The sequence below is a fragment of the Arachis hypogaea genome, chromosome 3 (assembly GCF_003086295.3).
Source record: "Arachis hypogaea cultivar Tifrunner chromosome 3, arahy.Tifrunner.gnm2.J5K5, whole genome shotgun sequence".
NCBI classification, from domain to species: Eukaryota; Viridiplantae; Streptophyta; class Magnoliopsida; order Fabales; family Fabaceae; genus Arachis; species Arachis hypogaea.
Genome location: NC_092038.1, coordinates 23,972,639 through 24,094,534, shown reverse-complemented (window position 1 = coordinate 24,094,534; position 121,896 = coordinate 23,972,639). Strand labels below are relative to the sequence as shown.

The 121,896-nt window shown below is 35.4% G+C and overlaps 4 protein-coding genes, 1 long non-coding RNA gene and 1 pseudogene across 25 annotated transcripts in view; 2 read left to right on the top strand and 4 right to left on the bottom strand.

Moving 5' to 3' along the window:
- The first annotated feature begins 4,334 nt into the window (after positions 1 to 4,334).
- LOC140183742 (uncharacterized) lies at positions 4,335 to 12,261 on the top strand. Its single transcript, XR_011879636.1, has 2 exons — positions 4,335 to 4,488; positions 11,488 to 12,261. It is a non-coding gene; the product is annotated as an uncharacterized lncRNA (long non-coding RNA).
- LOC140183916 (uncharacterized) lies at positions 5,169 to 6,304 on the bottom strand (annotated as a pseudogene).
- Positions 12,262 to 22,022: 9,761 nt separating the features above from the next.
- On the bottom strand, positions 22,023 to 22,799 carry LOC112774900 (uncharacterized). Its single transcript, XM_025818480.1, has one exon. The coding sequence runs from the start codon at positions 22,797 to 22,799 to the stop codon at positions 22,023 to 22,025; it is 777 nt and encodes a 258-aa protein (XP_025674265.1).
- Positions 22,800 to 42,712: 19,913 nt separating this feature from the next.
- On the bottom strand, positions 42,713 to 58,261 carry LOC112789899 (serine/threonine-protein kinase 1). 12 transcript variants are annotated; one of them, XM_072232607.1, is made up of 19 exons: positions 57,057 to 58,261; positions 56,842 to 56,930; positions 56,653 to 56,760; positions 55,996 to 56,103; positions 55,653 to 55,743; positions 53,181 to 53,233; positions 50,666 to 50,728; positions 49,886 to 49,930; positions 49,435 to 49,470; positions 48,807 to 48,862; positions 47,718 to 47,799; positions 46,555 to 46,683; positions 46,268 to 46,397; positions 45,474 to 45,588; positions 45,038 to 45,263; positions 44,084 to 44,284; positions 43,917 to 44,002; positions 43,572 to 43,671; positions 42,713 to 42,943 (listed from the first exon to the last, which is right to left on the bottom strand). In XM_072232607.1, exons 1-18 carry the CDS (start codon positions 57,817 to 57,819, stop codon positions 43,572 to 43,574), a joined length of 2,481 nt encoding a protein of 826 aa, XP_072088708.1. In that variant the 5' UTR covers positions 57,820 to 58,261; the 3' UTR covers positions 42,713 to 42,943. The 12 variants fall into 12 exon arrangements, with proteins under 12 accessions (XP_072088708.1, XP_025687830.1, XP_025687833.1 ...); XM_025832045.3 differs by lacking the exon at positions 42,713 to 42,943 and adding an exon at positions 43,241 to 43,463 and having other exon boundaries at positions 43,917 to 44,005; positions 45,474 to 45,591; positions 46,268 to 46,400; XM_025832048.3 differs by lacking the exon at positions 42,713 to 42,943 and adding an exon at positions 43,241 to 43,463 and having other exon boundaries at positions 45,474 to 45,591; positions 46,268 to 46,400.
- Positions 58,262 to 119,642: 61,381 nt separating this feature from the next.
- LOC112774884 (18.1 kDa class I heat shock protein-like) lies at positions 119,643 to 120,050 on the bottom strand. Its single transcript, XM_025818479.1, has one exon. It carries the CDS (start codon positions 120,048 to 120,050, stop codon positions 119,643 to 119,645), a length of 408 nt encoding a protein of 135 aa, XP_025674264.1.
- A 579-nt stretch (positions 120,051 to 120,629) lies between these two features.
- The window catches only part of LOC112789898 (uncharacterized), a 4,270-nt gene continuing 3,003 nt past the window's right edge, over positions 120,630 to 121,896 (top strand). The window contains exons 1-2 of one of the 10 annotated variants that reach the window (XM_025832043.3): positions 120,773 to 121,134; positions 121,262 to 121,329. Coding sequence is in view for 2 of the 10 variants with exons in the window: in XM_025832038.3 (XP_025687823.1) it covers positions 120,982 to 121,134 (153 nt within the window). In the remaining 8 variants the exon portion in view is untranslated. Of the gene's footprint in view, positions 121,561 to 121,896 lie in introns of all 10 variants that reach the window. The other 9 variants (XM_025832042.3, XM_072232597.1, XM_072232598.1 and 6 more) reach the window with 9 other exon arrangements.

Here is a 121,896-nt window from a genome sequence, read left to right as displayed (position 1 = left end):
TTTTTTTATGGTTTTTAAAGGTGTAAAAAAAAAAAAACAAACCCCCCATAAGACAGCCCAACTATCCCCTTTCTGTCAGAAGAAATTCCTAAAACCCCTTTGTATCTCCGTCTGAGTTTCACGCTGCCACCACCCCTTTCACTTCCAGCGCCGCTACCACCAACATTAGTGTCACGTTCTTGGCTTCCTAGTATCCCTCAAAGCACAGTTTGAGCGTTACTATCTGTCGCCGTTAAACTCCGTCGCCATAGAAAATATGGTGCTGCTACATTTGTTTTTCCTGATTTTTTGGTTAATGTTGGAGTATTCTTCTTAATGGTTGCTGGTACGGTGTTGAATTTCTTAGAATTATAAAGTTGATTTTAAGATATTACACTATACAATAACGCCAATAAGTACGACACGAAATTTAATTTATTTGACAATATGTACCTGATAAGATTTTTTAAAGGATTTAAACTTAAATTTTTGATGACCGAAGTTATAATTTTTTAGATGTAATTTTTAGATAGTTTATTTAGTTGAAAATTTATTAAATGTACAAATTTAAAAAGGACTTCTTCATTTTTTATAATTGTATGTAATATATAAATAAACTGTTTGAATCCCACTTAGAGTATGAATAGATTAATAAATCGTAGAACTGCTCACTCTATCGGTTCATTTAGTGGTTCGATTTTTGTAACCTTGTATAAAAGGGATATTAAAATATGCTCATACATTGCGAATAAATTGAACGACAAAGTGTGTGTTTGGGTTAGAGTTGGTTAAACTGGAATTTGAAAGAAAGTGATTTTGTAAAATTGATTTTGAATAGAAGTGAGTTTGTACCAACATAATTATGTTTGGCAATTTTATATTAAAATTGATTTTGATAAAATGAAATTGTTTGTATAATATTGGTTAATATCACTTTTAGATAGATAATTAGTTAATTACTAAAAAAATATAATATTATTTTTAAGTATATTTAATCTTTTTTTATACTTCTTTTAGTATATTTTTTATATAATATTTCTTATAAAACTATATATTAGTTTGTTATAATTTTTTGATTAAAAGTTAATATTTATTTATTAAATTGAAAATAACATATAAAATAATGTATTTTTTCAGTTTCTATGAATACTCTCAATAATCCTAACTTGTTTACTGTTTTGGATTCTAGCTTTTTACTAATTATGTTTTTATTTTTGTTTAGGATTAATTTCTTAATTGATTTATCAATTTCAATAGAAACAATAATACATATTATAACAAATTATAATAATAAACGATGAACAAGAATTATAATAATAAATTTTAGAATGTCAAACAAAAAAATATTGTATAATTTTTTTAATATTCTCAGTATTTCTTTATTTAAGAATATTATTATTATTATTATTATTATTGTTGGGACTAAGCCCAGAGAGCAATATAGCATCCGAATCTATTTTTCTTCAACGAATAACACACCTTCAAAAAAATTTTTGGACTTCAAATCAAATTGGCCCAAACATTTAACCACACTAATTAACATAATCTACTACCTAACTTATTAATCACTTTGACAACTTAAAGCCTGTTGTCTCTCTGCTTCCGTCAGATATGTTTTGTCCTGGGAAACATGTTTACACGCATCCAATATCCATCCATTCCACCTTGTTTCAGCATGAAAAGAAAATTCTTCATTTCATCACCGTAGCACTGCCCATAAATAAAATGATATTATGTATAGCCATGCCCAATATTAAAAAAGAGAGAAAGTGCTATTTATCTTGACACTAATTAATTATTCTATAAACAGAAACTGTTGAATCAAAATACTATTGATTTCTTGAAAAACCAGTAAGCCAGCTTGGAAACTAACAACATAAACGACCTAGATTCCTCTTTATATATCAGTATTTCCAAATATGTACCATATAATCAGCATTATCAATGGTTTATATAAATTGCAAGGTGATAGTGGTTGATCATTTGATCTTCATTCTCTCTGTCAGATGGTTTGTTACTTGATCTTCATCCTCTCTACCAGACTCATACTTGCAACCTTGAGTAAAAAGTGATAGGCAACTAACTCTTCGTTATTTTGCACACAATATATTACAATTTCTTATATATATGCCTTCAAAGAATAATACTCTTCAACAACTAATGAACTGTTATCATAAATAGTAAATAATGAGTTCCTATATGACTAATTCCCTGGAAACTATTAATGTGTCTGTATGATTCTGAAAAAGTAACAAGAAAACTAAATAATCCGTCCATCCACTTTACCAATATTATATAATAATCAAGCATTTAAGCAATAAATCAAGAGTAGAAAATGCAACAGTATGAAATACAGATGCATCACGATGAAAACCAGCTTCACAAAATTAAAGTACAATACCTTTCCATCATAGCGACTTTCCTGAATAACTTCTGGAGACATCCAATGAGGGGTTCCAATGAACTAAAAAGCACATTAAACTAGAACATCAAAAGTCTTGCCATGATTTAGCACTAATAACATGTCTATATAAAAGCCAAAAACTCCACTGACTACAGTTTAAATGCTAAAACTGGTTCTTCCATGATCAAAAGGGAAGATACAAGTTCACATCACTTATCCATAGCAATTAATTTGATTGAAAAAACCGGAAAATCACAATAATAAGTTGCAAGCATATACTAGGACGGTAAATTTATGTCATAAACAACAAATTAATCAGAAACAATCAAATATTTTAATTTATTTATGCACACTTGTAAGTGAAGCCATTGCCACCAGCAAGTTACAACAACAACTACTACAAATTAATCAGAAACAAGCAAATATTTTAATTGATTTATGCACACTTGTAAGTGAAGCCATTGCCACCGGCAGGTTACAACAACAACAATAGATGGGTCTGCTACATGGATCAAATGACGCTATTGCGCCCTATCGTGTATCATGTATACAGTGAGACTGTTTACACGTAGATCTCCTTTGACCACCTTATGGAAGTTACTGAAGCAGTGTGCAAAAATTAACAATAATACCCTGCTCAGTTTAAGGATGCAATATGACTTATAGAACATATATGTCAATTGAAAGGTAAAGATAAATATGCAGGGAACAAATGTTTATTAACAAAAAGAGAAAAGCTCAAGGGACAGCAATTTTAATGTATATTGGCGAGCACCTTTAGCTAGCAGCCCAACACCTTTAGGTTGCATTTGTTTCGGACTGAGACTGAGTATTATGTTTGGTGATCAGAGATTGGAACTAAAATTTCATTCTCGAGACACAAAATTTCAGTCTCTTCGTAAAAAGGGAGACTAAAACTTTAATAATATTTCGTTTCAAAAATACTCTCATTTAACTTTTCGAATTCCAAATCTATCCATCGGTCTCCATATTTATCTTAAACCAAATATGATACTGAGACAACTCAGTTCAATATTTTATACCGAACACAATACAAAAATTTAATTAAATCTCTGTCTCTTAATTTCTATCTCTCAATCTCAGTCTTCCTTCCAAATGCAACCTTAGTTTAATAACACAACACCATTCTTTTAACTAATATCTTTAAATATTGTTGGCTAACGACTGGCCAAAAATAATAAATTGTGTTGGCCTGTAGCATTACTCTAACAAATGGGAAGTGAGAGGCAGGCTTAAATTCTAATCATAGTTTTTGATGGCGAATGGCAACTCAGGGTAGAAAGGGTAAAAATCCGCCATGAGGTCATAGCAGATGGCGTTGTGGCAAATGGCAGAAATGGGGAAACATAAAAAAAATATATAAACTGTATACAAATAAATACTAAAATAATCTACAAAAAATAAATAAAACTACTACAAGATTAAAAAGAAAAATAAAATCTAAACCACTAACTACTAATAATTTATCAATAATAACATGAAATTATTTATCCATATTATAACAATCAATATTAAAGATTAAAACTAATATCAAATTGACATAAATAATATTAATATAAACTAAGCAGCAGGCAGAATCAATTTGAGGGTTTAGAACGGAAAATTTAAAAAAATAATTGAGGGGTGAAAATAGATAAAAGGGGATAATAAAAAACTTGAGGATTCAACTTATAAAGAGGAAAACAAAAAGGAAGCAGCTTAGAGAAGCAGATTCAGGAACAGGAACAACGTTCAACATCGTCGTCTTCCTCTGCAAGTCATGGTGCCATCTTCATCAATGTTCCGTGCCTTACTTTGAAATAAGTTGACACTTAATTAATTAGTAAGTAGTAATAATTAGTAATTACCTAGTCAATTTATCTCAATTTTGTTTAAAATAAGTTGACACTTAATTAATTAATGATAAATGTTTGGAATAATCGGGGCAGAAATACCGAATGTGGTGTCTGTGTTCTTGACCAAGGAGCACAAATTGCACACAACCCGGTCATGGAAATTTCTCGGACTACACAGAAATGACAAGAACTCAGCATGGCCAAAGGGAAGATTTGGTGAAAATACGATCATTGCTAACATTGACCCAGGTAATTAATTAATTAAGATTTTATATTCCAACACAGAAAATGATTTTATAATTAATACCAAACTTTTTCTTGCATAACAAGTGTACTAAGATTAGTGTCTATCTTTTCCTCCTCCTTTTTTCATAAATAACCTACATTTAATATAAAATATCATTCCCCAAACTTTATATTATTTCCCCTTGAATAGGAGTTTGGCCAGAATCACATATTTGTCAAACATCTGAAACAAATCAGAACACATAGTATGATTGCTTGTAAAGACACAAGTAACATAAAAGCACCAAATGTAGAATATAGAAACAAAAGCTGTGCCATATGAACAAGTTCAGATTAGGAAAAGCAAATAATAGCTGCTTCTATATTAAAAGTTCAAAATTAGACATTGGACTTCTTACCCAATGCTACTCTTCTGCTTGCTAGCTCCCAACATAACAGACAACATATATCAATACATCAGATGTTGTAGTATCTCAAATATCAATAATCTGCAAGTGATTTGCATTCAAGTAATAACCTCCAGATAAGGTTCAAGGCTGATATAATCGAAGTAATCTTTGGACACTAGGATTAGTACGATATATGAATCCATCAGTATTAACTGAATGAAAAATATTATCGAGATTATGACCTACAGCAATAGCAACATCAATAAACACAATTGAAAACACACACCAAGCATCTACAAGGAAAGGTAGTTAAGGATAATTCATTTTATTTAATTCAACTGCTCATCTGCAATTATCAAGAAAACTCTATTTAAGGTACGAAATTAATCTAGCACAACAAGTTTCTGATACTCCGGGCCAGCAATTGCAGTTTCCATGGCAGCTTCAGGACTTATTTCGCCATCATTGTCCATGAACAAGCTCAACAGATTCTTAGAGAACCCGCTCACGAGCGCCACTCCTTGCTGGGTGGATGGCACCGGAGTGGCCCTCGAATCCCTTAGATTCCAGAAAACAATCTGAGGAACGGCAGAGCCATAACCTTTCTCACTATATTTTCTAATAATTGCTTGGTAGTCAGTCTCCCAAGGGTTTGCGGATGCTTGATCGAACTCCATGTCACTGAACACAAATACCCTCTTAATCATCTGATCTGCTTTCAATTTTCCATTCACAGCCACCTCTAAAATGCGATCAAATACAGCCTGAAAATCTGTGTTCCCTCCCCACTCCATCTCCCTAATAAACTCAGCCTTGGAACGAAGATCTTTGCCTTCAATCAAATGAAGCTTAGGTTCCTCGCTGAATGTGATAACCTTTCCCTTCCATGGTTCCTCATTCAATTCAGACACCAATAGTCCCAATGCCACAGAAAACTCCATGGGGACCCCATCCATGCTCCCAGAAACATCACACAGCCAAACAGTTCTTCGTCTTACCTTTACTGAGCATGTCACTCACCATTCTGCTCCACTGTAGCTCTGCCACCTCACCGCCATCTCCGTCCCCCAAAGATAATCTCGTGAGGAAGTAAAGCGCCGGCTGCAATGGTAGTCTTCCCTGACTTCACGTCCTCGAGGTACTTCTCAAACCTTTCTTTGTCATGCTTTAAGAACTTCTTATATAACTTCATGGCCACGGAGGCGACTCTCTTGTACGGGATTGAATCCCAACGGTTCGCACCCATGAAAACCTCGGGAAGTTCTAGAACCTTCCTCAGAGGGACAAGAACGTGTTTCCTCAACCTATCGCGGACCCTGTAAGCATAATGCGCTTTGTAAGTAAAATACACACTTAATTGGTCCTAAAATCACTCACTCATATAAACGACACTATTATATTTTTCATCTTTCAAACTCACTAACACTCATAATAATAAGGATAGAATTTTTTTGAAACAAACACTAAGTATTTTGATTCATGGAGAGATAATTAACAACATACATATGAAGCTTTTATACAGGCAAGCCTTCATAATAAAATAGTAATTTTTATAACAACTAAGCACTAGTTGTAATAATTCAAGAAACAAGTAGAAATTTTACTAGTCAAATTCCTTGTTCAATTTTGTTTCAAATTCTTAGTCATCAATCTTGAAGCTTCCAATTCATGATTCATCATTCTTTTAGTATGGAGGTGATGAGTACAACTTGTTCATGATTCTTCCAACTTGATTTGTAGCCTTCAATTTTGACTAGGAGATAAAGTTTGACTTGTGATTCTTCTAGCTTCTAGTTTCATCACTTATAATTCTTGTAACTTCTAATTTTATGATAGTTCTAGTATGGTATAGTTGTACTACTCTCTTAGATATTCTTAATTTAATTATCTAACATTGCCTCCCTTAAATCAAGCTTGTAGAGTTTATCATTCCAAGCATCTTCTTCAACTTGTTAAATACTTCTGTTTTCAATGGTTTTGTAAAGATATCTGCAACTTGGTCTTCAGTGGGACAGTACTCAATCAAAACTTCTTTCTCATTCACCAATTCTCTAATTTTGTGAAATCGAATATCAATATGCTTCGATCTTCCATGGAATACTGGATTTTTGCAAAGTGCAATAGCTGACTTGTTATCACAAAATATTGTTGTTGGAGTACTTTGTTTCTCGTTTAACTCCTCAAGAATTCTTCTTAGCCAAACTGCTTGTGTTGTACAACTTGCTGCTGCTATATATTCTGCTTCTGCTATAGATAGTGCTACTACTGGTTGTTTCTTTGACGACCATGAAATTGCACCAGAACCAAGATGAAATACAAACCCTGAAGTACTTTTCTTGTTTCTATATCTCCGGCCCAATCACTATCAGTGTAGCCAACAAGATTTACTTCATTAGTATTCTCATAATAAATTCCATCATTTAAAGTACCTTTGATATATCGAAGAATTCTCTTTGCCGCTTGCAAATGGTTGATACAAGGCTCCTCCATAAATCTGCTAAGCAAACCAACTCCAAACACAATATCTGGTCTAGTCGCAGTCAAGTATCTCAGACTTCCAATCAAGCTTTTGTAGTATGTGGGATTTACTGCTCTTCCTTTATCTTCTCTCAACAATTTGAACTTCTCTTCGACTGGAGTAGAAACTGGTTTTGAGTGCTCCATCTGAAATTTCTTCAAAATATCATTTGCATATTTCTTTTGAGAAATGAAAATTCTACCATCTTTTTGAACTACTTCAATGCCAAGAAAGTAAGACATCAAGCCCATATCTGTCATTTCAAAGTGCTTTATCATAGCCTCCCTGAATTCTGCAATTATCTTCAAATTGTTCCCAGTAAAGATCAAATCATCAACATAAAGACACACGATCAAGATATCTCCATTTTCAACGAACTTGATATAAAGAGTATGCTCAAATGGATATCTTCTGAAACCATTCTCAATTAAATAAGAATCAATCTTCTTGTACCATGCTTTCGGTGCTTGCTTTAATCCGTACAAAGCTTTCTTCAATTTATAAACTTTATCTTCTTTTCCAAGAACTTCATATCCTACAGGTTGCTCAACATACACTTCTTCTTCTAAAGTGTCATTTAGAAATGCAGACTTAACATCCATTTGATGTATCTTCCACTTATTTTGAGCCGAGAGTGAAATAATCATACAAATAGTATCTAATCTAGCAACAAATACTTCAAAGTAGTCGATACCTGGTTTTTGTTTGTATCCTTTTGCAACTAATCTTGCTTTGAAACGATCAACTTCACCACTAGGTTTGTACTTAGTCTTGTAAACCCACTTTACTCCAATCGGCTTCTTATCTGCTGGTAAATCTGTCAGCTCCCATGTGTCATTCTTCTCAATGGCGTGAATCTCCTCATCCATTGCTTTCTTCCAATTGTTGTATTTAAAGGCTTCTTCAAAGTTCAATGGCTCACAATCTGAAAATAGAGCAAAGTTTATGATTTATTCATTGGACGGATCGTTGTCATTGCCAACTTCATAATCTGCTAATCTAGTAGGTAGTCTCCTCTCTCTTTGAGGTCTTCTAGATGATTCTGGTTGTTCGGTTGTGTCTGGTTGTCTTTCTTCATTATCATCACATTTATTTGAAATTACAATCGACTGCTTTTCTGTCTTTGTGTTCCAGTCCCACATGGCTTTCTCGTCAAACGTCACGTCTCTGCTGATGATCACTTTCTTTGTTTTTGGATTGTACAACTTGTATGCTTTTGAGTCTGTGCTATAGCCAATAAAGATACACTTCTCGCCTTTATCATCTAACTTCTTCCTTAATTGATCTGGTACGTGGGCATAAGCGATGCACCCAAAGACTCTGAAATGATGAATGGAAGGCCGCTTTCCACTCCAAGCTTCCTCTGGAGTTTTATCACGAACACTTTTTGTTGGACACCTGTTTAAAATATGAACTGCTGTTGCGACTGCTTCTGCCCAAAACTCTTTAGACATTTATTTTGACTTGAGCATGCATCTGACCATATCCATGATGGTTCTATTCTTTCTTTCAGCAATTCCATTTTGTTGAGGAGTGTATCTAGTTGTTAGTTGGTGTTGAATTCCGTGTTGCTTAAAGTATTTTGAACATGTAAGATATTCTGTTCCTCTATCTGTTCTGAGAATTTTGATTTTACAGCCACTTTATTTTTCGACAAACGCCTTGAATGTCTTAAAGACATCACATGCTTCTGATTTTTGCTTCAGAAAGTATACCCATGTATATCTACTAAAATCATCAATAAAAGTGATAAAGTACCTGCTACCACCATTACTTGGAACTTCTACAAAACAAAGATTTGAATGCACAATTTCAAGTAATGTTCTAGCTCTCCAAGACTTTCCTGTAGGGAATGGATCTCTGTGCTTCTTTCCCAGTTGACAAATCTCACAAACACAATTGGGAATATGAATCCGTGGTAGACCAGAAACAAGTCCTTTTCTTGACAGGTAGTTTAGGCCAGAAAAATGAAAGTGTCCAAACCGCATATGCCACAACCAGTTATCATTAAGTATCACAGAACTCATGCAAGAGGGATTAACATGTTGAATTTTTAACGGAAACATTCTGTTTGAAGTCATCTTTGCTTTATCAATGAACCTTCCATTGTTGTCAAATACAGTGCAATATCCACGATAAGTTATCATCTTATATCCCTTCTCAGATAATTGCACCATACTCAGTAAATTGTAATCAAGTTCAGGAGCATAGAAAACATCAGAAATATAACTCAGAGAACCATCTTTCAATCTAATTGGTATGTGCCCTTTTTCCTTCAATAGGGATCTTTGTACTATTACCAAACTTCAATAATAGTTTAACTGAATCATCTATTGAAGAAAATAACTCCTTTCTACCAGACATATGATTACTGCAAGCATTATCCAAGTACCATATATTTTCATCTTCAGCACATGAATTACTTGTAAAAAATAAAGTCTGAGTACCCGGATTATCATCAGTGTTTTGATGCTGATTTGCTGCAACGTGTGCTTGATTGTTATTCACCATTTTGAATCTACAATCTGCTACTTTGTGTCCATACTTTCCACAATGAAAACAGTTGAAATTGGTTCTTTCTTGATAAAAATTGCCTCGACCTCTTCCTCGGTTGACAAGCCTGAAATTCGTTCCACCTCTTCCTTGATTAGGTGGTGTAAAATTGTTGTAACTTCCTTGGTTGTAATTGCCACGACCTCTACCTCTAAAACTTCCTCTGCCTCTACTGTGAAAATTAAAACCACGACCTCGTCCTTCTTGTGTACGGCTTGATTCTGCAACGTTGTTGAAATTCACTCGACTTTTCAGGGCTTCCTCGGTTGATTTTTCTGACTTCTTTAATATTCTACTGATGTGGCTTTCCATGGTTCCTTGCAACTCTGCAATCGTCATAGTATCCATATTGTGGGACTCTAGTATCGTAGTCACCACATGGTCATACTTCATCGGCATGGTGCGAAGAATTTTCTCCACCATTTTACTATCGGGCATATCTTCTCCATAGACTCTCATCTTATTGACAAGATCTGTAACACGAGTAAAATATTGCTCAACGGTTTCTGAGCTAGACATCTCGTACCTTTCATATTCTCTTCTTAAAGACTGTAGATTTGCTTTCTGAGCTTTATCTACGCCTTTGTATGACAGCTTCAACGTGTTCCATGCTTTCTTTGCACTTTTGGCATTTGCTATTTTGCCAAATACCGTATAATCTACTCCTTGATGAATTTGAGATAGCGCCAATTTATCTCTCCTTTGTTGGGCAGCATCTGCTCCTTCTTGCAAACCTGGTTTAATGAAATTCCACAGGTTCCGGGCCTTCAAATGGGTGGACATCAAAGTCTCCCAATAACTATAATCAAGTTTCCCAGCTAACTAGGGACCGGACCACACAATATTGAAAGTGTTTGCCATACTGACTCTATGAATAAACAACTATGTGAGAACTCACTCACACCTCACAAACTCTCAAACACCAGGCGCTGGATTAACCAGCTCTGATACCAATTGTAAGTAAAATACCCACACTTAATTGGCCCTAGGATCACTCACTCATATAAACGACGCTATCATATTTTTCATCTTTCAAACTCACTAACACTCATAATAATAAGGAGAGAATTTTTTTGAAACAAACACTAAGTATTTTGATTCATGGAGAGATAATTAACAACATACATATGAAGCCTTTATATAGGCAAGCTTTCATAATAAAATAGTAATTTTTATAACAACTAAGCACTAGTTGTAATGATTCAAGAAACAAGTAGAAATTTTACTAGTCAAATTTCTTGTTCAATTTTGTTTCAAATTCTTAGTCATCAATCTTGAAGCTTTCAATTCATGATTCATCATTCTTCTAGTATGGAGGTGATGAGTACAACTTGTTCATGATTCTTCCAACTTGATTTGTAGCCTTCAATTTTGACTAGGAGATAAAGTTTGACTTGTGATTCTTCTAGCTTCTAGTTTCATCACTTATAATTCTTGTAACTTCTAATTTCATGATAGTTCTAGTATGGTATAGTTGTACTACTCTCTTAGATATTCTTGATTTAATTATCTAACACGCTTCCTCGATTCCTTCATATTCAGGGTTACCATTGCGAGGGAAGATCCTCTTGGCAATAGTCTCGCACAACAACGTTGATCGGTCAAAAGAAGAATCAACCGAAGGGCACCACTTTGCTGCAAGACTGGTCTTGGTCAATGATGAGCGGATAATTTATATGCTTTTTGGAATTATTTTTAGGTAGTTTTTAGTAAGTTTAAGCTACTTTCAGGAATGTTTTCATTAGTTTTTATGTTAAATTCACATTTCTGGACTTTACTATGAGTTTGTGTATTTTTCTGTGATTTCAGGTAATTTCTGGCTGAAATTGAGGGATTTGAGCAAAACTCTGAAAAAGGCTGACAAAAGGACTGCTGATGCTGTTGGAATCTGACCTCCCTGCACTCGAAATGGGTTTTCTGGAGCTACAGAACTCCAATTGGCGCGCTCTCAACGGCGTTGGAAAGTAGACATCCAGAGCTTTCCAGAAATATATAATAGTCCCTACTTTATTCGGGAATTGACGACGTAACTTGGCGTTGAACGCCAAGTACATGCTGCTGTCTGGAGTTAAACGCCAGAAAAACGTCATGATCCGGAGTTGAACGCCCAAAATACGTTATAACTTGGAGTTCAACTCCAAGAAAAGCCTCAGCTCGTGGATAGATCAAGCTCAGCCCAAACATACACCAAGTGGGCCCCGAAAGTGAATTTATGCATCAAATACTTACTCATGTAAACCCTAGTAGCTAGTCTAGTATAAATAGGATAAGTTACTATTGTATTAGACATCTTTTGACAGTTGAATCTTTTGACTATTCGGTCTCTTGATCATGGAGAGGGCTGGCCATTCGGTCATGCCTGAACCTTTTACTTATGTATTTTCAACAATGGAGTTTCTGCACATCATAGATTAAGGGTGTGGAGCTCTGCTGTACCTCAAGTTTCAATACAATTATTATTACTTTCTATTCAATTCTCTTTTATTCTTATTCCAAGATATACGTTGCACAACACTTTGATGAATGTGATGATCCGTGACACTCATCATCATTCTCACCTATGAACGCGCGTGATTGACAACCACCTCCGTTCTACTCTAGGCCGGGCGCATATCTCTTAGATTTCCCAACAGAATCTTCGTGGTATAAGCTAGATGGATGGCGGCATTCATGAGGATCCGGAAAGTCTAAACCTTGTCTATGGTATTCCGAGTAGGATTCTGTGATTGAATGACTGTGACGAGCTTCAAACTCCTGAAGGCTGGGCGTGATGACAAGCGCAAAAAAAATCAAGGGATTCTATTCCAACCTGATTGAGAACCGACAGATGATTAGCCGTGCTGTGACAAAGCATAGGAACGTTTTCACTGAGAGGATGGGATGTAGCCATTGATAACGGTGATGCCCTACATACAGCTTGCCATGGAAAGGAGTAGGAAGGATTGGATGAATGTAATAAGAAAATAGAGATACAAGAGGAGCACAGCATCTTCACACGCCTATCTGAAATTTCCACTATTGAGTTACATAAGTATTTCTATCCCTTTTATTTTCTATTTATTATTAATTTTCGAAACCCAAAACCATTTGATCTGTCTAACTGAGATTTACAAGGTGACCATAGCTTGCTTCATACCAACAATCTCTGTGGGATCGACCCTTACTCACGTAAGGTTTATTACTTGGACGACCCAGTACACTTGCTGGTTAGTTGAACGAGATTGTGGAAAGAAAGTGCTGAGTTAATGTTTTTGTGCACATGCTAAAGAGCCATTATTGTTGATCACAATTTCGTCCACCAAGTTTTTGGCGCCGTTGCCGGGGATTGTTCGAGTATGGACAACTGACGGTTCATCTTGTTGCTCAGATTAGGTAATTTTCTTTTCAAAAATCTTTTTCAAAATTTTTCTTTTCTTTTTTGTTTTTCTAACCATGTTTTTCGAAAAAATTAAAATAAAAATACAAAAAAATTAGAAAATCATAAAAATAAAAAATATTTTGTGTTTCTTGTTTGAGTCTTGTGTTAATTTTTAAGTTTGGTGTCAATTGCATGCTTTAAAAAATTTTCTTGCATTTTTCGAAAATTCATGCATTCATGGTGTTCTTCATGATCTTCAAGCTGTTCTTGGTAAGTCTTCTTGTTTGATCTTGATGATTTCTTGTTTTGTGTCTTTTGTTGTTTTTCATGTGCATTTTTGCATTCATATTTTCCAAGCATTAAAAATTTCTAAGTTTGGTGTCTTGCATGTTTTTTTTGCATCAAAAATTTTTCAAAATTATGTTCTTGATGTTCATCATGATCTTCAAAGTGTTCTTGGTGTTCATCTTAACATTCATAGTGTTCTTGCATGTATCTTGTGTTTTGATCCAAAATTTTCATGTTTTGGGTCATTTTTGTGTTTTTCTCTCTCATCATAAAAAAATTCAAAAATAAAAAAAATATATATCTTTTCCTTTTTTATCTCCTAATTTTCGAAAATTTGAGTTGACTTAGTCAAAAATTTTAAAAATTAGTTGTTTCTTACAAGTCAAGTCAAATTTTCAATTTTAAAAATCTTATCTTTTCAAAACTTTTTCAAAAATTAAATCTTTTCCTTTTTTCTTATTAATTTTCGAAATTTTTTTAAATATTTTTCAAAATCTTTTTCTTATCTTTTACATCATATTTTCGAAAATTAGCTAACAAGTAATGTGATTGATTCAAAAATTTGAAGTTTGTTACTTTCTTGTTAAGAAATATTCAATCTTTAAATTCTAGAATTTTATCTTTTAGTTTCTTGTTAGTCAAGTAATTAATTTTAATTTTAAAATCAAATCTTTTTCAAAATATCTTTTTTATCTTTTTAATCATAACTTTTTATCTTATCTTTTATATCATATCTTTTTCAAAATTTTATCTTTTTCAAAAAAATTTGATTTCAAAATATCTTATCTAACTTCTTATCTTCTTATCTTTTTCAAATTTGATTTTGATATCTTTTTCAATCAACTAACTAACTTTTTGTTTGTTTCTTATCTTTTTCAAAACCAACTAACTACTCTTCCCTCTCTAATTTTCGAAAATACTTCTCTCTTTTTCAAAAGATTCTTTTTGTTTTAAATTTTAGTTTTAATCTTATCTTATCTCTGATTTTTGAAAATTACTAACCCCTTTTTTCAAAATTGTTTTCGAAATACTCCCTCTCTTCTCTTATTCTATTTAATTATTTATTTACTAACACTTCTCTTCACCTCTCTTCATCTAAAAATCTGAACCCGATATATCCCTTGTGTTTGGATTCTTCACCTTTCTTTCTTCTACCCCCTTCTCTTTCTACTAACATAAAGGAATCTCTATACTGTGACATAGAGGATTCCTCTTTCTTTTCTTGTTTTCTTCTCTTTCATATGAGCAGGAACAAGGATAAAGGCACTCTTGTTGAAATTGATCCAGAACCTGAAAGGACTCTGAAGAGAAAATTAAGAGAAGCTAAGTTACAACAATCCAGAAGTAACCTTTCAGAAAATTTCGAACAAGAGAAGGAGATGGCAGCCAAAAATAATAATAATGCAAGGAGAATACTTGGTGACTTCACAAAGCCAACGTCCAAGTTTGATGGAAGAAGCATCTCCATTCCTGCTATTGGAGCCAACAACTTTGAGCTGAAACCTCAGCTAGTTGCCTTAATGCAACAAAACTGCAAGTTTTATGGACTTCCATCTGAAGATCCTTACCAATTTTTAACTGAGTTCTTGCAGATCTGTGAGACTGTGAAGATGAATGGAGTTGATCCTGAAGTCTACAGACTCATGCTTTTCCCTTTTGCTGTAAGAGACAGAGCTAGAATATGGTTGGATTCACAACCTAAGGATAGCCTGGACTCCTGGGATAAGCTGGTCACTGCCTTCTTGGATAAATTCTTTCCTCCTCAAAAGCTGAGCAAGCTGAGAGTGGATGTTCAAACCTTCAAGCAAAAAGATGGTGAATCCCTCTATGAAGCTTGGGAAAGATACAAGCAGCTGACCAAAAGATGTCCATCTGACATGTTTTCAGAATGGACCATATTAGATATATTCTATTATGGTCTATCTGAATTTTCGAAAATGTCATTGGATCATTCAGCAGGTGGATCTATTCACCTAAAGAAAACGCCTGAAGAGGCTCAAGAACTCATTGACATGGTTGCAAACAACCAATTCATGTACACTTCTGAGAGAAATTCCGTGAATAATGGAATACCTCAAAAGAAAGGAGTTCTTGAATTTGATGCTCTGAATGCCATATTGGCTCAGAACAAAGTGTTGACTCAGCAAGTCAACATGATCTCTCAAAGTCTGAATGGATGGCAACCTGCATCCAACAGTACTAAAGAGGCAGCTTCTGAAGAAGCTTATGATCCTGAGAACCCTGCCATGGCAGAGGTTAATTACATGGGTGAACCTTATGGAAACACCTATAATCCATCATGGAGAAATCATCCAAATTTCTCATGGAAGGATCAACAAAAGCCTCAACAAGGCTTTAACAATGGTGGACACAATAGGCTGAACAATAGCAAGCCATATCCATCATCTTCTCAGCAACAGACAGAGAATTCTGAACAAAACACTTCTAATTTAGCCAATATATTCTCTGATCTGTCAAAGACCACTTTCAGTTTCATGAATGAAACAAGATCCTCCATCAGAAATCTGGAAGCACAAGTGGGCCAGCTGAGTAAGAAAGTCATTGAAACTCCTCCCAGTATTCTCTCAAGCAATACAGAAGAGAATCCAAAAGGAGAGTGCAAGGCCATTGATTTGATCAATGTGGCCGAATGCACAAGGGAGGAAGAGGACAAAAATCCTAGTGAGGAAGACCTCCTGGGACGTCCTTCAAACAAGAAGGAGTTTCCTATTAAGGATCCAAAGGAATCTGAGGCTCATACAGAGACCATAGAGATTCCATTAAATCTCCTTCTGCCATTCATGAGCTTTGAAGACTATTCTTCCTCTGAAGAGGATGAAGATGTAACTGGGGAGCAAGTTGCTCAATATCTAGGAGCTATCATGAAGCTGAATGCCAAGTTATTTGGTAATGAGACTTGGGAAAGTGAACCTCCCTTGCTCATTAGTGAACTGGATACCTGGATTCAGCAATTTCTACCTCAAAAGAAACAAGATCCTGGCAAGTTCTTAATACCTTGCACCATAGGCACCATGACCTTTGAAAAGGCTCTATGTGATCTGGGGTCAGGGATAAATCTTATGCCACTCTCTGTAATGGAGAAGCTGGGGATCATTGAGGTACAACCTGCCTTGTTCTCATTACAATTGGCAGACAAGTCATTGAGACAAGCTTATGGAATAGTGGAGGACGTGTTAGTAAAGGTTGAAGGCCTTTACATCCCTGCTGATTTCATAATCTTAGACACTAGGAAGGAAGAGGATGAATGCATCATCCTTGGAAGACCTTTCCTAGCCACAGCAGAAGCTGTGATAGATGTTAACAGAGGTGAATTAGTCCTTCAATTGAATGGGGACTACCTTGTGTTTAAAGCACATGGCCATCCCTCTGTGACAAAAGAGAGTAAGCATGAAGAGCTTCTCTCAGTTCAGAGTCAAGAAGAGCCCCCACAGTCAAACTCTAAGTTTGGTGTTGTGAGGCCACAACCAAACTCTAAGTTTGGTGTTAAGATCCCATATCCAAACTCTAAGTTTGGTGTTGGGACTATACAACATTGACCTGATTACCTTGTGGCTCCATGAGAGCCACTGTCAAGCTATTGACATTAAAGAAGCGCTTGTTGGGAGGCAACCCAATTTCATTTATCTAATTTTTATTTTATTGTTATTTTGTGTTTTATTAGGTACATGATCATGAGGAGTCACGAAAAAATCATAAAAATTAAAAACAGAATCAAAAACAGCAGAAGAAAAAAAATGTACACCCTGGAGGACGCACAGGCTGGCGTTCAACGCCAGTAAGATGCATCTGGCCGGCGTTCAACGCCAGAACAGAGCATCATTCTGGCGCTGAACGCCAGAAACAAGCTACATTCTGGCGCTGAACGCCAGGAATGTGCCTAGAGAAGAAAAGTTGGCGCTGAACGCCAGTAACAAGCATGAAACTGGCGTTCAACGCCAGAAACATGCTTTACATGGGCGTTGAACGCCCAGAACGTGCACCAATGGGCGTTTAAACGCCAGAATGGTGTGCAAAGGCATTTTACATGCCTATTTGGTGCAGGGATGGAATTTCTTGACACCTCAGAATCTGTGGACCCCACAGGATCACCTCAAGATCTGTGGACCCCACAGGATCCCCACCTACTATATTCCTACCTTACCTCCTAATCCTATTTTTGTGATGACTATTCCCCATGTCACACTTCCCAACACTCTTCACCAATCACCTCAATTCCTCTTCCCAATCACCCCATTCACCATTCACATCCATCCACTCTTCCCCATAAACCCCACCTACCTTCAAAAATTCAAAACCATTTTCCCACCCATTCCTACCCTATATGGCCGAATACACACTCTCCCCTCTCCCTATATATACCCTTCCATTCTACTTCATTTTCACACAACACTACCCCCCTCTACTATACCTTGGCCGAATACACATCTCCCCCTCTCTTCCATATTCTCTTCTTCTTCTTCTTCTCTTCTTTCTTCTATTGCTCGAGGACGAGCAATATTTTAAGTTTGGTGTGTGGTCAAAGCACAATCTTTTTTGTTTTCCACTACCATCAATGGCACCTAAGGCCGGAAAAGGAAAAGGGAAGACAAAAGCTTCCCCCTCCGAGTCATGGGAGATGGAAAGATTCATCTCCAAAAGCCATCAAGACCACTTCTATGATGTTGTGGCAAAGAAGAAGGTGATCCCTGAGGTCCCTTTCAAGCTCAAGAAAAATGAGTATCCGAAGATCCGACATGAGATCCGAAGAAGAGGTTGGGAAGTCTTAACCAACCCCATGCAACAAGTCGGAATCTTAATGGTTCAAGAGTTCTATGCCAATGCATGGATCACTATGAACCATGATCAAAGTATGAACCCGAATCCAAAGAATTATCTCACAATGGTTCGGGGGAAATACTTAGATTTTAGTCCGAAAAATGTGAGGTTGGCGTTTCACTTGCCCATGATGCAAGAAGATGAACGCCCCTACACTAGAAGGGTCAACTTTAATCAAAGGCTGGACCAAGTCCTAATGGACATATGTGTGGAAGGAGCTCAATGGAGAATAGACTCCAAAGGCAAGCCAGTTCAACTAAGAAGACTGGACCTCAAGCCTGTGGCTAGAGGATGGTTGGAGTTCATTCAATGCTCTATCATTCCCACTAGCAACCGATCTGAAGTTACTGTGGATCGGGCCATCATGATTCATAGCATCATGAATGGAGAGGAAGTAGAAGTTCATGAGGTCATCTCTAATGAAATCTACAAAATAGCCGACAAGCCCTCCACCATGGCAAGGCTATCTTTTCCTCACCTTATTTGCCATCTATGTTACTCAGCTGGAGTTATCATAGAAGGAGACATCTCCATTGAAGAGGATAAGCCCATCACCAAGAAGAGGATGGAGCAAGCAAGAGAGACCCTTCACGGTTCTCAAGAGATGCATGAGGAAGCTCATCATCAAGAAATCCCTGAGATGCCTCAAGGGATGCACTTTCCTCCCAATAACTATTGGGAACAACTCAACACTTCCTTGGAAGATTTGAGCTACAATGTGGGACAATTAAGGGTGGAACATCAAGAGCACTCCATCATTCTCCATGAAATAAGAGAAGATCAAAGAGCAATGAGGGAGGAGCAACAAAGACACGGAAGGGACATAGAAGAGCTTAAGGACATTGTTGGACCTTCAAGAAGAAGATGCCACTAAGGTGGATTCATTCCTTGTTCTTATTTCTTTCTGCTTTTCGGTTTTTATGTTGTATGTTTATCTATGTTTTGTGTCTTTACTTCATGATCATTAGTATGTAGTAACCATGTCTTAAAGCTATGAATAAAATCCATTAATCCTTCACCTCTCTTAAATGAAAAATGTTTTAATTCAAAAGAACAAGAAGTACATGAATTTCGAATTTATCCTTGAATTTAGTTTAATTATATTGATGTGGTGACAATACTGTTTGTTTTCTGAATGAATGCTTGAACAGTGCATATTTTTTATCTTGTTGTTTATGAATGTTAAAATTGTTGGCTCTTGAAAGAATGATGAACAAAGAGAAATGTTATTGATAATCTGAAAAATCATAAAATTGATTCTTGAAGCAAGAAAAAGCAGTGAAAAAAAAGAAAAGCTTGCAAAAAACAAAAAAAAATGGCAAAAAAAATAGAAAGAAAAAGAAAAAAACAAGCAGAAAAAGCCAATAGCCCTTAAAACCAAAAGGCAAGGGTAAAAAGGATCCAAGGCTTTGAGCATCAATGGATAGGAGGGCCCAAGGAAATCAAATCCAGGCCTAAGCGGCTAAATCAAGCTGTTCCTAACCATGTGCTTGTGTCATGAAGGTCCAAGTGAAAAGCTTGAGACTGAGTGGTTAAATTCGTGATCCAAAGCAAAAGAGTGTGCTTAAGAGCTCTGGACACCTCTAACTGGGGACTCTAGCAAAGCTGAGTCACAATCTGAAAAGGTTCACCCAGTCATGTGTCTGTGGCATTTATGTATCCGGTGGTAATACTGGAAAACAAAGTGCTTAGGGCCACGGCCAAGACTCATAAGTAGCTGTGTTCAAGAATCAACATGCTTAACTAGGAAAGTCAATAACACTATCCGACATTCTAAGTTCCTAGAGAAGCCAATCATTCTAAACTTCAAAGGAAAAAGTGAGATGCCAAAACTATTCAGAAGCAAAAAGCTACAAGTCCCGCTCATCTAATTAGAATTAATATTCATTGATATTTTGAAATTTATAGTACATTCTCTTCTTTTTATCCTATTTGATTTTCAGTTGCTTGGGGACAAGCAACAATTTAAGTTTGGTGTTGTGATGAGCAGATAATTTATACGCTTTTTGGCATTGTTTTTAGGTAGTTTTTAGTAAGTTTAAGCTACTTTCAGGGATGTTTTCATTAGTTTTTATGTTAAATTCACATTTCTGGACTTTACTATGAGTTTGTGTTTTTTTCTGTGATTTCAGATAATTTCTGGCTGAAATTGAGGGATTTGAGCAAAACTCTGAAAAAGGCTGACAAAAGGACTGCTGATGCTGTTGGAATCTGACCTCCCTGCACTCGAAATGGGTTTTCTGGAGCTACAGAACTCCAATTGGCGTGCTCTCAACGGCGTTGGAAAGTAGACATCCAGAGCTTTCCAGCAATATATAATAGTCCCTACTTTATTCGGGAATTGACGACGTAACTTGGCGTTGAACGCCAAATACATGCTGCTGTCTGGAGTTAAACGCCAGAAAAACGTCATGATCCGGAGTTGAACGCCCAAAACACGTTATAACTTGGAGTTCAACTCCAAGAAAAGCCTCAGCTCGTGGATAGATCAAACTCAGCCCAAACATACACCAAGTGGGCCCCGAAAGTGAATTTATGCATCAAATACTTACTCATGTAAATCCTAGTAGCTAGTCTAGTATAAATAGGATAAGTTACTATTGTATTAGACATCTTTTGACAGTTGAATCTTTTGACTATTCGGTCTCTTGATCATGGAGAGGGCTGGCCATTCGGTCATGCCTGAACCTTTTACTTATGTATTTTCAACAATGGAGTTTCTGCACATCATAGATTAAGGGTGTGGAGCTCTGTTGTACCTCAAGTTTCAATACAATTATTATTACTTTCTATTCAATTCTCTTTTATTCTTATTCCAAGATATACGTTGCACAACACTTTGATGAATGTGATGATCCGTGACACTCATCATCATTCTCACCTATGAACGCGCGTGATTGACAACCACCTCCGTTCTACTCTAGGCCGGGCGCATATCTCTTAGATTCCCCAACAGAATCTTCGTGGTATAAGCTAGATGGATGGCGGCATTCATGAGGATCCGGAAAGTCTAAACCTTGTCTATGGTATTCCGAGTAGGATTCTGTGATTGAATGACTGTGACGAGCTTCAAACTCCTGAAGGCTGGGCGTGATGACAAGCGCAAAAAAATCAAGGGATTCTATTCCAACCTGATTGAGAACCGACAGATGATTAGCCGTGCTGTGACAGAGCATAGGAACGTTTTCACTGAGAGGATGGGATGTAGCCATTGACAACGGTGATGCCCTACATACAGCTTGCCATGGAAAGGAGTAGGAAGGATTGGATGAATGTAATAAGAAAATAGAGATACAAGAGGAGCACAGCATCTTCACACGCCTATCTGAAATTTCCACTATTGAGTTACATAAGTATTTCTATCCCTTTTATTTTCTATTTATTATTAATTTTCGAAACCCAAAACCATTTGATCTGCCTAACTGAGATTTACAAGGTGACCATAGCTTGCTTCATACCAACAATCTCTGTGGGATCGACCCTTACTCACGTAAGGTTTATTACTTGGACGACCCAGTACACTTGCTGGTTAGTTGAACGAGATTGTGGAAAGAAAGTGCTGAGTTAATGTTTTTGTGCACATGCTAAAGAGCCATTATTGTTGATCACAATTTCGTCCACCAGTCAACGCACCGGAATTCAGATTCTGGAGATCATTTTTCAAACAATCGGCGAAGTGATCCGAGACACTATCGTGCAGGAGACAAAAATTCTCGTCGCTCTTGTAACGATCGAGGAGTCTCTTGGCCATGGCGAGTTTCTTCTCTCCCCTCAAAGCATGGGCCTTCTCTTTCTCCACCACAGGGTCCGAAACCTTCTTTAAGGGCTTTGATTTGATTGGCTTCCTCTTTAACCTGTTCCTCTTGCTAGATCGTTTAGCGCTAAGCCACCGGTGCTTCTGATTCTTGCGAACATCGGAACCTTCTAGAAGCCTGTAGAGTATCTCAGGGAGGTCTTTGAAATATCCAAAATCGGCGAGGGAGGGGACGTTGGCTGCGAGTGTCTTAGGGTGGTTAGAGAATAGCCACGTGGCAGCAGCGTAGAAGCCATCGCGATCGGACTTGCCGGTGCCACGGACGCCTCGGAGGTTATAGATTAGTTTGAGTGTGGTGAGGGGGTTGTGGGTCCATGCCACGTGGAGCCTCTCTCTGACGGAGTCCGGGGGAGTGTCGGGGACGACGTGGAAGAAGAAGTCAAGGCATGGGTTGCCAGATAACAAGAAGGTCGCGGAGTTGTTTTCGGTGAATCCCATTGGTGGTTGTGGTTGGATGGTGGTGGCGGCATTGTCGGTGGCGGTGGCGGTGGAGGTGGTGGTTAGGAAGGATTGTGGTTTACGATTATAGATTTCAGGTGGGCCTAGGAGAGTGACCATCGGGCTTGTTGCTGGTGTGTGGGTTGAAATGAAATGGTGATGAAGATAGGTGAGAGGCCAACGTCGATGCGAAACTTGGGAAACTGAGCGAAAATGGTAAGATGGTTGTTTTGGGCGAACAGGTTCAGTGCAATTTTATTTTTATAGGAAAAATTAGAGGGCGGAGAAGGATTTTTTTTAAATAAATATTTAAATTTTTTGTTTTCTCAAGTATGTAATTTATAGTTAATTTATTATTTTATGTATCATTATGTATTTTGTTTATCAAGTGAAAGAGTTAATAATATACCTATCTCGTTTTTCACTGTAAATGAAATAAAGTCAAAATAAATTTATTTACACTATAAATAAAATATAGTATAATAAATTTAATTAAGATATAAAAGAATTTGCAGGTAGTAGTCTTAGTCATAAACAAATCACTTCTTATTATTCATTTTTCTTTCTTGTTTTTTCAATAGGTTTAATAAGAATGTTGGAATATATATATTTTTGTGAGTGTATATCCTAATTATCACATGAGAAATAATGGCGATGGAGTTGTTTTCGAGTGTGATAATCCTATCTTACTGGGCATTCGTCAATTAGGTTCTTTGTCTGAGTTGAAAAGCATAATATTGACGAGTTTGGGTGCTAATGGGACAAAAAAGATTGGAAGAGTTGGGTATAGATTGTTAACACCGATGGAAAATAGAGTATTTCGGCTTTGAGTTTTTTGGTTGGAGGGCGATGAGCATGTGCACTTGATGTTTAATGTCTACGGAAGAATCATGACCCAACAAGTTATAGAGTTTTTTGCGGAGGTAAGTGATGTAGTGGTTCTGAACACTCGAATTTTGTCCAAGATGATCCACCTCTTGCAACACCACCTTTGCATTGTGCTAGTCTAGTGGATCACATGAAGGTGGATAGTGAGGATTGGATGAAGAATACGTCGCCAACAGCAACAAAAGTGATTTTTCTAGGGATGATGAGGTGTTTGTACCAGAGACCCTAGTCGGTGAAACAGTTCGATATCTTCTGCTTGCCTCGAAACCAGTTCCGAAGTTGTCTGTTGTAGCTAGCCATTATCACACATTGAATCTTAATGCGATGCATGAGGATACTCCATTTTCCAATATGGGGGAGATGATTACAACACAAATGGCAGTATGAAGTTTCGCATTGGACATAAATTCAAGAGCAGGGAGACTATCATGCCAGGTGTGAATAATTACAACATTCGGATGAGTGCTGAGTACAAGGTTGTCGAGTCTGATCGAGCAAAGTACTACATGCATTGCAGGCAAGCCGTAACAGGATGTCATTAGAATCTCCATGTTGCACTCCAACAGAATATTGGATATTGGTAAGTCATTTTATGATGTATAAAGTTGCACCATGCCGAAAACTGATGGTATATCTAAGACATCAGTAATGACATGCACCTACAATGTCTCTGGTGGCTCGATGTGCCGCAAAGTACGACGAATGGTACGTCCAAGAAAACACCGCAGAACTCCAAGATAAGCTGCGACACCTATCAAAGTTTGTCAGCAACAGAAGCCACCTAATATGAACCAGATTGTTCGACTTATCCGTCATCAGGTAACCCCCAATCATCTGCAATATATAGCACCTCGTATACTGTCGAAGAGTGGTAGGATCTGCACCAGCTGGCATATGCTGCATTCTGTCCCTAAGCCACGTGAGCTTGATCGAAAAGGACTCATTCCTTTGCTTCTCCTACTGCTAAGCATGCGGAGGCCTAGCACCAAGGAGATCCTCAACCCAATCTCATGTCAGGTGCTGGTATGATGTTTGAAAATCGCTTAAGCAGCCACCCACTAGCTCTTCATTGGTGCGTAACCCAAGGTGGTACGTAACATCCTGCAGAATGATTATGCATTCACTCCAAGGCAGGTGAAAAGTGTGGGACTCCGGCGCCAGCACTTCACGAATGCAGAAATCAGGGTATTGTCAAACACAAAGTCTTTGAGTTGCACCGTGTCGTCAAACACAGCCTCCTTCAAATAAGGGAGAATGGCGTCTAGTGAGCGGTGGTGCAAAAGTGTGGCTAACTCTTCTAGAAAGTAGGAGACGAGGCCTCTATTAAATTAAAAAAATAAATTAATATGCAACTCAGATCAAAATACAATATTTAAATAAAAATAAATTAAAATACCAATAGACATTTTTAAGTTACTAATGCTTTTTGGTTAAATTACTAAATTAAATAACTGTAAAATAAAAATAAATTTTGTTAAATAACTATTTCAAATGTTATTGAGAGAAAAATTTGAAATGAGCGGAGGAGAGAGTGGGAGCGAGAGTGTGAGGGTGAAACACGGTGAGGGCGCTGGTTATGCCGGCAAAAGAAATAAGGGAGAAAGTGTTGGTGGGATGCATCCGGTGGCTCGTAGGTGGGCAAAAAGGCTGAGGAAGGAACGAGAACAAGAGAGCAAAAAGTAGTCAATATCTCATTTCGAGATAAGGTTTTGAGTCTTTCTACTCCTCAACTTCTAATGAGAGATCCCTTTTTGGTGGATGAGAGGCTTGTCAAGGTTATTGGTAAGCAGGGTGATGTGGTTACCCCGAAAGCGATCTTCTCTGAGGAAGTGAAGGTAGCACTTGCTCAGCCATATAAGGACGCCATCTTCATCAAGGTTCTTGGAAAACACATGAGTTACCTGGCTTTTATTTATAAACTAAAAGGTGTTTGGAGATTGAAAGGTGGTTGTGACGTGTTGGATGTTGGGTATGACTACTTCTTGGTTAAGTTTGATCTTGCTGAAGATAAGGAAATGGCTCTTTTGGGGGATCATGGATGATTGTAGGATCATATGTTGCCATAAAACCTTGGACGATCGATTTTCGCCCTAATAAAATGACCTTTGGATCTACTATGGTGTGGATCAAGATTCAAGGTTTAAATTTATGGTACTATGAAGAAGAAGCTATGAAGCAAGTGGTCTCTGCCGTTAGTGTCCCCTTCTGTGTTGATCTAGCCACCAAGTCGGCAGAGAGAAAAAAATATGTGACGGCATGTGTTCAAATTAACCTGAGAATGCCCATTTTATGCACGGTCGAAGTGGATGATAGAATCTTTGACGTTGAGTATGAGAGCCTTCACTTGATATGTAATGCATCCTCTTCTTATGGTCATGTTACTCGTGAGTATACCATGGGAAACATAGAGATATAACAACCAAAGCCAGTGATGGTTGAGAATGAGAAGAAAGAAACATCCAGGAATAGTGATACTGGGAACAACGATATCGTTGTGCTCAGAGAGAATGGTGTAAAGAAGTCTAACACACCATCTGAACTCTAACAACCTCAATTGGAGAATCCAAGATCATCTTTAGTTGAGATTAATTAGGAAAGATTTGATTTGATTTTGTTTTGAATTTGAAAGTTAGGTTTAAGTTAGAAAATAAATAAGTCCAAGGAACTATTCGACGGACACCACTTTACATCCTATCACACTTTACAATTATGTTTTAGTTTTCTCTGTATTATGAGCAACTAAATCTCCTCTGTTAAGGTTAGGAGCTTTTGTAATACCCGTTCTAACCGAAATTAATTAAATAATGAGTTAAGTAGGAGCGCATATGGTTGGAAGATTTGGCGATTGGAATTTGATGATTTCAATGTGATATTTGGATTCAGTGAATTTTTCCGAGTCGGAAGACATAGTTTTCTGCGTAAAAGCGCGTAGTGGAATTTTGACCGGCAGTACCGGCTGAGACCTGTCTGGTACTGCAGCTGAGAAAATTGATTATGAGTAAATAAGATTAAGAAATGAGGAATTATAATTAGGGGAGGTAGAAATATTTGAAGTGCGATTTAGAGCGCTAATCTTAAAGGTTTTGGTCCAAAATTGGGCCAACGGACAAAAATAAGTGAACTGGGCCTAAGTGGACCCAAGACCCAACATATATAAACATTAGTTATGAGCATTTCAGCTCATTTTGCCCTAAAGAAGGGGTGTTGGGCGCTGAAATTGGGAGAGAGAAGAGAAGAGAGAAAACCTAACCCTCTTTGATCTTCAAACCACCATAACTTGAGCTACGGAGCTCCGATTGACGAGCCGTTTGCGGTCACGCGTTGCTCTTCTCATCCTCTACAATTCTATCTAAGTTTTGTGGTGAGTATTCCATTCATCTCTGCCCAGTTTTCGAAATTCCCCACTGTTACACGTTTTTGGGAAGTTAGTGTTGAAATTTTGTGATTTTGGGTGTTTAGGGATACTCCAACATAGATTCTAAGTGGGTTCTATCCCTAATTCATATGGGCTGAGGTAAGAAGTGCTCAAACCGTTGTGATTTATCATCTTTATGAGGCCTAGGTTGATGTATGTATGTAATATTGGTTATGTTAGTGCATTTGATGGTTTTGGTGCACGATTGGGAGATTGGTGTTGCTTGAGGAGCTTTGGTGAGGCTTGTGACTAAGGTTGGTGGAGACTTCTAAAGAAGAGGCTCAATTGATTTGGCTACAAGAGGTACGATTTAAGTTTCATTTAAGTACCGTGTGGTGTGATGAGAATTCCTAGGCTAGATGCCCCTAGGATTAAGTTTGGATTGTGTAAATGGTTGGTGCTAATATGCATAGTTGGTATGTAATGTGAATTGATGATTGGGTTGAGAATTGTGTGGCCTTGTATGCTTGGTGTATTGAAAATTTGATATATTGGGTAATGAGTATTGATTTGTGGTTTATGCATTTAAATTGTGAAATTGGGCCGGAGGCCGTGAATTTTGGGCCAGAGGCCGAAAAGAGGTAAGTAAGGTAAGTTGATGTGTGCATTGTATGATGACACAAGTGATTGGATGAATTTCAGATAATGAATATATGAATGATTGGGTTGGTTATTGAATAATGAGGTTTGAGGAGTTGGAGTGTGGAAATTGGTAATTTTGGGTGAAATTGTATAGATGAGGTATGTTTGGTTTTGGTTGAGGTATGTTATGTGGTCATATATGTGATCATGATTATTGATGCCTTGATGGTATGATAATGCATGAGAGATATGTATGTTGTGATATATGTTTGAGGAATGATTGAGGTTGATTTGGGGATGAAACCACGTGATAGTGAGTATGATATTGATCATGTATAATGATGGTTGAATCGAAATAGTATTGTTGAAAATTGGGATGAGGAAGGATGTATGACATGTTGATGTGTTTGTAATTTAGTCATTTGTTTGAAATGGGTAAAAATGGTTATATGGCGGTTTTATGAATTGTGGTAATGTGTCAATGTGTGAGTCGAGGAGGCTTGACGTTGAATTTGATACATTTCAATTGATTTCAAAGAAAAGGGATGAAATTGGCATGTTTTGATTGATTTTGAAAAGGGTTGGAAATGGTTTGTTTTGAAATGGCACTTTGTGGTTTTTATGAAAAATATGGTTTTTGGGCATACTTTGGTGAGACATAACTTGGACTACGGATCTCTGTTTTGCGCCAAATTTGTTTAGAAATGAAATGGGATCCGGGATGTCCATGCCGTTCGAAGAACGGATGAAAAATGATTTAAAATGAGGAAGTTATGTCCATTGGAAGATTGGGGTCTAAATCTGTGAATTCTGCAGTTTTTAACTCAGAAAAATTTTAGCAGAATAACCCCTTGCGCGTGGGCGCACTTGGCGCGTACGCGCCGATCTTCCAGAAAGCGCCATCCACGCGTGTGCGTGATGTGCGCGGGCGCGCCGATAGTGCTGCACCCCAATGCCCAGCCATTTTCCAGAGAGTTGTGCCAGAACTGTGCCAGCTTTGTGCCTGGGGCACGAGAGTATCCACGCGTACGCGTGGTTGACGCGTGCGCGTCGATTTGGCAAATTTTTAATCCACGCGTTAGCGTGCATGACGCTTGCGCGTCGATGAATTTTTAAGGCCATCCACGCGTGCGCGTGGAGTACGCGTACGCGTGGCATTGTTTTCATGCCAAAGTTGATGTTTGAGTTTTAAAAGCTAAAACTCATACTTCTAAGCCTCCGATCTCACCCCTTATGTATTAAATCATTATGATATGCTTAGTAATGAGAAAGGAACTAGGGGATGTGGTAACTTGCGAGTGAAGCAAGGGAAAAAGTTATGATCAATGGTGATCAACGATGATTATATGAGACATGGAGGATGGCGGTAGGAGTACCGTGTATGCCATGAGCCGAAGGGCTATATTTATTGATAAATGGCTGGTTCTTGATTGAACCATGAGCCGGATGGCTGAGTTATTGCCGGGTCACGGCAAAGCCATTATTGATTATGGCTGAGTATAAATGCATATATGATTAATGAATGAATGTGTTAAATGGATAATAATGGAAAATGTTGAAATGTGATGTGTAACCCCGGGTAGTAGGCAGTGGCGTTGTCCACTTGCTCCGGGTATGAGACGAAAAATGATGTTTATGATAAATGAGTTAATTATGGAGTTTTGAATGAATGTAACTCTGATACCTGGGTAGTAGTAAGGGTTAGGGTTCGTCCCACTTGCTCCAGGTTAATGTTTGAGATTTGATAACAATGAGGATTGATAATATGAATTGAGATTGAATGAATATATGTTTGAGATACCTGGGCAGTAGCAAGGGTTGTGGTTCGTCCCACTTGCTCCAGGTCAGAGATTGTGACGCCTGGGTAGTAGCAGCAGTAGTGGTGAATCCACTCGCTCCAGGTTGAGCTTTTAAACACTCGCCTGGGTAGTAGCCGCAGTAGTGGTTGTTCCACTGGCTCTGGGTTGAGCGGGTAGTAGCAAGGGGGTTGTAGCTCAAACCTACTTGCTCCGCAAGGGGTGTTTCTGTCCAATGGTTAGCTACCAGGACATGTCGGGTTGGCTATATAACCGACAGATGATATCATCAGCCATAGGGCAGGCATACATCATTTGCATATGTTTGAATTGTTTGGGTTTGCCTATTTGTTTTGGATTTCTATATCATACATGCTATGTTACCTGATTACGTGCTACTTGTTCTACTTGTACCTTATTTGTGTATTACTTGTCTGTATTGCTTGTGTTTGTACAACTGAGAGATCCCTCATGTTGGTGTCGGTGGATGTTGGGGGTTGTTCTTGATGAGATGAATTGGTGATGCGATTGCATGATGATGATTTTTGAATGAGATAATTTGAGCCCCCTGGGTAGACGCAGTGATGTGATTTCACTAGCTCCAGGCGAGGGTATGATGTATTGATATAGAGTTGCTGAGACAGAACAACTGGTGATGGTTTTGCTTATGATTCTGAGTCTGATTCGTGTAAGAATCAGCGAGTTGGGAAACATGTGTAACATGAACTAGATTTAGTATCCCCTTACGACAGATGCCTATTCATGGATTAATGAGAATCTAGGCTGGATACTTGGAGAAAAGGAGTTTAGGATGCTTAGTGAGTTTTTATTGCAGTGCATTGTATTTATTTGGCACTTTTACCGTACTGGGAACCCATGGGCCCGGGGTTCTCATTCCGTATATATCTCTTGTTTTTCAGATACAGGTTCAGGTGCTCAGAAGTGAGCTGCGGTTCGTCTGAGAAACGGCGAAGATATTTATTTTCTCTACTTTGTGTTTTCCGTAGAATCTCTCCACCTTTGTTTTGAAAAGATTATATTATGTGTTGAACTCTTTTGGAACTTGCCTATAGAGGCTCTTATGTTTCCTTTGGGAGAGATTAGGATGTACTGTTGTCAGTTACTTTCATACTGTACCCTAGCCGGCCTAAACTTCGCGGGTCGCGACTAGTGGCTATTTACTTATATTATATATATCTATCTGTTATCTATCTCTTAATCTCCTTTATGCCTTGTCCATATATCGCTTTCGGCTTCACGTTTTATCTTTTCGTTGTCGAAACGTGAGTGATACGTCTTCGCGATTTTATTTCTACTCTTTTCAGGCTTCTCGATTAATACTCCTTTCGAAATTACCTATGTTTATATATTTAAAAATCCACCTAAGAGTCGTACCACCGTAATATCATTGACTTATGACTCGAGCATAAGGATTTGAATATTAGGGTGTTACAGCTTTGTTCTTCTTTTTATGGATTATTAATCTAAGTGTTTTATTTTATTTGAGGTTTTTATATTGATCTATTTCGTGATTGAATTTTTGTTCTTTACCCTTAAAGATTAGAACTGTTGGAAAATATTCTAACTCCATTTTAGATTCTAGTATTACTTTGAAAAATTTAATATTGGAATTAGCTTGAAAACACTTTCTCATGACTTTTTAATCTAACTAAGAATAATGCGTTAAAAAGTGTGTGAAGTACAACTCTCATAATTTTCAATTGGTTCAAAACTAGTTTGAATAAGTGACATATAATTCAATCTAGGATTACTCTTTTAGTCCCTGAATGATGGTTTTAAGTATAGTGAAGAGATTAAGTTATGAAAAAGAGGTAACTTGGAGGTGAAAATAGCTTGAGACATGATGAATTATGAATAGAAAGTGCAGAAATTGGGTATGTATGAGGTATATGGTCTTAATGAAATTGAATGAATGAATATGAATAAAAATAAATGATGAATTGGCTGGCCATGATGATATGAATGAATGAATTTGAATTTGAATGTGGCTTATGCACTTCTTTATCTGATATACAAGTTTTTCTAGATAAGATGCAGTGGCTTGCCACCACGTGCTCCAGGTCGAGACTTGATACTTTATTGACCCTACGTTGCAAGATGTAGTCGGACACTTTAATGCCCCAAAGATTCTCCTAATGACCATAATTTATTTTTGAATGAGAAAAAGCTATGCATAGACTCTTGGAGATGCGCGCACGGGAGACTGTCCAGGGTTTAGCAGCCGGACATGTCGGGTTGGCTTTATAACTGACAGATGAGTCTCATCAGCCATAGGACATGCATACATCATATGCATATGCTTGTTTTGGTTGCTTGTGCATTAATTGGGTTTGCCTATGTGAATCAATATGCTATTTGTTATACTTGTTACCTGCATTAACTGTACTCTAAATGTATTTGCCTTTGTATGTGAGACTCTATTAGTGTTCTGGAGAATTTTGGAGGAAGGAGAAGAATTTTGGAGGGGTTTAGTTAGGGTTTGGTTAAGTTTAAGAATCTTAGAGAACCACCCTATTTATGGTTTCCATTTTAAAATCCTTAAGTTTTATAATATGAGCGTGGGAGTTCTAGGATTGCCTCTGACTTTTCCGAGACCTTATATCTTATGTATGTGGCACCTTTACCATACTGAGAACTTCCAGTTCTCATTCTATATGGACATTTGTGTTTTTTAGATGCAGGTCGAGAGGCACTTCGCTAGACGTCTGGAGTTCCTGGCACAGCGGAGTTGGGATGTCGTTGTTGGGTTATTTTGATATATATATATATATATATATATATATATATATATATATATATATATATATATATATATATTGTATAGACTTCTCCTTATTTTGCTTAGCTCTTGTACCTTGTAGAGGCTTTTGATGGAGAACTAGGATTATTTTGAGTACTTTATGACTTGGAATTTATATGTATGTACATAAATATTTTCTGGCTAGCCTTAGTTTCGTGGGTTAAGCTCGAAGCTTGAATTTTGTATCATTGACCCTCCTCCCTTATTGTATATATGTGTATCTAAGTTTTCTTTAAATGCAAGTAAACGTTATTCTTGAGTGTTGCGTTTTTAATTTCACGATTTTGCTTTAATTATCCTTCAAGACTCTTTAAATATTATATTCTTCTAATTATTATACGTATATATGTTTTATTTTTAGAGGTCTAATACTACACCACTTCTATTTTACAGCTTAAGCATAAAATTATGTGTGGTAGGGTGTTACATAATGTATTGTAAATAATTCTGATAAAAAATAATTGCCTACAAGACCAAAAATAAAGAATGCATTATTATTTATAAAATAATTAAAAAAATTAAAAAGTTAAACAAAAGATTTTGCTCTAGAACAAGCACTTATGTAATGTAAATTAAACACTCTACATATAATGTTCATGATTTCATGGAGATATAAGAAAGAATCAATGCAATTATTCTATATTATAAAAAAGGATATAATATTAAAATTATTAACAAATCTCACTATATATAATTATAATTAATTTTTACATCCAAGTCAGTTAACGAATCAAATTCAAACAAATAATTTTAATCTAATTCATCTCCACGCGCCACTATCTCTAACAAACTTTTAACTTAACGCACTAATATATATAACTGTCTTTTTATCCGAATTTCGTTTTCTTTTTCGAATTTTCTCTGTATTTTTTGCGTTCTCTACGCTCTCTTCTTTTTCTGTATTCTTTTCGTTCTCTGCATTCTCTTTGTTCAAGATTAATGCTCTTTTATCTGATTTGAAGATTTGGATCAAATTTTTCAAGTAATAAAATCAACTTTGAACAGGTATTTCATTTTCAAACACAATGAATTATTCAAGTTCAGAGTATCAATTGAACCAGGGCAAATTGGATTATTGTTTTGAATTGAATTAAGTGGCTGAGGTGTGATTCGAATCTAGTTAATGTAGTTTGTTAGTAGTTTATGATTCTGTAGTTGAATAATTTCGGTGTAAAAACTAAGAAATTTATGTGTTATTGTTAAGAAATTTTGGTGTTATTTATTTTGATAAGTTCTGCATAATTCAAAACTCTTCTTCTTCCTTCTCTTCATCTTCTGCTACTTCTTCTTCTTCTTTTTCATCTTTTTCATTGTCAACATCTATTTTTCCTATTTATCTTTTCCTTCTTATTTTACCTTCTCATATTTCTTGTTTTACTCTCTTAGCAAAAATGAAAACAAGAAAAAATCAAACAAAGAAAAAAAAAATACATAATGCTGTAAAATTACAAGAAAGATGATGAACCTACATTCATTCAACTAAATAAGATTGCATTACATTACAAAATGTTCATTCAAATCTAATATGAGAAGTAATGTTCCTAAAAGAAGAAATAAGAGCAACAGAAAAAAAATACAACATTAAAAAAGACATTTTTATATTTTTGTTGCAAAATTTCGGTATAAAATTAAAAAAATTATGTATTATTGTTGAAAAATTTTGGTGTTATTTATTCTGATAAATTCTGCATAATTCAAAACTCTTCCTCTTTCTCTTCCTCATCTTCTGTTATTTCTTCTTCTTTTTCATGTTTTTCATCATCTTCCTCATCTTCTTTTTTGATAAATTACAATACATTACAAATATGTTCATTCAAATCTAATATGAAAAGCAATGCTCTTAAAAAAAGATATTTTTATACTTTTGTAGCAAAACTTTGGTGTAAAAATGACAAAATTTATCTGTTATTGTTAAAAATTTTGGTGTTATCTGTTTTGATAAGTTTTGCATAATTCAAAACTCTTTATCTTTTACTGCTTCTTCTTCTTCATCTTCTTATTTTATTTTTTCATAATTCTTCATGTTTCACTCTCTTAAAAAGAATAAAACTAAAAGAAAGAAAAGAAAAAATCAGTGCTGCAAAATTACTAAGAAAAAAAGGAGAAAAAAAAACGCTGCAATAACAGCAACAATAAAAGAACGATGATGATGAGAAAATACACAAAGAAAAAGAGGAATGCAAAGAAGAAGGAAGAACGCCCGAGAAAAAGGAAGAATACGAAGAAGAAGAAAGATATGAATGTTCACATTAGTTGTTGGAAAATTGGAACGTGTATTCACGCTCTTATTAATAAAACTGATTTTTATTGGATTTGAACTAATTTAATTAAACTTAATTGTCAAAAATATTTGAATGTATAATAAAATTAATATAATTAATCATTAATTATTAACAAATTTTATCATTAATATATAATCACTTTCCAAAAATAACTTTGAGAAGAGACACATGAAAATTAGTCAGAAGGTGTCATGTGAGTATGTTTGACGCTATAATACTATGCGTCATAGAATAATACTAGTTTAAATTCTCCTATGATCCACCTGAAATTTCATTTCAACTCATTTTTGTTAAAATTTCTTAAATTTATTCTTTCCTAATTTATTTAGTCTGTATATATTCTATTATTCAATACATATTGTATTTTTGTATAATATTCTTCATATATGATTAATATAGTTCAACATATTACAATATAATACAATGTAATTATAAATAAAATGACTAAAATAAAAATATTGTAAATTAAATAAAACAAACACGTATACTATTATTCTCTTAAAATCAATAAATAAGATAAATTAATTCAAAACATAATCATGTTTTTCGTCAAACCCTATCTATTATTCAAAATATCTATCCCATGATTTAATTTTCATTGTATCTTAATTAGATACCTTAATTTATTCTTTATGTAGATAAATTTTTTAATTCATTGTATTTTCATTTTCCAAATGGAGCAAAGGATATTTTTGAAAGAAAATTTTAATTTTAGCGGGAAGATAAAGATAAAAAAAATAAAATATTTAGAATAAAAATAGAACATTTGTAACGAAATTAAAACTTAATGAAAATACTAGAGACTAAAATAAGTGTGTTTGGATTGTGATTTGTCAAATTAAAGTTTGAATGAAAGTAATTTTATAGAATTGATTTTGAAAAAACGTAAATTTGTGTCAACATGGTTTATGTTTGGTAACTCTATACCAAAATTTTTTTTTTTTTGTGACCGAAATAAATTAAACAAAGAAAAATAAAACAAACAAAACAAGGAACTGCTTAAATAGAGGGGCAGTCCCGTTTAAGACTACTCTTAAACTCTTCCCAAGGTGAAAGAAGCTCCACATGCGAAAGTTGTAACTTCATCGCCATCTTTGCCATAGTATCTGCCACCGTGTTTGCATCTCTCATAATCAAACGAAAGTCAACACGCCAATTCCAATGCATGATATCTCTTATTTTGAGCACCAATGGATCAATAAACCCAAAACCATCTTGAGTAACAAGATTAAATGCTTCCACACAATCCGTCTCACAAATAACATTTCGTTGACCCACATCCCAAGCTAAGAGATATCCTCTCCAAATAGCAAACAATTCTCCTTGAAGAATACTATTACTCTCAATCATTCCCAAACACCCCCTTTGCCAACTCCCATTACAATCTCTAATAACACAAGCAAAACCAACACTATCACCCGAACTAAAATAACTAGCATCACAATTAATCTTAAAAGTACCAATGGATGGGGGATTCCAAAAACCATTTAGAGTAGAGGGAAGGGACATACGTTGTAATTCAAAAATATTCCTAAGCTCCTTTTCTGAAGTTAATGCCAGACAAATCACTTTTTCCAGAGGCCAAGTTTCATAGGGATTAAATATGTCATTATTCCTTGCTCGCCATATCCACCAAAGTCCCGAAAAGAACTTGAACGGATGCTCTCTGCTATGATACAAAAACCAGTTCTTCAAATCCAAAGGATGACAAGAAATATCCAGCATATGCCAGACAAGCTGAGCTTTTGGACAATCCCGAATACAATGTAAAACCGATTCCTGGCTAGAAAGACATCTTGGACACCTATCCGATGACGACATCCCTCTTCTAAAGCGAAAACTTGCAGTAGGAAGAGCCTCCTTAAGACACAACCAAGTCAAAAACTTATGCTTTTCCGGAACAAGCTGACGCCAAAGCCAAAGCCAATTTTCCCGCTTCTCCCAACCAAACAGTTGCTTACACAACCACAAGTAACCATTGCGTGAGTTATAGACTTTGGCAGCAGACCCACTCCAATACCAACCCACTTCCGGACCTGCTTGTTCATCTGGATTGTAAGAGAGAATATTACCTTTCAGATTTTGAGATAAAGGAGAATAAAGAGTATCCAAATGCCACCTACCAACCGACCAAATATCTTGTATCCGGATATTCGAATCAGAAATGTGAACATAATCCATCTCATTAGATAACCGTCCTTCTCTCCTCCAGCTAGAAAACCAAAAATTCTGGTTCAAATCTCCAATACACCAAGCAAACCCATCCTTCAACACTTCCCAAGCCTTGCAAAGACACCTCCAAATGGGAGAGTCCTTGTTCTTAGGATAACTAAAACAGTCATATAGAGATGATCGGTACTTGGCATCTAACAATTGGACCCATAGCTTGTTTGGCTGCTGGAAAAAAGTCCAAACTAGCTTCCCAAGAAGAGCAATATTTACACAATAAGGATCTCTAATCCCCAAACCTCCATATTTTTTTGGAGTAACTAGTACCTTCCAACTAACAAGATTCAATCCTCTTCCATCAACTTGTCCTTTCCAAAGAAAATTCCTCATCATAGACTCCAATTTACTAATGATTCCTTTGGGAAAAATAGAGACCTGCATCTGGTACGTGGGAATAGCGGTGGCAACAGAATTAACCAAGCAGAGTCTACCAGCCCGATTGAGTAAACTCCCTTTCCAGCTTGCTAGCCTACTCCGAACCTTATCCAGGACACCATTGAAAGCTGAACGAGTCACCCTAGAATGGCTAAGGGTAACTCCAAGATACTTGCCCAAGTCCTGGACAAATCTGATAGAGGATATCCCAGTGAAAATCTCTTTCCTTGTTGTAGAGACATTCTTAGAGCAAAGCGCTTTAGACTTCTCCACATTAATCTTCATCCCAGATGCTTTGCAAAAAGTCTCTAAAACCAACATCACATTTTGCACTTGTCTCTTTGCAGCTTTACAGAATAGAAGCAAGTCATCCGCAAACATTAAGTGGGATATTCTTGGTCCCCCTCTAGAAATAGCAACCGGCTCCCACAAGCCCAAATCAACCTGATGACTAATAAAGCATGCCAATCGCTCCATACACAACACAAAAAGATAGGGTGACATAGGGTCTCCTTGTCTAAGATCTCGACTAGAAGTAAAGCCATTCAGACGACTCCCATTCCAAAGAATAGATAAAGAAGAAGCAGTGACACAATTCATAATCAAATTAAGTGTAGGAATAGGAAAACCAAAACTCTTAAGGGTATGAGCTAAAAACCTCCAGTCAACTCTGTCATAAGCCTTCTCCAGATCAATCTTAAAGGCCAGTGTGCCTTTCTTTGATTTAGTCTTCTTCATAAAGTGGAGGACTTCTTGAGCAATAATGATGTTGTCAGGAGTTCCTCGTCCCGGAATAAATCCTCCTTGAAGCGGGCCAACAATATCCGCAAGATGAGGACGAAGCCTATTAACAAGGACCTTCGTGATGATCTTGTAAACTACATTGCAGAGACTAATCGGCCTGAAATCTTTCATAGATACCGGTGATTCAACCTTTGGAATGAGAACCAGTAAAGTCTCCAACATTCTCGGATCAAGAGTAACACCGGAGAATGCCTGCTTAACCATCTTCCAAACATCAAGACCAATAATCTCCCAATATTCTTTGAAGAAGAAAGCTTGAAATCCATCAGGACCCGGAGCTTTAAAAGAGTTCATGTGAAAAACAGCTGTTCTGACTTCCTCCATAGTAACTGGTGCCGTAAGATTATTGCAAGCTTCCTCATTTAGAGAAGGAAGAGGCACATCACCAAGGCAACCCAAATCAACATCATCCAAATGACAGAATAAGCTTTTATAGAAAGACTCTGCTTCTTGACTCAGAACCTCTGGATCAGTTTCCCACACTCCATCCTTGAGAAAAAGGCCATGAATCTTATTATGCTTCCTTCGCGCAAGAGTTTGAATATGAAAGAATCTTGTATTCCTATCCCCGAACCTAACCCACTGCTCTCTGGACTTTTGGAACCATAGGAGCTCTTCTTGCACTAGAGTATTATTATAATCATCAAGCAACTGTTGCTCTTTCTGACGCAAATAAATACTATCCACCACTTCCAAACGCTTTTGTAAATAATTAATCTGCTACTCTAATTCACATTTCTTAACAAAAATGTTACCAAATACCTTCGAGTTAAACTCTAGTGAATTCTTCTGTACTTCCGAAAGCTTGCCATGAATCCCTCTATTACCAGACCACCATGACTGGTTCACAATATCCCTATACCCAGGATGAGTAGCCCAAGCAGCAACAAATCGGAAAGGTCGATTCCCTTTAGGCTGAGGACGACCTTTACAACACACCAGAATAGGGCAATGATCAGACTGAAGCCTATTTAAAACTTCTGCATAAGCCTCTGGAAAGATAGATAACCAACTACTATTTATACAGACTCGATCAAGCCTTTTTGCCACGTCAACATAATTTTTCACCCTCCTGTACCAAGAAAATTGCCTCCCAATAGTCTTCAGATCAAACAAACCACTATCCCCTAATGAAGTAGCAAACATGTCTGCTCTTTGATGAGAAAATTGACAGCCTTTAGATTCATGAGAAAATTTGACTTCATTAAAATCACCAAGAACAATCCAAGGTCCTTGAAAAACCATGGATTGTACAACAAGATAATCCCAAAAGAGAACCCTTTTCTTAAATTGAGGACTGCCATAAATACTACTACACCTCCAAATTAAATTATCAAAGTGAACCTCAACAGTAACACCCTGATCAAAAGCATCAATGAACTTATAACAAACACCCTTCATAGAGGATAGAAACCAAATACCTCCCTTATGCCCCTCTGCTTCTACTATACCAACAGAGTGATACCCCAACCTTTCCCAAAATAATTTTAAATGCTGAAAAGGGGAGTGAGTTTCAACCACAATAAAGAAAACATGTCTAAATTTCCTAACAAGTTCCTTACAATGCACCCGGGCTAACTTATTAGAAGCACCCCTAATATTCCAAACAATCATATTTAAACTATCCATAAATAATAGGGACAGAATAAATAAGAACATAAACTCTAAACAGAATCACCAACCTCAATAGGTGGTTTGTCCTGCGGTACTAGCATACTCTGATCCTTAATAATTGCCACCTTCGGACCTCCTGACACTACACCTGCCATGCTTCCATCTACTAAAGTTTTCTCCGTTGTGCCACCATTTTTATCAACTGGCGAGTTCTGCAAGGAGGAAGGCCGAGGACGCTTCCGTAGAGAAATTCCACGACGTGCAGGAGTTCTGCGCGATGGAGATGGCGCAATTTCATGTTTTTCTCGCTTCCCCATCCTAATGCCAATTGATTTGCCTCCATCACCATGAAAATTGGGCCTTGGAACCCTTCTCGAACCAAACTTGTGCTGCTTTCCATCTTGGTCCTTCAAACCTGATGACTGGCCCATTGTGAATTTTCCCTTACGCAGCACTTGTTGCCAGCCCTCTTCATCATCCAAGCATGCCTCATTAACATGACCATCAGGCACGTGAGGAGCCAATGATTCCATAACCACATCTTTCCCTTTAACAACTCCTAATTTCTCACACAAATTACGAGGATTCTCACCTAAATCACGAGCTTCTGATTCAGTCTCTTTTTGAATCTCATGATTGTTGTGTGGCACTAGTGTTGGGGATTCAATATTTTTTCCATCACCAAAGGAATTTCCGTTTCCTTCCAAGGACTCTTTCTCCATGCACAACGATTTATCATGCCCATACCGTGCACAAGTAGCACAAATCAACTGTAAACTCTCATACTCCACTTCATAAGTCACACCCTCCACTATAATATATTTAATTACAGGCAACTCAAGATTAATTTGAACACAAGCTCGGGCATACTTTCCTCTTTCTGCAAGCTTAGTGGCCAAATCTACTTTCACCGGAATCCCTATTGCAGAAACGATTCGCAGCATTGCTTGTTCCTGGTAGCACCAAATTGGAAGTCCCGAGACTCGAATCCATACCAGCGTTGATCCAAAGGATTTTTCGCATGGCCTAAAATCCACATCCCATGGCTTTACTGCAACATAGTGACCGTCTATATAAAATAAATATTATTTGAATAATATTAGTTAAAATTATTTTTAGATAGATAATTACTAAAAAGAACATGACATTAAATTATAATATTATTTTTTTATGCATGTCAATTTTTTTATACTTTTCTTTATATGTTTTTTATATAGTATATTTTTAGTACTCTTTTTTAGTATGTTATAATTTTTTACTATTATTATTATTTATAGTTAATTTATTTGTTTAATTTATTTTATCTAATGAAATCAATAAATCATATTATAAAAAAATAATGATAAATATAACATACAAAATCACAATATAAAAGTGTATAATATCAAACAAAAATTAATAAAAACAAAAATAATAAATAATAGGAAAAAAAGCTCATATAGAGAAATAATAAGAATTTCATAAATAATACAATAATATATATAAAAAATAAAGTTGGTAAAAAAAATAAATGTTGAATATCTATGGCTAAAAGTCCATTAGTAAAACGTAAAAGTTAAGAATGGTTGCTTTCTGTAAACGTGGTTTTTAGTATAAAATCACTTCTACGTTCATACAAAGAAAAATCAACCAAATCAAAATTTTGCTTTCAAGAACTGTAACGTACTTTTCTTCTTCTACCGTGTTTGCCAAACACACCCTTCATATATATTATATGACAAACAAGTTTTAAATGAGTTAATATCCAATTTCTACAAACAAGACCGATCATATTCGGATAAAAGTGAAATTTCAAAAGTCTAGATGTAAATTAAAATTAAATAGAATAAAAAAAGAATATATTTAAGTATAAAATATTTTTTATAAAAAAATGATTATTCCATTTTTTATTAATTTCTATGAACCAAACTTTCATTAAAACAAAAAATAAATGAACAAAAATTCACAAAAAGTTTGTTGTGAATAAGTATATAGAAAAATTTATAAATATCAAAATACAAAGATTATTTTTCATGAACAAAAAATATAATGCCCTTAGTGAATATGTAAGACTTGAAATGTACTTTTATCCATTAAAAATAATTTTTAGAGCATATTTTGATATTACAAATTTTAATGCATACTTTTACCTATCCCAAATTTTTTATAAGTTAAAAAAAAAGATTGCAAAGAATTCAATTGATTCACCATTTTTTTTTCGTTTTTTTAGCTCAAATATGAACAATCTGTACATTGGGTTACTTCTACGAGAAATTCTAAAAAAGAGTGAGACATGAAAATTTATGAATTTTTGTAAACTAGGTCAATTAAATAAAAGGTGAAAACGTTATACGATTATTATTATTACAATGCTAAGGAACCAAAAGGGTATTAGCTAAAAATAAAAATCTCTACGAGTTAATATATATAGATGCTTCTTCTGCGAAGTATCATAATGTTTCTTTTTTATACTAAATAGATGTTCTTTTATATATTTTTTGAATTTTTTGTATTACAAATATGAATGTCTCTATTTTTTTAAGAATTTCATAATTTTTTTTTAAATTTTATAGATATTTTATTATTTTTACTAAAATATAACTGAATATTTCTTTTATTAAGTATTAGGATGTTTTTTTTATATTAAATGAATGTTTTTTTTATATTTCTGTAATTAAGATGAAGCAAAAGAGAAGAAAAGGAACATTTCTTCTTCTATGAAAACTTTGAGGAACAAAGAGCAAATACAATTCTGGCTACCCAAACAAGGCACGAGCTAGTTTCATGGATCTTGTATGGAATAATAGGCTTCTATTTTCTGATGCAGTACTGCTATTCCCTTCGGAAAAAAAAAAGAAACAGGAAAAAACATTGAAAATTAACCAAAAAAAAAACAAGAATAGCAAATCGGAGGTGGACTTTGTGTTGAAGTAGTTGTCTTGGATGCACTTGTTGAAGACGTCACGGAGAGCATAGAAGTCACCGGCGCTTCCAGCAGCATTGGTGGGAGAGAGAAGTCTGTGTAATTGTTGGAGGTGGATAAGTTGATGTGAGAGAGGAGAGAAAAGTTTTTATAAATTTTAATTAAGTCTTCTTAATCAATTTTAAATTTAAAAAATTTAAAATTAATAATTAATATAAATTAATGTGATTTTGTTTAATTTTTGCCTGATAACTTTTGATTCCATATACTTTTCTTTATTATTATTATTATTGAACGGATATTTTATTTGACTTGACAAGAATCCTTTCTTAGTTTAAATATTCTTCCATCAAATCCAATAATAAGAACAAAACGCCACATCCCAATATGTTACTAGCCACCAATTTTCCTCAGCTAGTTTTCAGAACCATCAAATGCACAAAAACTCAAGCCTAGATGTCATGAAAAGCAATGATTGCCCAGAAAAAGTCCAGCAATCGGATCTTCAGGTTGCTCATTCTCCGTCTTTTATGGATCTCCTTATGGTGCAACAACTCTACCATAAACCAGCACAAATCAAAGGAATCGAATTCAATTGGTACGTGCCCACTGATTTGGCAAAGGCACCACAGATTTTCCACTATAATAAACCATGTTAATGGACTAGAAAAAGAACAGGCTTCAATAAAATTAATGGCCGAAAAAAGTCTACAAACTGAATTATCGTTTTGACCTTTTGTTTATTTTTTGAAAAACATCAATGATCAATGAGTACAAATTAGCATTGGGCAGGGACCTGAATACGGACATTCAATCCATACGTAATCACTAAAATTGAATGAAACGAACATCATTTCATCGAGATAAAAAGATGGAACATTTTTGCATTGCTAAAACAGCTCTGACTAGTGTACGAGGGCAACACAACTAGTTGAAGTACATAAGATACACGATATGTACATACAAATATCTGATAGCTTAATAAACCCTATACTAGGGTTTACTTTACACAGACTACAACAGAACGTGAGAAGAAACCAGCAAAACTTGCGTCCTTATGGCAAACCATACTCTATCTGTACGAGTATATCACATCAACGGGATGAAAAATGGAAAAGCAGTAGTGATTTTTTGCAGCCAATAAGGATTGGGGAAGTAGAATAGAGACAATGAGATCTACCTACCTACAAACGAAGAATGGTTCTAAGCGTGTCCGAGAGATTTTGAATTGTCCGCTGCTCCTGCGTTGCTTGCAACTCCTGCAGTGGCATATCTTCGTAACACCTTCCAACAAATAAAGCAATTTAGCTAAGATTTAAGAATGATCATTTTTTAAATAGAAACACAATCCACACGGAGGAAAGGAGCAAAAGGAAACCATCCCATCGGAAACCCAATATTGTGATTTCTTGACACAAGCACACAATGGAGGGAAAATATATAGTTCTCTACAGCTATAGATAAGTAAAAATTATCATAAAAATAGTAAAACTTTCAACCCTGCCCAAGTGAAAGTTGAAGGGATGTACATCTTATGATAAGCTAAAGCCTGAGCCAAATTCATTAAAGTGGAACTTGATGTAAGCCGCTGGTAAATGCTTGGAGGAAGGGGCATCTGCTGCATGTCAATTAGCAAACTGATAAAAAGAGTCATAAGGTCATAAGAAGTGCATGACAAGAAAGTGCACAAAGTCACCTCATTTAGTCCTCTCCGACCCTTTTTGGATTGCACATCACCACTAAAAAGCTCTTGCAATGATTCTACTTCCCCAGTCTCACTGGTATCTGGTTGCAAGCCACCAAGCACATTATCTGACAGCAGAGCAATTGGGGATATGTCTGTAGCCCTTAAGAACGGAATGGGCACTGTATTACCAGCTGCATAAATGGACCATAGCTGCAATAGCAGCGGTAATAAAATATAAGTATGAAGCTGACATAGTCTAAATAGGTCGTCAAGATGGCCACAAAAGAAAAAAAAATGATACGATTAATGATCCAATAAAGAAACCAAATCCGGATGTCTGCCAAGCAAATAAAGCAGAGGAAGAAATACAATGTTCTTGTCCTCATGTGTCTTGAGGATCACAAATAACTTTCATAACTAAAAAAGCAGAATCTCACATTATGATCTCATTTGGTGTAATATCATTTTTATAGAAAAAGGAATTTTATAGTAAGAAAATAATCCAAATATTGAAAAAGAAAACATGTATGTCCTACCAGATCATCCATGTAAGAAGGCATGCAAACTTTCTGCAATCTACCAAAGAAATATCTTTTGAGAAAAAAAAAATCCCATTGCAGAGACCACCATATAGAAGTTATGAAAGAAACTCTAATTTCAAATCTTAGTCTAAAGATTAAAAGTCTCCTTGTAAATTGTACCATTGCTTTCCAGCCAAAGACACCAAAAAATGGGGGCAAAATTATAACATTGGCAGAGTTTATGCTTGTTCATAACTGTAAAGCCTCTGAATTTAGCAAGAATCTAATGCAGGTCCTCAAGAAAAACTGAGTTATCCATAAATATGTAAAACGCTTGATCCAAATACAATTCACAATAAAACAACACAAAAGAAGACTGCAATTAAGTAATATTACAGTTTAGGGCAGATATAATGATATAAACACCAAATTACAGATATACCTTGTCCTGTAAAGCAAATGACTTGCGGAAGACTGTATCATTCTTCAACATGCTAGTGCTTATATCACTACCAATTCCAGCATGTGCACGAAAACTACCTTGCGTTTTGAGGTTCTGCTCGGTTGAATTTCTAACACGAGGTAAAGTTGATTGTATGGTATCTGTAGTTGGATTAGATCCTCTAAAAGAGGCAATGTTTGTTGTACCAACTTTTAGGGTGTCAACCCTAAATGATTATCCACAAAAGACATAAAAGAACATCAGGACACATGAGGAATGAAAAGCAGAAGAGAGGAGAGGGCTCTGATATAAGAACGTGATATGTACTTTTAAGTTTGCACAAAAGAAGAATGTTATTAACAGTGAGAGGAATGACAGATAAATAATCTTTTGAAACACATGCTTTCAAATCATAGATATACAGACTGGCAAGTACCTAGAGTCGGCCAATCCTGTTCCACCCGTGAAAGCAGATAAGGAACCTGCAGAATCTCCATCCTGTGTGATCTTATGTACCTCATCTCCATGGACTATCATAGTTCCAAAGTTTCCTGCTAATAATACACATAAAGCACACTTAAAAAATAGCTTCAATTTCTCCAAGTTAAAGAAGTGCAAACTGGAGAGAGAGAGAGAGAGAGAGAGAGAGAGAGAGAGAAAGGGGGCAGGGAGATCATAATTATAAAGTCTAAATCTTTGTTTCGATGAGAGCAAATATATTAAAAAGAAAAAAATTTGAATATTTAAATAATGAGAAAATTTGGAAACATTGTTGCTTCCAGTGTTATCAGACTTATCTTTCTTTACTTTTCTCAATTTTTCTCTTCAACCCAAATACAAAACGTTTTGAATTTCACAAGTTTCTTTCATCCATATTTATTTCCCTAAATTGAAACACAAGGACCATGACAACAAGATAGACAACTGCCTAAAATATAAAAATATACAAAAGCACATTTCCCAAGATGAAGCAGATGGAAGAAAGCAGCTTGGCAAAAATTTAGCTGAAAACTTATTGCTAGTTAGAATTATTATCATGCATGCCTTAAGTAATTACTAACTAGGAATAGCACAACCACTGGAAAGAAAGGATTATCTCAAGATAACTTCGGCTTATAGACCTCAGAACCTTTTTTCATTCTTGTACTCCCTATACTTTAGTAACATTAGGATATCAACCCTGAGAAAAGAGTTGAACAAAGCGAGAGTAAAGATAGAAGAAATACAGACCTTCACCTCCATCATCTTCCCTCACGCCACCACTTGAAGAAAGATCAGTGGCCTCCTGCACTGCTAGGTTCTGATGTCCGGATGGAACAGTATCTCCATATTCATCATTTAGCATGGAGGTTGCCATGGGCTGCTTCAGATTGGGAACATGTGTCATGTATGTAAATTAGTATCTTCATTTTCATTTTTTTTCCAATGAAATGAGACAGTCTGAGTAGAAATTCGTTTGTGCGCACATGTGTGGGTGTGAGAGACAGAGGAGAGGCAGGAAGGAGTTTCAGTTATACCTCATCTTCCAATGGAGTTGGGGCAAGAGTTTGCACCTGCAAAGCCATTGATGCCCTGATTTGCCTTGCCTTTTCCAGTTTTGGCAACACCGCAGCAGATCCAGTTTTCCATTTTTCAAAGAATTTATGCTAGATAGCCACAAAAAAGAACTCAATTCAATGAATTTACAGAAATGAAAGGAAAAGAAAATGTAAAACTGAAACTAAATGAAATCAACAGTATCAAACATCGGCCTTATGCGGCAAATAGCAGCATGAATGCACTAAGACCGCAATACAATGATCCTAAAAAGCATGTCCTACCGCAATACAATGATCCTAAAAAGCATGTCCTATGTCAAAGAATCACCTAACAACAATAACATCCACCATGTCTTGTCCTGCTAGAAGTAAAGGAATCATTCCAAAACAAGGAATATAGATTGTAGGAAAAATTACCTAATTGCACTTAGCATATTTTGGCAGTCATTTTCTGTTCATAACTCCAAACAAAAATCCTTTTTTTTTACCCTTTCTTATTTAACGAAGGGTGATAGAAGTTAATCCATGAGGATAGGAATTAATAAATATATGTTGGTCTTCAACAGTATTTTATCTAGGGTCGCCTAATTAGAGCAATCACAAATTTTACACATTCCATATAAGGCTACTAGAGCCAGGGGAAGATGGAAAGAGCTTAGGTGAAATTGTACAAGCAGTAAAAGAAAAAGATGAAACTCCATATGTTATAGTGGAAACAAATAGGGTAGCAATGTTAGAATAGCACAAGCTGAAGTCAAAAATATCAAACAAGCATGAGGACAGCTACATCTACCTTCAATGTTTTTCTATTTTTAGGTTATGAAGGAGAAAAAGTAAAACAGAAAAACAAAAACAGACATGATTTTTCATCACAAAAACCTAAAAACTGAAAATGAAAACAAATAACATTTTCACTGACCAAACAAGCCCTTATGATCTCATAAATTTCCCAGATTTTCATTAAGCATCCAAAGCAAATTTTGAAACCATTTCATCCTTCTCTTATTTTGATACAAGAGGAAATCTTATCGGGAAAAAAAGGATAGATTATTTGCCTAAAAAGGGGGGGGGGGGGGGGGGAGAGATTCTGGGGTGGCCCCCGCACATATAAGTAACTGATAAAAAATAATATTATAGCCTACCTTCAACATCTCAGATGCAGTGGGGCGGAGCCGAGGCTCTTTGGTCAGGCACTTCGCAACAAAATCATGAAAATACAGAGACCTGAAAAGGAAAATCAAATTAAACCAATATCAAGTTGTCATGTTCAAAGATATCATAACTGAATTAGGATATGGACATTGCCATGTGATAATAGCACATTAATTGTAATTTTTAAATAGCTCAAATGATCGGGGTATATATACTAACTAGTGCCCTGGTAATCTATGTAGAACATAAGGCGGCAGACCAACTTCGTACTCTCTCTCTGTATGAGCAGGAAAATAAAAGGACATAATAACATTAAGAGAAGAAATTACAATGAATTTGGATGATTAAGAATTCTTATTGAAAGAAAAACGTATTGTTAATTCTTAACACATGATAGCATACTTCCATTTATATGAATGTTCAAGATTTACATGAACTTAAAATCCAACTTAACTAGGTCAACTGAGGAGGTTCTTCCTTATAGAAAAAGAATGTATCTAGCATGCAACTAGCTAAAGAGGGCACAATATAAGTCGCTCAAGGTAGAAGAGGCTCAAGTTCTCACTTTTATTATACAAGCAGTTTATTTTCTTTTTTCCCTCTCTGAGGCCTTGAGGTGCTCTCATAAGTTTGTCCCATCTGAACCGTAAAAGTAATTCTTCTATGACTGTGGGAGCACAAGGGTAATATAGTTTCCTTACCAGAGTTGACTACATAAACTTCAAGTTTAATACATCCTCATTTTAGGTGATCAAAGTTTAATGGCATCTTAATCAATCAATCCTTGCACGCTCTCACTTCTTTCCCCTAAAATTTTATATTAGTAAAATAAGCTTGTTCAACAGAGAGTACAGACTACAAGGGCAAAAGTTTTGCAGCAACTTAGTGGTGATTTATAAAAGACAACAGAAGCACAACATATTAATATGGCACATAGAAAAGAAAATTCAAGATCAATATTACTATCAAAACAAAAGATAGCATTCTAAATCAATACACAACCAACAAGTAACTATCCTAGTTTACTGCTTCACTAATAGCAGAAAGTATATCTAGGATATTATAGTAAAGAAACAAACCATTTTTCTTTATCCTCAAGCATTGGAGCTGGCTCAATGGATATCATGAATAAAACCTATGAAGAATAATAAAGGAAAAATCATCATACACTTCATCCAAAGAATCATGTGTGTGGCATGTGTCACCCATCATACTGTTTAGCCAATTAAGCTGATGTATTACAGACTTTAGAGGCGTACAGTTTATAAGGTGTTGCCAGAAATTTTAATGTGATTGGAAAGAAATTAGAACTTGAATATTTCTGAAAGCGGAATCTATTAAGCTCGCACTAACAGCAGAAACTACCAAAACATTTATTCTTTCACACTTATGAAGCTAGTTTGTGAGAGTGTATGGGAGAGAGGAATTCTGAGTCCTTTCATCGTTAATTAATTATTCATCCAAATAACTCACAAAATACAGCCTAATGTTTACAATCCTTATAATTCATAGCATTTAGGTTTCTCCTCCCTGATTTACATACTCAAAGCTTCTCCAACTGACAGACTTGTAACAGTAACACTTAATCTTCCACACTTTATGTGAACTTCAACATAAATACAAGTTAAACAACAGCTAAGAAAGAGTAGGAACATAGAGATTAGATATTTCTAATACAACAACATTCAATATCAATTTAGCACTAACCCTCATCGGATGCACTGATGATCTTGGAGGAACTCCCTGAAAATTATGATAACAAAATTTAACAAAAACCAAGCATGAGGATCAGCAAAATTTGTTTAATATCGCATCAGTATAAATAAAGAGAACTACCATAAGACTTCAATTTAAATACATGAGTTAATACCATAGATAACAAGATATGGATGAACGTGATAATATAACCTCATAACAATAATTCTTTCTACATAAGATCGAAAAATATTTAATATATTTAAACTAACATGTTTTGTTCCTCAACCACCTTAGAGACACCCCAAAACAAACACAAAGTATTAACCCAGTAACAAATATCTTATCTTACAGAAGGTGATAGGAAAAGGAGAAAAGGGTAAGAGGAAAACTCAAATGAACACGCAGTGGATAACAGCTCACTTGGAAACAAAGGAAATTAAAGCAGAGATTAAGTATATACCTCAGCCATTTCAATCGCAGACACACCAAGAGCCCAAACATCTACCTGGAGAAAATGTAATAAATAAAATGATATTATGTATAGCCATGCCCAATATTGAAAAAGAGAGAAAGTGCTATTTATCTTGACACTAATTAATTATTCTATAAAGAGAAAAACTGTTGAATTAAAATACTATTTTCTTGAAAAACCAGTAAGCCAGCTTGGAAACTAACAACATAAACGACCTAGATATCAGTATTTCCAAATATGTACCATATAATCAACATGATCAAGGGTTCTATATAAATTGCAAGCTGATAGTGGTTGATCATTTGATCTTCATTCTCTCTGTCAGATGGTTTTTTACTTGATCTTCATCCTCTCTACCAGACTCATACTTGCTACCTTGAGTAAGCACACTTATATTATCATCAACTTGGGCATAACCGTATAACACATCCTAAAGTGATAGGCAACTAACTCTTCATTATTTTGCAGACAATATATTGCAATTTCTTATATATATGCCTTCAAAGAATAATACTCTTCAACAACTAATGAACTGTTATCTTAAATAGTAAATAATGAGTTCCTATATGACTAATTCCCTGGAAACTATTAATGTGTCTGTATGATTCTGAAACAGTAACAAGAAAACTAAATAATCCATCCATCCACTTTACCAATATTATGTAATAATCAAGCATTTAAGCAATAAATCAAGAGTAGAAAATGCAATAGTATGAAATACAGATGCATCACGATGAAAACCAGCTTCAAAAAATTAAAGTACAATACCTTTCCATCATAGCGACTTTCCTGAATAACTTCTGGAGCCATCCAATGAGGGGTTCCAATGAACTAAAGCACATTAAACTAGAACATCAAAAGTCTTGCCATTATTGAGCACTAATAACACGTCTATATAAAAGCCAAAAACTCCACTGACTACAGTTTAAATGCTAAAACTAGTTCTTCCATGATCAAAAGGGAAGATACAAGTCCACATCACTTACCCAAAGCAATTAATTTGATTGAAAAAACTGGAAAATCACAATAATAAGTTGCAAGCATATACTAGGACGGTAAATTTATGTCATAAACAACAAATTAATCAGAAACAATCAAATATTTTAATTGATTTATGCACACTTTAAGTGAAGCCATTGCCACCAGCAAGTTACAACAACAACTACTACAAATTAATCGGAAACAAGCAAATATTTTAATTGATTTATGCACACTTGTAAGTGAAGCCGTTGCCACCGGCAGGTTACAACAACAACAATAGATGGGTCTCCTACATGGATCAAATGACGCTATTGCGCCCTATCGTGTATCATGTATACAGTGAGACTGTTTACACGTAGATCTCCTTTGACCACCTCATGGAAGTTACTGAAGCAATGTGCAAAAATTAACAATGATACCCTGCTCAGTTTAAGGATGCAATATGACTTATAGAACATATATGTCAATTGAAAGGTAAAGATAAATATGCAGGGGACAAATGTTTAACAAAAAGATAAAAGCTAAAGGGACAGCAATTTTAATGTATATTGGCGAGCACCTTTAGCTAGCAGCCCAACACTTTAGGTTGCATTTGTTTCGGACTGAGATAGAGTATTGTGTTTGGTGATCAGAGACTGGAACTAAAATTTCATTCTCGAGACACAAAATTTCAGTCTCTTCAGTAAAAAGGGAGACTAAAACTTTAATAACATTTTTTTTTTCAAAAATACTCTCATTTAACTTTTCAAATTCCAAATCTATCCCTCGGTCTCTATATTTATCTTAAACCAAATATGATACTGAGACATAACTCAGTTCAGTATATTTTACACCAAACACAATACAAAGACTTAATTAAGTCTCTGTATCTCAATTTCTATCTCTCAGTCTCAGTCTCCCTTCCAAATGCAGCCTTAGTTTAGTAGCTCAACACCATTCTTTTAACTAACACTTTTAAATATTGCTGGCTAACAACTGGCCAAAAATAATAAATTGTGTTGGCCCTGCAGCATTGCTCTAACAAAAGGGAAGTGAGAGGCAGGCTTAAACTCTAATAATAGTTTTTGATGGCGAATGACGACTCAGGGTAGAATGGTAAAAAACTGCCATGAGGTCATAGCAGATGGCGTTGTGGCAAATGGCAGAAATGGAGGATACATAAAAAAAATATATAAACTGTATACAAATAAATACTAAAATAATCTACAAAAAATAAATAAAACTACTACAAGATTAAAAAGAAAAATAATATCTAAACCACTAACTACTAATAATTTATCAATAATAACATGAAATTATTTATCCATATTATAACAATCAATATTAAAGATTAAAATAAATATCAAATTGACATAAATAATAACATTAATATAAACTAAGCAGCAGCAGAAGCAATTTGAGGGTTTAGAACTGAAAATAAAAAATAAAAATAAAAATTGAGGGGTGAAAATAGATAAAAGGGGATAATAAAAAGCTTGAGGATTCAACTTATAAAGAGGAAAACAAAAAGGAAGCAGTTTAGAGAAGCAGATTCAGGAACAGGAACAACTTTCAACATCGTCGTGTTCCTCTGCAAGTCATGGTGCCATCTTCATCAATGTTCCGTGCCTCTGTCATGTTCTATTGCTTCTCATCGTGGTCTTCCTCTGCAGTATCAGTGGCAATGCTGTTGGTGGTGATGCTGTCGGCTCGCAAGTCTTCGTCTTCCTCAAGCAACAGAGAGGGAGGGAGAGTGAACATCAGAGAGTAGAGAGGGCATGAAGGGGCAGAACACGACAGCCAGAGAGAAGGTTTGTCTTAAAAAAGTTTGGTTTAGGGTTATTAAAATGACCAAAAGACCCTCTAATATAAAAGGAACTCCAAAAAAAAAACCCACCATTTCTGCTATACCTGTATCGGACCCAATGGCTCAGCCTCGACCGCCAATCTGGCTGCCATTGTCCAACACCATTTCCGCAACACCACACGCTTAAGATGGTGGTTAGCCCAAAAAACGCCACGCCATAAAGCCATGGAGCTACCATGGCTGCAATTTAAAAATGCTGACTCTAATATGTGTCTGGAACAGTTTATTCAAACATAAAAACAAAAAAAGGTATGTAATCACTTTACAGGTTGAGCTTATTTTGTTCTAGTTTAACATCTATACCAAAATAAATTCAAATATTGTGGTTATAACACCCAAATCCATTTTTGAAGCTATCAAACTGAAAAGACATTTGCAAGACTACTAAGACCTAATCATAATAAAAAAGAACATCCTGAAATATCTAAACATTCAAATGATGAACAAAATAACTACCGTATTGCGCTTTGACATAGTCCTTGTCAGCTGTGCAGCAACACCAAAATCCCCTGGTCATTGGCAATGAGGTTTCTTAATCAGTCCATCATTATAAAGTCCGAAAATATTAATGTCTTTGATATGGAGCACTATTTCAACAAAAGGAGAAAGGAAGAAAGCATAGAGCACACATGTACACAGATGTAATCAAGAAAAAGATCATGCAGTCATGTACTACTTTTCAACAATATATGTTCCAATATCTTGCCCCAATCTTTTGCAGAACAGCAGAAGTCTATTCACCAAGCAAGTGCAACCTTGATATAAATACGAAAATCCAGATCATAAAATGTGTAACAACTAATTGAACGAATCAAACAGACATAAGAGCAGTAATGTCAGTGTCACTGGTTAGTTTCATAGTATACATAAAAAGCCTGACAATTATAAGTGGAAATTTATCCAGAAAAAACGTAGATGTTCTCATTTTGGAAGGAATGTTCAAGTTTCTTTAAAGTCAAGGGAAATTTCTTTCAATGAAATGTTCATGATAATTAGGTAAACTTTTCAGGGGGAGAAAGAAAGGTAGTTTCTAACAAATAGCTCTATGAAAAGGTGCACAAACACACATAAAGATAAGGCTCAATTTGGTCCCCAAGTTTTCACTCAGTAATCAGTTTGGACCCTAGGTTTTAAACATGCTTACTTTAGTCCCTGAGTTTTATAACCATGAATTAAGTAGGTCCTTCAATGCTTATGTGTGTAATAAACTGTCACTATGAAAGTTTAACAGCTAGCTCACATAACAAGAAAGGTGTCAAACTAAATTTGGTCTCTTAAGGGACTTAATTTGGCAATGAACTAAATTTTATAAATGTAGATGGCTCAATTTAGTTCACTGAAAGACAAAATTGAATCCCACGCCTTTGGTGTAATGTCGGCAAGCAATTAGGCTGACACAACAGCAGTTAAGCATTTTGTTAGCTAGACTGATGGCGAATTCATGGTTATATATTCAGGGACCAAACCAATCATTCGGTGAAAACTCATGGATTAAATTGAGCCTTATCTCCAAACAAACATATTTAGAACTTTTATTATGTATCTTACTCTTACTGGCTTAAGAAAAAAAAAGGCACTAACCCACTTTTTTCCTTTTAGTTTTTATATCTTCCCTAAAAAGAAACTGATTTGCTTATACCTTGATTGAAACTTCTTTGTCTTTAAACTGAAAAGAGCATTTTCTTTCTTGACAAAAGCTTAAACAAAAACAACATAAAAGCAGTGTTTTTGAGCTTAAGAAACCAAAAACCCTAGATATATCATTGCTGTCCAACATATAATAACTGTAAATTGTTATTATTTATTAATTTTATTTATGACAAGCGATATTATTTATATATGACTAGTTAAATAATAGCCACTGAATGGATACCATGTTATAATGTGAATTGTATAACTTTCTATAGATGTTAAACATATTAAATTTTAAGCTGTCAATAATTTCAAAGCTTTAACTAGTAAGTAATATTGAAATCTGGAAAACAGAACAGTGTAATTCTTATCTTCCATGAACACTAAAAATAACACCAATGCATTTGGTTAAAGTACCTGTGTCAGGTACATTGCAGGTACAGGTAAGCCATGATACATACCGGCAAACAAGTTCTCATGAAAAATAAAATGGGTATAGCAGGGAATAGTGAGAGTGCAGTACGTACAGCAGGATTCACAAACTTAACCAAAGCTAATTTGTTTTCCTCATTCCTCTATGTGCACCCAAAACCCTAATCCCCCTCTTCCCTTCTCTCACTAACCAGGCTGCCAACACATCATTCATCATGCTCAGCCACCTTCAGCCACCACTCAACCACTGGAAAGTGAAAAAGGCAGCAGTGGTAAGTGGAACAGGTCATACAGAAACCCATACCGTAGGCGATTGAAACTTGAAAGTGAGAAGGAGGGAGCACAGCAGCAACCAACACCAGAAATGGCGTGGCAATAGTAGTCTCTCCCTCTGGCGACCTCTGCTCAGCCTTCTTCCTTTAGGAATGAGTCTGAATCATCTTTATTTTACTGTTGTCGCATTGGTTTTTTCTACTGTATTTGTTGCTAAATGATTGTTCTTCTGAAATTTGTGGTAAAATGGATGCAATTGTTTTATTTGAGTGCCATGTTTTGCTATAACATTTTTATTTGTTTGTGTTAGAACATTGATGGGAAAAGAAATGACGAGATTGAAACTGTTAGAGTTGGAATGCTAAATTCCGCATTTGGGGGAGGGGGGAGTATGACACACTCATACCCAAAGAAATTAAAGTTGTCAAATTCTCTTTCCATACTCTTAATTAGTTTAATTCAGCACGGGCAACTAGGCATGAAACTTACCATATTTTTATGTGCTAGGAAAACAATGATAATTACTGATAACATTAACTAAACAAGTAAGAACAACCACTTAATATTAGCAAATAAAACTAGAGTACCCACCTAGCTTGACATCTCCTTGTTCAGTTAATAAGATATTTCCACCTTTAATGTCTCGATGGACTTTGAAAATTGAGTGCAAGTACTCAAGTCCCTTCACAAGATTAAGGAAAGTATATGAGATAAAAATAAACAAAAACAAAATTGCACACTCAAACAGAGAGCAGAAAGCTTGGTTCAAGCAACTCTGCAAGTATTTTATTGTCCAGACTCCAGATTTACATAATTACACAAATCAAAGACAAAATAACATTTAAGCATGCCTTGACAAAGGTTGAAAAAGAAATCATCCAATAGAATATAATCAATAAATAACTCCAACCCTAACTCGGTCAATCAACTATACCTTCAGTGCTTCTCTACAGATATATGCTATTTGACCCTCATCCAGTGCTTCATCAGTCACGCTCATCAGATCAGCAACACTACCACCACCACAGTATTCCATCACTATCTGCCAAAAATCTCAATTGAATATTCAGAGACCATATTTTAACCAAAAATAAAAACCAAACACGTCATTTTTATTTTAAGAGAACGGAAGAGCATCTGTTGAAAATTTGGGCAAACCAATGAGTCCAAATGAAATAAGCAATAACAAGCAAAAGCCAAACTAGTGAAACTAAAATCCTGCCACACCTCCAAAATAAGTCAACAGCTGATCACCAGGGGGAAGCCCAAACAAGCAGCACAAGCACAACATTGTTCACAAAGTCACAACTCACAGAAACTCTAAATGTAGAACATACAGAAAGAGTTTCACAGAAGCTGTGTCATAAGAGTACAAACAAAATGATAGCTTCCTAGATACTATAGGAAAATGCAAGCAGACCAACACTTCTAATACAAACAAAATGTGATGTTGGCTAGTATTAGCTCATATGCAAGGTAATATAACAGAAACATAAAACAAAAACATAAAAAATTCAAAAAGTAACGCTCACTTAACATTTCTCTATATTATGTGATTGATAAGATTAAAACTAAACATTAGACTTCTTACCCAAAGATACTCTTCTCCTTGGTAGCTCCCAAGATAGCGGACAACATTTGGATGATTACATTGTTGTAACATCTCAATCTCACCACGGATTTCCTCATATCCCTCCTCCTAATCATAATAAACATAATGGTTCATTTACAGCTAGTCAAACTCAAACTACCAACCAGAATGCAAGTAACAGAAATTTACCCCTTCAGATAATGATATGACTTTGATAGCAACCATCTCCGATGTCCTTAAATCCCTTGCTTTGTAAACAGCTCCATAGGATCCCTTCCCTGCAATTATCAACATCATTGAAACAAACCACACATAACAATTCAATTAACATCCACAAAACATGATAACTCAAACAATTGCGCAATGAACACAGAAATAAACTTTAATAGCACCTCGCTACCTACCAAGTTCATTGAGCAATTCATACTTGGTTGTAGGATCCTCTCTGGTAACACTCTCCGGGATCGAACTCGCCGAAATCTTCGTTGTTATCAATTGCTGCCTCGCATCCTCGTTCTGCGAGGAACCGCTCCCTTTCCTATGCTTCCCAAATTCTCCCGCCGCCTGCATGCTCGCCACAGCCCTCTCCATCGTTGAACCGGCACCACTGCCGCCGGCGGTCCTACGCACCACGGTTCCGCTTGTCGACTCTCTCTCGCTGGATCTCACCGTCGAGCGCACAACGAACGTCCCAAAACCGCCACCGTCGTCGTCGTCATCGTCGTCGTCTCCGCCGACGCTCGCCTGAGAAGAACTCTGAGCCTTCCAGGTCGATCCCGATGGCGAAACCAAGCCGGAAGAAGAAGACCGCTCCCTCTGCCGGCTCCGGTCAGTCTTCACAATCATGGTGCCAAAATCTCCAGCACCTTCGTCGTCGTCGTCGTCGTCGTCGTCGTCGTAATCCATCGAGGCACCGCCTCCGAAGTCCTTGGGGAGGCGCTTGAGGAGTGGAGGGAGGGAGGAGTCTTCGTCGTCGTCGTCGTGGCCGTTCTCTTTGTACACCATTGTCCCGTACAGATCCTCCTGTGACTCCGGGATTCCGGATTTCCGGCGCCGGATTGTTCCGCCGTCTCCGGCGTCATCATCGTTGTGGACGACGAAGGTAGAGTATATATCGGATTTGGGTTGGGCCTTCCGGGTTCCGGCAGAGAAGGAGCTCCGATCCATTGTTTTCTGGTGGAAGGAACGAAGGAGGAGAACCAAGCACTACACTTGCTACTTTGCCAGCAAAGACGCGGAATGATTGCTCGTGATGCTTAATGGGCCTTGTTGGGCCTAATTCGATTTTGGGTATATTTGTCGAAGGTTTCAGTATTTGTTTTATATTTTTGCAACACAGAAAAATCCAAGACCAAAAATATCAGATAAACGTTCGGGAAAGACGTGGCTAAGGTAGCGACCGAGACATAGACACAGTGGTACACGGTGACACATATCTGCTATTTGGTTTGGTGAGACACAGATTTTTGAAGGACACGGGAGGACACGAATGGACACGGAGACACACTAAATTTGTGTACCTCCAATTTTGTGAGACACTAGACAACTTGTGAGACACTAATTTTTTACTCTTTTATCCTTATTGAATTTTTAAAATTTATCTTCTTATCTTCCCAAATCTTTTTTTTTTCTCTTTCTCTTTTAGATTCTACAACTAAATTTATTTTTCTATTTTTTTCAAAAAAAATTTGTACATTTAATTTTTTTATTTATTTAAATTTTGATTAATCTTTGATAAATTCTGAACTTTAATTTTCTATTTTTTTCAAGAATAATTATATATTTAATATTTAAATGATAATTTAAGATGGTATTAAAAGAAATAAAAAATTATTAGAAGAAATAAAAATTTATTGGTGATGGCATGCATTGTTTGGAATAATAAGTGTATTGTAATGGTGGTAACACTTGTGGTTGAATGAAGGGTAATTCAGTCTTTTTTAAATATATGTGTCTTGTTTCTTATTTTTGCCAAACACAATACATAGACACAAATATTTTATGTCCATGTCTTTAATGTCTGTGTCTCTGTGTTTATGTCTCATCAAATACATCAACCAAACGGAGCCAGGTATTTTTTTGGGTTATGCTACCGTGCTGAAAGCAAATTTTTTCAGCATGTGAAAAACTTATGTGTTATAATTGGATGAGTGACAAGTATGAATATTGTGGTTATACATACAGACAATTTCTATCATACAATTAGAAGGGTGTATGAAAGTAATTAGGTAAAATAGATTAATGTTGCCATAATGCTTGTGATTATATTTATTGGATTTTTTTATGGGCTAGCTAAATTATTTTTATGTGTGGACTAAGTTTTCAATGTTAATTTATAAAAAAAAAAACTTATTTGGTTTATATTTTTATGATAATATAAAAACTAATTGCTTAAAAGGTAACTGTATTTGTAACATATGAATAATGTATAACGATATAAGAAGTTTTTATATTACAAATATAGAAACGTAGGATTAATTTATTGTCAAATAATTCATTATTTATAAAGTAACGATATTTTTTTCCAAAATAAACATGATAAGGAATTTAAATAAGTATTTAAAATAAATTTTTAAATGAATTTTGAGTTTAAATTTAGCCTAAATGTTTTAATAATAATAATAATAATAATAATAATAATAATAATAATAATATCAAAGATTTACTGTGTCTACCCACTTTAATATTTTAGAAAATTTTGATAAAATTAAAAAATAGTATTAACCTCCCAATTATTTTAATAATTACCCAACTTTTTTTCTTTCCCAAATTTTCGTCTAATTTAAATTTAAATCTCACTTTTCTTTCATATATTTCTTTCTTTATGTTTTGATTTTCAAATTTTATATAAATTTACGTGCAAATATATTGGATCTTTGGAGATACATTGACAATGTAAAATATTTTACACTATCGTGCAATAATATTTATTTTTTTATGACTATTCACATAACCAATACAAAATATTATTATTTTTACTATATGATCTTACGTAATTAGATGTACGTATAAAATTATTTTACACTGACAGTATATCAAATTAAATTATAAAAATATTCGCAAAAAACTTTTGATTAATTAAATATCATATTTTAAAACTTATTTCTCCATGATTTATGAATTAAACATTATAAAAATTTCTTTACCTAGTCACTAAAATTAATTTTAAATACCTGTTTAAATTTTTTATAATGATGACTTACTTTAAAAATATATATTTTTGGTGTCATAAATAATAAATAAAAATAATAAAATAAAATACATTTAAAAACTTATTTTAAATACCTATTTAAATTCCTTATCATAACTTTCATTGAAAAAATATATATATCCTTGCTTTATAAATAATAAATTATTTGACAACAAATTAATCTTACATTTTTTTGTTTATAATATAAAAGCTTATATCATTGTACATTATTTATATGTTATAAATACAAGGTTATTTTTCAAAAAATCAATTTTTGTATTGTCTTTTTTTTTATCAAGCAATTTTTTTGTATTGTGATAAAAATGTCAATCGAAACAGTTTTTTCTATAAACTCATATTGAAAATTTAGCCCACACTTAAAAAAATAATTTGGCTAGACCATCAAAAAGCCCAATAAACATAATCACAAGCATTAAGACAATATTAATATATTCTACCTAATCACTCTCCTACATTCTTCTGATTGTGTGACAGAAATTGTCCGTAGGTGTGACCACAGTACTCATACACGTCACTTATCCAATGACGATACATCAGTTCTTCACATGCTGAAAAAATTTGCTTTCAGCATAGTAGCATTACCCATTTTTTTATACAAAAAAATTAATTCAAGAAAATAGCCAAACCGTAATTATAAATTCCAAGAAACATGTTAGATCTAAAATTAAGAAAAGAAAGAGATCATTTTTATATTCAACCATGGTATGAGAGAAGACATAGAATTTGATTACAAAAAATCTTATATGATAGAAAAAAAGATAAATTAAATCTATTTTGCTTCTAATTCTACACAAAAATGTTGTAATACAGAAAAAAAAAACTTCTCTTTTTCTTTGAATAGATCCGCAAGCTTCGTGAATCTGAAAGTACTTCCATAAAAGAAAAGTTTCTCTCGCTACATTTTCATCTTATATTTGTAATACCATGTCCAAAACACCCTTAAAGAAAATTAATATACCATAAAAAGGAGAAACCAACCACAAAAGAATTATTATGGATCTAGATTTGGGTTTCATATATAAATCTTTAAAAAAATAGAAAAAAATAAGCAAGAACAGAAAACAAACAGCCAGAAAAAGAAAAAAATGGAGAAAGATAGTGAAAGAAAGGAAAATAGGGGCGGCAAAAAGGTGTAGACGGCGAGAGAGTGATGGTGGTGGGAGATATGACTAGCTAAGAGAAAAGAGAGTCTGTGACGATAAACAAGGAAGAGGAGAAAGATGATAAAAAAAAAAGAGAGAAAGATACAGACAGAAAAGAGGTAGCAGGAAGAAGGAGGTTAAAGGAAAGGAGCAAAGGAGGGCCACCACATGGCCTAGACTAAGGCGACAGCAGTGGACCTCAAGAGAGTTTCACGGGTTTTTTTTTTCACGGGAGAGAGAGAGGCACTGTGCTAAGGTTTCTTCTATTCTACCTTTCAGAACCACGATGTGGCTGCGTTTTGTGGAGTAGTGACAAAATTATTTGCCTCATAAATATTTCAGAGTTTAGATACATCAATGGCATTAAAGGGTAAAAAAGAATAGAGTGAAGAAGCGAATTCAGAAAACAATTTCGGAGTGGAGCCTTCTAGAAACTCGCGCAAACGGCACTTTCTCGCGTATGCAAGATTCTCACATGCGCGAGCTTTCTCCACGTGCGCAAGACGACTGCACGGACTTTAATTAATGAAACACATGCATCCTTATTTGTTGGCCCCAAAAAGGCTAAAAGGCCCCTAAACATCTCGAGAAAATGCAAGGAAAAAGGGGGTAATTTTTAAGGAGTCTTATTTTTTAGTTTTTAACATGTTTTAGTGAATTCTAGAGAGAGAAGCTCCAACTTTTTTTATAGAATTTTTAGGATTTTTATTTTAATTCTCTCTCATTTTAGTTTTTAATCTTGTTTTAACTTAGTTTTATTTACATTTTTTTATTCTACTATCTTAGTTTGATAGAATTTTCTTATGAATGAATTTGATTTTTTTTAAGTTTTATTATTGCGTATTGGAGATGTTATTATTTCTTTCTTGAATTATGTAGTTTTAGTTTTTATTATTATTACAATTTATGATGCTTTGTTTATATGCCTTCAAAGTATTTGATAAAATATTTGACTTGGTTATAGAGTAAATTTTGTATTTTTGATTAAAGATTTCAAAACCCTAATCACCTTAAAAATCCATCAAGCAATAAATTTTGTCATATATGTAATCAAAATGGTCATTTTTCTATTCAATGTTTCATTATTGAAAGACAATTTTGTGATAAAGTTTATAAAGTAATTGGCAAATACAATGCACTTGAACAACCAAAAAGGTTTAACATTAACGGATCTAAAATGATTCAGATACCTAAAGTCACTTAAGAATTTTGTGCAGTTTTGCCTAGCATCCAAGAAGAAGAATGACATGTGATACTTGGATAGTGAATGCTCTAGGCACATGACCACAAAGTTCACATTTTTCATTAAGCTTGACAAATACAATTGAGGCTTTGTGACTTTTGGTGACAATGAAAAAGGAAAGATAGCGGCCGTAGGTAAAGTGGGTAAAAGTTTCTTTACTTTTATTAATGATGTATTTTTAGTTGATGGATTGAAATATAATCTTCTAAACATTAGCCAATTGTGTGATTTAAGCTATTTAGCTATTTTCAAGAAATTGAAATGCTTGGTTGTGTGTGAAAAATCTGGTGAAATCTTGTTTGAAGCTAAAATATTAAAGATGCAATAGTGTGTAAAGACTTACTTTGGAGGAACTAAAAGAACAAAATGTTACTTGTTTCACTTCCATTAAATCTGAAAAATAGTTATAGTATAAGAAATTAGGACATGCTAGCATGTTTTAAATTTCTAAACTTGTAAAAAGAAACTTGGTTAGAGGTCTTCCTAAAATAAAATTTGACAAAGACCTCACTTGTGATGCTTGCCAATTGGGTAAACAAACTAAAAATTCTTTTAAATCCAAGAATGACATCTCTACCAAAAGACCATTGGAAATGCTACATATTGATCTTTTTGGTCCTACTAGGACTCAAAATCTAGGTGATAAATATTATGGTTTAGTGGTGGTTGATGATTTTACTAGGTTCGGATGGTTTTTTTTTCTTAGCCTATAAAAATGATGTTTTTCTTGTTTTTTCAACTCTGTACAAAAAGATTCAAAATGAAAAAGAATTGAAAATAATTTCCATAAGAAGTGATTATGAAAAAGAGTTTGAAAATCAAGACTTTGAATCATTTTGTGATGAATTTGGTATTTCACATAATTTTTCATGTCCTATAACACCTCAACAAAATGGGGTTGTTGAAAGGAGAAATAGAAGCATTCAAGAAATGGTTAGGGCAATGCTTTGTGAAAATAAAATTTTAAAATTCTTTTGGGCTGAGGCTGTGAACACAGTTTGTTACATTTTGAACTGAACCATCATTCCAAAAGTTTTAAAGAAGACCCCATATAAGATTTGGAAAGGAGTACCACCCAATCTTAAGTACTTTCATGTTTTTCGATGCAAATATTTTATTTTAAATACTAAAGATAATCTTGGAAAGTTTGATCTAAAATCTTATGAAGGTGTCTTTGTTGGTTATTCAACCACTAGTAAAGCATATAAAGTTTACATCACAAAACATAAAATAATAGAGAAGTCCATACATGTCACCTTTTGTGATTCTAACACCATTTCAAGTATTATTGAAGAAAATGATGCAGAAATTGAAACTAAACCTAGCTCTGAAATGATTCATGATCAAAACAAATCTGAACCTTATTTGAAAAATGTTATCCCTGTTTTTGTAGACCAGTGATGCAAACAAAATCGTCGGTCAAGAATTCCTTCTCGGTAAAGGAGACATAACCTTGTTGCAAGTATAGCTCTCAACCAACAAGTAATGCCCGATCAAAGTTTAGAATTTCTAATTAAACCGAGAGTAGTTAAACCTCGGGTCGTTCTTCCCTAGAATGCAATTGAAATGTTATATGCTTTCGGTTGTGAGGAAAGGGGAGGTTTTCAAGAAAGAAATGAAAGATTAAAAGAACTTAAGAAATAAAAGAACCAAGCAACGATCAAAATTGGAATTAATGCATAAAAAGAGCCTTGACTTGGGAATGAGAATCCAAGGAATCCTATCATCGCCATAACCACAACTATGGTAATTATGATGAGTCAATCTCGCCTAGTTAACCCCACCATCGAGGAGTAAGTCAAGCAAGCATAATTGACCTTAATCCATAAGTCCTAACCAACTTACCAAACTAGTTGATAAAAAGCTAGCATCAATGGAAACAAGAGTCAACTAACTACCCAAGAATTACCACTAAATGTCGGACATCATGACTTTAGTGTCCTAGGAACTCAAACCACAAGGCAAAGTGTGAAAATCTACTCAAAATTATCAAGTGGCATTTTCACAAACACCTTGTGTGCATAAAAGTAAAGTATGAAAAATTGCAAGGAAAATGATAAAACTATAACCAACTATTAACAAAATCAACAATAAACATCCAAACAAGCATAAAGAAAGCATGAAACATTAAATTCATCAATCATAACTTCAAGAACTCAAAATTGCAATTATAAACAAGTACCTTGAACCAAGGCAAATGAAAGTAAATGTGCTATAATTAAAGAGGAAATTGAGAGTACTTACAATTAAAGAGGCAAAATCAAAGATCAAAACTTGCTATAAAATGCTACAATTGAAATGGCAATTAAAATAAAACCCTAAGAGAGCAATGCTACACTACTCCTACTCCTACTCCTAATTACTCTCTAAAACTACCTAAGTGAGCTCCTTTCAATTGTGTTGAATCCCCCTTTATATAGCACTCTTCAGCCTTCAAGTCTTCTAAAATGGGCCAAAAGGCCTCAGAAAATGCGCTACATGTGTTTCATTAATGAAATCATGTGTTGGGTCATGTGCGGACGCACAGACGTGTACGTTCGCACACTCAGCTGAAAATCTTCCTGTGCGTATGCACAGGTGCTCGTGCACTGGTGCGATGATTTTACAACCCACAACTAACCGGCAAGTGCACCGGGTCGTACCAAGTAATACCTTATGTGAGTAAGGGTCGATCCCACGAGGATTGATGGATCAAGCAACAATGATTGATTGATTGATTGGCTTAGTTAGGCAAGCAGAAAAGGGTTTGAGATATTCAAAAGGTTTAAATTTGAAAATATCAGAAAGCAGGCACGCAAGTAAATAAGTTGAAAATAAAATATGGAGAAAATAGTTAAGGCTTCAGATTTATCTATTTTTCCAGATTAACTTTTCTTACTAACTATTTTAATCATGTAGGATTTAATTTATGGCAAACTATATGTGACTAGACCCTAATTCCTTAGACCATTTTAGTCTCCTCTAAAATTCATTAACTGCCAATTCCTTGGTCAATTAATTCCAATTAGAGGGTGAAGTTCAAATTCCAGTTTATATGCCACAAAAATACTAATTACCCAAAAATAAGAGGATTATATGTCACGTATCCTGTTAAATCCACATAATTAAAATTTAGGAGAAATTATTTTCAAGTTGTTGTTCAAGTAAAGAGCTTTTCCAAGTTTTACAAGAACTCAATTAGAAAGATGGTCATACTTTCGTTCCACCCAAATTCATAAGATGAAGAGCAAAAACAATTCTTAAATTATAAATCCATACATGAATTAAAATAAAAAAGCAATAAAATCAATCCATACAAATAGACAGAGCTCCTAACCTTAACAATGGAGGTTTAGTTGCTCATGGAATGCGGAATGTAAATTTGTATAGAATTCCCTAATGGAATCCCCCTAATGGAAACTCCCTCATATAGAAGAGAAGTCTCCCCTTTTTATAACTAATCCTAATTAATTTAAAATCTAATTTTTAAAATTAAAATAATATCTTTTCCTATTTTAAAATCAAATTTGAATTTAAATCAGAATTAACTAACTACTCCGCGTCTTGTAACGTGGGACCACTTGGCTTCACTGGATCCGCGCCTAACTTGGGTGCTAAAATGGGGCCCAGAAATCACCCCCAATATTTTCTGCATTTTCTGCACATGGCGTATGTCACGCGTACGCGTCAGTCACGCGTACGCGTCAGTCACGCGTACGCGTCAGTCACGCGTACGCGTCGATGGTCTTTTTCGCAAGTCACGCGGACGCGTCGGTCACGCGGACGCGTCGCTGAGCAAATATTCAAATCACGTGTACGTGTCGCCATGGAAAGCTCCAAATCACGCGTACGCGTCAGTCACGCGTACGCGTCACTCATCGCTGCCATCTCCTTTGATTCTTGTGCTACAGAAACTCCATCAAATTCCGCCGAATGCTACCTAAAATAAACAAAATTGCAAAAGACTCAAAGTAGCATCCATATTGGCTAAAAGATAATTAATTCTTTATTAAACTCAACAAATTAGATGAAAATTCACTAGGAAAAGATAGGAAAGATGCTCACGCATCATGCACACGCACACATGAAAGTTCTTGCTTGTGCGTATGCACGCAAGGTTGTGCGCACGCACACCTCGCTGTGTGTGATTTTCCTTGTTTTCTTCATGTTTTCTCCCTTGTACATGCTTCCTTCCACTTTTGGTCATCCATTCTTGCCTTCAAGGCCTGAAATCACTCACAAACCATATCACGGTATCGAATGACATAAAAGTGGAATTAATTTGCTCTATTAAAGCACAAAATTGCATGTTTTCACATTTAGGATCAAATTAGGGATCAAACACAAAAGTATGCTATTTTTGTGCTTAAGTGCGAGTTCATATACTAGAATCCATTCAAATCAAGGTAAAATATATCAAAAAATATGGACTCATCAACCAGAATGCAGGAGACAATTCTGTTTTGTCTCCTACTGAAGTAGATAACTCTGAAAATCTGAACAATGAAGAACTGAATCATGTCCAATTTGAAATCATTTTACCAAGGCCCAGAGAATGGAAGTTCTTGAAAAACTATCCACATGAGTTCATTATTGGAGATTCATCTCATGGAGTTACCACTAGATTCTCAAGTAAGAGAAGAGACGAATTCAATAATATTTCTCTTATATCTCAAGTGGAACCCCAAAATGTGAAGGAAGTCCTTGATAATTCTTCTTGGATAAAGGCAATGGAAGAAAAACAAGTCCAATTTAAAAAGAATGAGGTTTGGACTTTGGTGCCTTTTTCGAATGGTAAAAAGGTAACGAGTACCAAATGAATCTTTAGAAACAAATTGAGTGACGATGGTAGTGCAGTTAGAAACAAAACTAGATTAGTAACTCAAGGGTATGATCAAGAGGAAGACATTGACTTTGATGAGTCATTTGCTTCAATAGTTAGAATAAAAGTAATAAGATTATTGCTTGCCTATGCTACCCATAAAGGGTTTAAACTTTTTCAAATGGATGTTAAGTGCGCCTTTTTGAATGATTTTCTTGATAGAGAAGTATACGTAACTCAATTCCCCGGTTTTAAAAATAAAGACTTTTCAACCCATATTTTTAAACTCTCTAAAGTACTTTATGGTTTGAGACAAGCTATAAGAGCGTAGTATGAAAGACATAGTTCTTTCTTGTTAAAAAGTAATTTTCAAAGGAGAATTACGGATACCACTCTTTTCATTAAAGAATCTAATGATCATTTCATACTTGTTTAATTATGTATGGATGACATTGAGTTTGGATCGACAAATGAAATCTTGTGTGATGAATTTGAAAAATTAATGACTAGTGAGTTTGATATGAGTATGATGGGAGAACTCACATTCTTTCTAGGACTCCAAATCAAACAAATACCTAGTGAAATTTTTGTGCACTAAGGTGAATATGCCAAGAAACTAGTAAAGAAATTTGGTTTAGAAAACTCCAAACCAATGAGTACACCTATGCATCCAAATTCCAAACTTGAAAAAGATGAAAATGGAAAAGATGTGGATGAAACAAGGTATAGAGGCATGATAGGATCACTCATGTATCTAACATCCTCTAGACCGGATATTATTCATAGTGTGGGTGTGTGTTCTAAATTTCAATCTCATCCAAAAGAAACACATCTTTCTGTTGTGAAAAAGATCATTAGATACATCAATGGCACCGCTAATTTTGGTATTTGGTATCCTAAAACTGATGAATTTTGTGTAGTTAGGTATTGTGATATAGATTTTACCAGAGAGATCGTGTAGATAGAAGAAGCACTTTAGGGATTTGTTGCTTTCTTGGACATTCTTTGAATGTATGGTGAAGCAAGAAGTAAGCTACTGTTGCTCTATTCACTGTTGAAGCAGAATATATATCAACTTTCTCTTGTTGTTTTTAATTAATTTGGCTTAAAACACAACTTGCATATTATAAATTGCAAGTCAAAAGTATCCCTTTGTTATGTGATAACTTGAGTGCAATTAACATTTCTAAAAATTTTGTTTTACACTCAAGAACTAAGCACATTGAAGTAAGATTTCATTCCATAAGAGAACATGTGTAAAAGAGTACTATTGACATATAATTTGCAAAATCTGAGGATTAATTTACTGATATTTTCACAAAACCTCTATGTGAAGATAGATTTTGTAAATTGAGAACTGCTCTTAGAATGATTGATGCTGAGTCTTTGAACTAAACATGCTTAATTTGCATTCTGTTTTGCAAACTGGGTAGATGATGACTCTCTCTAGGTTCCTTGAAGATCTGAAAGTGCATTAATGATATTAATTAATTTGGAACAGAACCAAATCCAAGGTGATCTATTGTATTTTCTTAAAACCACCACTGGACCCAAGAAAAGGATATTATGTTCTATGAAATGGGCCTCCTTGCTTGTTTTGATCACCAATATCAAAAGAGTATTAGCTTTTAAATTTATTAATTTTATTATTTTCTCTCAGGTCAAATTAGTTTCAGTTTCTTTTCAAAATCCTTATTAGTCTTGTCATTTCAAAATTGTCAACATTGATTTTAAAATTCAAAAATCCATGAATTTCATTTTATTAATACGGTTTATGTTTTCAAAGGATTCTTGAGCATTTAAGGCAGTTATTTATTATTAACCTCTCATTTTCCATTACTCCACTACCTCCATTTTCTCTTTCTTCTTCACATTCTTTATTTCATCATGCTGGAACCATCAGACCTCCACGAAATCCATCTTTCAGACCTCAAGCCTACACACATCTTCATATCCATTCACACTCATCCTCCTCTCACTCTTCTCAATCTCCTGAGTCAATGGTAAGAACCAAAACCACAAATCCAAGACCATCATCGGCTCCTCAAGAGGCTGGCTCCTCCAATACTAAAGAGGTGAAAGGAAAATGGTTTATGATAGATGAGGAACCTCCATATTCTCCTCCTCCTCATTCACCGTCTCGTCCTCTAGGACACTCAGTCCTGTCTTCTCGTCCATCTAAAAGTAACAAAAGACCTTTCTTCACTCTGTCAAAGAACCCATTTACCCAGATCCAGTTGCATTCAAATCCTATTTTGGTAAATGACCTCACTCTCATTTTGACCCTTAACGATTTACTTTTTGCATGAATTTTGAATTTCACAGAGATATTATGTCACAAAGACCCCTGTGCTCTACCGTTATTACTGACCTGAATAATTTGACTGAAAAAGGATAAATTTTATTAAAAATTTTAAATCTTTGGGGTGGAAAAAATTGTTTGACATTTGAAAGCCCATATACCTAGATTTAATTAGAGTTTTATGCAAATATGCACTATTCTGAAGTTGTTGTTCACTCATATGTCAAGGGTTGCCAAATTTACTTCAATAAAGACATTATTGGTGAATTCCTTGATTACCATAATGTAGGAATGAATGCCTACATCTCTGGTAAGTAAGAAAATGATCTTGGAGTTTCTCACCAAGATATTTTGGCCAAACATATGTGAAAATATTTTTTTTCATGGATGGTGTCACACCAACTCACCGAGCCTAGGTCCTCTTCGTGCACAGCTTCACCGTCTTATTATTCATAATCTTCTACCACAAAGTGGTTCATATCAATGGATCACCCTCTGTGATGCATTGGTTCTCTTTGCCATAATCAACAACATAAAAATTTCTTTGCTTACTTAATAATACGCCATATATTTGACTGCATAAAAAATGATAAAAAATATCTTTCTTTCATATGAAATATTTTTGACTTGCATCTTTGAGTACTTTGGTGTTGATCTGAGCAATAAGATCATGGAAGATAAATTTTCATATCTCAAGTGCAGTAAAACAGACAAAAAAAAAAGCACAAAGGCTAACAAGGACACGGTTCTTGAGGAAGATGAGGAAGAAAGTCTTCATTCTCCATCCACGACCAGAACATCCTCATCCCATAAGTACCTTATGAATGGCATTGTCAAGAATATTTTACAAGAGTTTATCAACCTCACAAAACAGATGACTAACTCGAACAAACAAACTAGGCAATTGTCTCTTCAAAATGAGAATTTCTTTCGAAAATATCAAAGCCGAGTTGAGGTATTGCTTAAATATATAGACTCCTTGAATGATGACCAAGCACTGACCAATCAAGATGATGATATGACTGGAACCGAAGAAAATGGATCTCATGCCTAGTTTCTGCTTAATGATTTTGCCGCTGAAGTTTAAAAGCTTTGTTTTCTGAATCATGATTTCTGAATTTTGATCATCTTGAACACTTTTATTGATTTTTTAGCTCTTTGGATTTAATTACAATTTAGTATGGATGATTGTAATAGACTTAGTTAATTAACTCTACTACTAACAGATTTGTTTATTTTACTCTTTTGGGATACTTGATGGTCTGACTTTGATGCAGGTTCATCCCTCCTTGATAAAAAAAGGGGGAGACAAGAAAATGAATTGAAAACTACTATATCTATTTCGCATTGTTTTGAACTTGTGAAAATTAGGATGCAGATGTTTGAAGTTTGGTTTTGATCTAATGTTTAAAGCTGTTATTTTTTATGATGTTTATGATTAGATTTGTTTTTGTTTTAAAATCTACAACTTATAAATTTTGATCTAGTTGTAAATAATCTTTTAAATGGATAATTTTTTATTAGTTTTAGCTTTGATTTATGTTTTGTTCAAGGTTGGCCAATGATATTTTTGAATTGACAATAAGTCTTGTAAACTCTTGACATTTGATCAAACAGATTTTTTGAGATATATAACTGTTTGATAATTATTGAATGTTTAGCATTATTTCTTTGAAAAGCTTGTTGATATCAGGTAATGAAAAGATAACATTGAGGGGGAGCTTAGAAATCAAAAGAAAGGTGAGCTTCATTACAAAGAAAACATCAAAGAGAAGTTTCTAAAAAAACTCCTCTCATTTTATTTCAATTCATTTAATAATGTTTGTAATCAAGGGGGAGATTGTTGAGTTTAGAGAACTAAACTATAATTAAGATGATGACTGAACATTATTTGATTAATATTAAATTGTTTGTGTGTTGTATTTTGTTTAGTGTGCATAATTTAAATGAATTGAGAATGGCCCAAGAAGTAATGACTCAAGCCATATATAATTAAGCCCACAGACACACACTCACTCATGGCCCAAGATTTATTTGCTTCCACCTTAAATGTTTCTCATTGGGAATAAAAGCAAGCCTCTACCAAATAAAAGAAAAGAAAGTAATTGGTCCATATCCAAACAAAAACCCATGTGATGATCTATAACCAAAACTCACTCTCTTGAACTTGAATTTTATTTCATTTGAATTCATTCACTTCATATCCACCGAAACCAAACTCTCTCTTCTCTCTTTTCTCTTTTCTTTCACATCACATCATTCTCTAAAACAAGGAGAAAGAAAGAAAAGAAAAGTTCTAAAGCTAGGACAAAAGGAAGATAAAAAAGCAAGTTTTCATTTTCAAGCAAAGAGAGAAGGTAAAAGGGGCTAGAACAAAAGAAAAAATCTCATCAAAAAAGAAAATCTCAAAAAAGAGATTTTTCTATTTGTGTTTCATCAAGGAACATTGAAGAAATCAACAAGGCTACAAGCACTGAATTGAAAAATGAAGAAAGTAAAGTCAATGGTGCTCTGCTACTTATCAACAATAAAAAAAATCAAACTTGGAGGCAAAGCAAGGATACACTACTCATAGTCAATAAGCAAAAGGAAAAAAGGTTGAAGGAGAAGATTGAAGGTATGGTTAAATGTCACTACTTCTGCCCTCTATCTCCTTTGTGAACGCCGCTGCTGATTCTGATCTTGGGAGAAGAAAAATCAACATGTGTTGAAGCAAGGTTTCAAGCCTTGAAAGTTTCACTCCTCTATAATAGGGGTGAATGGCCAAGGATTGGAGTAAGGAGAGAGAGCACAAACATTTGGGTTCCCATAGCTCACTGAGCTATTTATTCTTCTCCTTCGTGGTTTTATTGAGTATTTTTTCTCAGTTTAGTCTATTTGAGTTTCAATGGTAAAAGACAAATTGGTGAGGTTTGTAAGAAAAAAACCACTGAGTGGTAAAAGACAGAGAGTTGAACTTGGAGAAAAAGCCAAAGTTATTTCAGAAATCTTTTGTAAGTGTTTCTGTTTTGTGTGATGATCCTGAGCGGATTCCCTTGCAAGTTGAGTTAGCACTTTCCTGTTTAAAAGCTATGGTGAGTTCCTAGTCAAGTTCAATTTGGGTTAGAAACTGGACTTGTCCAAAATAGGATTGGATAGATCCTAGGAAGAATTGGTGTATGTAATTCTGTTGGAAGATAGTAAAATTTCGTCACTGTTGTGATGGAGACTAGATGTAGTCTATATTGCACTGAGTAGCTGAACCAGGATACATATGTGTGTCATTTTCTATTCTCTTCTCTACTTTTGGTTCTGCAGTATAAGAGACAAAAATAAAGTATCTCCTAATACTTCTACTCAGTAACATTTGACTATAATACATTTTGCAAGCAACTCTTTTCTAACTTATATTGTGTCAGGAGACAAAACCAAATCTTTTCTATTTTTAACTCACAGTAAATCAACAGAACTCTAGGTTAAAAGAAAAATTAAAAGAAGGTCAAGATTCAACCTTTTTCTCTTAGCCACTGATAAATATCAATATAGTATACATATTTTTTATAATTTGGTTTCTCTTTCTATTTTAACAAATTCAGTTATTCTTGTTCAACTAGAAATAGATAAATTCTATTTTATTTACAAATTCAAATATATATTTTGGTACAGGTATTTTTTCTTTCGAATAACATAAATTTACTTCTATTAGCTTTTCTTTGATGATATTTTTATTCTATCTCATTTAAGTTAAGTATGATTACTCATACTTTGATACCATAATTGTAAGACTTAGAGCTTTTGAAAAGTCTTTCTATAAACTAATTTTGAATTATATATTTATTTACAGTTTTAATTTCAAAAATTATTTTATTTAAAATAATTAAAGGCAGTTTTGATTAATTGAATTTGAAATAAATTAAAGTTTTTGCCTAAATTCTATAATTATGGATTATTTTTCTAATTATAATTTAAAATTTTAGAAATTAAAATATAACGAAATTTGATAATTTAAAGTAGAATTTTATTTAATTTTATAATTATCGAATTATTTCTTATATTTAAATTATAAAATTAGTAGTTGTAAAATAATAAGATTTTTATATGATAATATTTTTATAAATAAATACTTTAGGTTTGTTAATAAAAAAATTAATTAAAATTATATTATATTTTTTGTAACACCTTAATATTCAAATCCTTATGCTCGAGTCATAAGTCAATGATATTACGGTGGTACGACTCTCAGGTGGATTTTTAATATATAAATATAGGTAATTTTGAAAGGAGTATTAATCGAGAAGCCTGAAAAGAGTAGAAATAAAATCGCGAAGACGTATCACTCACGTTTCGACATCGAAAAGATAAAACATGAAGCCGAAAGCGATATACGAACAAGGCATAAAGGAGATTAAGAGATAGATAACAGATAGATATATATAACATAAGTAAATAGCCACTAGTCGCGACCCGCGAAGTTTAGGCCGGCTATGGTACAGTATGAAAGTAGTTGACAACAGTATAACCTAATCTCTCCCAAAGGAAACACAAGAGCCTCTATAGGCAAGTTCAAAAGAGTTCAATACATAATATAATCTTTTCAAAACAAGGATGGAGAGATTCTAAGCAAAACACAAAGTAGAGAAAATAAAGATCTTCGCCGTCTCTCAGACAAACCACAGCTCACTTTTAAGCACCTGGACCTGTATCTGAAAAACAAGAGATATATACGGAATGAGAACCCCGGGCCCATGGGTTCCCAGTACGGTAAAAGTGCCAAATAAATACAATGCACTGCAATAAAAACTCACTAAGCATCCTAAACTCCTTTTCACCAAGTATCCAGCCTAGATTCTCACTAATCCATAAATAGGCATCTGTCGTAAGGGGATACTAAATCTAGTTCATGTTACACATGTTTCCCAACTCACTGATTCTTCCACGAATCAGACTCAGAATCATAAGCAAAACCATCACCAGTTGTTCTGCCTCAGCAACTCTATATCAATACATCATACCCTCGCCTGGAGCTAGTGAAATCACATCACTGCGTCTACCTAGGGGGCTCAAATTATCTCATTCAAAAATCATCATCATCATGCAATCGCATTATCAATTCATCTCATCAAGAACAGCCCTAAACATCCACCGATACCAACATGAGGGATCTCTCAGTTGTACAAACACAAGCAATACAGACAATTAATACACAAATAAGGTACAAATAGAACAAGTAGCATATAATTAGGTAACATAGCATATATGATGTAGAAATCCAAAACAAATAGGCAAACCCAAACAAATTCAAACATATGCAAATGATGTATGCCTACCCTATGGCTGATGATATCATCTGTCGGTTATATAGCCAACCCGACATGTCCTGGTAGCTAACCATTGGACAGAAACACCCCTTGCGGAGCAAGTAGGTTTGAGCTACAACCCTCTTGCTACTACCCGCTCAACCCGGAGCCAGTGGAACAACCACTACTGCGGCTACTACCCAGGAAGGTGTTTAAAAGCTCAACCTGGAGCGAGTGGATTCACCACTACTGCTGCTACTACCCAGGCGTCACAATCTCTAACCTGGAGCAAGTGGGACGAACCACAACCCTTGCTACTGCCCAGGTATCTTAAGCATTGACCCGGAGCAAGCGGGACGAACCACAACCCTTGCTACTGCCCAGGTATCTCAAGCATTGACCCGGAGCAAGCGGAACGAACCACAACCCTTGCTACTGCCCAGGTATCTCAAACATATATTCATTCAATCTCAATTCATATTATCAATCCTCATTGTTATCAAATCTCAAACATTAACCTGGAGCAAGTGGGACGAACCACAACCCTTACTACTACCCAGGTATCAGGGCTACATTCATTCAAAACTCCATAATTAACTCATTTATCATAAACATCCTTTTCCGTCTCATACCCGGAGCAAGTGGACAACGCCACTGCCTACTACCCGGGGTTACACATCACATTTCAACATTTTCCATTATTATCCATTTAACACATTCATTCATTAATCATATATGTATTTATACTCAGCCATAATCAGTAATGGCTTTGCCGTAACCCGACAATAACTCAGCCATCCGGCTCATGGTTCAATCAAGAACCAGCCATTTATCAATAAATATAGCCCTTCGACTCATGGCATACATGGTACTTCCACCGTCATCCTCCATATCTCATATAATCATCGTTGATCATCATTGATCATAACTCTTCCCCTTGCTTCACTCGCAAGTTACCACATCCCCTAGCTCATTTCTCATTGCTAGGCATATCATAATGATTTAATACATAAGGGGTGAGATCGGAGGCTTAGAAGTATGAGATTTGGCTTTTAAAACTCAAAAATCAACTTTGGGATGAAAACAGGGCCACGCGTACGCGTACTCCACGCGCACGCGTGGATGGCCACAAAGCTCATCGACGCGTATGCGTCATACACGCGGACGCGCGGATTGAAACACAGCCAGACGACGCGTACGCGTCAGCCACGCGTACGCGTGGGTGCATTTGCGCCCCAGGCACAAAACTGGCACAACTCTGGCACAATTCTCGGGAAAATGGCTGGGCATTGCGTGCAGCACATTGGCGCACACGCGCACACCACGCGTAGGCGTGGATGGTGCTTCTTGAAAAACGACGCGTACGCGCCAAGTGCGCCTACGCGTGGTGGGTCATTCTGCTAAAAATTTTCTAAGTTAAAAGCTGCAGAATTCACACATTCAACCCCCAATCTTCCAATGGACATAACTTTCTCATTTTAAATCGTTTTTCACCCGTTCTTCGAACGGCATGGACTTCCCGGATCCAATTTCATTTCTAAATAAGTTTGGCACAAAACGGAGATCCAGAGTCCAAGTTATGTCCCATCAAAGTATGCTCAAAAACCATGTTCTTCATACAAAACCACAAAGTGCCATTTTCAAAACAAGCCATTTTCAACCCTTTTTAAAATCAACCAAAACATGCTAGTTTCAACCCTTTTTGAAATCAATCAGAATATACCAAAATCAACATCAAGCCTCCTCAACTCATACATTAATACTTTACCACGATTCACAAAACCACCATACAACCATTTTTACCCATTTCAAACAAATGGCTAAATTACAAACATATCAACATGTCATACATCCTTCCTCATCCCAATTTCCAACATTACTATTTCCAATCAACCATCATTATACATAATCAATATCATACTCACCATCACGTGGTTTCACCCCCAAATCAACCTTAATCATTCCTCAAGCATATATCACGACATACACATCTCTCATGCATTATCATACCATCAAGGCATCAATAATCATACTCACATACATGACCACATAATATATCTCAACCAAAATCCAACATACTTCATCTATACAATTTCACCCAAAATTATCAATTTCCACACTTCAACTCCTCAAACCTCAATATTCAATAACCAACCCAATCATTCATATATTCATTATCTGAAATTCATCCAATCACTTGTGTTATCATACAATGCACACATCAACTTACCTTCCTTACCTCTTTCCGGCCTCCAGCCCAAAATTTACGGCCTCCGGCCCAATTTCACAATTTAAATGCATAAATCACAAATCAATACTCATTACCCAAAACATCAAATTTTCAATACACCAAGCATACAAGGCCACACAATTCTCAACCCAATCATTAATTCACATCACATACCAACTATGCATATTAGCACCAACCATTTACACAATCCAAACTTAATCCTAGGGGCATCTAGCCTAGGAATTCTCATCACATCACACGGTACTTAAATGAAACTTAAACCGTACCTCTTGTAGCCAAATCAATTGAGCCTCTTCTTTGGAAGTCTCCACTAACCTTAGCCCTAAGCCTCACCAAAGCTCCTCAAGCAACACCAATCTCCCAATTGTGCACCAAAACCATCAAATGCACTAACATAACCAATATCACATTCATACATCAACCTAGGGCTCATAAAGATGATAAATCACAAGGGTTTGAGCACTTCTTACCTTAGCCCATATGAAGTAGGGATAGAACCCACTTAGAATCCATGTTGGAGTATCCCTAAACACCCAAAATCACAAGATTTCAACACTAACTTCCCAAAAACGTGTAACAGTGGGGAATTTCGAAAACTGGGCAGAGATAAATGGAAAACTCACCACAAAACTTAGATAGAAATGTAGAGGATGAGAAGAGCAACGCGTGGCCGCAAACAGCTCGTCAATCGGAGCTCCGTAGCTCAAGTTATGGTGGTTTGAAGATCAAAGAGAGTTAGATTTTCTCTCTTCTCTTCTCTCTCCCAATTTCAGCGCCCAACACCCCTTCTTTAGGGCAAAATGAGCTGAAATACTCATAACTAATGTTTATATATGTTGGGTCTTGGGCCCACTTAGGCACAGTTCACTTATTTTTGTCCGTTGGCCCAATTTGGACCAAAACCTTTAAGATTAGCGCTCTAAATCGCACTTCAAATATTTCTACCTCTCCTAATTATAATTCCTCATTTCTTAATCTTATTTACTCATAATCAATTTTCTCAGCTGCAGTACCAGACATATCTCAGCCAGTACTTCCGGTCAAAATTCCACTGCGCGCTTTTACGCAGAAAACTATGTTTTCCGACTCGGAAAAATTCTTTGAATCCAAATATCATATTGAAATCATCAAATTCCAATTGCCAAATCTTCCAACCATATTCGCTCCTACTTAACTCATTATTTAATTAATTTCGGTTAGACCGGGTATTACATTCTACCCCCCTAACAGAAATTTTCGCCCTCGAAAATTCCATCCATCACTACGAGTATGCGCACGTAGTGTGCCTTTATATCCAACGCATAACAGTTCCAAGGTCTTTTTACTCTGCACGCTTCCGTTACCGTGCTCTGATTTCTCCATTCCTGAGGGTATCGGTCATTCGTTCAACGCTGACCAACAGCCTCGTTCCTTACTTTTATCGTCTCATTAACTCACACCCTATTAAATCTCAAATCATGTCATCAATAATATTGCCATCATCGTTAATCATAGCCATCATTCCATATCACTATAATCAATCAAAGATCATTCTCGAAACTATAACCAACACTCTCTCAAATTATTGGAAAATCTTGACAGTACCTCTCCTAAAAACTGGAGTCTACCACCCGTCACAGGTTTCCTCAAACCAATCTAAGTACCACATCAGCATTTCAATTTAATGGTTTTCACATTCGTCTTTCAAAACCGATCATTATAAACCTCAATCTAAATCCAAGGTCACCATGACCAAACATCATAGCACTCATCTCTCGAACACGATAACTTGCACTCAATCATCATCTAAATCCGATTATGCATCGATGATAATTTTCTCATCCGCTTCAGAACCATCAAGGCTCACAGCCACAATTTAACTTGACCGACAATTCAAATCAACGTTTCCAAATCCATTATTTAGGACCATCCCTTATCTATTTAAATCAAAGGAACTAAAGTCACGGGTTCAATCCATTTCACCAAAAATCTAGAAATTAACCAACTTTATAACAAACACAACACATCATTCTCAACAGAAAATCATTTACATCACAGGCATTTATCCATTTGTGTTAAGGCAAATCCTTACTCGGACCATCCAGTTTGCTTCTCAGTCTAATATTAAGCTTGACATTCCCAGTTTTACTGTATAGGCGGTATTATAAAATCACGCACTATCCTTTAAGCTTGATGATAATAATTACCTCAATCTTACTGTCGCAATCGGCCCGCATCCTGACTCTCTCCTTGTTGGCAATTTCTTGATACATGCCCTGGTAACCCGCACTTGTAACATACGCCTAACCCCAATCGGCATGGCCTATTTGGGTGATGACTTCCACACCTCTGACAGCCCAAAACATTAGAAGAAGTCGCTGTTCGCTTTCCCTTACAGTTTCTTTGAGACTCCTCACTCGTTGCAAAGTTATTCCGTCCTTGGGGAAAGTGTTGTATGTATCCTCTCTCCTTAAACTCTCGACCCCTTGGTACGAATCCTTGGTTGTGCTCTCTATGACTTCCTTCCTCTGTAACCCTCCTTTTCACACACTCTTCAGCAATTCTGCTCTTATTCACCAACTCTGAAAAAGTTCGGATCTCCATTGGTCCCACTGAACTCAAGATGTCGCTCCGGAGCCCTCCTTCATACTTAATGCATTTCCATTTCCATTCCCTGGTTATATATCTCTTATTCAGTGTTGTTCTTGGTTCGCCTTTCTTTCCAGTTTTTTTCAAAGCAACTTGTTTCTTCTCTGTCCCATTCTTTGAGGGCACTTTCGGTTGGAAATTCTTACCCTGTTTTGGCCTAGGCACCAGTGTTGGAGTACTTGTGGGAATTGGTGTTGATTTTGTGGTTGCAGCTGCTTCTTCAATATGACCCATGTCTTGGTTGGGTGGGGCAGGGGTAGCAGCCATAGAAATTGGGGTCGGAATGGTGGAATTGAGGGTTGGGGTTGATTTCGTGGTAGCAGCTGGTACTTCAGTTTGGTCCATGGGTGGGCAGGGGTAGTTTTCGTAGACACAGCCTCCTAAGTGGGTTTGGTAGTACTCGGACGGTTGATACATGGGGTTGGAACTGGGTTTGGAGGAATGGCCTTGGAGCTTGGTCCTGTTCTCAGCAAAACTGGTTGGGTAGGGACTTCAACCACCGCCTCCTCCTTGTCCTTTCTGAATGGTGGTTCTTCCAAGTACGTTGGAATAGATACCCCATGTTCATAGTACACGTGCACCTCTCCATGGTTACTTTCAGCAAGGAAGCACATCTCCAGCAGCTCAACATCAGAATTAAGTTCCCTTAGGCCAGTCTCTAAGGGTCTATTTGGAACCAGCCACCAACAGTGTTCCGCCTTATCATACCCAAGTTCTTTGTAGTAATTCCTGATGAAAAAGACATCTAGCCTATCAGGGTCAACCTTTGGAATCTCTGAAATATGGTCCCTGGTGTATGACACGACACCCTCTTTACTCCTCACAAGTGATCCCCCATGATGACACACAATAGTTATGAGACCCATCTGAAAAAAAATAACATATGATCATCAACATTGCCATCGACCAGGAAAGCACAATAACACCAATCCCTAACCCTCCATGAACACACATAAACATCATACATAAGCAACCTACATTCTTCTATTTTCGGCACCTTACAACCATAGCTACCATCATTACAGCAAAAAACAATAACAAAAAAACGCAACATCAACATACGCAGAAAATCCTAACAAAAATTTTCAGAAAAATCATATAACAAAACAATGAGCGAATGAATATATAACGACTTAACAGTATACAAAAAGTCATGATCAACAAAAACAGAGGAGTAGATGGTAGCTATTGTGTTTATCCTTTTTATTTTGCTTACCTCTAACAATCAAAGTGCTTCCCGTCAGACCACTGCGTCTGTGATAGAGATGAGATAATCACAATATGCTTGATTTCGTTGAGAGAGAAGGCCAGCGAAAATCCCTCTCAAACTTGCGCCATTGAAGAAAATAAGGAGAAGAGGAAGAGACTGTGTTGGCTTGAGAGAGAAGTAGTCACTGCATGTTAAATCCCTTCTCCAAACGCTAACCGACGACGTTTCAATGTAATTTGGGCGCCAAATTAAAAAACGACGTCGTTTTGGGAGTCCAGCCTGGCTGCCAGCGTGGCATCCGTAAGTCCAGATCATCTTTCCGTCACCGGAAAATGTTTCAGGGACGACCGTGAAACACTTGTGTCAAATTCGGGGATAATATTGAGACCAGTGCAAGGTTAAGGACCACTTTGAGTGTCGAGTGCAAGTTCAAGGACCACTCTGAGTATTTTCTCAATACAACTAGATTTTTCTTTCAGTTTTATGAAAAGACTCGTTTAAAAATATAATGACGTTGATGATATATTAGATCTTGAGCTATGATAGATGGATAAAAAGAATTATTTTTCAATAATAATGTTGATGAGACAATTGATATGCAGAAAATTGCGTCATAAGATACAAAAGTAAATGGATTGCAAGTTAAAGAATTCTATTTATAGACTAAAAAATTTTTATCATTAGTAATTTATAAAATTAAGGCTTAATTTGGTAAAACTTTTTGAAGAGGTGCAAAAGCATAAACTCCTTATTTTGTATTTGGTAAATCAAAAAGATCATGTGTTTGTGCTTATAGCTTTTAAAAGATCGCGGTACTTTCGAAAGCAAATAAGGTAGAGCTTTTCAAAGTTGGCTTGTGCTTTTCAAATTTTAAAAGTCTAATATAATCTCATACATTAACTAATTTTCAAATTTAACGCCTAAATTTATGTCTTTTATAGTATTTTTAAATTTTAAAAACTATTTTACTAAATGTAATTGTTGTTGTTTGTGTTTATTAAAAGTTATTTTTAATTTAATTTATCAAACATAAATGTTACACTTTTTAAAAATCTATCTTTTAAAAGTTAGATTTTATAAGCTACTTTTAAAAAGTAAAAGATTTACCAAATTAAGGCTAAGTACAATTTTTGTTCCTAAAGTTTTGTTTGAAAATCAAAATCATTCTTAAAGTTATTTTACGTTCAAAATTGTCCGTAATAAATTTTATTTTAAAATAATTATTTTTACCTAAATATTAAATTTTTGGACTAAATTATCGCTAAAAAATAATTATGAAATTAAGAGAGAGAAAGAGAAAGAGAGAAGTAGAAGCTATCACCAGAAAAAAAAACACACACATAACACATTGCAGAAATCACCACCCTCACAAACCCAAACCAAAACCATGGTTGAAACTAGACATGGTTCTTCTCAATCCTAAACCAAACGCTCCATCTCTTCGCTTTCTCCTTCTAACTCCAACAAACGATCAAAGGTCTCCACTTTTTCTCTAATCTGATTCATAGCAGAATTTTCAATTCTACCAACACCACAGCCAATGCATCATCCACGATACTTTCTGTTGTTATTGCTCCTCTTGTGAACGAATCTGGACCTAGAAATGATGATCTACCTGAGATGGTGTCATTGAATGCCATTGATGCTTGCATCGATGATGTTTTGCCAAAAACTTTATCGTTGAAGGCCACGCCTCCTTCTGTGCTAGCAGTGGAAGAGAATGATTTGGTGACCCCTCAGTCCATAGGTTAGAAAGTTGCAATCTTTTGGTTTCTTTTGTGGGAAGTGATTAATTCTTTTGCATGCATGTAGCTATTGGATAATGACTTTGTGGTGAAATTTGAAATGGGTTTGTGTTGAATTTTTTAATTTTAGGTGATGATGCAGTGGATGGGAAGAAATCAAATGCTACAGCTGCTATAGCGGCGGCTACTAGCCCATTGAAGAAGCAGTTAGGGAAATCGAAATCAGGACGTAAGATAGCTTGGGGGAAGCTCCTTTCTCAGTGTTCTTAGTGTTCTATCTACTTGTGCAGTAGCTTCTTTGTGCTAAATTACTGAAAGTTAAGATTTTTTATTGAAAAGAAATTCCGGTTCTGATTGTTATTTTCCTAAATGTTTAACATTACATTATTTGAGCTTATTCTTGTGGCAATACATGAAGCTTTTTCACTTTTCTGTTTGATGTTGATGATATAAAGGTACAAGATAATGAAAAAGAATTTGGTGCTGATGGAAGGACGGTGATGTTGGATGAAGAAAAAGAAGAAAAAGAATAAGAAAAATTGGGTATTTGGGCATAGAAGGTTGTTGGAGAAGGATCGTAAGAGAATGGTATTTTGGCTCGAAGATGATTTTAAAATCAAATTGAACTTTAGAGATGAATTTGAATAAAAAAAAATAGGAATGATTTTGTTTTGCAAGCTAAACCATAGGGACTAAAATTATTCTTAACTCTAATTTATACCTCATTAAATTATTATCTTATATAGGTCTTTGAAATAAATGTAGTCGATGGTTATATACCAATTTAGTAGGAGTTAGTAGATTTTCATTAGCCTTGTGTGTTAGTAGCATTCCTCTTCTGTATTAGGAATTCGAATACATTGAGATAATTCTCAAAGTACTTTTGAATTATCAGAAAAGAGTTATATCTAATCTAAGACTTTAAAAGGATTTTATATGCACGATTGCAAATAAGATTATAATCCCCTTAATTTTAAGAGACACAGGTATATTCTCATTAGATGCCTCAAGCAAGTTATGAAGTTCAAAGCGCAAAAGGTTTCTTATGCTTCAATAGTAGTATGAAGGATATCGAATTTATATACTTATAGTTATTATGTATATCATTAGCATCTTTAGTAGATATTAAATAGTACTCCAACAAGTTTTGTTATAACAAAACATTACACATTCACATAGATGAAGTCAGAAAATAAAATTAGAAATTATTTGGTATTCAGATTCTGACTTTATTGGATGTCAAAGTAATTTTGATCCATTACATATATATTCATATGCTCATTAGAAGAGTTATTTAGAAAGGTGTTGAGAGGACACTTGCTACTCTTTTCACTAAAGTATTTGAATATAAAATATTTTTTGAAGACATCCAACTTAGTAACTATAAATACTTATCACAAATTATGAAAATATATTTAAAAAATCATTTGAGTTATTTTGTAACAATGTGCCAGTAGTATAATATTTTAAATTATTAAATAAAGAGTTCAAAGTGTTTACATATTTATTGAGTATATTAGCACAAATTATATGAATACATTCATATTTATTTATTTAGAAATAAACACCCAAGATTTTTCGTGTGGATAATATTCAAGTGGGTATTATACAAGGTTCTGAAAATCGAACTAAACCAGTCAATTTGACTGGGTTAATCGAAAACCAGTTTTCTGGTCGGTCCAGTTGACTCCAAAACTACTCTGCAAAAAATCAGTTAAACTGGCCAAACCAATCGGGTTTTTTAAGGTCCGATTTTGTAATCCGCCTCAGAAACAACGTCATTTTGACACTAAAAAAAAAAGAGAAAACCCACTAACCCAGTCCCAATTCCTGAACGAGCCTAACGAACTCACGAACGCCTACCTCTCCCTTCCAACCTTAATTTCCTCCAACGATCAAAAGGAACGCCTCCACCATCCCTACCACTATCGGCGCCGGCAGTGACCACCAGCGGTTGTCACCCTTGCCACTCGAAGATTCTATCATCGTCGTCAGAAGGTTGATTTGAAGCTTTTGTCGTCGTCGTAGTCAAAACACCCCTCTCCCTTCTCGCTTACCAAACTGACCCCAAATCCAACCCTTAGCGCGTAATCCCTTTCCTTCTGAAATCATTTTTTTCTTCTTCCAGCCATTTCCCAGCTTTTCTCTCCTCCTACCCAGCCACTGCATTCCCCCTCTCCGTCATCGTCCCTTTCCCATCACCTACACAAGCTTGTCTGTTTTTGCTTTTCTTGCTCGCCTTCGTTCCCATTGCAATCGTTGCCTTCCAGCCACTTTGTAGACGTTGTCATCGCTGTTACCTTTCGTCGACTCCTCCCTCTCATAAGCCTTGCAATTGCCGATGTCGCCTCTCAGACCACAATTCAAAACGTACAAAAGTGTGCTAATTAAGTTTTAATATTATCCATTTAGAGTATGGTTTGTTTCTCTAGAGCTACCAGTGTTACAGAGATTTGATTGTTATTCAAGCACAAAGAGAAAGATAAAAGAATGAACCTTGGTTCAATGTTATCCCTTTGTAATTGAGTTATTCAGGGGGTTTGAACTGCTTTTGTTGTCAAACATTGATCATCCTCTTTTGGGCAAGTTTTTAGATTGGTGATTCCTAGTTCACTGACTGTCATTTGTTGTTGATTGTTGATTGAATGTGAATTTAGTATTTTATGCTATAATGTTTGTTTGCTTTGGCTCTATTCCATTTCCTTCTGTATATGTTTCCATACCCATATAATCGATGCAATCCATATTATTATTAAATTAATAATTAATTAGTTATTTGATTCTTCACATTTCACTACAAGAAAGCTGATTATCATCGGATTTAGCGACTCGCATTAGCGTCGAATTTACCCATGGAGTTAGCAACGATTTAGTTGTAGGATTTATCATACCAAATAGTTACCGGCGGATAACCGTTTCTTATGGTAAACTCGTCGATAAATATTTGGCGGGAACAAGGTGCCAAACGTAGCGTCAGAAGAATCCGACGGTAGACACGATTAATGGAACACTGCATTTTTGTAACCTGGAACGCGTTACCGTCGGATTTATCCACCGATAAACTTGACAGTACTTGTGCCCTAAATTCGAACCGCGAACCCTCTTCCCCTTCATTTTGAATTCAATTTTCTCTCTCTACTTTCACCTTCCCTACTCTCTCTCTCTCTCTCTCTCTCTCTCTCTCTCTCTCTCTAATCTCTCACCTTCCAGTCTCTCTCTAATGCCCTTGCCGTTGCTGTTGCAAAGATTGCCATCGCCGCTGCTCTAAACATCCCTATTGCTGCAAACCCACTGCCGCCGCTTCTGCTCTTCTTCTTGTTGGTGAGGTCAGTAACTTCTGCTAATCTTACTTGTTATTAGTTATTTTAAATTAGAATTTGTGTTTATTATTGTAGAATGGTGTTGATTATTCGAATTGCTTAGTGAAATCTCCATTAGGTATTTTTTCCTTAATTTTTACTTGAAAATTATTTTTGGTGTTTTAATTTCCTTTTCAAGTTTTTTGCAGCTTTATATTAGAGAATGATTGAATACTAATTCAATTTTTTGGAAGTCCTGAAATACAATTATTCAAGTATTTTGATTTGAAATTTTGGTAGTTTTGGAATAATTTCTTTTAGGTCGTTATCTTTCACATGGCCTCTGTTTGGATTTGAATTTTTTATTGAAAAAATTGTTAACTTAGTTAGAATGCTTTGAAAGTTAGAATGTTTAGAAAAATTGATAACGAAGTTAGAATGCATTGAGAGTTAGAAAGCTTTGTTAGAATGCTTTCAAAGTTAGAATGCTTTGAGAGACAGAATGCAAAGTTAGAATACTTGAAAGTCAGAAGGCTTTGAAAAATTAGAATGCTTTGGAAAATTGTTTGAATGCTTTAAAAGATAGAATGTTTTGGAAAAATTGTTGACAAAGTTAGAATGCTTTGAATAGAAAATAAGATAGAATAAAGTTAGAATGCTTTAAAAGTTTAGTAAATGTTTGAAGTTTTTTGGTGGGTGGATTAGGATTTTAGGATTGATAGATATTTGGTTTGGATGGAACTCTTGAAGGGTGAAAAAATCCGAATTTTAAGAGAGACTCTATCGAAATCTTTATAAAATTATGTTTGATTTATTATATGTACCTTCTCTTCTAGTTGTTTGATTACAACCATGTCATATTATTTATTTTTGTATTTAACTAATTTATGTAATGTATACATGATATTTTTATTTTTGAGAAACTCTAATGTAATATATTTTAATATTAGAAAATGATTGTCTCTTTACTGTGACTCAAGCTTTATTAATATAATTACTGCATTGAGTGTGTTAATAATATGCTTTAGAGTTTGTGAATTTAATTGTATTTTGATTAGTGTTAGTAATATATTCGCTGTGAAGACATGACGACAGGTAGTAGAAGTAGGTCGAGTGGGTTACGTGGTCATGGTAGAGGGCAGGCTTCCACCGAATCTCCCAGGGCTGCCCAGTCATCGCCTTCAACCCCGACTACCTCGTGGACCATTGTGACATCACAGGCGAGTCCAGTGGACCAGCAATTCATCATGATCCCAAACCCAAACTACGTACCTCCTTTTGCTATGCCCCCTGCAGATACAACAACAATGTCGACAAAGTCTGCAGTGGTCGATTCCTCCAATGCCCCCAGCAGGAAGCCCCTCCACTACCGCCCATCATCTGGCTGAGGATTTGGCCGGATGGCATGCAGTCATGAGTACATACTTTATTTTAATCTTACGTTTGTTAATCTTAAGTTTATGCATTTCTATGTATTTATTAATGTTAGGTTTTTTTTCTGCTAGGTTTTCACTAATGAGTCTATATTTGACAATAAATTTTGGCTTGAATTGAGTAGATTTCATCACATAAACTCACACTTATTCACTTGAATAGCATACTCTTGTGATTTCTCTTTAAATTGCACCTAATTGTGAAACATGCTTTTTTGTATTTTAATTGATCAATTTAATTCCACTTTTATCACATGTGATACCGTGATATATTTTGTTAAGTGATTTCAGGTCTAATAGGCAAGGATAACTACGTAGAAGTGGAAGGAAGCATGCAAAATGGGAGATTTCATGAGGAAAACAAAGGAGAAGAATACACTGTAGTGTGCATATGCACACCTTTCTGTGCGTATGCATGGTGCACGAAATTGCAATCACACTTTTGCAATCCCGCACAACTAACCAGCAAGTGCACTGGGTCGTCCAAGTAATACCTTACGTGAGTAAAGGTCGATCCACGGAGATTGTCGGCTTGAAGCAAGCTATGGTTATCTTGTAACTCTTAGTCAAGATATCAATAATTATCAGGGTTGATTGTAAAAAGCAAAAGAACATGAAATAAGTACTTATTTTGCAGTAATGGAGAACAGGTTGAGGTTTTGGAGATGCTCTATCTTCTGAACCTCTGCTTTCCTACTGTCTTCTTCTTCAAGCACGCAAGGCTCCTTCCATGGCAAGCTGTATGTAGGGTTTCACCGTTGTCAATGGCTACCTCCCATCCTCTCAGTGAAAATGTTCAACGCGCTCTGTCACAGCACGGCTAATCATCTGTCGGTTCTCAATCGGGTTGGAATAGAATCCAGTGATTCTTTTGCGTCTGTCACTAACGCCCAGCCTTCAGGAGTTTGAAGCTCGTCACAGTCATTCAATCCTTGAATCCTACTTAGAATACCACAGACAAGGTTTAGACCTTCCGGATTCTCTTGAATGCCGCCATCAATTCTAGCTTATACCACGAAGATTCTGATTGAAGAATCCAAGAGATATCTACTCAATCTAACATCGAGTGCAGGGAGGTCAGAATCCAACAGCATCTGCAGTCCTTTTCAGCCTCTGAATCAGATTTTTGCTCAGGACCCTCAATTTCAGCCAGAAAATACCTGAAATCACAGAAAAACACACAAACTCATAGTAAAGTCCAGAAAAGTGAATTTTGACTAAAAACTAATAAAAATATACTAAAAACTAATTAAAACATACTAAAAACATACTGAAAACAATGCCAAAAAGCGTATAAATTATCCGCTCATCACAACACCAAACTTAAATTGTTGCTTGTCCCCAAGCAACGGAAAATCAAAATAGAATAAAAAGAAGAGAATATACTATAGACTCCAAAATATCAAAGAAACTTAGCTCCAATTAGATGAGCGGGACTATTAGCTTTTTTGCTTCCGAACAGTTTTGGCATCTCGCTTTATCCTTTGAAGTTCAGAATGATTGGCATCTATAGGAACTCAGAACTCAGATAGTGTTATTGATTCTCCTAGTTAAGTATCATGATTCTTGAACATAGCTATTTTATGAGTCTTGGCTGTGGCCCAAAGCACTCTGTCTTCCAGTATTACCACCAGATACATACATGCCACAGACACATACTTGGGTGAACCTTTTCAGATTGTGACTCAGCTTTGCTAGAGTCCCCAATTAGAGGTGTCCAGGGTTCTTAAGCACACTCTTTTTGCCTTGGATCACAACTTTATTTCTTCTTTTTTTTTTCTTTTTTTTCAGATTTTTGAATCACTGCTTTTTCTTGCTTCAAGAATCAATTTGATGATTTTTCAGATCCTCAATAACAGTTCTCCTTTTCCCTCATTCTTTCAAGAGACAACAATTTTAACATTCTTAAATCAACAAATTCAAAACACATATGCACTGTTCAAGCATTCATTCAGAAAACAAAAAGTATTGTCACCACATCAAACTAATACAACTAGTTTCAAAGATGAATTCGAAATCCTGTACTTCTTGTTCTTTTGTGATTAAAGCACTTTTCATTTAAGAGAGGTGATGGATTCATAGGACATTCATAGCTTTAAGACATGAACTTTAAATTTTATTAATCATGAATTAAGAACAAGACTAAAAAATAGATATAAGATGAGACTAGTAGGAATAGAAAACAAAAATTTAAATAGGCTCCTAATGATAGAGGTTATCACAGAGTTAGGACTCAACAACCTTGATTTTGAGAAGTGGATGCTCCCTCAAATTGAGGGGAGAACTTTTGGCGTTTCAACTCTTGAAGTTCACGCCCCTGCTTCTCTTGTTCCTTCAGCAATTTGCAGAGCATGTAGTTCTGATTCTGCTATTCTTCCTTAAGTTGCTCCATAGTTTCTTGAAACTTGGTGATAGATGCTTCTAGGCTGGCCCAGTAGTCAATTTCAGGAAATTCAGGGAGGAACTCCTGCGCCCTCTTTTTAATAGAGTTGTCTTGCATTTGTCCTTCCATTGACTTTTTGGTGATTGGATGTTCAATTGGGATGAATTCATCTACTCCCATCTTCACCCCAGCCTCTTTGCAGAGCAAGGAGATCAAGCTTGGGTACGCCAGTTTGGCTTCAGTGGAATTCTTGTTTGCAATTGTGTAGATCTCACAAGCAATCAGATGATGAACCTCCACTTCTTTTCCCAACATAATGCAATGAATCATCACTGCTCTCTTGATAGTGACCTCAGAACGGTTGCTAGTGGGCAGTATGGAACACCCAATAAAGTCTAGCCAACCTCCTGCAATTGGTTTGAGGTCTCCCCTCTTGAGTTGGTTTGGGACACCTTTTGAATATGTTATCCACTTAGTTCCAGGGAGGCATATGTCCTCTAGAACTTGATCCAACCTTTATCTGCTCTCACCATCCTCCTATTAAAGGATTCAAGATCATCTTGCAGTTGAGACAATTTGAAGACCTCTCTTATTTTGTCCAGATGGAAGTAAATAATTCTCCCTCTGACCATGGTTTTGTAGGTATGAAAAGCAGTTCCAGTCATTCTCTGCTTATCTGTCAGCCACAGATTTGAGTAGAATTCCTGAACCATGTTCCTTCCAACCTTTGTCTCAGGGTTGGTTAGAATTTTTCATCCTCTGTTTCGAATTTGCTCTTGGATCTCCGGATATTCATCTTCTTTCAGATTGAATTTGACTTCCGGGATCACTGACCTCAGCCCATTATTTTGTGGTAATGGTCTGCATGTTCTTTGGTTAAGAACTTTTCTTGACTCCAGACATCCTTTGGATTATTCTCTTTCTTGCCTCTTGAATTGGTTTGTTTTCCTCTAGGAGCCATGATCTTGGTAAATCTTGGCCTAGTGATCACGGAAAACACACCAAACTTAGGGGTTTGCTTGTCCTTAAGCAAAAAAGGGCAAAGAGGGGAGAGAGGAGGAGAGCAAATTCGAATGGTGTGGGGAAAGAGGGTGGCCGAACGTGTTTAAATAGGAGAGGAGGCGAGATTTTCGAAAATTTGAGGGAGATTTGAGAAGATATGGAAAAAATTTGAGGAGATAATTGAGTTTTTGAAAGAGATTTGGGAAGGATTTGAGAGAGATTTGAAGAATGATTTTAATTTTTGAAAATTTGAAGGTGAATGATGAAAGTTTGAAATGTGTTTATGTAGAAAAGTATGGGTCAGAAAAGGAAAGTTTGAAAAAATTTTAATCAGAAAGCAAAATCTCCATCCCCCACCTTTCTGGCATTAAACGCCCAGAATGGTATCCATTCTGGCGTTTAACGCCCATTTGTTGGCCATTGTGGGCGTTTAACGCCCAGCCAGGTGCCCTGGCTGGCGTTAAACGCCAGAATTTCCTTTGTCACTGGGTGTTTTGCTAAACGCCCAGGATGCTGCACACCTGGCGTTAAACGCCCAGAATGGTGCCCATTCTGGCGTTTAACGCCCGAAATGGCACCTTTACTGGCGTTAAACGCCCAGAATGGTGCCCATTCTGGCGTTTAACGCCCAAAGTACCTCTTACTGGTGTTTTTTCGCCAGCAAGCTCTTTTTCTCTGCTTTTTGCACTGAATCCTTCTGTAACTCTGTGAATTCCTTCAATTTTGATAATTGCCTTTGTAGAAACAAAACATATAACCTGCTAATGACTGGGTTGCCTCCCAGCAAGCGCTTCTTTATTGTCTTTAGCTGGACCTTCACTGAGGATCATTCCAGCCTCAGTTTTGAGCATTCCTGCTCAAAATTGCTTTCAAGATAATGCTTGATCCTCTGTCCATTAACAATGAACTTTTTGTCAGAATCAGTATCTTGAAGCTCAACATATCCATATGGTGACACTCCTGTAATCACATACGGACCCCTCCACCGGGATTTAAGTTTGCCTGGGAACAATCTGAGCCTAGAGTTGAAGAGCAGGACTTTTTGTCCTGGCTCAAAGACTCTGGATGACAACTTCTTGTCATGCCACTTCTTTGCCTTTTCCTTATAAATCTTTGCATTTTCAAAGGCACTAAGTCTAAACTCATCTAGCTCATTTAGCTGGAGTAATCTCTTTTCACCAGCTAACTTAGCATCCAGGTTTAGGAATCTGGTTGCCCAGTAGGCTTTATGTTCCAGTTCCACGGGCAGATGACAGGCCTTGCCATACACAAGTTGGTATGGTGAGGTTCCTATTGGAGTCTTGAATGCTGTTCTGTATGCCCACAGAGCATCATCCAAGCTCTTTGCCCAATCCTTTCTTCGGGCTATCACAGTCCGTTCTAGGATTCTTTTTAGCTCTCTGTTAGAGACTTCAGTTTGCCCATTTGTCTGTGGAAGATACGGGGTAGCCACTTTGTGGCTAATTCCATATCGGACCATAGCAGAGTAAAGCTGTTTATTGCAGAAATGAGTACCCCCGTCACTGATTATGACTCTGGGAACACCAAATCTGCTGAAGATGTGTTTCTGGAGAAATTTCAGCACTGTCTTAGTATCATTAGTGGGTGTAGCAATTGCTTCTACCCATTTAGATACATAGTCCACTGCCACCAGAATGTAAGTGTTTGAGTATGATGGTGGGAATGGACCCATAAAGTCAATTCCCCATACATCAAATAACTCAATCTCTAAGATCCCTTGTTGAGGCATGGCGTATCCGTGAGGCAAGTTACCAGCTCTTTGGCAGCTGTCACAGTTACGCACAAACTCTCGGGCATCTCTATAGAGAGTAGGCCAGTAGAAGCCACATTGGAGGACCTTAGTGGCTGTTCGCTCACTTCCAAAATGTCCCCCATACTGTGATCCATGGCAATGCCACAGGATCCTTTGTGCTTCTTCTCTGGGTACACATCTGCGGATCATTCCGTCTGCACATCTCTTAAAGAGATATGGCTCATCCCATAGGTAGTACTTGGCATCTGAAATTAATTTCTTTCTTTGCACTCTGCTGTACTCCTGTGGTATGAACCTCACAGCTTTATAATTTGCAATATCTGCAAACCATGGAGCTTCCTGGATGGCAAATAGTTGCTCATCTGGGAAAGTCTCAGAGATCTCAGTAGAAGGGAGGGACGCCCAGCTACTGGTTCTATTCGGGACAGATGATCAGCTACTTGGTTCTCTGTCCCTTTTCTGTCTCTTATTTCTATATCAAACTCTTGCAGAAGCAACACCCATCTTATAAGCCTGGGTTTTGAATCTTGCTTTGTGAGTAAGTACTTAAGAGCAGCATGGTTAGTGTACACAATCACCTTTGATCCCACTAGATAGGATCTAAACTTGTCAATGGCATAGACCACTGCAAGTAACTCTTTTTCTGTGGTTGTGTAATTCTTCTGTGCATCATTTAGAACACGGCTGGCATAATAAATGACGTGCAGAAGCTTGTTATGCCTATGTCCCAACACTGCACCAATGGCATGGTCACTGGCATCACACATTAGTTCGAATGGCAATGTCCAGTCTGGTGCAGAGATGACTGGTGCTGTGACCAGCTTGGCTTTCAGGGTCTCAAATGCCTACAGACACTGTGTGTCAAACACAAATGGGGTGTCAGTAGCTAGCAGGTTGCTCAAAGGTTTTGCAATTTTCGAAAAATCCTTTATAAACCTTCTGTAGAATCCTGCATGCCCCAGAAAGCTTCTGATTGCCTTAACATTGGCAGGTGGTGGTAATTTTTCAATTACCTCTACCTTTGCCTTATCCACCTCTATTCCCCTGCTTGAAATTTTGTGTCCAAGGACAATTCCTTCAGTCACCATAAAGTGACATTTCTCCCAGTTTAAAACCAGGTTAGTCTCTTGGCATCTTTTCAGGACAAGTGCTAGGTGGTTAAGACAGGAGCTGAATGAGTCTCCATATACTGAGAAGTCATCCATGAAGACTTCCAGGAATTTCTCCACCATATCAGAGAAGATGGATAGCATGCATCTCTGAAAGGTTGCAAGAGCATTACACAGACCAAAAGGCATCCTCCTGTAAGCAAACACGCCAGAAGGGCAAGTAAATGCTGTTTTCTCTTGGTCTTGAGGATCTACTGCAATTTGGTTGTAACCTGAATAGCCATCCAAAAAGCAGTAATAATCATGACCAGCTAGTCTTTCTAGCATTTGGTCTATGAATGGTAAAGGAAAATGATCCTTTCTGGTGGCTGTATTGAGCCTTCTGTAGTCAATACACATACGCCACTCTGTGACTGTTCTTGTAGGAACCAGTTCATTTTTTTCATTTTGAACTACTGTCATGCCTCTCTTTTTGGGGACAACTTGGACAGGGCTCACCCAGGGGCTATCAGAAATAGGATAAATAATCCCAACCTCTAGTAATTTAGTGACCTCTTTCTACACCACCTCCTTCATGGCTGGATTTAGCCGCCTTTGTGGTTGGACCACTGGTTTGGCATTATCCTCCAATAGGATCTTGTGCATGCATCTTGCTGGGCTAATGCCCTTAAGATCACTTATGGACCACCCAAGAGCTGTCTTGTGTGTCCTTAGCACTTGAATCAGTGCTTCCTCTTCCTGTGGATTTAAAGCAGAGCTTATAATCACTGGAAAAGTGTCACCTTCTCCCAGAAATGCATACTTCAGGGATGGTGGTAGTGGTTTGAGTTCAGGTTTGGGAGGCTTATCCTCCTCCTGAGGAATTTTCAAAAATTCTTTTGTTTCCTCTGGTTCTTCTTGATCAGGCTGAACATCCTTGAAAATGTCCTCAAGCTCTGATTCTAGACTTTCAGTCATATTGACCTCTTCCACCAAAGAGTCAATAATGTCAGCGCCCATGCAGTCATTTGGTGTGTCTGGATGCTGCATGGCTTTTACAGCATTCAACTTGAACTCATCCTCATTGACTCTCAGGGTTACTTCCCCTTTTTGTACATCAATGAGAGTTCGTCCAGTTGCTTGAAAAGGTCTTCCTAGAATGAGAGTTGCACTCTTGTGCTCCTCCATTTCCAGCACCACAAAGTCAGTTGGAAAGGCGAATGGTCCAACCTTGACAATCATGTCCTCTATTATGCCTGATGGATATTTCATGGAGCCATCAGCAATTTGGAGGCATATCCGGGTTGGTTTGACTTCTTCAGTCAACCCAAGCTTTCTGATAGTGGATGCAGGTATTAGATTGATGCTTGCTCCAAGATCACACAGGGCTGTCTTGGTGCAAGCACCTTCTAATGTGCATGGTATCATAAAGCTTCCTGGATCTTGAAGCTTTTCTGGTAAGCTTTTCAGAATGACTGCACTGCATTCTTCAGTGAGAAATACTTTTTCGGTTTCTCTCCAATCCTTTTTATGACTTAAGATCTCTTTCATGAACTTAGCATAAGAAGGTATTTGCTCAAGTGCCTCTGCAAACGGAATCTTTATTTCAAGAGTCCTTAGATAGTCTGCAAAGCGGGCAAATTGCTTATCCTGCTCCGCTTGGCGGAGTTTCTGAGGATAAGGCATCTTGGCTTTATATTCTTCAACCTTAGTTGCTGTAGGTTTATTCCTTACAGAAGTGGTTGGAGAAGCCTTTTTAGAGGGGTTACTATCAGCACTCTCAGGTGTCTGATCCCTCATTGGCGTTTGAACGCCAGGATTGGGTGAGGAATGGGCGTTTAACGCCAACTTTTCTCCCTTTTCTGGCGTTTGAACGCCAGAACTGGGCAGGGAATGGGCGTTTAACGCTAGCTTTTCCCCCTTTTCTGGCGTTTAAATGCCAAAAGTATTCCTCTCTGGGCTCTTACTGTCCTCAGAGGGATTTTGGACAGTGGTTTGGTCATCCTCTGTCAATTGTTCCTTATTTGGCTTTTTGCTACTTTGAGCAGTGTTATTCAATGTCTTCCCACTCCTCAGTTGAACTGCTTGGCATTCTTCTGTTATCTGTTTAGATAACTGCTGTTTTGCCTGATTCAACTGTGATTCTATGTTCTTGTTGGTAATTTTAGTTTCTTGGAGCATCTCTTTAAATTCTGCTAACTGTTTTGTCATCAGGTGTAATTGTTGATTAAGCTCAACCATCTGTTCTTGAGGATTAGGATCAGTGGCTACTGTCATAACTTCTTCTTTTGTAGAAGACTCATTGCTAGAGTACAAATGTTGATTTCTAGCAACAGTATCTATAAGCTCTTGAGCCTCCTCAATCGTCTTTCTCATATGTATACATCCACCAGCTGAGTGGTCTAGAGACATCTGAGCTTTTTCTGTAAGCCCATAGTAGAAGATGTCTAACTGTACCCACTCTGAAAACATTTCAGAGGGGCATTTTCTTAGCATACCTCTATACCTCTCCCAGGCATTATAAAGGGATTCATTATCCTCTTGTTTAAAGCCTTGGATGTCCAGCCTTAGCTGTGTCATCCTTTTTGGAGGGTAAAATTGATTCAGGAATTTGTCTGATAACTGTTTCCATGTCTTTATGCTTGCTGTAGGTTGGTTATTCAACCACCTCTTAGCTTGATCTTTTATAGCAAATGGAAACAGTAATAGTCTGTAGACATCCTGATCCACCTTTTTATCACGTACTGTGTCAGCAATTTGTAAGAACTATGCCAGAAACTCAGTAGGTTCTTCCTGTGGAAGACCGGAATACTGGCAATTTTGCTGCACCATGATAATGAGTTGAGGATTTAGCTCAAAGCTGCTTGCTTTGATGGGAGGTATACATATGCTACTCCCATATGCAGCTGTAATGGGGTTAGCATATGACCCCAGAGTCCTTCTGGACTGCTCAATTCCACTTAGGTCCATGATGGAGAAAGGGAATATGATATGAATTCACAAGTGAAGTAAATTGTTTTTTTTTTGAATTGACCGAAAATAATAAAATAAAACAAATGGAAAATAAAATCAAATTTCGAAAACTAAAAGAAAATAAGATCAAGGTAAATTGAAAACTAAATCAATTAGTTAATTAAAAAGATTTTGGAATTAGCAATTGAAAATATATGATTGAAAATTATTTTGAAAAAGATTTGATTTTTTTTAGTGAGGAAAGAGAAAAACAACAAAAATGACACCAAACTTAAAATTTTTAGAAAGTCAAACACAAATTTTCGAAAATTTTAAAGGAGAAACACAAAGAAGACACCAAACTTAGAATTTTTAAAGAACAAGAAATAACTAAGAACATGCAAATTCGAAAAATTAAAAGAAAACAAAAGCATGCAATTGACACCAAACTTAAAATATGAAACTAAACTCAAATAATAGACTCTAAACCAACAAAAATAAAACAGTCCTAATCTAAGCAACAAGATAGACCGTCAGTTGTCCAAACTCGAATAATCCCCGGCAACGGCGCCAAAAACTTGGTGCACGAAATTGCAATCACACTTTTGCAATCCCGCACAACTAACCAGCAAGTGCACTGGGTCGTCCAAGTAATACCTTACGTGAGTAAAGGTCGATCCCACGGAGATTGTCGGCTTGAAGCAAGCTATGGTTATCTTGTAACTCTTAGTCAGGATATCAATAATTATCAGGGTTGATTGTAAAAAGCAAAAGAACATGAAATAAGTACTTGTTTTGCAGTAATAGAGAACAGGTTGAGGTTTTGGAGATGCTCTATCTTCTGAACCTCTGCTTTCCTACTGTCTTCTTCTTCAAGCACGCAAGGCTCCTTCCATGGCAAGCTGTATGTAGGGTTTCACCGTTGTCAATGGCTACCTCCCATCCTCTCAGTGAAAATGTTCAACGCGCTCTGTCACAGCACGGCTAATCATCTGTCGGTTCTCAATCGAGTTGGAATAGAATCCAGTGATTCTTTTGCGTCTGTCACTAACGCCCAGCCCTCAGGAGTTTGAAACTCGTCACAGTCATTCAATCCTTGAATCCTACTTAGAATACCACAGACAAGGTTTAGACCTTTCAGATTCTCTTAAATGCCGCCATCAATTCTAGCTTATACCACGAAGATTCTGATTGAAGAATCCAAGAGATATCTACTCAATCTAAGGTAGAACGGAGGTGGTTGTCAGGCACACGTTCATAGGTGAGAATGATGATGAGTGTCACGGATCATCACATTCATCAATTTTAGGAACAAGTGATATCTTAGAATAGAAGCAAGCGTGATTGAATGAAAAACAGTAGTAATTGCATTAATCCATCAAGACACAGCAGAGCTCCTCACCCCCAACCATGGGGTTTAGAGACTCATGCTATAGAAGATACAATGAGAAACGTGTAAAGTGTCATGAGATCCAGATACAATGTCAAAAAATCCTATTAATAGTGAACTAGTAACCTAGGGTATACAGAAATGAGTAAATGACATCAAAATCCACTTCCAGGGTCCACTTGGTGTGTGCTTGGGCTGAGCATTGAAGCTTTTATGTGTAGAGGCTTTTTCTGGAGTTAAACGCCAGCTTTTATGCCAGTTTGGGCGTTTAACTCCAATTCTTATGCCAGTTCCGGCGTTAAACGCCGGGAATTCTGAAGCTGATTTGCAACGCCGGTTTGGGCCATCAAATCTTGGGTAAAGTATGGACTATTATACATTGTTGGAAAGCCCAGGATGTCTACTTTCCAACGCCATTGAGAGCGCGCCAATTGGGCTTCTGTAGCTCTAAAAAATCTACTTCGAGTGCAGGGAGGTCAGAATCCAACAGCATCTGCAGTCCTTTTCAGCCTCTGAATCAGATTTTTGCTCAGGACCCTCAATTTCAGCCAGAAAATACCTGAATTCACAGAAAAATACACAAACTCATAGTAAAGTCCAGAAAAGTGAATTTTGACTAAAAACTAATAAAAATATACTAAAAACTAATTAAAACATACTAAAAACATACTGAAAATAATGCCAAAAAGCGTATAAATTATCCGCTCATCAATGCACAAGATGGATTTTAGCTAGTGTGCATATGCACAAGTTCTGACACGTGACTCACTTAATAAAATCACGTGGCTCACGATTTTGGGGGCCTTTTGGCCCAATTTTGGAGATCCTGAAGCTGAAATAGAAGCTATATCAAAGGGACAACATACCAATATAAAGGCATTAGGAAAATACATAATATGGAATATTATTAGGAGTAGGAGTAGGTTTAGAGTAGTTTTCTCTCAATTCTCTCTTAGATTTTAATCAGGGTTTATAGTAGAACTTTACATTTATAATTTTGATCTTGGATTATAGCTTGCTCCTATTGTAAGTAATCTTTACTTCTCTCTTTAATTACACTACATTTACTCTCACTTTTTTATAGTAGAAGTTATTTTGTTAGTTTGTCTACTTTTGATTTCTTGAGTCTTTTGTCGATGAATTTGATGTTTTATAATTTATATATGTTTGATTGAGTTTCTATTGTTGATTTTATTTATAGATTAAATATAGTTTCATTATCTTTTGTAATTTGTTATGTTTTACTATTATGCCCATCAAGTGTTTGTGAAAATATCAATTATGGATATTGAGTAGATTTTCACTCCTTGGCTTGGAAAATGAGTATCTAGGATACTAGAGTTGTAATATCCGACATTTAGTGATAATTTTGGGTTGTTTGTTGCTCTTATTTCCACTAATGCTAGCTTTTTACTACGTTAATTAGTAAGTTAGCTAGGATTTGTGGATTAAAGCCGATTATACTCGCTTGACTTACTCCTCGATGTTAGGGGTTAACGAAGTGGGATTAACTCATTGTAATTGTCATAGTTGTGGTTATGACAAGGATATGATTCCTTAATTCTCAATCCCAAGTCAAGGGTCTTTTATGCATTGCACTCCATTTTCCTTGGTAGTTGTTTTTTTGCTTGTTTACTTCATTGTCTTGCTTGTTTGTTAATTTTAGTCATTTAATTTCTAGTTTCTTTAATTTTCGGTCTATGTTTGAACCCCTGATTTCACAACCAAACTTGTATGCTCTTAATTGCTAGTCCGAGGAAAAACGACCCGGAAAGTAAAACTCTCGATTGGGACTATACTCACAATGTAATTCTTATTAAGGAAATTCCTAACCGACGGTTCGGCACGCATCATGCATCAAACCCCAATGCTTGCACACCGGAGATCCTAACGTCATTAAGTCGATGTACGACCACTCGAAGCCGACCTACACACAGATCCCAGCTGAGACCAGAGATTGATGGTTTCAGAAGTGGGCGGTAAGAAACCAATAAAGTTTAATTAATTAATTGTATTTGAACTGTTGAATATTCTGACTAACTAATGTAGGTGAATCACTTTATGCAGTTGAAATTCATATAGAATGCGGAGCATAATCTCATGATCTAGAAGATTTACGACCACCGGACAGTCAAACATTTTCAACAGAAGATGAGCGACGTTTGTAAGGGACGCGACCACCTGACATTATGGATTCGGCCAGCCATCAAGAAGGAACTGGAGGCCCATTTTAGTCACGATGAAGGGTTCAAGTGTCGACATCTGACGAACGTCACTAACAGGGCTTCGCCTAGGTTGTCGAAGTATATGGGTAGTTAGTGACCTTCGTGAAGATGAAGAGCAGACTGGTAAGAATTTTGTCGTTATTTAATGTTTTAGTAGTTATTTGAATTAGTTGTTTAATTTGTTCATTTATTTAATTAGTTGATATATTAATTTGTAGTCTAAGTCGTTGGACTGTGAGGTGACGCTCGCGAAGACCTTCAAGTATACTCATACTTTAAAGGCCAACAAGGAGAGATTTACTGACAAGCAGTCAGTGGCCCATTATGTGCGTTTAAATTAGTCCTAAGTTTCATATTTATTTGGTTTAAAGTCAATTATTTAATTGTTATCCTAATCACAATGTGTATGACACAAGAGGATTACATGTAGAGGTTGGAGGCCACACCCCAGCAATCTCATCCGCCTGGTGGGAACGACAAAGCCAGCTCTGAGACCTCAGTGGTAGATTCTGATCGAATTTGGCGTGAGACCACCTCTAAGCCCCACAAGAATCGCCGCTTCGGATTAGTTTGTTCTTCGCCAGTGGCCTCTGCTCCTCCGTGTTGGTAGCTTCCTCTGCCTCTGCCTCTGCCACCATCCCTGCTGATCTTAGGAGGTTGTTGACTTGAGAAAGGAGGTGCAGAAGCTGACACAATAGCTTCACTAGCAAGCGGAGCAGTCTGAGCAAAGGTACTATAACCTTCTTGCATGCGTGGAAGGAGTCATTGCCATCAGCTTGGACCTGACGGAGAAGTTGGAGCAGCTCAATCAGCTACGATAGTAGATGGAGGAGTACAACTAGCAGATGCGCACTGGAGTCAACGGCAACGCTGCTGGTGGAGCCACGTCAGCACCTTCTCCGCCGCCTAAGCAGGAGACCATGACGACGACGACGACAATTATCGAAATTTGTAGGGGTTAGGATATTATTTTTTTCTTTATTTACTTCATTGTACTCTACTTCTGTGACATTAATTTGTATTCAGACATTTATTTTTAATAAAATAATTTGTTGATTCTGCTAATTTTAAATTTCTACTAATAGTTTTGTTAACTTAATTTGGCTACTAATTATGGCCTATTAGTGCCTAAAAAAATTAAAAATTAAAAATACTACCATCGGATTAATCCGTAATCTGACAATAATTGTCAACTCAGTCTTGACAAATCCACTAAAAATACCGATGAAAAATTTGCCGATAATTAGCGTCGGACGAAAAAATTTGCCGGTAACGAGTTTCTGGTGCAGTTTATACTGTCAACCCTGGGACGACGGAAAATCCGACGATACTCAACATTTTATTTTATATTGTGAATTCTGCATAAAATGAATGATATAAAATGTGGTGTTTAATATAAATAATACTAGCTCCATATTTTTATAGTGAGAATTTTGTTGAAACACTTATGGATGATTATGATGTTTTATCTATTTTAGTTATAATATTTGATATTTAAAGTTATTTATGAATTTTTATCCATAAGTTATGGACAATTTATTATATAAAAATATGAATTTTTAAATTTTATTATATTAAAATTATTAAATTTAAATATTTAAAATTATATATTAAATTTTTAATAATTTTATTTAATATTTAATTAAACCGATTGAACTTCGGTTGAATCCAAATCGGACCAATAAACTAGTGAATCAGTCGTCTTATCAGTTCATTGACCGGTCCGGTTCTCGCAACCTTGGTATTATATCATTTTATGATATGTTGTTTTAGTAGGAGTATACATTTAGATGCTCATATGGTTTAGACAAACTTAGGAATATAGATATTTCTACCAAAATAAAGTATTCAGTTTTATTTTCACTCTAACTCATGATCTCATAAAGTTTATTAAAGTTAGACTAGTTGAAAATATGTATGCATAAGATCATTTTTACATGTAATTTCTGAATTTTCTTATTCAAATTCGATCTATATTGTCGAGTATATCAATATGGTGATCATCGTAGTTCAGTCGCGACACTAATGTGATAAAAAATTGTGGTAACTCTATGATTGATATATGAAATGGATCAAATTGCTAAAATAATAAGGGAAATAGCATTTAAAAGCGCGCATAAAGTTTGTAAGATGTAATTATCTAAAATATATATATGTGTAGTCCAAGTGGGAGATGGTTAGAAAATTATAATTTCTTAATATATTTATGAAAAATACATATAAGTGATTATAATCATATTAACTATTTCATATTAAATGATTTATATAGATGATTTTATTTATTATTATAAATACTAACTGAAATAAGTGATTATTACTTTTAATTTGGGTTTAAATAAGAATAAAATAAAATATATTTTTCTTGAGCTTTTAGGATTTAGTGAAAATAATAGTTATATATAAATAAACTTTTAGAATTTTAGTCTTTAATATACAAAAATTATCTTGTAACTCTTGTCCCATCAAAAAAATTATTATTTAACATAAAATAAAAATTTAATAAATTTTGGTTAAAGAAAATTAAAAAATTACAAAAATTAAATTCTATCCATTATACTCACAAATTTAAATATATTTTGGTCTTATATATATTTTTTAATAATTTATCATAAATGGTTTTAAAATTTTAAGACATCCAAAAATTTCAACAATAAAGCACATATAACTGTCACGCTGAATTAGGTAATAATTAGTTGACGTGACAATTAAAAGTTGCCGACCCAATGTAATTCTTCTCCCCCTTTATAACCCTAAGTTCAGCCTTCTTTCATTTTCAACACATTATTGTTGTAGTTCATCCTTCCTTCATTTATCAAACAAATTCTATCTATCAGTCATAGAGGAGGAAAATTTAAATACAAAGAGTTTGAGTGGAAAAAAAAAAAAATATATATATATATATATATTAGTCACTCTATTAATTATTTATGTTAAATTTTATGATAAGATAATATTAAATTTATTTAAAATTTAAATAAAATTTTTAAAATATTAAAATTTAATCTAAATATTAGAGAATAAAATAATATTTTTACCTAATAATACTCGAATGTCTGTTGGTGAAGTAGGAGAGAAAGGGGGCGCTTGCATGCACGGCAAAATCCAGTGGGCCCCAAACACTTAACTTAGTTAAGATAATCCCCAATTCCCCATTAATTGAAACACGTAAATTAAGAAAGGTGTAGGCCATTTTTCTTGATTTCCCATTTGAAATAATTTTTTTTGGAAAAGTATGACGATGTCTGTAATAAAAATTTATGGAGTATTAGAGATATATTATTAGTGTTATTTTTTTTTATTAGCTAAAATTTTTAAGATGAATAATATCATAATATAATATTAAAACACTAAATTCAAAAAGTCAAAAATTTAATTCTTTGTGAATTTTAAAATTATTATACACATTATACAAATAATCTATTGTTTTTTCTGGCAAAATCCTTTCTTTTTTCCATAAAAGTACGCACATTCTTGTAGGTACCTTTCAACCTCATATTAGCCTGTCTTATACTCTTATACCTTTCTCCAGCTGCTATTCTTGTTTTTGCTCTGTACTGTACCTTTCTCCAGCTCAACCTTCACATGATCCTACACCCAAGTTGCTCCTTCAATTAATTGCTTAAGAACCTCGATGGGCAATTGGTCATTAAAATAATCCTATGATTTCATGACTAGCTTCATTTCTTTTTGGTTTTGTAAGTTACGTACAAGTACGCTATGTTGAAGAAAAAGACTATTTCTTTGATAAATTATTATTTTAATCATTTCATTTTTATTAATTAAAAATTGAGTGCACGCTAAATAGATCCTTATAAAAATTTTGTATGGGACAAATTAATTCCTATTTTTTTATAATAATAGTCAATTAATTTCTATCAACAAATTATAGTTTAAATAGTATAGTCTCTCTATATTTATTAAAAAAATCTAATAAATAATCGTAGATTTGAGTCTTTCTATTTTTGATAAAAAATAGTCAATTAATCTCTAACAAAATAATTAAACAAATTTTTATTTTATCTTTTGAAATTTTAGGCAATTTAGTCTCTCAATTATATTATTTTTTTAAAAAATTAAAGACTAACTTATCATTTTTTAAAAGATAAATGTTAGGATTAAATTTTCTTGTATTATATTAAGAAATAATTTTTTATATTAAAAAAATAATTTGTGTTATTATTTTTTTTAAGAACTAATTTATCTGAAATAAAAATTATTGGGGATCAATTTTGAATTTCACTTTTAGAAATTTAAGTAACTTTGTCACCGATTAGCACGTTATGAAATATGGTATGCTTAAATTTGAGAATGTACAAAACTCTTCCGTTATTTCTTGGCCTAATTTCCAAAACATATATAGAAAATTAAAAAAAATAATAATGTCTTTTGGCTTAAAAAACTCAACTACTCACAAATTTTATTACAATTAAATATAACATAAAAAATAACTAAAAATCTTAATTATTTTCGATTAACTAATTATTTTATTTTTTTATTCTCGTATCAAGAAAGAAAAGAAAAAGAACACAAAAAAAGAATATAAAAAAAGAACATATATATTTTTGTTCGCGCAACAAGTTGAATCCAGATGTAATGTTAGTAACTCAGCCTATACTAATAAAAGGAGGGTCTTTCCACATATGTCAGCTGAATATAAAAGAACAACGAATTCGCAATAAAATGGTTAGTAGCCTGGCAATGAAAGTAGTCAATGGTATGCAAATCCGGTTTTGGGAAGATAACTGGCTTCAAGGTGGTGCTTTCAAAGTGAGTTTTTCAAGACTCTATTCTATTTCAAGCCAGCAGGGAGTTGTCATTGGATATTGTGGTTTCTGGGATGGGCTAGAATGGATATGAAATTTTTACTGGAGGAGGGAGTTGTTCCAATGAGAGTTGGAACTTGTCCATCAGCTCCATGAGAGGTTAAGGCCAGTGAAGTTGTCATCTGGTCGGGAGGACAATGTGGTGTGAAAGTTTGAAAATAAATGTGTTTTTCTACTAGATCCGTGATACAGACCATACAATCGGAGACGCTGTCGGCCGAGATCACGAGTTATAGCTTCACGAGTTCCCTTTGGAAATGTTTCGTACCTCCGAGAATTGAGTTTTTTGGGTGGTTTGTGCTAGTTGGTATAGTTAACACCAAGGAGAGGTTGACTAGTTTAGGAGTTTCATTCTGAGTGATAATATGTGTGTACTGTGTACCAAAGAAGTAGAATCTGCTGAGCATTTATTTCTTTGGTGTGAATTAACATGGCAGGTGTGGTACAAGTGGTTGAGGTCACTTAATAGAGAGTGGGTAATTTCTGGAACCATTAAAGAACTGTTTGAGAGTTGGCGTGGCATGCACAATAAACAACAAGGACAGAAAATGTGGATGACAGTGTTCTTTGAGTGATTTGGAATATCTGATTGGAACGTAATGCACAAATCTTCAAGAATAAAAGAGCAAGTATTGAGGTAATTCATACAAGGACGGTGTTGAGTTACATAGAGTGGCGTAGTTGTGATCCTGTGGAAGGCTGATGACAATACTAAAGATGTTCGGGGATTGATTTATTTGTTGGTAGTTCTTTATATTTCTTTTTTTATTTTGTATGCTCCACTTTAATATATTGAGTTTCCTTTGTTTCAAAAAAAAACATATATATATATATATATATATATATATATATATATATATATATATATATAAAAATTTGATTATTAGAAATATTTAGTCACTCAATATTTTTGTTTGTCTTACAGTTTTAAATTTGATACGATAGATTAACAACTTATGGTTTAATATTTATCTTAACAATCCAATTTTAGGAATGATATTGTTAACCTTATTGATTAAAATATTGTACTTCTATTTTTACTTTTTTTGTTACTAATTTCTAATTTCTAAGAACTAACACATTTGTTTTCGTGATTAAGTGTGATGTAAATTTGAAACCTGAATCTTTCTTCCATTTCATGGTGGAAGAAGCCGAGTTAAGTCGAGTTGGCATGGAAAGTTATTAAAAAAATGTTTAAAAGGGGTGAATGATATATATCAATTTAATTTTTAGAAGTTACAAGCATGATCAAAAGAAATGAATAATGTCAAATTTAGTTCTTAGAAGTTACAAGCATAATCATTAATCAAGCTCTTAGCTAGGGTGTATGCCCGTAAAATTTAACTAGACTTGAATTTTAATCTAATATTTTTTTATTTTAAAATTTAAATTCAATCCTAAATTAATTTAAAATAAATCAGATTAAAATATTAAACTGATTGACTCTTTTTATAATTAGTGTATATAATTTTATAAGTTTTATATAATAAATTAATAAATTTTTATCTTTAAAAATTAAATTTAGTAATATTATGTAATATTATATTAAAATAAAAATAACATTATATAATATAAAATATTAATTAAAATATAAGGTGAGTCTAGTCAAAAGAGTCAACTATTTTTTTAATGCAAATCATGTAATAAGGGAGAGCACATGCCAAGTCTTGTACATGTCAAGTGCATGGCATTACTAAGAAATATAATTTGGCTTCATCTTCTAATATGAGTCCGCTTGGGAAGGGCCAAAAGCTACTTTTTTTTGACTTTTAAATTATGAAAAGTTATGATAAGCGTGTTTGGCACCATTTTAAAGAAGAACTTTTGACTTCTTGAAAAGTTAATTTACAACTTTTGGAAGAAGTAGAAATAGATGACTTATCTCCTTCTTCATAAGTCATTTTATCACTTCCGTGAAAAAAAAAATTGATTTCAAAAGAAAAAAATCTACTTTTATTTTGGATTCCGTGAAAAAAATGTTTCCTGTTTCTGCTGGAAATACTGGCCCTCCACCACCATTTTCACGCAAGGTTCCATCTTCTAGAAGTACTGACCTTCCACCATCATCTTCACGCAATGTTCCATCTACTGGAAGTGTTGGCCCTCCACCACCATTTTCACGTAATGATTCATTTGTTGGAAGGATTGACCCTTCACCACCATCTTCCGTTCCATCTGAACCAGCATATATTCCTTCCAGGTATTTTTTTTATCCTTTTATCATTATATTTTTATTATTAAATTTGTATTGAACATTTTGTATACTATGAAATCTCATTTTTAATTTTATTTTTTTACATGTGATTTTAATTTTATTTTTTATATGTGATTTTATTTTTATACAACTTGCTATTATCTATATAATTAGTTTTATAATTTTCTTTTTTTTATGTTCTTCCCCAACAAATTCATGAAAGTGGCAAGTCCGGAAGAAAATTTAAAACTGATTGGAATGAACGAAATACTGTTATATTCATAAAAATATGTAAAGAAGAGATGGTGGCTGGAAATAGACCTGGAACACATTTTAACAAAGTTGGTTGGGCAAATTTAAAAACAAAATTCTTGAAAGAGACTGGTTTAAATTATGAGTCTAAACAATTTAAAAACAAGTGGGAGGCTATGAAAAGAGAATGGGGACTATGGGCTAAACTAAAAGGAAAAGAGACCGGTTTTGGTTGGGATCCTATTAAGAAGACTATACAAGCAAGTGATGATTGGTGGGATGCTAAGATTCAGGTATGTTGCATTTTTTAAAACTATTTCAGAAATATGAATTTTATCAAGAGATTTTTAATTGTCATTTTGTGGTCTCATAGGAAAATCCTGATGTGGCAAAATTTAGAGAAGAAGGTCCAAAACATCTTGATGAAATGGAGTTCCTTTTTAAAGATGTTGTAGCTACTGGTGTAGGTGCATGGGCACCTTCTGAAGATATAAATGATAGTTATAATGATAGATATAATGACGAAGATACTGGTAATGAGGAAGAAGGTTTAGAAGATGAGTTAAATGATGAATCAACGCCTTCTAGTGCAATGAGACAAAAGAGAAGAAAGGTTGGAAAAGGGTCTGGAGCCTCTCAACTTTCAACTCAACTAGAACGTATAATTAATGTGTTTGAAGAAGAAAAGACCAACGAAATAGCTCATAGAAATAACGTACCAAGTATATCTACTTGTTTAGCTGTTCTCAAACAATTACCTAGACTAGAAGTTGGGAGTGATATATTTTTTATAGCTACAAGACTAATGGCAAAAAGGTCAAATAGAGAGATTTTTATGGGGTTAGAAGATTCTGCCTTACAACTTGGTTGGTTGAAGACTCATAGTTTAGCAGATGTGTCTGGATCTTAAATTTTTTTTTTTGCTAGAATGTCTCTTTTTAATATATTTATGTGTTGTTCAAAAAATATTTTCTATGATGATATTTTTTAATTATTTTCTATGATTATTTGCTATTTTATATTTAATACGTGAACTAGTATTTATTTGATATTAGTTTAAAATATTTGTATAACAGGATATCTAACAGCTCAACTGAAAGTTCGTCAACTGAAAGTTTGATATCAAATACAAATGTGTCAGACGAAGAATTTGAAAACAAACAAAAGGTCGCAGCCAAACGTAAGAAGAAGACAATGACTTTAATAACAATCGCAACTTGTGTTGATTATTTTCTAAAGTACGTTGTGAAAAATCCACGAAGAACTTCAAGGTTGACAGGAAGTAGTTGGGTAAATGAACTTTTAAATGGGCATCCTATTCGTTGCTACCAGTAATTTAGGATGAAAAAGCTTGTGTTCCTTCATCTCTGTGATGTTTTACAAAATACTTACAATCTGAAGACAACAAAAGGGATTGGAATTCATGAACAAGTAGGTATATTTTTATATATCATTGGACAACCAGGCTCAATACGTAATACAGAAGAGAGATTCCAACATTCAGGAGAAACTATTTCTAGACAATTTCATTATGTATTGGATGCTGTTTGCAAGCTTGCTCAACATATTATTCAACCAACTGATCCACAATTTACAGATACTCCAGTGGAAATTAAAAATGATGAAAGATATTATCCATATTTTAAAAATTGTATTGGTGCAATAGATGGAACTCATATACCTGTTGTTGTTCCTGCCGATAAGAAAATTCCATACTTTGGTAGAAAAGAGATTACAACTACAAATGTGATGGCAGTATGTGATTTTAACATGTGTTTCACATTTGTATGGGCAGGTTGGGAGGGATCTGCACATGATACTAAAATTTTCAATCAAGCTGTGCGTAGACAGAGTCTTCATTTCCCTCTTCTCCTAAAGGTTAGCATATTTGAGATTGATATTATTTATATTAGATTAAACTCTTTATTTTTATTAACTGATTTGTGGTGCACTAAATTTTTGCTAGATAAGTACTACTTGGTAGATTCTGGCTATCCGTGTTTTATGGGGTTCTTAGGTCCTTATAAAGGTCACAGATACCATCTTTCACATTTTAGATTGGGTCCCAGAGCAAGAGGAAGAAATGAAGTATTCAACTATTACCATTCTAGCCTTAGATGTACAATTGAACGCTCATTTGGATGTTGTAAAGCAAGATGGAAAATCTTAGGTGCCATGCCATCGTTTTCCTTAGACACACAAGTTAGAATTATTGGTGCTTGTATGGCTTTACACAATTTTATTCGACGAAATGACACAAGTGATGAACAATTTGAAGAATTTCATGAAAATTTTAATCTTATGGGTGAAGGTGAAGGTGAAGTAGAAGAACCAGTTTCTAATGATATTATGTGGGAAGAACCGAATGCTGAAAGTGTTAGAAAAATGGAACTAATTAGAGAACAAATAAAGAATCAATTGCCTGATCGATTGTAATCTTAGTGATTTGGTTATGTAAAATCAACCTTCAATAATGGAAATTATTTGTTATCATCGTTATTTTAATATCCATTCTCTTGTATTAAAAAATTGTATTTTTTGAGTTATTTATCCAAACGCTACAACTTTAAAATAAGTACTTTTATAGTTAAAAATCCAAACACAAAATAACTTATTTATAAGCTACTATTAATAAAAGTCCTTATACTTTAAGCTCTTTTTTCAAAAGAACTTATTTAAGTTATTTACCCAAACTGGGCCTATGTTATCTTCATTTAATACACCAACGCAATGAACAAATGGGAATTAAACCCAAAATGGTCTCGAGATTGACGTACTAAAATTGTTATTGAGATTTCAATTATATTAATTATATTTTTAAATTTATAAAAGTGCATTATATTAATTTTTTATTCATTTTTAATTAATGACATGATAATATGGCTTGATAATGTAGATTGTAAATAACACATGTCACTCCATGATTTAGACACGTATAATGATAGAATGATGTAGTGACCAGTGACATGTGGCATGTTGATGTGGATAGTTATGTTACGTATCACAATGTTATTGGCTACGTGTTCGTTTGTGCTACGTGTCGCAACAGTATTCGTTCATGTGCCGTCCATTATGTCATTATTGTAGATGCATTAAATTAGTCCTTCACTTTACATAAGTGAATCATTTTAGTCCCTGAAATTGAATGTCGTGCACCAAACTAGTCCCTTCACCAATTTTTTCTTATTTTTTTAAGTTTAAAATTTTCAGCATCTTGGATGCACTAATTTCATTTCCATTTTTTCATATATCTTTTAAATACAAGTGTTTTCATAAAAAATTTTAAGATTTTAGTTTTAATTATATATATTTTTTGAATAATTTAAGATTAGAAAAATTTGTAATATATAAGTATGTTATTATAAAAAAATAATTATATAATTGATTAGACTCATTTTTTTTTCATAAAAAACATGTGTTTTTAACAAGAAATCAATAATTAAAATAAATATTTTTTTGTTCTTATGAAATACACGTTTTCGTTATGTGTAAATGAGTTAGATTGAAGATACTTCAAGCACCCTCACTACTATCTCCGACCTCTGCAGTCTAAACGAAAGAGGTCGAAGATGGTAATGAGGGAAGCTTGAAATGCCTTCACATAAACTCCAAAATGGCGGTAAGGGATATCCGCAAGAGAAAAATTATTTTATAAAAGCATTGAAAGAGGTCAGAGATAGTAGTGAAGATGCTTGAAATGCCTTCATGGCTTCACGTCAACTCCAAGTCGGCAGTTATGGTATTCGTAAGAGAAAAAATATTTTATAAAAGCACTTTTATTTGATTAACATGTGAAAAAATAGAATTAAAATTAATGCATTGAAAAATATTGAGAATTTTGAATTTATAGAAAAAAATGAGAAAAAACTGGTGAAGGGACTAGTTTGGTGAACGACATTCAATTTCAGGAACTAAAATGAGTCACTTAATGCAAAGTGAGGGACTAATTTGGTGCATCTACAATAATGACATAATGGACGACACGTGGACGAATATTGTTGTGACACGTGGCATAAATGGACACGTGGCCAAATAACATTGTGACACGTAGCACAACCAGCCACATCAGCATGCCACGTGTCTGGTCACCACATCATCCTATCATTACACGTGGCCAAATCATGGAGTGACACGTGTCACTTACAGTCTACATCATCAAGCCATGTCATCACGTCGTTAATGGAAAATGGGTTAGGGACGTAATTAGTGCAATTAGAATCTCAGGAACGATTTTAGTGCATAACGCCAATCTCAAGAACCATTTTCATGTGGCATCGGTGGTTAATATAGATGGTATGGTGGTGAGACTCTTGGTACTCCATTGCATAGCAAATTCAAACATATGTGTTCAAATTCTCTCCAAAGCTCTCTAGTAGAAGCTACTAGTGCATGTATGAAGGGAGAAGAGGTAAAGATTTCAAATATTACTATAGTTGGGATTAACAAAAAGAGTTTATTGGCAAAGACCCTTACACACTTCTCTACAATAGTCTTGAGGGAGTGACTCTCCATCCAAGTTATTTTTATGGATTGTGAAAATATCATTGCTTGGAATGTGAGGGGCTAATAATAAGCTAGCTCGAATTCATCTGAAACAGTTGATAAATTCTTTTAAGTCATCTACTTTTATTATTTTAGAAACTTAATGTTCTTTATAGAAATTGTCTTTGTTTAGGAACAGGTGTGGTTATAGTGGTGGTATTTGAATTCTGTTAGCTTGGCCATGAGTATCTTGTAACATGGTTGCGAAAAGTTCTCAAGTGGTTTGTGTTGAATTCTCTCGGGGAGGATTGTCTTGGGCGTGTGCCGCTGTATATGCAAGTCCAGTCCCTAGTAAGAGAGAGGAAGCATGGAAATCTCTTTTTCAGTTTCAAAAGGTACTCGGGACCATGGTTGGCTATCGAAGATTTCAATGAGATTTTGTTGTCTTCAAAAGTTAAAGGTGGTACTTTTCTTTCGAGAAGAGCTGATAGATTTAGTGATGTGTTAGAGGAGTGTGTATTATTTGATTTGGGGGCTCAGGGTCTGGCTTACACTTGGTTTTGACATATGCAGAAAAACAAACATATTTCCAAGAGACTAGATAAAGCTCTGTCTACTAATAACTGGTGCCTCCATTTTTCAGAGGGTTATGTAGAAAATCTAGTCAGGTTTCATTCTAATCATTGTCTGATTTTGCTTAGATGTCAAGGAAATGAGAGAAGGGGTGGTTGCAAGCCTTTTCGTTTTCAAGCAGCTTAGGCTTTTCATCCGGGTTTTTCAGATATGGTGCAAAAGGCTTGGGAGAAGAGAAAATTGAAATAATTCAGTGTCTCTTGTAAGTGAGGGATGATGCCATTTCATTCAATAAAGACATTTTCAGTAATATCTTCAAAAGGAAAAGAGATATTTAGAAGAAAATATCATTCATTCAACAAAAAATGGAGAAAGTGGATGCAATTTTTCTGATGCAGCAAGAGCTTGATCTTCAAGCAGAGTATAATAATCTTTTAATACAAGAAGAATTGTTTTGGTTTCAGAAATCTAGATAATAGTGGATACGACACGAAGACAAAAATACTAAGTTCTTTCATATGCAATCTGTTATTAGAAGAAAACGAAATATGGTTCAAGGTTTGTTCTTGGAGGATGGGAGATGGAACACTGATTAAAGTGAGCTTGAGATGGGAGCAGTGAAATTTTATAGTAATCTATTCTGTAATGTGGAGAAAATAGATCTTAATGCTTTGAAAAATTAAGATTTAACCTCTCTACCCCAAGAGAAAATTGTGAGTCTTGTTAGAGATATTTCTAAATAAAAGGTTAAGAGAGTTGTTATGGGCATGAATTCCTTTAAGGCTCCGGGTGCAGATTGCTTTCAGGCTTATTTCTTTAAGGAGTATTGGGAAGTAGTTGGTGATGAGGTGTGAGAGTTAGTAAAAAGGGCCTTTACAGGTTATGAGCTAGATAGTGCACTTTTTGAAACTTTAGTGGTTCTGATTTCAAAAGTTATCGATCCTTCTTTTATGAAAGAATTTTCCAATTAGTCTTTGCAATGTTTTATACAAGATTATCACTAAAGTCATTGTGAAGAGACTTCGACCTTTATTGTAGGATATCATAGGCCCTTTGCAAGGTGATTTTATTCTAGGAAGAAGGTCGCCAGATAATACGATTGTTGTCCAAGAGGTCCTTCATTTTATTAAAAAGACTAAATCTAAGAAGGGTACCTTAACTTTTAAAATTGATCTTGAGAAGGCATAGGATAGAGTTAATTAGAACTTCTTAGAACAAGCTTTAGGTATGTTTGGATTCCCTCCATTTATTGTTTCTTTGATTATGCGTTGTGTTTGATCTTTTTCTCTGGCTTTGATGTAGAATGGTAACTGCTTAGAAGGTTTCCAACCAAAAAGGAGTTTAAGGCAAGGTGATCTAATGTCTTCCTATCTTTTTGTGCTTTGTATGGAGTGCTTGAGCTGTCTAATTACACAGGGGGTAGATTCTGGTAATTGGTGTTTAGTAGCTATTTCTAGAGGAGGGCCTGTCATCTCTCATCTTCTATTTGTAGATAATCTTATTTTATTTTGTGAGGCTAAGAAGTCTCAGGTTATGCATGTCCTGGATACTTTGGCAATGTTTTGTAAGGTGTTAGGTATGAAGGTTAACTTTGATAAATCTCGAGCCATGTGTTCTCTTAATGTTTTCAGGTAACGGAAGGATCTCTTTACAAGTATTTCATCTATCTGATTAGTTAACTCATTGAAAAAATATCTTGGGGTGCCTCTCACGTATGCTAGAGTTATCAAAGCAGATTTTAATGATGTGACGAACAAGATTCGAAATAGACTTGTTTCTTGAAAAGGGAGATTCCTCAATAGAGCTTATAAGGTTTGCCTAGCCAAATCTGTTTTATTTTCTATTCCTATTTATAAAATACAAGTTAGTCTTTTCTGAGCTCTGTGTGTTCGAATATTGATGAGACCATTAGAAAGTTTATCTGGAATGATAGTGCTACTAGTCGGGGGTTATATTTAGTTTCTTGGAGGACTTAAACTACTCCAAAAAAATATGGAGGCCTTGCAATTAGGGACTCTCGCTTGGTGAACTACTCGTTGTTGAAAAAACTAGTTTGGCAATTAGGAAATAACTATGATGAATTGTGGGTCCAGCTAATGCTTCACAAGTACCTTAAAAATAGAAATATTTTCAAGGTTTATTAATGCTTTTTCGTCTCACATTTGCAAGGCAATTGCTTATGCTGCAGCTATTTTCAGTGATGGTTTTGCATGAGAAGTTGGCTCAATTAAATAAAATTTTCTAGTTTGATAATTGGATGCAATCAGGTCCAGTGGGTGCTAAAGTGGAATTTTTAGAAATTGTTGAATCAAACATGAACTCCGCCTATACTACACCTGCGGTACATAGCTGGTTTGAAACCCGGATAAAAGAGGGGGTTGTGTTAGGCTTTCGACAGCCAACATAAACACTTAGTCGAATCTTCATGAAATGAATCAAATATGTTATTGCACTAAAGCTAGGTCGTTGTCCGGAAGCAACGCACTGTATGGCTCGTGTACAGTGTGAAATGAGCAAGAGTCGTTGCATCGGTGTCCGGATGTAGTGTTAAATGAGCAAAGCTTCTCGCATTTTTGTGAACAAACGAAGGTAAATAAGCTAGTTCACAAAAAAAGGTAAAGATAAAGGTCGGAGCAACAGAAGGTTGAGATTTGGGACATGAAATATTGGCACTCTAACAGGAAAATTCATTGAGGTAGTGGATACCATGACAAGGAGGAAGATTAACATTATGTGCCTACAAGAAACAAAATGGGTCTGCACAAAGGCTAGGGAGTTGGATACCTCCGAGTTTAAACTTTGGTATACAGAAAATGTGAAGAATAAGAATGAGGCAGGTATTATTGTGGATAAGTAGTGGAAGAAGGACATAGTGGATGTCAAGAGGGTGGGTGATCGAATCATCTCTATCAAACTTGTGGTGGGAGGAGGTACTTTTCATATGATTAGCGACTATGCACCGCAAGTGGTTTCGGAAAAGTAATACAAGATAAGATTTTGAGAGGATCTAGAGTGTTTGGTCTAAGACATACCTTCGAGAGATAAGATTTTCTTATGAAGAGATTTAAATGGTCATTTTAGAAGAGAAGTGACTGGGTATGGATGTATTCACGGAGGCCTTGGTTTCGGGGTGGTCAATACCGAGGGTAAAACTATTTTACATTTTTCCACAACCTTTGACATTTTTATCGCAAATACATGTTTTAAGAAGAGAGACGAACATCTTATAACCTATAGGAGTGGCATGACAAGCTCTCAAATCGACTTCTTCTTGTTAAGGAAAGTCAGCCAGAAATTTTGCATTAATTGTAAAATTATTCCGAGAGATAGTTTAACAACACAATATAGGATGCTTGTCATAGATTTTTGCGTTGAGCAAAAATTGAGGAAAAGACATCATACAAAGAACCCAAGAACGAGCTAGTGGCGGATGAAAAGTGAAGAACAAAGAAGCTTCCTAAAATGGGTAGGAAAATAGACAAAGTGAGAAGGGGATGGAAGCGCAGAGGAGATGTGGAGGGAGATGACAGAAGTTATTAGAAGAACAGCAAAAGAAAGTTTTGGTGAATTTAGAGGGATAGGACCAAGAGACAAGAAGTCCTGGTGGTGGAATGCCAGTGTACAAGAAAGATAAAGGCAAAAAGGGAGTGCTTTAAAGAGTGGTCTTTGTACCGAATACAGATAATTGGAAAAAATATATTGCGGCTAAGAAAGAGACAAAAGTGGCTATAAGTGAAGCAACAACAAGAGCATATGAGGGTCTCTACCAGTCTTTAGGCACGAAAGAAGGAGAAAAAAGGTATATATAGAATCGCAAAGAGCCGTGAAAGAAGAACAAGAGACTTGGATCAAGTTAAATGCATAAAGGATAAAGACGGAGAGGTTTTGGCTCAAGATGAGAAAATCAATGAAAGGTGAAAGAGCTACTTCTACGAGTTATTTAATGAAGGATAAAATACTCTTTCAAGCCTTGGTCGCATATGCATGAGAAGAAGATCAAAACTTGGACTACTATCGAAGGATTCGACACTTCAAGGTAAAAAAACTCTAAAGCGGATGAAAAATGGCAGGGCAGTAGGACCCGATAATATTCTGATTGAAGTTTGGAAGTGCCTTGGAGGGAAAGGCATCAGTTGGTTAACCAAACTTTTTAATGAGATTTTAAGTTCAAAGAAGATACCAAATGAGTGGAAAAAGAGCACATTGGTACTTATCTACAAGAATAAGGGGGATATACAGAGTTACAAAAACTATAGAAGGATCAAGCTCATGAGCCATACCATGAAATTATAGGAAAGGGTGATAGAATGGAGGTTAAGACAAGAGACACAAGTAACAGAGAACCAATTTGGTTTTATGCCAAGAAGATCCACCACTGAAGATACATACCTGTTAAAAATGATGATGGGGAGGTATCGTAGTAATAAAAAGGATCTATATATGGTGTTTATTGATTTGGAAAAAGCGTACAATAAGGTGACAAATTGGGTCTTATGGAAGATTTTGGAAAGGAAGAGAGTAAGGATCACATATATTCATGCAATTAAAGATATATATGATGGTGCTACAACTAGTGTCAAGACTCAAGGTGGTGTGACAGAAGAATTTTCTATTGGTATAGGATTACACTAGGGATCATGCTTAAGTCCATACCTTTTCACATTAGTCTTGGAAGTACTCACAGAGTATATCCAAGAGCCTGTGCCATAGTGCATGCTTTTTACGATGATATCATCCTTATGGGAGAGTCAAGGGAAGACCTTAATAAGAAGTTAGATTTATGGAGAGAAGCTCTACAAGTGTATGGTCTGTGCATAAGCTGTAACAAGACAGAATATATGGAATGTAAGTTCAGCCGCCGAAGGAAAAACCCTAATACAAAGTGGAGAAAACATCCTACAAAAATTTAAAAGTTTTAAGTATCTTGGGTGCATCATATAGGATAATGGAGAGATTGAACATGATGTAAATCATAGAATCCAAGCAGGTTGGTCAAAATGGCAGAGTGCATCTAGTTTTATATGTGACAAAAAGTGCCTTTAAAAGTAAATTCTATCGCATTGCTATCAAACCGACTATGTTTTATGGTACAGAATGTTGGATGGCCAAAGGGGAGCACGAATATAAGTTAAGTGTGACAAAGATGAAGATGTTGAGATGGATGAGTGGTCATACGCAATTGGATAGAATAAGGAACGAATATATAAGAGAGAGAGAGTTGGAGTAGCACCTATTGTGGAAAAGATGGTAGAATCACATCTCAGGTGGTTTGGACATGTGAGAAAAAGACTGACAGAGCACCCAGTCAAGAGGGCGGATGAGATGGAAGATGGATAAGGGGTGAAAAGCAGAGAAAAACCTAGGAAGACCATCTATGAGGTGGTCAAACGAGATCTACATGTAAATGGTCTCTCTTAGACATGATACATGATAGAGCTCAATGGCGTCGTTTGATCTATGTAGCTGACCCCACCTAGTGGGACAAAGCTTCGTTATTGTTGTTGTTGTTGTTGAATCAGACATGAGAATCAAGGAAGAGAATGATTCTTGGTATTTGAAAAGAATTTATTCTTTTATTCTTGATAAACTAAAGGATGATATTTTGAGTTATTCTCCCTTTTGTGCTACAAATGGTGATTTAGGTTGAATGTGGACAAGTTCTTCTTCCAATTTATATTTAGCTAAATCTGGATATGAGTAGCTGCTAAAAAAAAGTTAATTGGGATGATGATCTTAATTGGGTCTGGCTATGGAAAACTCATATACCAAAGAAAGTGAGGTTTTTAGTGTGGCTTTGTCTCCAATCTTCTCTACTGACTTAGCAGCTACACTTTCGACGAAATCTCTTTACTTTTAATATTTGCACTAGATATAACCATCTTTCAAAGACAATTATGCATTGTCTTTGAGACTACGATGCGGTGAAGCTGGTATGGGGTTATATGGGATTCTCGGATGTCAATTTTTTTTATTAGGATCTGCTCAATTGGTTCAAGCAAGGTCTCAAAAATGACATCAGCTATATCTTTGCAGTTGTGGTGTGGGTTATTTGGCAAGACAGAAATGGTGGTATTTTTTATGGTTTCTTTAGCTCCTATGGTGAGATTGCATTTAGAGCTAGAATGTGGATTATTGTGTTTAATGCTACTATGATCCCGGAAGTCCATTCATCGTGTAGCATGAAACCTTCTAATTGGAGCATCCTTGAATCTAGTACAATTAAGCTTAATTGCGATAGTAGTATAAAAATGTTGATTGAAAATGCTGATTTTAGATAGTGTTTACACAATAATTCTAGCAACTAGGTGATGGGAGAAGCAGATCAAATCAATAGTGCTAATATCATTAAAACAAAATTTTGGAGTATATGAAGAGGATTGCATTATGCTGCTGAATCCGGAATCAAACTCGTGGTGTGTGAGTTTGACTGTCCCGAGACATATAACCTAGTGTCTAGGTGGAGATTATCTTATCGACGTTGTAAAATAGAAATTGTTAAAAGGATCTTTCATTTGAAGATAAGAACAAATTGAGAAGTGATGTTTGAGGGTAAAGGATTCGATGGTCCCATAACGTTTGGACCATTAAATAGTCCCATAACAAAACATGTTTTTTAAGTTTTTCAATAACTGTTAAATAGTTCGTTTCTAATTTTAATTATAAATTAACCCTATATATTTTATTTAATCATAAAAATTATTTTTTATTTTATAAATTATTATTTTATCATTCATCTATTATGTTTATTAATAATAAAAAACAAAAACAATAACGAATTAGATCTTCTATTGATCGTAATAACTTTTTGACAATCCCAATCGATTAAAAATTTTTCTTTGATCCATTACATCTGTCGAAGATTTTGAAATCGTGTTTCTTAGAAAATCAATCGATTGGATTAAAAAAACAATCGATTAAATTTCAATGCAGTATGGTTTTAACAAAAATCAATCGATTGGTCATATTACCCAATTGATTGAACAATGACTAGAACGTGAGTTTTTTATAATTCAATCGATTGTTTATATCAGCCAATCAATTGAAGGCCGCTATTAAAATGATATATGAAGGTTTAATCAATTGGTATGACAATACAATCGATTGAATTTTGTACATGACTAATAGTATATTCCAATTCAATCGATTGGTATGATCATTCAATCGATTGAAATGTGACGTAAATAAGTTTTTTTCTGCATTCAATCGATTGGTAGAATAATCCAATCGATTGAATTTTGAATCGTGCATATCGTTTTTATAAATTTTGAATCAGGTGACTAATGGTTTATAAATCGATTGAGTTTGGTGTAGTCAATTGGAAACAACATGCAATAGGTTGAGGTCGTCTTTGGGGACAGTGACAGTTAGAACCCCATTGTCGATGGAAGTTTTGAGCTGATCCATTCTAGCATTAGCAGAAAGAGTGAAGCTCCTAGAGAATCTTCCAGTGGCGCACTCGACGCGGTGCATGGCATCACCGTTGTTTTCTTCCCTTTGTACGCTTCTCTCGGCGCTTATCTGAAGCACACCGCCTTCTTCAACATCAACCTTCACCTCCTCTTTGTTCAGACCCGTCATATCAGCCTTGAACACATGCGCTTCTGCCGTCTCCTTCCAATCCACGTCTTTGCTCACGAACAAGGGGTCCTCCTGTGACAGTTGTGGCAGTGCAAGGGAAGAGTTTTCCTCCAAGGGGTTCGTCGTTGGGATAATCGACATTTCTTAATCTGCGATTTTCTCTTGTAATTAATTTGCTAAGATTAATCAACACAAATAAATAACTTGTTTCTTTTTAGGAAGCAATCGATTGTATTATCATATCAATCGATTAACCTTCAATATATCATTTTAATAGCGGCATTCAATCTATTGGTATGATCATTCAATCGATTGAAATGTGACGTAAATAAATTTTTTTCTGCGACTAATGGTTTATAAATCGATTGAGTTATGGAAAACCTGAAATTCAATCGATTGTTTTTATTTTTTATTATTAATAAACATAATAGATGTATGATAAAATAATAATTTATAAAATAAAAAATAATTTTTATAATTAAATAAAATATATAGGATTAATCTGTAATTAAAATTAGAAATGGACTATTTAGCAGTTATTAAAAACTTAAAAAACATATTTTATTATGTGACCATTTAATGATCCAAACGTTTTGGGACCATCGAATTCCGTGGCATGTTTGAGCTAATATCAAGATATTGTAATAAAGAGGGAGTTTGTGTTGTTGACGACAAAGTAGTTTAGCTACAACTTCTAAGTGTAAGACTTCTTCTGTTAATGCAGAATCTTAAATAATTGTTGTCTTTTTATTTTTTTCTTTTTTTTTAATTATTGTTCACAAAAAATAATATGGTCCAAATTCGACCTAAATACGACGAAAGATAAAAATAATAAATTCAAACTGAAAAATATGTTTGGGTCTGAATCGGATTGAAGTCTTCAACACCTTGCTCCAGCCACTCCCGTAGTCCCAACTCCCAACGGTAAAATTTCCTCTTAGTTAGTTACTACTACACCGACTTTCTTTTTGGTAGCACTGTCATTTGATTCATTTCTACCAACATTTCGAATACAAACTCCAATATCAAAATTAAGTTCTAGCAAAAAAAGAAAAAGAAAAAGAAAAAGAAAATGCATAAAGAAGCAAACGTAATGAATGAAAAGGTTTCTTCAAAATTTGCAAACACTTTGGGGCACCAGCTGTTAACCTCTCCTCTGCTCTGCACTGCACCCAAACTAAGCAACAATAATAAACAAAACCCTGCAAGAATCAAAGGCAAAAAAGTACTACTTTATTCTCTCTCTCTCTCTCTCTCTCCTACTTCCTCTCTAGTCTCTTCATCCCCATGTTCTTGTACACGAAGGTTCCTTTTGTTCTATATTCCCTGAATTTCTAAGCTTTGGAGTGTAGGTCGCTTTCAATCAACTTTCCAGACTTAGAAGAAAAGTCAAATTTCATAATCTTCTTCTTTTCCTGAGGTCCTCTCTCTCTCTCTCTCTCTCTCTCTCTCTCTCTCGGTGTCGGTGTTTCTCGAGGGTGGTAATAGCGATGAATGCTACAATAAAACTTGATTGTTTGATTAGAAAATCGTAGAGGGGGGAATGGAATTGAATTTCATTACCAATTCTGAATTCCAATTCTAATGCCTTTCACTAAAAATTTCATTGGACGCGCTTCTTCTTTGATTGAAAAATCCTTTATTTATTTAGGTGAATGTTTGTTATTAATTTTTAGCTTAAGGTCTTTGATTAATGAAGCTGGTGTTTGCAGTTCACTGATGTGTGTGTGCTTCCCGTTGACTGTAAACGTTCTTTGAATTGGCTCTGATTTAGGAACTGGCTTGGATGCAATAAGATTCAGTAGTCGAAGATTATATATTAAGGCTTCTTCTTGCATACTCTAGATTAATGCTATTTTCATAATCTAATGATGCTGATTTGATTTGATTTGTTTTGTCTACTTTCACAATTCAGAGTAGTTTTTTAAGTCAATTTCATAAGCGTAAGATTGTATCATTCTTACCAATAATGCTTAAATTGTTTCCC

Coding starts and splice junctions, on each gene's coding strand:
- LOC112774884 (XM_025818479.1), bottom strand. CDS start 120,050: ATGTCGATTATCCCAACGACGAACCCCTTGGAGGAAAACTCTTCCCTT.
- LOC112789899 (XM_025832045.3), bottom strand. CDS start 57,819: ATGGATCGGAGCTCCTTCTCTGCCGGAACCCGGAAGGCCCAACCCAAA. Junction 55,744..55,995: donor TCTGTAGAGAAGCACTGAAG/GTATAGTTGATT, acceptor AATCTTGTGAAG/GGACTTGAGTACTTGCACTC. Junction 45,592..46,267: donor GGAAGATGATGGAGGTGAAG/GTCTGTATTTCT, acceptor GTGTATTATTAG/CAGGAAACTTTGGAACTATG.
- LOC112774900 (XM_025818480.1), bottom strand. CDS start 22,799: ATGGTCACTCTCCTAGGCCCACCTGAAATCTATAATCGTAAACCACAA.